The sequence below is a fragment of the Moschus berezovskii genome, chromosome 20 (assembly GCF_049115385.1).
Source record: "Moschus berezovskii isolate FMDL1 chromosome 20, NW_MosBer_1.0, whole genome shotgun sequence".
In the NCBI taxonomy this organism is placed as follows: Eukaryota; Metazoa; Chordata; class Mammalia; order Artiodactyla; family Moschidae; genus Moschus; species Moschus berezovskii.
In genome coordinates this window covers 31,369,859-31,488,019 of record NC_142479.1, presented here as the reverse complement: position 1 = coordinate 31,488,019, position 118,161 = coordinate 31,369,859, and the positions used below count along the sequence as shown (strand labels likewise).

Sequence of the window (118,161 nt, the reverse complement as noted above, 5' to 3'; positions counted from 1 at the left end):
ACAGCCCTCTCTCAGTGATTATCTCCCAACAGGGGACGCACATACATTAGGTTATGTGGGGGTTTTTTTGGAGGGGATCACTTTCTCATAGGGAAAAATTAGTTAAGAACTGAGTGCATGGCTGAAGACATTAAAAATACATCATTTGTTACTTGGCACCAATTGCTTAGAGTTTCACTGAGGCAACCTTCACAAAAGAAATAGCTCCAAGGATGCTTGTATATTCTCTTCACAGGGTCCAAACATGGAATACTACTTAGCAATCAAAAGGAACTAACTAGTGATACATAGACCAACTTGAATAAATCTCAATGACATTATGACGATAAGAGAAGCATAGTTTACACGTAACCAAGCTTACATAGATTATGATTCCACTTATATGACAGCCTCAGACAAAACTACGATAATTGATGACAGATCAGTGGTTACCAGAGGTTGGGGTGGTGGGAGCATGTAGCTATCAAGACATAGTGCAAGGAACATTTGGGGGTGAAAGGCTGGTCTGTGTCCTATTGTAGAAGTGGTCACATGAATCTATACACGTGTTGAAATTCATGGGCCTGTACTTTCCCCCAGAAGTCAGTTTCACTGCATGGTTTTCTTTAAATGGCCCAACCATCATTAATTGGATTTGCAGTCCTTTATGTCATAGCTTCCTCCGTGATCAAGGGAGGGTGATTTCCCAACTTATTCTCTGTCCTCGGGAACAAAATGAAGAAAGGCAAAACATTGCTGAAGACGGGATTCTTGAAAATACCGTCCTTTTAGGTTTTGCAAGGAAAACAAAAGAAGACAGAGGGCAAGATGGCAGAGGGGGAAAGGAGAGAGGGAAAGAGGGTATTCTGGAATCACTTTTATGAATTATTATATTTTTAATACTTATTACCTGCTAGGCAGTAAAGTTATAAGTGCCTTGCTTAAATTTTCTCTGAGAGGTACATACTATTATTAGCCTCACTTTGCAGATGAAAGAATTAAGGTCCAGAGAAGTAAAACAATTTTCCCAGGGTCACACAGCTGGTGGATGGTAGGGCTGGGATTGAATTCAAAGCCAGTGCTCTTAATTCACAAGTCTTTGATCCTACCTCCCAGGTCACATCATTTCAGCCCTGTATCTTTGAGTTCCCTGATCCCTGGGCTTAAGATTTATATTTTGTTTCCTCTTCTCTTGACCCTCAAGGATTTGGTCTTGGATGTTCTCTCCCTGTTCTCTTCCATCTCCCACTTTTGCCAAGATATCCCTCCTGGACCAGCCTCTCAGCAGACCCTGGTATGACTTGGAAGGGTTACAAAGGTTTCCATCAGCTCAGAGACCCTTATATTTTGGGGGGGTTATAATATATGACATTCAATTCTCATTATCCAGTTGCTAGTGTAACTAATGTATTCTGACATGGCCACTGCTGCAAAAATCTTGCTATATTGTGGGCCAGACCATGTGCCCTACAACTTAACAATGACCCTAAAAGACCCTTCTGATCTAGCTTCTGCCTGGCTCTGGCCTTCTCTCCCAAGCCTCCCTCCCCACTCCTACTCTGCTACAGCTGCATCCTGTTACCTGCCCCATTGGGCCCAGTGGTTTGGGCTCCAGTCCCAGCTTTGTTTCTGTTCCCCTGCCTGGTGTGCCCTCCCCTCAGTCCATCTGCCAGACTCCTTACCCTTCTTGCAAAGCTCCTCTACAAAGTCTTTCTTGACCTCTGTCCACAGGCAACTCCAATCTCTCCCTAAGAATTCTACCATCTCTAGAACGTTTCTCATAGTTACTCAATATCTACCCTTTCTGCATGTATTTCGTGGGTACTTGATACCAAGGTTGGTGCTTGGTGTATGTTATCTCGAATTCTGGCAGCCACCATGAGAGGAAGCATTCATATTTCCATTGACTGATGAGGACACAAGCTCAAGGGAGAGAAGGACTGGCCCAGGCTCTCACAGACATTAATGGTAGAACCAGGATTGGTGCTGGGTTTGTATGACTCCAACACTCAGTCAAGTTTTGCCGATTGAATGGGATTACTCAGCCAGGTGGTGGCTGCTACAGGGGGTGGTGGCTGTGTGTTCTCAACAGTCGCCTGATGGAAGGGGCTTGGCATAGCAGTCTGGTTGGAAGCGGAGCAGCTAAAAGATAGTCTGATGCTGCCCAAAGGCAGCAATCATGCTGCTTTTTATGGATTGTGTGTTTATGGAAGGGATATTTAGAATGGCTTAATAGAAATTATGGGGGGACTGAGACCCCTTCATAAGCACTGTGGATGGAGTCAAGGAAAAGTTGAGGGTAGAGGACTGGGTCAGAGAAACAAGGAAGAAATGCAGCTGGGGGGAGGCATGTGTTTGTATCAGGATGATCAACCGTCCTACTTCATTCACACTGAGTCAGACCCAAGAGGCATTTCACAGAAAGTGGATGGTGCCATCCATTCCCTAAACTCTTCATTCCAAAAGAGATGTGTAAAAGGAGAAATTCTGTGGGGGTTAATAATAAACAGCCATTTAGAAAGCTCTCATTGAACATTCCCATGCTCCTGAGAAGGCTGTAGCAATTATTACTTTCTTTTTTTTTTTTTCTCTAAGAACAGGAAAAAAAATTAGCTGGGAAAAGCAAGAAACAATTGCTGTTGTTAACAATAAAATCATGACACTTGAATATCAACTTTTCAACTTTTTCAAAGAGCTATCCTATATCATTATCTCATTTAGTTCTCACTTCCATTAAGTGAGATGACAGGAGAGCCTCTTACTCCTAATCCACAGGAAAAAACAAAAGCTGTCAGTGATGGGTCAGAACCTGGTGGGGCCCTCCACTGCTCATCATCGAAATTAGAACTTACTCGGTGAGCTGTTGTGGGCACAGAGAGACAGGAATTAGCCAGGTGCTTGCTGTTTGGAAGTGAATTGACCCTTAGGTCCTAGTAGACAGAAACCATCGCTGTGAAACAGCAGGTAAGGTGATGTGCCCTTTACTTTCCTTATTGGTCATTTTGGATTTGTTCGGGTTGACGAAGACATACATTTTCAATGATTTTCAAATTACATCACCAACAGTACTAGGCAACATCCTTGTGTGCAAGGCAAAGTTCAGCATCTTCTGGACTGACCAGTCAGAGACGAGTAACTTGCTCGTTGATCTTTGATCCCTGATACCTGCCAATCCAGGAGACACAGGAGACTCTTGTTTGATCCCTACGTCAGGAAGATTCCCTGGAGGAGGAAATAGTAACCCACTCCAGTATTCTTGCCAGGATAATCCCACAGGCAGAGGAGCCTGGCCGTCCACAGTCCCTGGGGTCACAAAGAGTCGACATGACTGAGCGACTGAGCACACACACGCGTGCACACCTGATGCCTTCCTCTCTTCCTTCAGCTTGAATTAATGCTCCTTTCAGGGTAGCAATAGTTATGGATGCACAAGAAGCACTGATTTCATTAATATCATCTGTTTCTTGCATTCTTTTATCATACGTTAAGTTTTTCTTAGGTCTAACACAAGTCCACACTGCTAACATAAGATTGTATCTCCCAGTTTTGTCTTCAGAAAAGTCAAAAGACACAGTTTATGGAAAGTCCCAGCATGGAAAATATACTGGTCTTGTCCCCGTGGAAAGCTTTTGGCATCTAGAATACCCAAGTAACCAGAGCAGCCAGATCCTACCTCCAGTCAGGGGCTCTGGCTGTCCTGGGACTCCTGGGAATTTTCTCTTTGTCTTCTGACTGATAAAACAATTTGAGGATCCCTCATTCAGCTCATAGGGATGAACCCAAGGTGAGAAGGAAAGAAAAAGGAAGAATTCATCTTCCTTGTGTTAGGAATGGAAATAATGTACAGATGTCAAATAGCACATTGAGATGCAATATTAAAAGGAAAAATGGCACAAGTTCTTAAAAGCTAAATGATTTTTTCTGACTTAAAAAGTGAATAGGGACTTCCCTGGCAGTCCAGTGGTTAAGACTTCATGCTTCCACTGCAGGAGGCACAGATTCCATCCCTGGTTGGGAAGTTATAAGATCCCTCACAGCGCAAAAAAAAAAAAAAGTAGCAAAAAATCTTCGCAAGGAACGCTGTCTGACTTAATCAGATAGAAGGTTAAAAAATTCTAGTCTTCCTTCCTAAAACAAATTCTGATAAAAATTCTAAAGTGAATGAACTCTGGCATTAGAGAGCCCTAGGCTCAGTTCCTGAGCTGGACTTGTGTTAGTTGTAGAGATTTTAGACAAGTTACTGCACTCTGCTGAGCCTGTTTGCTCATCTGTAGAGTTGGCTAGGCAGGGGGCAGTCACACTTTCTCTGTAAGGTTGCTATAGAAACGATCATATTACAGTACAAGTGGAGATGGGGGGAGAGGGGTTGAAGACCCCCACTCATCCCATTCTTTCCTGTTGCTCCTTTCGTTATTGGCCTGTAGGCCTGCAGGATGGGACTCTCCTTCATTGGCGCCTGGAGCACCTGGAGCTCCTCCCGGGGAAGTTGTCAGTCTCCCTTTCATCCTCCTTATCAAGCCCGAGTGATGACACCCGAGCTGCCCAAAACACATACCTTTGCTCTTCACTACCCTTTCCCCTGGAATTTAATCAGCACTCACAGACTAGCTCTTCCGGTGGTCGCAATTCCTCCGGAGGTCGCAATTCCTCCGGAGGCTTTGGTATTATTCACTTTGCTTTTCTCAATATTGTAAATAACTTTTAAATGCTGGTTTGTATGCAGGAAGGCATTAACTATCAGACTTTTTTAAAAAGAGTTCCCTGTGGAGAAGTGATTGCATCTTTTGGGGCCAGTTGCTACCTCAGAGACCAATGGCTCAGCTTTTCAGCAAGGAGCCTAATTAAACAAGCTTGGCAAAGTCCTCCAACTGACATGTCTCTGTGGGGCCGCATGCAAGCATGGTTTCAGGATGAAAAAGGGAGGCCTTTCCTGGAAATTATGCCAGTTGACCGGAATAAATATTTTCTTCCCACATGCCTTTCTGAAGGCCCAGAGAACACCTCTGTTGGTGATTCCCTGTGGGGACTCTGCCAGGAATTAGGGAAGGGGCAGAGGCTAGAAATCTCTAAAACCTTTTCCTCTAAAGAGCAGAGAGGAGTATTGACTGGAAGCCCTTTATGTAATAAATCAGTTTTCTAGTTCATTAGTTCCTTTAGCCAATGAGTACTTGCCACGTGAATTTTTTTAGTTTTAGAATTGGTAAGATGTTCGCATAGTTCAGAAGGTACACTGTAAAAGTCTCCCTTCAACTCACTCCCCAGGCTTCCCTGGTGGCTCAGAGGTAAAAGAATCCACCTGCAATGCAGGACAGGCAGGTTTGATCCCTGGGTGGGGAAGACCCCCTGGAGAAGGAAATGGCAACACACTCCGGTATTCTTGCCTGGGAAATCCCATGGACAGAGGAGCCTGGGGGGTTGAAAAAGAGTCGGACATGACTTAGCGACTAAACAACAACAATCCACCCCCCAGCCATCTAGTTTCCCTTTCCAGAGGCAGCAAAGTTACCAGTTTCTTGGGTTTCCTTTTCAACATGCTAAGTACAGAAAAGCTGCACATATTTTTCCCTTTGCCTGTTTTTTTTTTTTCCATTGCTGTTGTTGATTTGGGTTTTTCTAACCCACACAAATGGTAGTCATTTACAAACTGCTCTGACCTTGATTTTCTTTAACACTTAATAATGTATCTTGGGATTCTTTTTTGAAAAATGCACAAGAGGCTTCATTTATCCTTTTTTATGGTTCATTTTAGTCCACTGTGATGCATGGAGGCATCACAACTTTTTCAGTCATCTCCTATTGAGAGACACATTCTGCTGCTATTATAAACACTGCAGTGAATAATGCTGAGCAAATGTCATTTCATACATGGCAAGTATATCTGTAGAGTAAGTTCCTAGAATGGACTTGCTGGGTGAACAGGTACATATTGATATATTTGTGAGTTTGAATGAGGTGGTGAAGTTGCCATGCATAGAAGTTGAATCAATTTTCACCTCCACCAGTAACTGTTTTCAAGGGACTTGCCTGGTGGTCTAGTGGCTAAGACTGTTTTACCAATGCAGGTGGCCTGGATTCGATCCCTGATCAGGGAACTAGATCCCACATGCTGCAACTAAAGATCCTGATAACCACAGCAACTCAGACTTGGCGTAGTCAAATAAATAAAAATAAATATTGAAAAATTCTCCTCTCTTAAAAAACTAAAATACTCTGCTAGACATAAATTAAAAATAAATTTTATGAATAAATAGGTTTATATTTTTAAGATTAGAATTTATTAAATGTTGAAATGCACTTGATTTATTTTCTACTGTCTTATTTATGAGGTTACAAGAATCTTGGGATAATTTAAGAATGAATAGAAAAAAGAATTTGATAGTGAATTTAATCCTGAGACTACAGGCAAAAAATAAAAGCACGATCTTCTTTCTAAAAATTTTCTATCCTGGTGGGTGGAGTTGTGCTCTCAAGCTGCGAAAGCCCAGGTTTGCCTGTGGGGTGTGAGTGAGCTGGTACCGTAGAAGTGTGGCGACTTTGGACCTAAACTGCACCTGCTGACATGTCGCAAGGGATCCTTTCTCCACCAGCTGGCTTGCTGTCGGATGAGGAGGTTGTAGTCTCCCCCAGGTTTGAGTCCACAGCTGCAGATTTGGGATCTGTGATACGCAAGGACCTGCTGTCAGACTGCTGTGTCATCACCTCCCTGGAAGACAAGCAGGTTCCATCTGAAGATGGTACGGAGAAGGTGAAAGTATACTTGAGGGTCAGGCCCTTGTTACCTTCAGAATTAGAACAACAGGAGGATCGGGGTTGTGTCTGTATTGAGAATATGGAGACCCTTGCCCTTCAGGCACCCAAGGACTCTTTTGCCCAGAAGAGCAACGGGCGAGGAATTGGACAGGCCACCCACAGATTCACCTGTTCCCAGATCTTTGGACCAGAAGTGGGACAGGCATCTTTCTTCAACCTGACTGTGAAGGAGATGGTAAAGGATGTACTTAAAGGACAGAACTGGCTCATCTATACATATGGTGTCACCAACTCAGGGAAAACCTACACAATTCAAGGTACCATCAAGGATGGTGGGATCCTGTCCAGGTCCCTGGCTCTGATCTTCAGTAGCTTCCCAGGCCAGCTTCAGCCAACACCTAATCTGAAGCCCTTGTTCTCCAATGAGGTAATGTGGCTAGACAGCAAGCAGATCTGGCAGGAGGAATTAAAGAAACAGGCCCTACTAAATGGAGGCCTCCAAGAGGAGGAGCTGTCCACCTCCTTGAAGAAAAGTGTCTACACTGACAGCCGGATGGGTACCAGCACCAGCTTTGACAGTGGCATTGCAGGGCTCTCCTCCAGTAGCCAGTTTCCCAGCAGTAGCCAGCTGGATGAAATGAGTCACTGACGGTCACAACCAGACACTGCCCCTATAAGTGTCCCTGCAGATCTTCGCTTCTCCATGTGGATCTCCTTCTTTGAGATCTACAATGAACTGCTTTATGGCCTGTTAGAACCGCCTAGCCAGCAATGCAAGAGGCAGACTCCGCGGCTGTGTGAGGATCAGAATGGCAATCCCTACGTAAAAGATCTCAATTGGATTCATATTCAGGATGCAGAGGAGGCCTGGAAACTCCTGAAAATGGGTCGTAAAAACCAGAGCTTTGCCAGCACCCACCTGAACCAGAACTCCAGCCGCAGTCATAGCATCTTCTCAATCCGGATCCTGCACCTTCAGGGGGAAGGAGATATAATCTCCAAGATTAGCGAGTTATCACTCTGTGATCTCACTGGCTCGGAGCACTGCAAATATCAAAAGAGTGGTGAGCGGCTGAAGGAAGCAGGAAACATTAACACTTCTCTGCACACCCTGGGCCACTGTATTGCTGCCCTGGGCCAAAACCAGCAGAACCGGTCAAAGCAGAACCTGGTTCCCTTCTGTGACAGTAAGCTGACTCGAGTGTTCCAAGGCTTCTTCACAGGCCGAGGCCACTCCTGCATGTTTGTCAGTGTGAATCCCTGTGCATCTACCTATGATGAGACCCTTCATGTGGCAAAGTTCTCAACCCTTGCTAGCCAGCTTGTGCATGCTCCACCTGTGCAACTGGGATTTCCATTGATGCATTCATTCCTGAAGGAACACAGTCTGCGCGCTTCTCCCAGCTTAGAGACTGGAGCTAAGACTGACCCAGGCCTTGGTGATGACATTGAAAATGAAGTTGACATCTCCACATATGGGAAGGAGGAGCTCCTACAGGTGGCAGAAGCCATGAAAGCACTGCTTTTGAAAGAACGGCAGGAAAAGTTGCGGCTGGAGATGCAGCTCCGTGATGAAATTTGCAGTGAGATGGTGGAGCAGGTGCAACAATGAGAACAGTGGTGCAGTGAACATTTGGACACACAAAAGGAACCACTAGAGGAACTGTATGAGGAACAGTCCTCAAGGAGTCACCGACAAGGTTTTACCAAGAAGAACTTCAGGAGCGAGATGAGAAGATTGAAGAGCTAGAAGCTCTCCTGCAGGAACCCAGACAGCAGCAAATGGCCCATCAACCCTCAGGGTCTGAACTGTCCCTCTGGCGGTCACAAAGATTGGCTTCTGTTTCCACCCAGCAGCTCCAGGAGATTAAAGCTAAAATGGAACAATGCAAAGCAGAGCTAAACTCCACCACTGAAGAGCTGCAGAAGTATCAGAAAATGTTAGAACCCCTACCCTCAGCCAAGCCTTTCATCGTTGATGTGGACAAGAAGTTTGAGGAGTGCCAGAAGAATATAAGGCTGCTGCAGACAGAGCTGCAGAAAAGTGGTGAGCCTCTCCAGTTAGTGGAAAGAGCCTGTTGCCAAGGCACTGGAGCAGGAAAACTTCGCCAAGCCTCGGCCACTTGTTATGACATCTTAATCAAACAGGATCAGACCCTGGCTGACGCTAGTAAAACTGGCCCTTCGGAAGAAGGCAGCATGCTTCGCAGAGCAGTATCATAGTGCGCTGAAACTCCAAGGCCAGGCTTCTACCAAAAATCTCCTCGGTGCCAACCAGGGAAACCAGCAACCAAACCAACAGCCCCTAGGGAAGAAACCGTTTCTTTGTAACTTACTTCCCTGAACACCCACCTGCCAAAGTCCAATGCAGCCCTTATACCCGAATCCTGCACTCACGGCGTTCCCCTTTACTCAAATCTGGGCCTTTCGGCAAAAAATACTAAGGTTGTGAGGAGAGAGCACTCACTCCCCTCAGGTGGGTCTGCTGCTAGTTTAAGAAATAGGTTTCTTTAAAGCTTTACCATATATATACCTGAAACTCTATCTAAAATGCAATATTCAGACATTAGTAGTTTTTCTCCCTTTTGTAATATAATCACCTATGTAATCTTACACTTTTTTACTTATATGGTTTCTATGCACACCAAAGTTATATTAAAATAAAGATATTATTTACATTAAAAAATTTTTTTTTAATAAAAATGTCCTATCCTTTGTGTAATTGAGGTCAACTACCTAACTTCAGTTCAGTTTAGTTCAGTTCAGTCGCTCAGTCATGTCCGACTCTCCGCGACCCCATGAATCACAGCACGCCAGGCCTCCCTGTCCATCACCAACTCCCAGAGTTCACTCAAACTCAACGTCTACAGAGTCGGTGATGCCATCCAGCCATCTCATTCTCTGTCGTCCCCTTCTCCTTCCGCCAGAATACTATAATTCACTTTGTTCTTCTTCTCAGCAATACATAGAAATATTGGAACAAATAAAGTTTCCTGAAAATCTAACCGTGTAAAATTATGCCAAAGATTGTTTATTTAATACTTATAAAGCTCTTCTCTTAATATATAATATAAACATACACTTGTATATTATATATAATAATTTTTTCTGAAGAGATTTTCAAGGAAGGAGCTTATCTTTACCTTCTAATCTATTTCATATTATTGTCAACATTTTATTTAGTTGAAAATAATAATTTTGGTCATCCTGCTTTCACAAGTGCCAGTCAAAATAGGTGTAAAGTCAAAATAATTGTTTCTACTGAAAGAATCTGACATGTAAATTTGATTTCCTGAGAATCAGGCAGGGTTCATAAAGTCACGTTCAGTGTGATTACTTCCTCAGGAGGCATACTGTAAAGCATTCTGAAGGTACTTGCGAGCACTGTAAATAAAACACCGTGCCACCTGCCATGTCAAAATTGGGCCCAGCGATAGTAGATGTCACAGCGGTATGCTGGGGCCAGCTACACTGCCCACTGCTGATGGTTGAATATTCAGCAACTTTGTTAGAAAGTTCAACCATTGGTAGCTTGAAATCATTCATAGTGAGAGTATTTCACCATGAAAATCGGGACACCCCTAAGAGCTGGTTAACCAGCACTACCATACTTTGAAAATCTGTTCCCCTCCCACCCCCAGGGCTTTGCCTGGATACACACCCAGCTATGATGCTGTGGCCATGACACTGAGCCTACTGCAGGGCCATAGGGCAGAGGTCCAAACGTCCCTCTTCTTCTTAGAGCTGTGTTGTGCCAACTCCCCCAGTCCTAGAATGACACCCTGAGTTAACATGCATGCCTATTCACTTCGAGCCTGGTTATTTAACATGTATGTATACATGTTAACATATTTTTCCTCACCGTGAGTGCACAGCAGATACACAGAGTGCTTACCACTGGCATAGTTTTGAGTGGGGAAAAGAAACATGAACAGAGAACCTGCCTTATAAGAAAGTTTAGTAAGGCTCACAAAGGCAGAGAGTCCCAAATTTTCAACTGTAAAATGAGAAAAGTCTGTGTTCCATTGGTAATTATTGTTGGGAATAAGAGCACTCTTTTGCCTGAGATCCTTATTTGAATGGTGTCTTCAGTGAATAACCTTGTGATCTTGTCAAGTTACTCAGCTACTCAAGTTTCCTTCATGGCTATGTTGTGGACTGGGTCCATAATGAAACAGAGCTGTGGTTCTCAAACCAGAGAGCACATGCAATCACAGATTACCAGGCCCCATCCCCAGAGGTTCTGAGACAGTAGGTATGGGTGGGGCCTGAGAATTGGCATCCTAAAAGTTCCCAAGTGATGCTGCGGGTTACAATAGCACTCTGAGAACCGTTAAAACAGAGAAATAACAACAGTTACATAATTCTGTCTCCCCTGTTCCCTTGACTGTTAGGTTGAGGAAAAGAGGAATAGCATATATTGTGTATCTACAATGATCCAAGTTGTCTCATGTAATACAACATCCTCAAAGTAATTATTATTACCTCATTTTATGGATAAGAAAATCGAAGCTCAAAAAAGTTAAATGACTTGCCCAGAGCTTTATAATGAGCACCTGGTGGCTCTGGAATTCAAATATAAGTTTGTCCAACTCCAAAACCTATATTCAGTTTGTTGCATATTGCTGCCTACCCCGGGTGTTTGACAATGCAATTGCATTAGCTTCAGTTCAGTTCAGTTCAGTTGCTCAGTCGTGTCTGACTCTTTGTTACCCCATCAATCGCAGCACGCCAGAACTCCCTGTCCATCACCAACTCCCGTAGTTTACCCAAACTCATGTCCATCGAGTTGGTGATGCCATCGAGCCATCTCATTCTCTGTCATCCCCTTCTCCTCCTGCCCCTAATCCCTCCCAGCATCAGAGTCTTTTTCAATGAGTCAACTCTTCTCATGAGGTGGCCAAAGTATTGGAGTTTCAGCTTTAGCATCAGTCCTTCCGATGAACACCCAGGACTGATCTCCTTTAGGATTGACTGGTTGGACCTCCTTGCAGTCCAAGGGACTCTCAAGAGTCTTCTCCAACACCACAGTTCAAAAGCATCAATTCTTCGGTGCTTAGCTTTCTTCACAGTCTAACTCTCACACCCATACATGACCACGGGAAAAACCAGAGCCTTGACTAGACGGACCTTGGTTGACAAAGTAATGTCTCTACTTTTTAGTATGCTATCTAGGTTGGTCATAACTTTCCTTCCAAGGAGTGTCTTAATTTCATGGCTGCAATCAGCATCTGCAGTGATTTTGGAGCCTCAAAAAATAAAGTCTGATACTGTTTCCACTGTTTCCCCATCTATTTCCCATGAAGTGATGGGACCAGATGCCATGATTTAGTTTTCTGAATGTTGAGCTTCAAGCCAACCTTTTCACTCTCCTCTTTCACTTTCATCAAGAGGCTTTTTAGTTCCTCTTCACTTTCTGCCATAAGGGTGGTGTCATCTGCATATCTGAGGTTATTGATATTTCTCCCGGCAATCTTGATTCCAGCTTGTGCTTCCTCCAGTCCAGCGTTTCTCATGATGTAGTCTGCATATAAGTTAAATAAGCAGGGTGACAATATATAGCCTTGACAAACTCCTTTTCCTATTTGGAACCAGCTTAGGGGTTTAATTTTATTCTACTTCCTCCTACATGACAGTTCGTCTTCTACAATAATGTCTTACTGTGTTTTTTCTAGGTATTCTGGTATCAGCCAAAATTCAGTCCACTGGTCCAGAACAAGTTATTTGGCTCTTTCAGCCTCTTTCTCCCTCATCTGTAAAATGGGGAATCCTATTACCCACCTTAGAGCTTTGTTCAGTTCAGTCACTCAGTTGTGTCTGACTCTTTGCAACCCCAAGGACTGGAGCACGCCAGGCCTCACTGTCTATCACAGAGCATTGCGGTGGGATTAAAAGTCTGCAGAAACCACCTGGTAAGCATTAGGTGCACAAGACTTAAAGGAATTCATTCTGACCATATTTTTTAATAGTCTTCTCAGTATGTCTCTTCTTGATACCTATATATTGAAGTTCAGTTCAGTTCAGTCACTCAGTTGTGTCCAACTCTTTGTGACCCCATGGACTGCAGCACGCCAGGCTTCCCTGTCCATCACCAACTCCCGGAGCTTGCTCAAACTCATGTCCATCTAGTCAGTGATGCCATCCAACTATCTCATCTTCTGTTGTCCCCTTCTCCTCCTGCCTTCAATCTTTCCCAGCACCAGGGTCTTTTTCAAGGAGTCAGTTCTTTGCATCAGGTGGCCAAAGTATAGGAGTTTCAGTTTCAGCATTAGTCCTTCCAGTGAATATTCAGAACTTATTTCCTTTAGGATGGACTGGTTGGCTCCCCTTGCTGAGTCTTCTCCAACACCACAGTTCAAAAGCATAAATTCTTTTTTTTTTTTTACATAAATAGGTATTTTTATTGAGATCATCAAAACCCTCAGTGCCTAAATGATTCTGCTGATTAAGTGGAAAACACATGAAGGCATGTCAACCTGTCAAGCAAAAGAAAATGCTATCTCTCCCTAATGTAAATAGATTACATAAAGGCCTGATCTCCCACTGAAGCAAGTTCTGATGTTTCATGCCCGGAAGGTCAGGTAGGTTTTACTCTCAAAAGCATCAGTTCTTGAAGAGTATTGTGAATATTAAATGAGATAACATATAAGAGACATAGCAATCAGCCAATCAACAAGCAAGCCTTGTTAAGTATCTGCTCTGTGCCAGGCATGGTGTATGACTGTGAAGCAGAGTCCCTGCCCTAAAGGAACTTAATGATTATTCTAATCACTTCTTTTTGGAGGTGGAAGGGTTTAGATCTCAGATAGTTTTATAATGCTACTGCTGCTGCCTTTTCGATACTGCTTTGCTTTGCTTCTGAGTTGGTTAGTTGGTTGGTTTTTCAGTATGTTACAAGAGCCAGGGGATTGGCTGGGAACTTGGAATCCTACTTTTGAACTCCCAGCAGCTCCCTGTCTGCCTTCATGCAAATAGACTTGCTTGTATCAATAACGTGACTCTCTCTGGTCTTAGGGTCTGTGGTGTTGCAGGTCTAGGTGTGACTTGCTGCTATAACTCCCAAGACAGCAGCAGAATTTGGAGTTAAGAGCTCATTTTTCTTCCAGCATCTTCCACATCACAGAACCTGAATTTCCATGCTTGGTGCGGGGCCTGAGAACTTCAGTAATTAGTGGTGCACTTGTCAAAGTCCCCTGGGCTTCCCTTGTGGCTCAGCTGGTAAAGAATCTGCCTGCAATGCAGGAGACCTTAGTTCAGTCTCTGGGTTGGGAAGATCCCCTGGAGAAGAGAAAGGCTACCCACTCCAGTATTCCGGCCTGGAGAATTCCATGGACTATAAAGTCCATGTTGCAAAGAGTCAGACATGACTGAGCGACTTTCTCTCACACGTGAAGGTCCCCAGTGGCTGTCAGGTTGCTAGATCCATCGCTCAGCTCTCAGTCCCAGCGAACTCATCAGCAGCCTTTTCAGAGTTATCCCTCTCCTCCCTTCTCCCTCAGGCACATTCTTTACTTGGCTTTGAGGACACCACACATTCCTGGTTTGTAGTTTCCTTCTCACCTCTAGGGAGTTGTCGAAATCCGACTTCCTTCCATTCCGACCTGCCTGCCATCCTTTTGCCCTTTCAGTTGCTCAAGGAAAACCCTTGCAGTCGCCATTACTCTCCTTTTCTCACACTAGACTATCTGATCCATTAGCGAATCTTGTTAGCTCTACCTTAAAAGATACCTATAATCGGACCACTTCACCCCACCTCTCCTACCACCATCCTTGTCCAAGTGACCATCATTTCTTGCCTGGCTTATTTTAATAGCCTCTGAACTAGTCTCCCCACTTCGATCCCTGTCCCCCTTAGTGAATTGTTCTTGACCATGACGGCCAGGTTCATTCTTCTTCTGTCTCTTTTTTTATTTGGTTGTGAGGGATCTTCATTGCAATGCAAGGGGGTGGTGCACAGGCTGCTCCAGTTGTGGCAGATGGGATCAGTAGTTGTGGCCCAGGGACTTACTTAATTTCTCCCCTTGAAGAGGAAAAGTTAAAATTTTGCATAACCTCCTTCTGCTTCTGCCTCTGTAACTCAGCTTGCCCCTTGCAAAATCTAGATCATGTAGGTCACGTAGTCTCAGAAAGTGGGGACTTGCAATACTAGGAACTGGAGTTTATCTCACTCTCCCTGTCCTGCTCTTTGCAACTGCCCAGCCCCTGCAAACCTGCTTAATCACGCCTGTCCAGGCCAGACATCCTCCTCCCCATCTTGACCACTGTTCCCGCGCACACGCGAATCCCCTTAGTTTAAACCAGCCTATTGACAACTAGTGTTGCCCACTACAGTCTGTCTATAAAAACTCTGTAATCCCTTTGTTCTGGGCTCAGAGCTTGGAGTGTTAACTCCTCTGGGCCCACCGGCTGATAACCTGTGTTCTCTAACTCTCCGAGTGTGGTGCTTGGTTTCTTGAGTACTGGTTTCTACAACACCCTTACTTCCTTAAGGAATTGACTCGAAGCTGTCAGGTCGCACGGGGTGGGAGTGGGATCTTTTAATGTCTCAAGGAGAAGCATCTTGGCAAAACTTGCTTCTCCAGGGTGCTTATGGAAGAGACTGCTATGATATCTTGCTCTTCCTGATTTACTTGAACAGAAATTCACTTTATCTTGATTGATACACTTTTGTGTCCTTAATAAAAATTATAGGGATTTCCCTGGCGAGCCAGTGGTTTAGACTTCATCTTCCAATGCAGCAAGTGTGGGTTCCATCCCTGGTTGGATAGCTAAAATCCCACATGCCTCAGGACCAAAAAACCAATACAACAGAAGTAATATTACAACAAAATCAATAAAGACTCTAAAGAAAATGGTCCACATCAAATAAATCTTAAAAAAATTATATTGAGAGACAATGCTTTTGCCTTCAGTAGCCAAGGATGCTGTATAGTGTCTATGGGCTGAGTACATCAAAGCTTCTCCCAATTTGGGTACAGACAGCGGAAAACTTGAGTTAAGTCAAGGACATTCTTTGGATATTAGTACTTTTGTTATCTGTCAGACATACACTTCTTGTAACTTGGCCTTTTATGTTAAAAGCAGAGCATCTACATTTAGGAATGAGATGGATAGATTAAATTCCAGTTTACTGAGGGCTGTAATTAATGAATTGTGGTTGATTGATTTTGTAAATAATGGAACCCTAAGGCAAATTTGAGTCCTGCGTTTACTCCACCTGTAAACCAGAAACAGTCACATCTCACTGTGACCAACCTTGAGCTCAGTCCAAATGTAGCTGTTCTTGTAATATACTAGTTGACAATTGTTCTGACAAGTGGACCACTTCTGTTTCCTAAGGCTTAGGAATCTTTTGTTCTATTGAGAATGTTGCAGGGCGGCTCCTTGTTGTAGCAAGGTTTAGCTCAAAGATAAGAACATGGATGTGTGTAGTTGTGCAAAGCGTTTGGTGAGAGGAGAAAAAGCTGTTTTGCTTCACTGCACCTGTCTCCCTGGGCTGTAATGTAAAACACAATCCTTTCGAACAAAGGACTGTAGGAAGTGACAGTCCTTCAGCCTTACCAATGAATTCAAATTGGCTCCAAGAAAACAGATTCAAATCAGTAACCCAAACCCCACCCAGAGCCAATTCTTTGTGAACAATAGCTGTAACCAATGCCTCACTGAACACTAGGTGATCAACTATTTTAAGGAGCATGGGCACTTAACCCCAAAGTCAGGTTTAATTGTGTGTACGTGCTCAGTCGTGTCCCACTCATTGCGATGCTATGGACTATAGCCCACCAGGCTCCTTTGTCCATGGGATTTTTCAGGCAAGAATACTGGAGCAGGTTGCCATTTCCTCCTTCAGGGCATCTTCCCAACTCAGGTTTAATTAGTCAATTAATTTTAGTCTACCTCTTTATTAAAAAAAAAAAAGGACAGAAAGGGTTTTATAATTTTAAATACAGTGAAAATGGAAAATTTTAAAAGGGACTGGAAGCTGGTTATGGAAAAATAGGAAGTATTTTCAGAAATGTGGATAAAATAGTTTGAGTTTGAAATTTAACCCTGAGCTTCCTAACACCCAAGGCAAAAGTAGAAATGGTGGGCCATGTGAGTTTCATCATCATTATCTGAAGGAGATGAAGAAAGGTGGGGAGGAGATGGAGAAGCAAAGCAGCTGAGCTGCATCTAGTTTTGTTTGAAGAATGCCAGCATTCACCTGGCATTATATTATTGGAAAATTAAATTTTGTAGATCCTCATGCAAGGGACTTGAGATAACTTGTTCAAGAGATGTCTTCAGCTGTAGTTTTGCAGGAGCAGAAGTGGCCCCCATCTTACCATGAAATCATGAAAGCAGAAATCAATGATGGTTCTTCCAAGGAAAGCTGTCAACTCATAATTATGCTCTTAATATAAGCCTAATTCCATGTCACGTTTACTTTTAACTCTGGTTCAGGCATGTGAAGTGGTTGCTCATCATGAATTGACTTCCAGAAAGATGGATGCCAGAGACACAGCCGGTAGAGGTACTACAAACAAATCAGCTTGAGCAAACCACCAGAAAAGCCCCGTTTCTTCTTTTTCCACTGGTTGCTCAATACTGTATTTACCCCTGTGTGATGCTGTCAAGAGAGAAAATGAAACAACCAGGACAGCCTTTGGCCAAAGGAGACGTGAAGAACAGCACTGACTTCATGGGCTGAGCAGGAGCCGCAACTGTAGGAAATTCCCAGTGGGCACACTTTGGCTTTTCCACCTGGAGTATGGACTTCCTGGGATGGTAGAAGAAAGCCCGGCCTGCTATTTGTAGTAAGAGTGGTCCCTGCCCAAGGACAAATATCCTCGCCATTGGTTTTACCAAACTGGCCCAGTTCCAATGTTTGACTGTGTATGTACAACGACAACTTTTCTGATACACAGTTGCAGGAGATCAGTTAACTTGTTTCCTTGCTGTCTCCCATCTGGTTCTTTGGAGCCATCTGCAAATGTCCGTGTTGCAAGTGCATTTGGCACCAGGGAGACCCTTATCATTCCTGTGAGCCATTCTGGAGGGAAGCTCACAACTTCTCTGGATCAAGAGAAGTTGCCTCAGAAGGAAATAGGTACAGAATTGAATGCAGCTATTCCATCTCCTGGTTCAGTTCAATTTGGTTCAGTTCAGTCGCTCAGTCGTGTCCGACTCTTTGCGACCCCATGAATCACAGCACGCCAGGCCTCCACTTGGGGACAGCCTCGGGATGGATTCTTTTTGGCTGTGTGCCCTTTGGAAGACACAAGATGCCAAGTGAATGACAGGGGTGATGAGTAACAGTTTTTTTTCTGGAACAGAGCTGTTTTATGGACAACAGAGGGCATGAGTCGGCATTGAGAAGCAAGGGGTTATCCCCTTATGGGAGGGACATTAAGCCAAAGTCAAGTCAAAGGACAGGAACAGAGCTCCTTAACTTCCCCATTTTATTAAACTGGTGCATTCTGAGGCACCCAGTTTTGTTCTGAGCATGGCAACTGTGGGGTTTTCCCTGTCTGGGTGAGACAAGTGATTCAGCTCTTTGGCTAGTATCCCTTCTCGGCTCTTGGCTCTGTCTTGACTTTGCTGTAGGAAAAAAATACTTCTCAGAAACAGGCATCACTTAACTGAGCCACTTGCAAGGGAGACTGACATCCATGCAGAAATTCTGGCTTCCCAAGAGGAATAGAAAGTAACAGGAGTGAAAAATAATAATAGCCATTGGTTCTATTTATTGTTGTTTAGTTGCTATGTCGTGTCTGACTCTTTTGCAACCTCATGGACTGTAGCCTGCTAGGCTCCTCTGTCCATGGGATTTCCCAGGCAAGAATACTGGAGTGCGTTGCCATTTCCTCCTCCAGGGAATCTTCCCCAACCAGGAATCTAACTGGGGTCTCCTGCATTGCAGGCAGCTTCTTTACCACTGAACCACTGCACTTTATATATATAAATACGTATATAAATACATAAGTGCAGCTTCTATTTTAAGCACTTCCCTTACATTTATTCATTTGATGCTCTTAACAGCCTTGTGAGGTTGGTGGTGTTATTCTCATTTCCAGGTGATGAACTTTGGGGACAGAGAGGGTTAGTAAATTGTCCATGGTCACACAGAGGTGAGATAATGTCTGCGGAACACAGTATCCTAAGAAAGTGTCATCAGGTAATGGACTGGGTTGTCTGTAGGCCTGATGCTCTTGAATCTTCTTTGAATCCAGGAGCCATTTGAGAATAGGCTGAAAGCATATACTGTTTTCCCAGAAAAATGTACCTGTGCGTTATCATAGAAAAAAGCCCCAATATAGCTGCTTTACTTGAGGAACTGCACCTCACTGACTGTTTAACAAGGAATAATATCATTTTTCTGATATTGATCAATAGTATCATTTATCTGAGAGTGGTGCTCTCAGCCCTCTTCTCTGCAGGCAAGCTTCTGTTGATGAGCAACCAACAGGACTTCTCAACCTGTCCCCATAATGCTAGTCATTTGCATTTATTAAAGTCTTTTGTACACTTCACACATGTATACAATTTTGTCAGTGACAGCTCCATAAAGCTGGGGCAGTGGGAAGGGAGCAGTCTCGTTAAAGTTATTAAACCTTAATATTAACAACGTTACATATATTCTCTCCATTTAAAAACTTCAATCCTGTTTCAGTTTCAAACATCTCTCCTCTCCCAGGAGGCTCCTTTCCTTCTGAGGTGTGTGTGCGCGCGCATGTGTGTGTGTGGGATGTGTGTGTGTGTGTGCGCATGCTGGGTGAGGTATGTCTGCTGTCACGCAACCCCTCTGTCCTCCGTGGTTACTCCCTGCTTCAGGGCAGATGAGTTACCTGCTAAGAGCCCACCTGCAAGAGACTCAGTGTCAACATCAGTGTCAAGTGGCATATTGAGGGGCGTGTGTGTTGGGGGCACTGTCCATGCAGAATTTAAAAGCAGTCATAAAACTGACTGAAGTCAGTCTGTGTTTGTCCTCATCATGCCCAGAAAATACGAAACAATGTCAGTGATAAAATACTCCTTCCCCTGACGCAGACCATACCCCCTTGGTATACTATGATGTCAAGCAACTTTGCCAGGCCGTGGCAGTCCCTTAAGACTGGACATCTTCAGGCTGACTGCCAGCAGGAAGCCCCTGCCACTCCTTCCTCTGTGCCCAGTGGAGCTTGCTTCCTCATTTCCAGCAAACCAGCAGCCTCCCAGCTCATCTTGCGCTGCAGCACCCGAACTCTGGCACCCGCAGGTCCTGGTTGCTGGCAGGGTTGAGGGGAGAGCTCTTGCCCTCTCTTGACACTGCCACTCCAGTAGCGTCAGGGCGGCTCAGTGGACATCAAATAGGCAATGAAGTGTCCATCTCCCCATCGTGCAGATACTGCCAGGTTTTTATTGAGTCTCATCCCCGTTTGAACTAGTCGAAGGCCCACTCCTCTCTCTCCATCCCCAGGGGAGTAAGGATGAAGAACTTCTTTTCGAAAACACTGTCCTCCTGCAAGAAGCATCTCCCCAATCACCCTGCACCACCAGCTTTTACCCAGGTGGCGGAGAGAAGGGTGTCTGTCCCTGACTCCTACGAGTGTTAATCCCTTGGCAGGCCTGGTGGAAAGGTGGCTTACTTCAAGCTGGTAGCTCATGGACTTTGCTTTTTTGTTTTTAGATCATTTATTTGGCTGTTCCAGGTCTTAGCTGCTGCATGTGGGATCTTTAGTTGTGGCATGTGAACTCTGAGTTGCAGCATATGAGCTCCTAGTTTTGGCATGTGAGATCTAGTTCCCTGACCAGGGATCGAACCCAGGCCCCCAGCATTGGGATTCCGAAGTCTTAGCCATTGGACCACCAGGGAAGTCCCGGTGGCTCATGGACTTTGCTACATGGTAGATCAAGTTCCTTTGGTTCTCAGTTCCTATCATAATTTTGGGAAATCAGAAACAATTTTTCTTAGCATCTCAGGCCCCTAGACTGTAGTTGTATAACATTTCATGGGATTCTCAGACCAGTGCCAAGATGAAACGGATGCTAGACTTACCTGGCAAGGATTTTAAAGCAGTCATCATGAAAATGTTTCAACAAGCAATGACAAATATGTTTGAAACAAATAAAAAACTGAAAAATCTCAGCAAAGGAATAGCAAATATCAAAAAGAATGAAGCAGAAATTTTAGAACTGAAAAATGCAGTAACCAAACATTTAAAACTCAGTTGATGGGCTTAAGGGAAGAACAGAGAGAGGACAGAAGAAAGAATTAATGAACTTGATGATTAAAAAAATAGAAATTCTCAAATCTGAACAGTAAAAAGAAATAGGTGGGAAAAAAACAGAGCTGTAGGGACCTATGAGACTATAACAAAAGAATATTTGTGTCATTGGAGCCCTAGGAAAAGAGAGTGAAGCTTAAAATGTATTTTAAGCAAAGATGGATGAAAACTTCCCAAACTTGGCAACAGACACAGATTAAAGAAGCTGAAAAAATCCCATACAGGATAATCCTAAAAAAAAAAAAAAAAATTTCATGCCAAGACATGTAATCAAACTTCTAAAAATTAAAGAAAAAAATTCTTGTAAGTGGCAAGAGAAATGATCCATTATCTATCTGATTTATTCCATTTAACATAGTTTCTGTGAGATTCTTTTATCTCACTTTGTAAACTCAATTTTGTTCTTTTTTATGCTGAATAGTATTCCATTTTATGACTACCCCATAATTAATTAATTATTTTTTCTGTTGATGGGCATTCGACTTGTACCTAGTGTTTGACTATTATGGATAAAGTGCCTATTAACATTTTTGTGTGTGTGTTATTGTTTGCATATGAACTCTTTTCTTTGGGTTAATATATAGGAATAAAATTGCTGGGTCATAGTTTTAGCTTTTACATTCCCACCAGCGATGTATGGGAGTTTGTTGTTCCATGCTCTTGCTAACACTTGGTTCTTAGTCTTTTGTTTTAGCTATGCTGGTGGGTATGACCCTCCTTTTATGTATTCTCAACGATCACCACAGTCCATCTACTGAACTTTTCATTTTCCCAAACTGAAGTCCTGTGCCCATTAAACAATTAATTAACCCCCTCATCCCTACCTCTCTTGAGACTCAGCGACCATCATTCCACTGTCTGATGGTGAATTTGACTACTTCTAGGTGCCTCAGTACTCTTGCCTGGAAAATCGCATGGATGGACGAGCCTGGAAGGCTGCAGTCCATGGGGTCGCTGAGGGTCGGACACGACTGAGCGACTTCACTTTCACTGTTCCCTTTCATGCTTTGGAGAAGGAAATGGCAGCCCACTCCAGTATTCTTGCCTGGAGAATCCCAGGGACGGGGGAGCCTGGTGGGCTGCCATGTATGGGGTCGCACAGAGTCGGACACGACTGAAGTGACTTAGCAGCAGCAGCGGGTGCCTCATATGGGCTTCCCAGGTGGCGCTGTTGATAAAATCAAGAATCAACCTGCTATTGCAATAGATACAGTTTCTATCCCTGAGTCGGAAAGATCCCCTTGAGTAGGAAATGGCAAACACTCCGGTATTCTGGAAAATTCCATGGATGGAGGAGCCTGGTGGGCTATAGTCCACGGGGTCGCAAAGAGTTGGACACACAAAGAGTTGGAGCACACACACACAGACAGGTGCCTCATATAAGTGAATCATATGATATTTGTCCTTTTGGACAGGCTTATTTCACTTAGCGTCATGTCTTCAAGATTCATCCATGTCAGAATTCATTCGAAAGGTTGAATAATATTCCATTGAAAGGATATACTACATTTGTTTATCCACTCAGCTGTCAGTGGATACTTGTGAATAATGATGCTATGAACATGAGGTACAATATCTGTTTAACACCTTGCTTTTAAAAAGTATTTATTTATTTGGCTGTGCCAGGTCCCGGTTGCAGAATGAAGCTTCCTCTATCTTTGTTGCGGCATGTGGGATCTTTAGTTGCAGCGTGAGAACTCTTAGTTGCAGCATGTGGGATCTAGTTCCCTGACCAGGGATCGAATCCAGGCTGCCTGCATTGGGAGCACAGAGTCTTAGCCACTGGACCACCAGGGAAGTCCTGACACCCTGCTTTCAATTCTTTTAGGTGTATACTCAGAAGTAGAACTGCTATATCATATGATAATTCTGTTTAACTTTTTGAGGAACTGTCATACTTTTTCCCACAGTGACTGCACCACTTTACATTCCCACCAGCTGTATACACGGGTTCTGATTTTTTCATATCTTTACCCACCCTTGTTATTATCTGTTTATTTTATTCTATTTTACTTTCTCAATAATAGCCATCTTTCTAATGTGTGTGAAGTGGTATTTCATTGGGGCTTTGATTTGCATTTCTCTGATAAGTATTGATATTGAGCATCCTTTCATGGATTTATTGGTAGTATAAATCATTTTTGGAGAAATGTATATTCAAGTCCTTTGCCCATTTTTTAACTGGGCTGTGTGTTTTGCTCATTAAGTTATTGGAGATTTATTAATCAGTATCATTAGTCAGAAAAGATTAGAGATGCAGGTAGAAATATATACACACACAGAGTCAGGTGGTCTCCAAACTTTGTTGGATTGACTTAACAATTTTTTGACCTGCGACAGTGTGAAAACGGTAAACATTTAGTAGAAACTACACCTTGAATTTTGATCTTTCCCAGGCCAGCGATATGAGGGAAAATACTCTCTCCTGATGCTGGGCACCAGCAGCGAGCCACGGGTCCCAGTCAGCCCAGCAATCACAAAGGTAAACAACGGATATGCTTACAATCATTCTGCACCCAGCCAACCATGCTGATCACTCTCAATACAGCGTGCAACCAGTTATGAGACATTCAACAGATTATTATAAAATAGGCTTAGTATTAAATGATTTTGCGTGACTGTAAGCTAAAGTAAGTGGCTTGGGCCCCTTTAAGGAGGGCTAAGCTATGATGTTCAGCAGTTTGGGTGTATTAAATGCATTTTCAACTTGTGATGTTTTCAACTTCCAGTGGGTTTATCAGGATATAACCCCTTATAAGTCAAGGATATAGACTTCCCATAAGGATCAGAAATAGGATTTGCTACGATTATTTTCTCCCATTTGGTGGATTTCCTTTCACTCTGTTGATAGTATCCTTTGACACACACAAATTTTTTTTTAATTTTTATTGAAGTATAGTTGCTTTACAATGTTGTGTTAGCAAACACAGCTGTACAGCAAAGTGAATCAGCTATATGTATACATAGTGAAAGAGAAAGAGTTAGTCACTCAGTTGTATCTGACTCTTTGCGACTCCATGGACTGTAGCCTGCCAGGCTCCTCTGTCCAGAGCAGGTAGCCATTTCCTTCTTTAGGGGATCTTACCAACCCAGGGATCCAACCTGGGTCTCCTGCATTGCAGTCAGATTCTTTACTATCCGACCCGCCAGGGAAGCCCATATATATATACATACATATAGCCCCTCTTTTTTGGGTTTCCTTCCTGTTTAAATTTTAATGAATTCCAATGTATTTACTTTTTCTTTCATTGCTTGTTCTTTTGCTATCATATCCAAGAAATTATTGCTGATTGCAATGCCCTGATGTTTTCACCTAAGAATTTGGTAGATTTAGCTCTTACATTTAAGTCTTTGATCCATTTTGAGTTACTTTGAAAAATGAGGAATAAGAGGAGGACCCAACTTCATCCTTTGCATGGGAATATTCATCAAAGCAACACCATTTGATGAAGTCTGTACTTTAACCATTGAATGGTCTTGGCATCCTTGTAGAAAATCATTTGATCATATGCCTCCATGCGCTGTCTTGAAACTTTATATGCCCTGGTCCATTTGCCACATGATAGACCTTAAAATATCGTAGACAGCTATTGTGCCTCCGACTTATATGCATCAACCATCCTTTGATACAATTCTCCCATTTCACCTACAGTGCCTAAGAGGTACTTTTGAGGTTGAATAGGTGAATTCATTAATGAGTAAATATGACATGGTATAAACTTTCCTAATGTCCTTTGTCTCCCTACTTTGGGCATGCCCCAGTGTCCCAATGTCCTTAAAAATGTGGTTTCCTGAACAGGACAGAAGGTTTCATATGAGGATGAGCCATCTGTATGCCAAAGGTTGTCCCCTCCTATTTTCAGAACACTCTGCTTCTCTTCACGCAGCTGAGAGTTGTTAGTATTTTTGGCAGATGTGTCTGTTCACTGTTGACTCATGCTGGGCTTATGATCTGTAAAAACACCCAACGATATATTAAAAGAACATTTATTGCTATTTCCCCCACTTGGTTATAAAAGAGAGAGACTTTGGAAAAACATAGAAAGGTAAAAAAAGAAAAGAAATTGATCATTAACATTTCCCCCACTTGGTTATAAAAGAGAGGGACTTTGGAAAAACATAGAAAGGTAAAAAAAGAAAAGAAATTGATCATTAACATTTCCCCCACTTGGTTATAAAAGAGACGGACTTTGGAAAAACATAGAAAGGTAAAAAAAGAAAAGAAATTGATCATTAACATGTTTATCATTCATTCTACCTTCTTATCCATTTCTGTGTGTTTAAACATTTTTCAAAACAAAATTCAGATTATATATTTCATGTCATTATGTGTTCTTCACAGTCTTACTTCATAATGAGGCTATGTAACATCATTTTGTTGTTTAGTTGCTAAGTCGTGTCCAGCTCTTTTGTGACCCCATGGACTGTAGCTCACCGGGCTCCTCTGTCCATGGGATTTCCCAGGCAAGAATACTTGAGTGGGTTGCCCTTTCCTTCTCCAGGGGATCTTCCTGACCCAGGGATCGAACCCATGTCTCCGGCATCACAGACAGTTTCTTTACTTCTGAGCTGCCAGGGAATCCCAAGTAACATCATGATGACTAGATAATAATTCCTTCATTTAATCTGTGTTTTACCATAATACTCTTTTGTATGATTTACGAACCATTTTGCTATTGCTGGACTTTCCCGTTGTTTTCCCTATCTGCCATAAATAATGCTACAGTGAGCACTTTCTACACAGCTCTTTTTTAATCCTCTGAATGTAAGTTGGACTTCACAATTTATCCATCACTGAGCAGTATACATATAACCAATGCACACTTAATAAAAGATTTCAAGTTCTGCTTAAATAGAACATTCAAGATTCTGTGTGTTTTACACAAAACTATACAGTGTTTCCATCATTGGGAGCTGTTGTTTTCTGCTGGTTCACATGCCCCCAGCGTATTTATCTATGAAGTCCTTGAGAGAGGCTTTATCAAATGCCCTTTCTGAGAACCAGTCATACTATGGCTGTGACAGTGCTTCTCAAAACATTTTTTTCGCCCATGCCCTGTGCAATGCTTATTTATTCCACTTTTAAAATAGATCTATCAGCCAAGGGAATTCGGTAGAAATTCCCTCTGGAAATTCTGAGAACTGTCTAAGGTGCCTGCCTACACAGCTTGAGAGTCACTAGTCCCCTGATGGGATAATTTTTTTTGAAAAAATAAAAAGGACTATCTTCCAATGACTTGTTCTTAGTGAATTTGCAATGGTCCCTAGAGATCAAGGCACTAAAAGATCATCTATTCAATACTCAGTTTAGAATTTTTCCAGGGTTGGGCATTAAGTTTCCTGATGGTGAGAATTATCACCTACTCTACATCATAAGCACTGGTAAAACCTTATCTGGACTTTTACTTACTTTGGTAAATTCCCTTTTTTGTTTAAGCCAATTTAAGTTTTACTGTCTGCTGTTTGCAACCGAAAGCATTCTAACTGAAGAAAGGAAACTAACCCTGAGATATTACTCACTGAAATTTAAATAGTAAAAGAGCCAAATGAAGTAGATGTTATTTTGCCAACTTACAGATGAGGAAACTGAGGTTCTGAGATAGCAAATGACCTATCGTTCCAGGGAACTCAAGATTTGCCTTCAGGGGACTTCCTTGGTGGTCCAGTGGTAAGGAATCCACCTTCCATTGCAGGGATCATGGGTTCGAACCCTGGTTGGGGAACTAAGATCCCACACGCTGAGGGGCAACTAAATCTCTGTGCCACAACTCAAAAAGCCTGTGCGCTGCGATGAAGAGCCACGCACTGCAGTGAAGACTCAGCACGCTCCCCCCCAACAAAAGATCTTAGTTCAGATCCCAGTCTCACCTCCGTGCTCATGTACTTTACGTGGCTCATCATCCCTGTCTTAACCACCATGCCCAAATGTGTTCTGCACTTCATGATTGGAAGACATTCTCTTTGATGGAGACTGACATGAAAACAGATGTTAAATATTCTTCTTCTAGTCGTGCTTGTCCTTTTCAAGATTTTTAGTTATTTATGGCTGCTCTGGGTCTTTGTCGTGGCACTTGGGCTCTTCGTTGCTGCGAGGGCTTTCTGGAGTTGTGGCGAGCAGAGACTACTCTCTAGTTGCAGCGTGCGGGCTTCTCTTTGCAATGGGCTCTCCGATTGTGGAGCAGGGCTCTAGAGCGCGGGCTCAATAGTTGTGGCTCACAGACTTAATTGGATCTGACTAGGGGGTCTCCTGTGTCCCCTGCACTGGCAGGCAGATTCCTAACCACTGGACCACCAAGGAAGTGACGTGCTTGTCCTTTAATGTAGCAAAGCATGTCCAGAGCTATTTTTCATAGAACCCTAATGTTTCTCTGTGTGTTAATATGTATGCCACAGAAAACAAAATTGGGAAATTCACATGACTTGGGAAATGCTACTCCATCGTAGAGTCATGGGTGGATTAGCATTTTAAAGGCTCTGATGAATCTTACAGTAAATAACCTGGTTAATTTCACTTAACCAGTATTTCTCAAACTTATTGGGCATAAAACCTTGTGTTGGAGGAACATTCATTAAGATTTTGGTGATACATCAGTTGTTCATTGGAACAGAGTTTGGGAGATGCTGATGTAATGGATGAAACCCTATGCTTGGTATCAGAGACTCCTTTATCTAACCCTTAACGAAATTTATTTATCTGAACTTTGGTGTATCAGAGAAAAATAGACCAATAATCACATCCTGTCTGACACAGTACTATGAGAATTCAAAGAAGATAGAGGAGCCATAATAGCTAACATCTGCTATGTGTTTGTTCTGTACTTAAACACTAACACCTTAATTTATTTAATTCTCACTCTTCCTGCATGGTAGATTTTGTCATTGTACATGGGGGAAATGATGTTCTGGAGGGTCTCGCAGTCTCTAAGTGGAAAAGCCAGGATTTGACCGCAGATAACATGGGTCCAGACCTGTGACCACTGCCCTGTCCTGCCTCTCATCTCTTATGCTCTGACAATGACCAGGAGCCCCTTTGACAGCTCTTTGTGTGTTTTCTAACCCCTGTCCCTTCTGCACTTCTTGCTTCTGCCTTGGAGTTCATTCTCCAAACCCCTACACTGTGCTGCAAGAGCTGCTGGAAATTCCACATTGGTACACCATGGTGTTTCCACCCAGGGTGTGGGCACGACCTCAAGACAACACGTTCTTACCTCAGGCTGTGGAGGAGGTGGTGGAGGACCGAGTGCCGGGCACGGTGACAGACCTGGCACGCTGCCTGTGGGCACCACGGGCTGGACAGCAGGAACCCTCTGGAGCCTGTGCGTGCTTCTCATTCTGGAACAGCTCTGAGCTGGCTTTTCCAGAAGAAATGCCCACCAAAAACTCTGTTCCCTCCTCCCATCCCTCGCTCTCTTCCTTTCTTAATTTTTATTTTTTTAGTAGACAAAATTTATGCAGGGTAAAAAAGTCAAACAGCCTCAAAGAATGTAGGATAGAAATTAAGTCTTCCTCCCAACCCTGCCTGGTGGCTCAGCTGGTAAAGAATCCACCCTCAATGCGGGAGACCTGGGTTTGATTCCTGGGTTGGAAAGATCCCCTGGAGAAGGGAAAGGCTACCCACCCCAGTATTCTGGCCTGGAGAATTCCAGGGACGGTAAAGAGTCAGACACGACTGAACGAGTTTCACTTTCACTTTCACCCAACCCTGATTCTCTCCCACACCCAGTTTCCCTTCCCAGAGGCAGCCACAGTGCCCATTTCTTTCCAAGATACCTGAAGTGTGAAAGCATGTGTGGAGGTATTGGTCCCACAGTATTTTATCACAAGTCATATGATACTATCTTGTCTTGCTTTGTTTGCTCTTTGTAACAGCTGCTGAAGACGCCATCAGTTTACTTACTGTAATCGATGTCCTGCAGACTTGTCTGGCCACATCATCTGGCTTATTTGATCTTGCCCATGGTAGTCAGGTAGGGGTCCACACAGGTGTCTCTGTGCACGCTTCTCCTATTCACGTTCTGTTCTTTTAAAAAATCAAATCTAGTAAAAGTGTTTTGCTTTCCTGTGATTCTCCACAGGCCTGAATACTGAGTGTCTGTTTTACTTTTTAACTGTCTGTTCCTTCCCTAGGTCCATAAAATTCCAGAGCTGAACACAGGCAACATGAAACGCATATGGTGGAAAATACTATATTTTTTCTAATACACCTTGACCTAGTAGGGTTGGGAAAGCTATACAATTCCAGATCATGTTCTGTAGGTGCTGCTGCTGCTGCTAAGTCACTTCAGTCGTGTCCGACTCTGTGCGACCCCATAGATGGCAGCCCACCAGGCTCCCCTGTCCCTGGGATTCTCCAGGCAAGAACATTGCAGGTAGTGTTAAATTTGTTAGTAAGGCTACCACTTATAACTTATTTTCTTTCAACTTTCCTTAAATAAAAGGTAAACCTCTCCCTCTTGCAGTTTCTTCATGCTTTGCCTGAGAAGAAAATAACCCCATTAGTTGTTTTTTGTTCATTCAGAAACACAAACCACCAGTTCAAAGGGTATGGATTCTCTGTAAAACTTCAGTTTACCACTGAAAGAAAAATCAAAGAACACCACTCAAGTGCTTTCTTCAAAAATAAAAAAAATCCCTAAATAGAAAAAAACAAACACCTGCCTGAATATGGTGGAAGGGGCAGCTTGAACCTGGACTTTATGAAGTGAAATGACTGGCCCCGGTGCTGAAAGGAGGAGGATGCATATTTTCCTGGGTGGTTATCAAATCCAGACATGACCGAATCTCCAAGGACAGGCTCTTTTCTCACCCTGAGCTCACCTCAGAGGTGGGCACATCATAGTATAGTAATAAGAACTGGGATCTTTATAACACTTGGGTGGAGAGATTGAGAATAGTGTTCCCCTAGACACCAGCCTAATAAAGATCCCCAACCCCATTTCTGATCAGTGCTTACCTCCCTACGCCCCTCGGTCTCACCCACTTCCTCTTCCACCGCCTCTTCCTCTCGGGTTCTTTCTTCCCTTTCTAGAGCAATTTGTCTCCTCCCCTTTGTACCCGCTCACCTCCTGCCTCAGCCTGCACAGCAACGCCTCTCAAAGTGTGGTCTCCAGACCTTCTGGGTCAGATTCACATGCCAGACTATTGACAGTGCCACCCAGGACCTGAAAGAAGTAGAAACTGGGGGAGGGGGGCGTCACTAGCAAACTCTTAGCTCATTTACAGTTGTCCTAAAGTCTGAAGACTAGATGTGGAGAGTCGCCTTTGACACCATCAGTTGGATCTAGCTCTCTGGAGCCAGGTTGATGGGCTCAAGTGGTAGAAGCATGGTGGCCTGTGGCTATAAATGCAATGATCTTGGCACGCTCAGCAAGGGGCCAGGGTGTGGCCACTCTAATACTGAGTTCAGTCTCTGGGATAAAAGAAGAAATCCCTCCTAATACGCTTTGCATATGGTAGACCTGAGTGAAGTGAAAGTTGCTCACTTATGTCCGACTCTTTGCAACCCCATGGACAATATAGTCCATGGAATTCTCCAGGCCAGAATACTGGAGTGGGTAGCCTTTCACTTCTCCAGGGGATCTTCCCAACCCAGGGATCAAACCCAGGTCTCCCGCATTGTGGGAGGATTCTTTACCAGCTGAGCCACAAGGGAAGCCCAACAGTACTGGAGTGGGTGGCCATTCCCTTCTCCAGTGGATCTTCCAGACCCAGGAATCGAACTGAGGTCTCCTGAATTGCAGGTGAATTCTTTACCAACTGAGCTATCAAGGAAGCCCTGCCTGAAGACCAGCACTTTTTCCCTTTTAAAATTAAAGAGAAGTTATATGCAGTAACATACACAAAATTACACCAAGCAGCTTGATGGGTTTTTGCATAATGACACACCAGTGGAATCTCCACCCTGACCCCATCAAGGGACAGCACAGGCTCCCTCTTGCTTCCTTCCTTGCATCCACTCAGAAGTAATCACTGGCTTGACCTCCATCACCAGAGATTAATTTTGCCTGCTTCTGAACCTTATCTAAATAGAATCATATAGGGTGCACTTGTGTTTGGCTTCTTTCACTCAACATTTTTTCTGTGAGAATCACTCAGGCTTTTGAATGTAGTAGGGAGTTGGTCTTTGTGAAAAAGACCTGCTGTGTACCAGGGGTCAGCAAACTGTTTCTGTAAAGGGTAAGATAATAAGCATTTTCAGCTACACAGACTACAGGTACACAACTCCACCATTTGGGTCAGTATGTTGTGGTATCTCCTTGTGGATTTTGTATTTCCTTGGTGACTAATGATGTTGAGCACCTTTTAAAATGCTGTTTTGGGCCATGTGAATATTCTCTTTTGTGAAGTAAAAATTTTCTGCTGTTCCTAATAATCGAATCATTTGTCTTTTTCTTGTTGACTTTTAGAAGCTTGTTATATATTTGGGTGCGTGTGTGCTGTTACCTCAGTCATATCTGACTCTTTGCGATCTTATGAACTGTGACCTGCCAGACTCCTCTGTCCACGGGATGCTCCAGGCAAGAATACTGGAGTGGGTTGCCATGCCCTCCTCTAGGGGATCTTCCCAACCCAGGGATCAAACCTGCATCTCTTATGTCTCTTGCATTGGCAGGTAGATTCTTTATCACTAGTGTCACCTGGGAAGCCCATATTCAGGATACAAAAATATATAAATATGTTGTTACTTGTAAGTATGGCAAATATCTTTTAGTTTATGGCTAACTTTTTACCTTCTTAATCATATCTTTTTGATGAACAGGAGTTTTTAATTTCAATGAGGTCTAATTTATTAACTTTCCTTTTACAGTTAGAGCTTTTTGCATTCTGCTTAAGAAATCTTTGCTTACCCCTTGGTCAAGAAGATTTCATCCTATGTCTTCTTCTAGAAGCTTTATTGTTTTACCTTTTCATGTCTAGGCCTGCAATTCATTTTGAATTCAATTTTGTGTTTAATGTGATATAGGGCTCAAAACTGAATGGAAACCCAACTGTTCAGTTCAAGTTAGTGAAAAGTCTATATTTTCCACCCAGGGTAGGAGGGGTGCACTTAATCTTAGATCTTGTCTTTAAAAGGGATCTGGACCCACAGAGTGTTAAAATCTGAGAGGGTCTCTGAACTATGCCTCAGAAGAAAGAGATGAAGGGGCGGGGAGTCTAGATGCTCTGGGCTGGAATAGTAGGGAGCCATCAACTCTAAGATGGACAGGACATGTAAGGGAAAAAGTTTGGTTCTTTCCATTTCTAAAATTCTGTCTCCATAATGCTTAGAAGGATGTTGCACCAGGCCAGATTTTTTAGGTGTTGCTGGCAAAACAAGATTTCCAAGAAATTACCCTTGGAGAAAAGAACCCAGCTTTGCATTTTACAATGTTTTCATTACTCTTCACATTGCCCAGGCTAAATGTTTGCTTCTGGAGAAGAACAGGCTTTAAACACTGAAAGACTAAACCAGTACTGGCAGCAGCAGTAACCAAGGAAAGTCCTGAGTATTTTGAGACCCAAAACTGTTTATTTCTGTAAGTGAAAGAGAAAGAGTGTCTGGGCTCAGGTTCTGCACACATCAGACTGAGGACTAATGTTTTCCAGACAGATGACTACTGTCCAGAGTGTTCCTGGCTTGCTCCCCAGGGCCTTCCCCCTGGCTACGTGAGCCCCAGCAGCCACCCTGCCATCTGCAAGGGACAAGAAAACTTACTGTAGTTTGGAGAAAGGGCTTATACTTTTCACCTCTTTTTCACTTTTTACCTTGGTATAGACTATGTACTCTTTAAAATCTGTGCAGTGTTTATGAAACATTCTTATTGCTCTAAGTCAGAGCTATACAAAAGGCATATGACTGGCAGGCCGTCCTGGACTGGTTTCAGGAGAGATTGCAGGCTGGACCAGGAAGAACCAACATGAGATGGTCAGAGACTTACTGAGACACTGGGAAGAGTCAGAATCATTCTTGAGACTCACTTTCCCTGGAAGGAGATAGTTAACAAATTATTAACAAATAATTTATTCTCTGCCAGATGAATCAATGCATTCATCCAACAAATATTTATCAAGGCAGGCATGATGCTAGGCACTGGGTATATATATATGAACAGAAGAGACAAAAATTCTTGCTCTCACGGGGTCTTCATTCTAGTGGGGAGAAACAGACAGCAAACAAACAAATTAGTAAATTATATAGGATGTGAAGTTAAGCTCTGAGAAAGATGAGTAGAGCAGGGAAGAGGGGATCAGGAAGGTCAGGGGTAGGAAAGGGATATACTTTTAAACGGGTGGCAAAGTTGGCCTCAATGAAAAGGGACATATGAACAAAGAATTGAAGGTGGGGAGGAAGGGAGTCATGGGGTTATCTGGAGGAAAAGCTGTTCATGCAAGGCTTTGACTCACCCTCAGATGAGGTAAATTCTAAATCCAAAGCTCCCCACACCCTGCTCCCTTCCTTTCTCCTTCCCTATCTTTCACATACACTAATTGAGTGCTTGCTGTATTCTAGATTCTCTCACCCCCTACAGCTCTCCTCTCACTGAGAAACAAAGGACAGATGGGCTCAGTTGCTAAGAGCTCCCCAGGCCTCTTCAAACAGAACTTGGACATCTTCAGAAATGCCCTCAGTATGGCAGGATGGGGCTTCCCTGGTAGCTCAGATGGTACCTGAGTCTGAGTCGGCCTGCAATGCAGGGGATCTGGGTTCAATCCCTGGGTTGGGAAGATGCCCTGAAGAAGGGAATGGCAACCCACTCCAGTATTCTGGCCTGGAGAATTCCATAGACAGACCATGGGGTCACAAAGAGTCGGACACGACTGAGCGACGTTCACCCACCCACTCACTCACTCATGGCAGGACAGATGGGAATTTATTGATGGATTCTCTCTTTAATATCGGAACCTCATAGATGTCCCCGGAATGAAATTAAATTGGTAATATGTTCACTCCAGCAAGTTTTATTTCATTCCAACTAGCCCTTATCTTCTGAGGCCTTTGATGGGTATTTTAATTAAATCATGAAGAGCCCTTTGTCTTCTGAGAAGAAGAATGGAAGCATCCCCCACCCCACCACCTCCCTCCTGCCCTGACCGCTGAGGAATGTGCCTTGTTCCCAGCTGGGGGTTGGGATGGCAGGGCCCAGCGGTGGACCTGGTCTCCACCTGACCCCCAATCCCAGGTTCAGAGCAGAGATAGTAACTTGTGGATGGAGCAGTTGCCAGACCCTGGGTACTTGATAAACACTGGCGAAAACAACCTGCTTCCAAATCCTGTATGTCTGTGTGTCTCCCTGTTGTAAACAGCTGTGACCCTCTTCAACTAGACCCTGCAGCTTTATGGCTTCTCTGACCTGACTGATCAGAGTGTTTTGCTGCTCTGCTGTGAATGTCCTTGCCTGGAGTGGGTCATTTCTCCTTTCATTCATGCATTTCTCTTTTCTATTTTGCAGACATTCGTTCATTTCTACCTTCCTGTTCCACAGGCATTTCGATCTTGAGTTCCTGACCTTCCCCTACCCCTAGATCAGCTCCTCCTCCATCTTCCTGGCTCAGAACGTGGCATCTCTGCTCCTCAGTCACAGCAGCTTTCTAGGAGTCACCCCTGACCCCTGTGCCCTCTCACCCTCCATGTCCACCACCTGTTGTTTCCATATCCAAAGGTTCAGTCCTCTCTCTGCCACTCACCATCTGTGTGGCCTTGGGGAACCTGGTTTAACTTCTCTGTGCCTTTCCCCATTGTCACATGGAGATAATGTCACTACTTCAGGGGGCTGTTTGGAGAGGACAGGAGTTCATATATATAAAGAACAGCGTCTGGCACATAGGAAGAACTAGATACGTATTCACCACAGGGATGATGCTATTGTTTGTGTTCTTATCCTTTAACCAGATGGTAATTCATAATTTTGTCATGTTTTTCATGTTGGGCATTTTAATTTGAATGCATGAAATCTTACATTAAAATATAACAAAAGAAAAAGGTTAATCTTCTAAAATTTTATTTTATTTATTTCCTTATGAGTGCAGTGGGTCTTCGTTGCTGCCTGCGCTTTCTCTAGTTGCGATGGGTGGGGGCTACCCTTCTTTGAGGTGTGCCGGCTTCTCATTGCAGTGGCTTCTATTGTTACGAAGCCTGGGCTCCAGGGCATGCACCGTGGTGCATGGGCTCAGTAGTTGTGGCTTTGGGCTCTAATGCAGGGGTTAGTAGCTGTGGCCCACAGGCTTAGTTGCCCCATGGCATGTGGGGTCTTCCCAGATCAGAGTTCAAATCTATGTCCTGCACTGATAGGCAGATTCTTAACTGCTGAATCACCAGGGCTTCAGGGAAGCCCGAAAAAAAAATAATCTTAACTGAAGACATGAGGAAGTAAAAGAACAATGATATGGAAAAGTGTTCACAGATGTTATTGTTGAGCAAAGGCAAAAGACATGTTATAAAACAGTATGATGACACGGCCTCATTTTTGTAAAAAAAAAAATGTATGTGTACATGTGTGTATGGAAAGAAGAACCAGCCCAAATGTTCATGCGTGTAACTCCCCTCTGGGTGGTAGGATCACACAGGGCTTTAACTGTCTTGTTGTTGCTCTTTGTTTTCCTATGAGAAGCTCATTTTTAAAAATTAGTCAAAATAAAAACAAGCAATTGCCATATCCTTGGGTAGTTCCCTCACCTACAGGACAAGTTGTCCACACTCCTTGGTGTGGCATCCTGGAGACATGGATCTGATCCCTCTATGATCCAGTCACTCCCTCCACCCCTTGCCCCACATGTTACTCTCCAGCAGTACTGAGCTGCTTTGTACATAGTATGTCCTTTGCCTAGAATCCTTTGGATGTGTTCGTCAAAACCCTGCTTAATGATCCATAAAGAAGCAAAATCAATAACAGTTGCTTTGTAAGAGCACTTTAAAGAAATTGAAAAGACTGGAGACCGTATTTGTAAACTACGTATCTGGAAGATGATTTGTACCCAGAGAATAGAAAGAATTTACAAAACTCAACAGGAAGAAAACAAACACCAAATTTTTAAAAAGAGCAAAAGACTTGAACAGACACTTGACCGAAAAAGATGTGCAAATGACAAACAGGCGTGCAAAAAGATGCTTAGCACCACTGGTCACTAGGGAAACGCAAAACCACAGTGAGATGCCACTACACAGCTGTTAAACCAAACAAACAGAAGTCTGACAATCTTTAAGTACTGGCTAGCCTGTGGAGCAACTGGAACTCTCATTATTGTTTGTAGAAACGTGATACAGTATAACCATTTTGGGTTGGTTTGTTCAGAAAGAGATGACAAGCTGTTTACATGTATTTAGTTATTTATTTATGCCATATCGCAGCACGTGGTATCTTAATTCCCTGACCAGGTATTGAACCCATGCACCTTGCTGTGGAAGTGCAGACACTGGACCGTCAGAGCGTTCTTAATATGGTCATTCTGGAAAACAATTTGGCAGTTTCTCATACACTTACCACAAGTCTCAGTAATTCCACTTCTAGGCATGTAACCTAGAGAAACAAAACTTATGTTCATGCAAGAAGCTACACACAAATGATTGTAGCAGCTCTCCCCATAGCTGTCAAAAACTTAACCACCCAGTTTCTTTCAGTGGATGAATTGTTAGACTGTCGTTTGTCCATACAGTGGCTTCCTCTTCTGCAACAGAACAGAACAAACTATGATTGATGCTTAAAGGCATTATGCTGGGTGAAATAAATCAGTTTCAAATATTACACACTTTATAATTCCATTTATATATCTATAAAAGACAAAACGTTTCTCCATAGGGACGGAGAACATAACAGTTCCAGGGGGTTGGGGTTGGGAGTATGGTGTGACTACAGAGGGGCTTCAGAAAAGTGTTTGGCGGGGTGATGGGACTGTTCTGTATCCTGAATATTGTGGTGGTCACATGAATTTATACAAGTATTAACACTCATATACCTGTGCATCAAAAGAAAGAAAAATCAATGCTAATTAAAAAACAAAGCTCTGTTCAGGAATTACCTGCCCAGGAAATCCTCCCCCATTCTTCCTGGCCCTTGGATTCATCACTCTGAGCTACAATAGGAAAGACAGACAGACTGCAGATCTAGTGCGTGGGAAGTGGAGTGGAAGCCGAGAAGTGCACTAAAAGTCTGGTTGACCTGAAATCAATAGACTGCCAGATATTTCTCTAGCAAAGATGGGTTTGTTTTTTTAAATTTTTAAAGATGGGTTTATTTGGGATCAGCAGAGAATTGCAATTTGGGGTCCAAGAGCCATATGCAAGTCTCTGCAAGGCAAGGGAAGAAGACTGCTTTCATAGAGGGCAAAGGAAGCTGGGAAGCCTGTGCAGGCAAAGCATCTGTGGCTTTCCTTTGTTGAGTCCTTCCCAGGAAAGAAGAGGAGTCTTTCTTCTTCCTGCTGGGCTCTGCTACATGCACAGGTCAGAGGAGCTCTGCTGTGTGGTTTCCCAAGTCTGTTTAATTGAGGTTTCTGTTCATTTTTAACTGTTCAACAAGTCAGGTGGTAAATGCTGTATAATTTCGGGCAAGCATTTGACTTCTCCAGCTTCATGGTGAGAAAGTCCATGCCTCCATGTTACCCAGGGAGGACAGGTGGGTGCACCAGGCAACCATAAAATTGGCCTTCATTGAAGTCGCTTAGTAGGCTGTGAAAGGTTGATTGCTTTCCAACAGGAACTTCGGCAAAGCCATCTGCTCCAGAGCCCCAGAAGATGTAGAGTCAGGGTACTTTCCAGCATCGAGCCTTATCACCATCTAGCTCCTCTCCTTCCTCATCCCTGATAAACAGTTTGCTTCCATTTTCACTGTGAAATAGGAAACTTTCTCAATAAAGCAGTAGTACCCGTGTTAGACTCTGTTCAGTTCAGTTCAGTTCAGTTCAGTCACTCAGTCGTGTCCAACTCTCCGCGACCCCATGAATCACAGCACACCAGGCCTCCCTGTCCATCACCAACTCCCGGAGTTCACTCAAACTCATGTCCACAGAGTCGGTGATGCCATCCAGCCATCTCATTCTCTGTTGTCCCCTTCTCCTCCCGCCCCCAACATTTCCCAGCATCAGAGTCTTTTCCAGTGAGTCAACTCGTCGCATGAGGTGGCCAAAGTATTGCAGTTTCTGCTTTAGCATCAGTCCTTCCAATGAACACCCAGGATTGATCTCCTTTAGAATGGACTGGTTGGATCTCCTTGCAGGGAGCTGTAAAAATTCAAGCCTCTCATATAGGCTTCTTTGGGGAATAAAGAGATTATTGGAGGATATTCTGGGCAATAAGGGAGCTGGGTCACATGGCCAGAATCACAAAACCTGGGGGAGAGTTTGGGACCCAGAAGGTAGTCATGTCCAGCGCCTGGGGTTCCTCCACCCTGACCATCTGGGGTGTCCTGCAATCTGTCCTCTCTTTGCTCCCCACCTCAGACTTCTGTTTACTGGTGGCTTCCTCCGCCCTCTGCCTCCCACCCTCTCTCTTCTTTCTGGGGGTCTTGTGGAGGTCTACACTGCTGTCAACTGCTGCTCCTCTGTCTCCAGTTCAAATACTCAAAGGCAGAGGGTCTACCTCCAAGGCCACTGGCTGCCCCAGGGTGAGGCGCCCACCCTTGTCCAATGGACCGGGAAGGGTCACATGGTACACAACAGGGAAACAGGCCCAGGAAATTCCTCAGAAGTGGCTGAGCCGGAGCAGATGTCCCAGTGCTTCTAGGAGCCTCTCCAGCTGGGAATTAGGTATTAATGAGAAAACAATTAACACAGAATTACAGGCAAAATGGGCTTCCCTGGTGGCTCAGATGGTAAAGGATCCTCCTGCAATGTGGAAGACCCAGGTTCAATCCCAGGGTCGGGAAGATCCCCTAGAGAAGGGAATGTCTACCCACTCCAGTATTCTTCCCTGGAGAATCCCATGGACAGAGGAGCCTGGTGGGCTAGGTCCATGGGTTCACAAAGAGTCAAACATGACTGAGTGACTGTTTTTTGTTTTTTTTTCACAGACAAAACAGGGACCTGGATCTAAGCTGCAGTCACAAAGTTGCTCTCTCAGTGCGCTTTCTCCATCCCGCTCCACCCAGTACAGGCTGCAGTTTTCTCTTCTGGTCAAACTCAGAGCATCCATTTCCCCCACATGTACCTTTACTTTCTTGATCAGGGTCCATCCGATCACCTGGACTAGAAGCCCCATGAGGCTCGTGGCCCCATGTCACACGGAACCAGGGAACCGGCTCACCAGGCGCCATTCAGATGAGCCAAGAATTTCCCCCAACTGGGTCAGGCTCTAAAGGCACTCCATGGCCTTTCTGCGTTAGTGACACCCTCTGACCGGGGTTTCCTGTAAACCTCTGCCTAGGTTTCCCGTAAACCAGACACAACATTCTGACACGTGCTAGAGCCTCTGGAAGACAGCTGGAGCGGGAAGCCATGGCCGCCACCACCCTCAGTCAGCAAATTCTCTGAACCTCTCTTGATCTTTAAACTGCCCCAACCAACAAATTACTTAGGCGACATAGAAACTACCCAACAGAGAGGTCACCTTATATTGGTCTAGAGCAGTAAATATGGGTCATTGCTCTGACCACGCCCTACTTCTGAGCTGGGACAGGTACAGCAACTTTTTCCTGCTGAGCCTTAAAGTACGGAACCTTAAACTCATTCCTGCCAAGAGGCTCCATATAATTATTATTTATCTGTTAAGTTGGGCACAACAGATAAAACCCATATGCCATCCTAGATCTTGGCATCCGATTGCCCTTCCATGAGGTTGGCCTGTAGACCCACAGTTGAGCTTGAATCAGCACTGCTCAGGTGCTCCCCACCCCAACCCCCACCCCCCCAGTGCCCCCAACCAATGCCCTTCAAGGGCCTACATAGAAAACTCAGGGATCTGAAAATCCAGAGAGCTTGAGGACAGAAATGACTGGGAGGAAGTGCCCTTTGGAGGCCTGTGATAATCCTCCCAGGATTGTCTGCACTGCCCACCTACTCCACAACCGCCGTCTGCCCCCGCTGCTGTTTCTTGCTATCTGTAAACCTCCGGTCTTTCCCCCACCCTTTCCACTGCCCTCTTCTCAAACTCTTGTCCAGCAGTTAACCAGTGAAGTGACATTTATGCATGAATGGGGCAGACTTCTGAGAAAACAGTCTGGAAAAAGGCGCCGCCCACTCTGTGCCACTCTGTGCCCTTTGTAGACAATTTACACTCATCGCTTCATGCTGCAGTCATTCCACACACTGAGCTTTATTCTCATTTCCCAGAAGAGGAAACCAAGGCCCAGAAGGGTTACAGAGCTAGCCCCACCCAGAAACAGGTCCCATTCAGAGCCTGCCAATGGGTCTAGGGGAGTCCAGGCCACCTGCATGCTGTAAGCCACCCTGGACTGAGGCGGCTTTGGGGTGTCTGGAGCCACAGGTGGGGGCAGGCTGCAGATTGCTGTGTCTCCACTTAGTGCAGGCCCCCAGCGAGTGGGCGGAGCAGGCTGTCCCACCAAAATCAGATCTCGGAGCTCAGGGACTGACTGACACCTACTTTTACATGTCCATCCATCCATCCATTGGCCAGCCACACATTCATTCATCAGAAGTCCGTTGACTAATGTACACCCACTAGGAAGTGACTGTATGATGAAAAAGACAGGCAAGGGTTGAATAGAGAAATAGGAACCCTCATACATTGCTGGTGGGAACGTAAAATGGAAAATATTAGGGCAGTTCCTCGAAAAGTTAAACAATAAAAAAATTAAACGTGAAGTTCTCCTGTGACCCAGCAGTTACACTCCTGTGTATATACCCGAGAACTGAAAATATTTTTTCATACAAAACTGTGCTCACATGTTCATAGCAGCATTATTCATAATATCTAAACAATGAAGTCAAGTTAAATGCCCATCAACTGATGAATGGATAAGCAAAATGTGCTATGTCCATACAAGGGAATATTATTCGGTCATAAAAAGGAATGAAGTAAGGATACATGCTACAACATGAAAAAATCCTGAAAACATTATGCTAAGTGAAAGTAATACTCAAAATTCTCCAAGCTACCCTTCAACAATATGTGAACCGAGAATTTCCAGATGTTCAAGTACATTTAGAAAAGGCAGAGGAACCAGAGATCAAATTGCCAACATCCATTGGATCATAGAAAAAACCAGAGAATTCCAGAGAAACATATACTTCTGTTTCATTGACTATGCAAAAGCCTTTGGCGTGTGTGGATCACAACAAACTGTGGAAAATTCTTCAAGAGGTGGGAATACCAGACCACCTGACCTGCCTCCTGAGAAATCTGTTTGCAGGTCAAGAAGCAACACTTAGAACCAGACATGGAACAACGGACTGGTTCCAAATTGGGAAAGGAGTACGTCAAGGCTGTATATTGTCACCTTGCTTATTAACTTTTATGCAGAGTACATCATGAGAAATGCTGGACTGGATGAAGCACAAGCAGAAATCAAGATTGCTGGGAGAAATATCAATAACCTCGGATATGCAGATGACATCATCCATACAGCAGAAAGGAAAGAGGCACTAAAGAGCCTCTTGATGAAAGTGAAAGAGGAGAGTGAAAAAGTTGGCTTAAAATTCAACATTCAAAAAACTAAGATCATGGCATCTGGTCCCATCGCTTCATGGCAAATAGATGGGGAAACAATGGAAACAGTGACAGATTTTGTTTTCTTGGGTTCCAAAATCACTGCAGATGGTGACTGCAGCCATGAAATTAAAAGACACTTGCTCCTTTGAAGAAAAGCTAGGACAAACATAGCATATTAAAAAGCAGAGACATTACTTTACAAACAAAGGTCTGTATAGTCAAACCTATGGTTTTTCCAGTGGTCATGTATGGATGTGAGAGTTGGACCGTAAAGAAAGCTGAGTGCTAAAGAATTGATGCTTTTGAACTGTGGTGCTGGAGAAGACTCTTGAGAGTCCCTTGGACTGCAAGGAGATCTAACCAGTCAATGGAAATCAGTCCTGAATATTCATTGGAAGGACTGATGTTGAAACTGAAGCTCAAATACTTTGGCCACCTGATGTGAAGAACTGACTCATTGGAAAAGACCCTGATGTTGGGAAAGATTGAAGACGGGAGGAGAAGGGGACGACAGAGGATGAAATGGTTGGATGGCATCACCGACTCAATGGACATGAGCTTGAGCAAGCTCCAGGAGTTGGTGATGGACAGGGAAGCCTGGTGTGGTGCAGTCCATGGGGTTGCAAAGAGTCAGATGCGACGGAGTGACTGAACTGAACCGAAGTGAAAGAAGCCAGACACAAAGGTCACATATTCCATATATATAAAATATCCAGAATAGGCAAGTCCATAGAGACAAAGGGCAGACCAGCAGCTGCCTCGGGCTGGGAGGGAGGAGGAAAGGGGGAGTGACGCTAATGGGTATGGAGTTTCTTTTGGGGGTGATGGAAATGTTCCGGAATTAGGTTCTGCTGACAGTTACACAGCCTTGTGAATATAAAGCCCACTGAACTGTACACTTTTAACAGGTGGGTTTTATGATGTGTGAATTATGTCTCAATTAGAAATTTTCTTGACGTATCTACTATGTGTCAGGCACAGTGCTGGTGCTGTAGAGATGTGTGAGATGTTGCCTTGGCCTTCAGGAGCTTGCAGCTCATAGAAGAGACAAATGAGTGAGTCCACAACTAAAAGAGAGGGATTAGTGTTGAGGTGGAGGGGAACCCAGGGAAACCTGGGGATGAAAGGTCAGGGGTACTCTTTAGAGATGACAGCATCGTGAAGTGGAGCAGAGTCTGAGAAGGGTGGGGATGGGGAGCTGCCGGGAAGGATAGTCCAAGCAGAGAGAATAACTTATGCAAAGGTGTGGCTGGCTAGGGAGCTCCTAGGAGAAGGAGAGAACCTTGAAATAGGGACCAGGATGCGGCAGGACAAATGCAAGTGTCAGATGCCAAAGGCCAAGTTCTCTCCTGGGCAGGAGGAAATAAAGCATCAACTCTGGGATTTTCCCAGTCGTCTAGTGGCTAAGAATCCACACTCCCAAGGCAGGGGGCCCAGGTTTGACCCTTGGTCAGGGAACTAGATCCTATGTGCTGTAATTAGAGATCCTGAATGCCACAATGAAGACCCACCCAGTGAAGTCCAATAATAAATAAATAAATATTAAAAAAAAAGACCCATCAACCTACTCTGAGAGAACCTCTCCAGGTTCTGATTTACATACACAGTGAACAAACTGCCTGTGCCCCCTGCCCCACCCTCGTTCCTGTAGGGAAAATACAAAGAAGGGTAAACAAGAAAGCAGCTAGCACCCTTATTTCTACCACTTTGAATATTTTTTCTCATGTCTTTTTATGCCTTTATTTTACTTGGTGGGGTTGATTCTGCACTATAATCTGATGTTTTTACTGATACCATAAACAGTATTCCTTGTCATAAAATATTCTTAAAATGCTTCACTTCTTCGTGTAATGGTCCACCATAACCCTGGCCCCTAAAGCTGGACCAGGGTGCCTTTCTTGAATGATGCTCGTTTAGGTTGTTCCTGAGCCTTATGCGCAATGATGCCCTGAACATCTTTGTGCCCTGAGTCACTGGCATTGGTTATTGCTGTGCTCTGCTTTCTTGGAGGGAACTCCAGTTGACAAGGGAACTCTCCCAAGAGCACCAGAGATAAGATGTGCTTGAGTTGGGGAGACTCAGAAAAACCCAGATGTCAGAGCTGGAAAGGCTCCAGAGAACCTTAATTGAGAAAACAGAGACCCAGCAGGCTCATGGGGCCCAACAAAAGATGCACAGCTGTTTAGGGAAGGATCCAAGACAATGTGCTCACCCACGTTAGTGAGAAGGTATTTAGAACTTCTCTTTGGATCGGCATCCAACATCCTCAGAGGCTGAAGTGGGGGAGAAAATGACCAGACACTTGTCTTCCGTTTGACCCTAACCCTAGCCCATTCACAGCAGTGCAGCTGCTGCTCTGCCCGCATCCTTCATGGCAGTGCATCCTGGCCACTCCAGCTGCCAGCCTTGGCATCTCTGTGCCTGCGGGCTTTTCCAGAGCCACGGAAGGCTACCCTGCCCATAGCAAGCCTTGGGGATTTAATGCCCCCACCCTGCCTCTGGAAGTGATGCTCTAGAATTGTCAGGCAAACAGTCAGCAGTCTTGTACTTTGGGTGAGTTCTGGGTTTTACCTAGGTTTCTCTGTGGGGTTGAACTCCAGTTGCCTGTTGCAGTAACTAGCTTAGCATTGCACACTTGATAGCTACCCATCCTTCCTTGCCCCTCTACTGATGTCCTCCGCACAGAACCAAGGTATTAGTTGCACCTTAATCCTCGACCTTTGAAGTACCACACCTCAGGACTTGCCCTGATGCCACACCAAGTATTAATCCTCAACCCGAGAAGCAGCGCAGAAGGGCAGAAAAGGGACGATGTTCTGGGAAGCATCAACAAGAAACAGCCCTGAAAGAAAATTCCTGGCTGACCCGCCCCTGAGAGCTGGTCAGGTCATCACCCACGTCCCCAGCCTACCAATTAAGTGCCAGGCTTGTGCCAGCCAGCGTGAGTCATACTCCAGGGACTTAGCGATCAAAGCCATCAAATCCTTGTCCATCCTAGATCTGTCCACCTTTGGTAACAACCGGGACATTTCCAGCAAAAATCCCTCTGTTTCCATCAACTTCAAGTGATTCAAGGTGGTATACACTCAGGAGACCTTGTGTGACTCACGCCCTCCAGTGGTTAGTCAACAAATGACAAGGGAGGGGCTCAGGGCCAGGGGTCTTGCATGAGACCTAGGGTATCAGAACTGGAGGATCCTTAGAGAGCTTCTTCCCTTTGCCTTCCTTTGTCAGGTGAGGGGCATGAAGCCTAAATAGGACAAGCGACATCACAGGTCACACACAGGCACACGTGTAGAGAAAGAACCAAAGTCACACATCTTCTCGTGGATGTTCCTTGCACTTTTCTTGCATCCTGCCTTCATAATTTTTGTCACACCTGCATACCGCCTACATTATTATTTGCTCTTACATTTTCCCCTTAAACTGACTCCTCTTTTAACTTAAATGTAATTCTCAAATCCATTTTTATCATTTCCCACACATGAAACATCAGTAAATGGTCACAGACAGTAAACACATTGATAAATACTTCAACTATTAAAATTAGAAAAGGTTATTCCAGGTATGTGCTAAGTCGCTTCAGTCGTGTCTGACTCTTCGCGACCTCGTGGACTGTAGTCCACCAGACTCCTCTGTCCATGGGATTCTCCAGGCAAGAATACTGAAGCGGGTTGCCATGCCCTCCTCCAAGGGATCTTCCTAACCCAGGGTTCGAACCTGCATCTCTCAAGTCTCCTGAATTGGCAGGCGGGTTCTTTACCACTAGCACCACCTACCACCCCAAATCTCCTCTGGATTGGTCACGTTTTGGGAAACTTGTCATTTGACTGAAAAAGAGATACCAGGTCATGCAGATAGGGACCTTTAGCATCACCAGTAAGGACATCTACTGAGCATCTGAGAGTGCAGGGTGCGAGGTTATTTGTGGGGAGAGGGCATCCATGTCACCATCTTAAAGGGTAGGGGAGGTGGTACCAGAGAGCCTGGGGAAGGAGGAGAAGGGCCTGATGTAGCTACCAGGAAGGTCAGGGGCCTGCTGGCATAGAAGAGGAAGTGGTCCAGAATGAACTGCTGTGAGACCCGGGAATGAGCTCCTCTTGGCCTCAGCTTCCCATCCCCTAGGATGGGAACCCCTAGGATGTATTGAGTGTCTGGCACTTTGAAGACAGGGCCTCACACTTCTCTAGTGGTACAGTGGATAAGAATCTGCCTGCCAATGCAGGGTACATGGGTTCGGTCACTGGTCCAGGGAGATTCCACATGCCATGGAGCAACTAAGCCTGTGCGCCGCAGCTACTGAGCCTGCATGCTGCAATTCCTGAAGCTCAAGTGCCTGCAGCCCATGCCCTGGAACAAGAGAAGCCGCCACAAAGAGAAGCCTGGGCTCCGCAGCTACAGGCAGCCCCTGCTCGCCACATCTAGAGAGAGCCGCATGCAGCAATGAGGACACAGTGCAACCAAAAACAATAAATAAATTTAAAATAAAGAAAACCTCTTTAAAAAAAAAAGGATCTCATTTTATCCTCAGGAAAATCCTACAGAGAAGCGCTTCCTGGTCTCTCTTGGCAGCTAAAGAAAGCGAGGTCAGGGGTGGGATGAAGGGATCTGGCCAAGATCACCTGGCTGCGCTGGGCCTGGGACACCATTCACGACCCCAGGATGACCTCACAGTCCCACGTGTACCGGGGGTGAAGGTAAGCCCGACTGTCTCAAGCCTTGCCAAAATGATGTCACTTGACAAATCAGCCATTGCAGTGCCTGCCTGAGGCTGCCTGGTTGCCCAGCCTGGCTGAAGCTGGGAGGCTGCTCCTAAGTCCTCCAGACCACCCTGAGAGCAGTGAGTACCAGGAATGGGAGTTCCCTGGATCCAGAGAGAGAAGGCTCTCTGTGGAGACAGAGCACTTAGCATCAGGGGAGGTTTAGGCTTTCCCCTGGCCTGAGATGCCCTCCTCTGTCCTTCTGTCTAAGTCTTTCTGACCTTCAAGTCCTCCCCCCATGGCCTGAAGCCCTCGAGCCCCCATCCCTGAAGATCTGGTGCCCTCAGGATCTGGGCAACACAGCCCAGCACTTGGCAGAGCGCTGGAGTCCGCACGGAGACCCTCAGGGCAGAGCCCCCCTGGCCTCAGAGCTGGGAGCGTGAAGAACCGCAGCTGTGGCTGTCCAGTGGTGGTCCCTGGGTCCTTGAGCCAGTGTGAGCTTTGGTGCCCTGCTACAAAATGAGAACAATGACACTTTCATTGCAGGGTTGTCTAGAGGTTACTATGCATGTAGTAAGTGCCCAGATCCTCCATGTAATCACTGCTTGAGCACCTACTGTGTACCAAGGTAATATAATAATAAATGTGACAGAGCCCTCCTGTCCTCATGGAACTTGGGATATGCTGAAGGGTCACCCTCTTTCCCTTATTCTGGAGTGAGGACAAAGACCATGTCTTGAGGATCACCCTTCTGCTCACTAGCATGCTGGATCCTGCCTAACAGCCCCCTCAGCCCCCTTCATAAACACATGGAGAACCTGTCTCTGGGGTCTGACAGTTCTGGGTTCAAATCCCAGTTCTGCCGCTTCTTCCCTGGGTGACAAAGTGTCACCTTCCCTCTCAGAACTGCAGATTCCTCTTCAGCAAATTACTGATTAGAGCGCGTGTGTGCATGCTAAATCATTTTAGTCGTGTCCAACTCTTTGTGACCCTGTGGACTGTAGCCCGCCAAGTTCCTCTGTGCGTGGGATTCTCCAAGCAAGAATATGAAGTGGGTTGGCTTGCCCTCCTCCAGGGGACCTTCCCGACCCAGGGATTGAACCTTTGTCTCTTATGCCTCCTGCCATTTTTTACTACTAGATCCCCCTGGGAATCCCCAACTCTATCTGATGGCAAGTCAATCCCAGGATGATGAAGCCAAGAAATTCCAGCATCAGTTGCTGTCGGCGTGGTGCCCTGATGCACTGATTAGGTAGGGCAGAGGCTTTCTTCATAGCAGCCTTGGAACCTGCATCCCCACCCTCCTGGGGGCCCACGTGTCCTTGGCCTGCGCTTCAAACTGTGCTTTGATTTCTCCTCAGCAGCATTCACCTGCCACATCTATCAACAACAGACACCCAGGAATGCGGCCTGTTGAGTAAGCAGGGCCAAGGGTGAAGCGGGCCCAGAACACACAGAACAGCAGATAGAGAAATCCATGACAACCTCCAGGATGGGAACCAGCCCTGGACCCTGCAAACCAGAGCTCTGAGGTGAGCATCCCTGTTTGTCCCAGCCCAGAGACTGTCTGCTGTGTGACTGTGGGTAGTCTCTTAGCTTGTGTGTGACCATCCTTAGCGCTGTTTTTACTTCTCTCTTTGCCATTTGCTAATTAAGAGAGGTTGGGAGAGTGGTGATGGTTGCACACCGCCTCGTGTGACGCTTAAAAACAGTTAAAATGGTGAATCGTATATGAGTTTTATGCTAATAAGAAGACGAATACATAAATGTAATGTTATACAGAGAAAGAGAAGTGGGAATTTAAAAGCTAATGGTGGAACTTCCCTGGTGTCCAGTGGCTGAGACTCTGTGCTCCTGGTACAGAGTGACAGGGTTCGATCCCTGGTCAGGGAGCTAGATTCTGCATACCGCAACAAAGATCAAAGAGCCCGCGTGTCTCAGCTAAGACCCAGTGCAGCCAAACTAATTAATTAAAAAACACAAATTTTTGCGGAAGAGTGCTGACCCTTGTGAAGAAGGAAATTTTCAAAGGCAGGTCATGTCACCTGCGTGTGAGTGTGTGTGTGCTCAGTCGTGTCTGACTCTCTGAAGCCCCATGGACTGTAGCCCACCAGGCTCCTCCCTCCATGGAATTCTCCAGGCAAGAATACTGGATGGGGTTTCCATTTCCTACTCCAGGGGATCTTCACCTGCTTGCTCTTTATCAAAAAGTAAATTGTTCCTCTCTGACACACAGTGGGAACCAGAAATTCTTGTGTGATTACCTTTTTGCTCCATAGTTCAAAGCATTTTCTTGTATCTCATTTACTCACTTTATCTTGGCCACTCTTTCTAATGTGAAAAGTCATGCCCAGAGACTAGAGGGCCTGAGGTCAGTCCTAAGGCCTGATCTTTTCTGAGGCCACGTAGCAGCTCAGTATCAAAACTGTGACTAGAACCCAGAACCTCTCAGGCTAATTGCAGCTGTGTCAGGTGCTGAGCCTCGTGCTCAGGTCGGATAGTCACTGCTGACCCAAATGCTGCCAGGGGGCAAGAACATCACGGTTGGCAGATGCTGAGTTACAGCAAGACCCAAGGTGAGATGGCAGCCTTGGAGCTCAGGCTGGTAGCCTGAACAGCATGCAAAGGAACAGGAAAAGGAAACAAATAGTTACAGAGCCTTAACTCTGGCCAGGGCCGGAGGGGCACTTAACTCCAGGGCCCCTCGAGGGGCACCACTCACCATTCATTCATTCACCATTCATTCATTCACCTACTGCTTCCCCAGTGCCCACTCCAGGCTGGTCAGTAGGTGCTGGGAATGTTGGTTGATGGGGACAGCATGGTCCCTTACTCCCCAGGGCTCACGATTTAGTGGGAAGACAGTCACCAGATCTGGGTTCCCACCTGACTCTGCCACAGATTCACCTGAGACTCCAGGTGCTTCTGTTTCCACACCTATCCACAGGGAGGGGAATCAAAGAAGGCCGTGGACACACAGGCAGCTGGCCGATTATAGGCATCGCGTATTTCGGGGGGTCATGTAAAGGGAGGCCCCTTGTGGAGGAATACTGACAAGATAATGAGGACAGACACTCTCTGGGGACTGCATTTGGGAGTGGTCTTCTCATCAGGGTGGGAGCATCTAAGAGAGTGAGCCGGGGGCCAGCCTCAAGTGAAAGGAAACATATACACATCCTGGGATTTCACTTCCCATGCAACCAAAGCCCAGCTATCATATGTCTGATTGATTAAGTAACTGAGTAACTGCATATTCTGAAGCAAAAACAGCCAGGTGTTCTTGAGGTCAAGTAGATAAGATTCTAGAGGAGTCCATGAATGGCAAGGAGTAGTACCATTTCAGGGTTGTTGGAGGAGTTAAAGGATTCTGTTCTGTTCTGTTCTGTTCAGTCGCTCAGTCGTGTCCGACTCTTTGCGACCCCGTGGACTGTAGCCTACCAGGCTTCTCCGTCCATGGGATTCTCCAGGCAAGAATACTGGAGTGGGTTACCATTTCCTTCTCCAGGGGATCTTCCCGACCCAGGGATCGAACCCGGGTCTCCCGCATTGGAGGCGGACGCTTTAACCTCTGAGCCACCAGGGAAGCCCGGTTAAAGGATTAATACATGTATTTGCTGCAGATATAGCCAGAATATGTGGAAGCAATTATAGGGGACATGGTTAGAGTAAGACAAACTCCTAATTATCCCTCAAAACCCTGTCCTGGTGCCCTCTCCCCTGTCAACCTTCCCTGAGCAATGCAGTTTCAGGTTCTTCAGCTGTTTCACCCTTGCATCACTGCACGGATCAGTCCATATAGTTATCCATAATTATCTATTCTTTAAGCTTTGTACTCCCTGAGCCCAGGGACTCTGTATCTCTCCTCAAGCAGCATAGTTTCCCTGAACTGAACTGGCTAAAGCCCGAAACAAGAATGGCCTTGATACATTGAAACTCACTGAAGGCTACTCCTATTTTTCATTTGTTCACTCATTCAACCACTCACTCTACAAAGATCTTCGGCGCGCCTATTCATGCCTTCATTCAGTAGTCACTCAGTCACGTCTGACTCTGCAGTCCCATGGACTGTATCTTGCCTGGCTCCTCTGCCCATGGAATTCTCCAGGCAAGAATATAGGAGTGGGTAGCCATTCCCCTTTCCAGTTTTTTCCTATCTTCGGCATATCCAATTGATTAGAATCCTGCATTTAATTTGGAAAATGCAGGAAGGAAATGAATGGATTGTGACAGCAATGCATTAGGATGGTGAAAACAAGGGTGGGTTTTTTTTTCCCCTCCATTTTTTACTTTTTCCTAACATAGTTATTATTTTTCTTTTATAATGGAACAATTCACACCATGTAAGAACACTGTGTTTGAGGCACTATAATAAAATGGAATTTTAAGAACATATAATGAAGTTTATCAAGATAAACTTTCTGCTTTAAGAAAGGATTTTTTCCCTGCAGAAAACCACTCTACCTGCCACTCTGCCTTCCCTCACTCAGAGCTGAAGTGAGAGACATTAGAAACACCAGCATCTGACAGGTCTCTCTGTGCCAAGGGCTTTCCTTCCCTTCCAGAAACCTCAAGCTGAATGATTCAGAGATCTGTTGGGAACACTGGCAGGACCTAGCATCACTGGCCTTCTGTAACCTGGGCATTTTCCAGTGTGTTCCATATTGTCAATATCCCTTGGCTTCCTGGACTTCTGCCATGAACTGGAAAACCAAGAGGCTGGACAGAAATGAACTGGAGTGCTCCCTGCTGAGGTGTAAAAAAAAAAATCCCCCAGAGTATGAAAGTGAGGCAACATGGTTTAGCTAAATAAAACTTGGCTCCATGATGACTCCTTTATTGAACCCAGCACCCTGCTGATGAACCACCGCCTTGGACCTGGGACCAGGAAGAGGTGGGTTTACTGAGGATATCCCACACAGAGTGATGTAACAGCAACATCAAGTCACTCAAAGGCCAGTCATAAATTAGCTAACTGTATACCCAGCCAGGGGCACTCCCTAGGGAAAGAAAAAAAACTCTTATGCAAAAACAGCTCCCTGGATGCCACAGGTTGGGTATAAATTCCTCTTAGCTGCCGATGTAATCACAACTTTGCAGTGAGTTGAAGACTGAGGTTCTCTAGCCCTAGAGAACTCAGTGTCACTGGTCTGAAACCTCTCAGCCACCCTTACTGAGGGAATTGAGCAGCTATAGACGGTTCCAAAGCTCTCAGCGTGAAGATCTTCCGAGTTCTCTCGTCCAGACCCTGCATAGGCAGTGTGGCCGGCCACAAGGTGAGTTGTCTTCATTTCTGGAGAAGCTACTGTTTTGAGAGGATTCTGTTTCTTCCTGTTTGGGAAGGCTCAGAAAACTGTGGGACTTTTCTGCCTATAGAGATAAACTGGTGGGAAAAAAAAAATCTAAGAAATGTCAGCATGAGGTTTGGCATCTTGTTCATATTTTGTTTTCTGCCAAATTTGCTATAGTTGCTACATTTCAAGGGAAAACTTTTTGGAGAATGGGGAGTAATTACTGAGAATTCTTTTTTATATTGGTGATACTGTCCGGTCCTTGTAACATGCAGCTTTAGAGGAAAGGTAAGCTAAATATTATTAAGCCTATTTTATGGAAGAAAAAAAAAATGAGTCTTTTAAATAACTTGAGCCAGGTCACATAATTAGTAAGTCTAGGATTTGAACCCAGATTTGGGAGGCCCTAAGAGTCTTTTTTTTTTTTTAACTTATTTATTTGTCTGCAGTGGGTCTTAGTTGCAGGATACAGGATCTATGGACTCTCTATTCATGGTACATGGGCTTAGTTGCTCCATGGCATGTGGGATCTTAGTTCCCTGACCAGGGATTGAACCCACATCCCCTGCATTGTAAAGTGCATTATTAACCACTGGACTACCAGGGAAGTCCCAGGCTCTAAGATTCTAAGTCCCAGGTCCCACGGGCCACATCTCACCACACTGGCTCCCAATGCTTTTTCCATGGAGGAGATATGCAGGGGTGGGTGTGGGGGATAGGGAGGTGTAGGGGTGGGGCAAGCCCAGACCAGACCTGGGCCTCCACTTAGGTCTTCTTCTTTGATCCTTTTTTAAAAGAAGATGATCTCAAATGTTGAGAATTGAGTACATTTTTCCCCCACAAATAATTATCCCCCCCTATAATAATAAAGGAGCGGGGATGTCCCTGGTGGTCCAGTGACTGGGACTCCATGCTCCCAACTCAGGGGATCCAAGTTCGATCCCTGGTTAGGGAGCTAGATACCACATGCCAGAACTAAGAGTTCACATGCCACAAAATAAAATAGCCCATGTTCCAAAACTAAGACTCGGTGCAGCCAAATAAATAAAATTTTAAAAGGGAGCAGACAGCAGCATTGATAACAACTACAAAATCAGAAAAGATTTAGCACAGCTATGACTTGAAAGCTTTCCCCAGGGATAGGTGCTCTGCCTGCAGGGCCAGGCAGATGGCATTCCAATGACCAGCAGGTTCCTCGCCACCTTGCCTCAGGTCAACCATGAAGCTCGCCAAGTCCCATTCAAGAGGCTCACAGGGTTTGTGCTTTGTCTTTATTGAGTTATGTGTTCTTCCTTTAGATAGTTATGTTGCTTTGTAGAATTAAATCCATAGGATCCCCACATGCAACTCCAGAAGAGGAACAGAGGTCGCAAAACCCTGTTGGAGTGGCAGTTCATGACTTACGTACGTTATCCTCTGCACTGATGCCTCAGTGTGGGAAACTAACCACGCTGAGAAGGCCCAGGTCTGTCAACTCTTGCCCAGCCTCCCGTCATGCTCTCCGTCTCCTTCCTCAGCCTGAAGAGAAGAACCTGCAAGCTTAAATCCAGACAAACGACGTGCTTTGCAAAACCGCAGAGATGGCCTGTCCCTGGCAGTTTCTGTTCAAAATCAAATCCCAGAAGATGGACTTGAATACGGAACTGGATATCAACAACAACGTGGAAAAAGGCTACCAGCCTCCGTCCAGGTAAGCGTTCTCCTGCTGCCTGCCACCTCCTGTTGGTCTCCTCTGGGTTTCCACTCCCCACTCTGCCCACTTGGAATTTCTCTCTGCTCCTGGCTTCTCACTGGAAGTCTGCTCTCGCCAGAGGCTCCTTTGATGCCCCTGTTGGGGTTTGATGTAGCCACTGTTGCACCTGACACCATGTGAAGAAGAAAGGGCCATCGCACGGTCCTGGAGGGAGCGTCTGATATGCAATACCTGACTTGAGAGTGGGGGCGGGGGCAGTAGAGGCCAGTGGTTAGAACCAGGCAGCATCGTGGCCGACATCCCTTCTGAATTGCCAGTGCGTATGCCTCACTGGTGATTAGATATTTTGACCATCAACCTGGGGCAGGTTACCAGGTGGCTCTCGGGGTAAGGAACCATCCTGCCAATGTTGGAGACATAAGAGATGTGGGTTTGGTCCCTGGGTTAAGACAATCCCCTGGAGGCAACCCGCTCTAGTATTCTTGCCTGGAGAATCCCACGGACAGAGGGGCGTGGCGGGCTACAGTCCACGGGGTCACAGACAGCTGAACATGGACATGGTAGATAAACTATATCCAAGCCCTGTGCTGGGCCGCACTCACTGGCTCTGAGATGTGAGACTTAGGGTAGGTGAAACTCTCTGAGCCTCAGATGTTCTCATCTGCGGTCCAGAGAACCAACGTGACCCATTTTGTAGCATTTTGAGGATGAAATGGGAGTGGGAAAGTGAAAGTATAAGTCGCTCAGTTGTGTCTGACTCTTTGCGACCCCATGGACTGTATAGCCCATCAGGGAAGCCCCATGAGAGTGGGTGTATAGGTCTATCAGCGGTGTGCCCATAAAGAGCAGGCGCTCAATAAACTCAAGCGTTCATTATAACTTACCGAGTACTCACTTTAGGCCAGGGCCATCTAGGGCCCGTCACAGGGGCTCCCATTCAACTGCCCTCCTTGGGGGCTCTGTGAAGTACAACTTATTGTCTCATTTTACAGTTAAGGCAACAGAAACTTTCCATACACGTGGTGTGACTTCCCTCAAAGTCCCTTGCACCTGGTAGGAGAAGCAAGCCAGAGAGAACCAGAGAGAATTAGTGTGCCAGCCTGCCAATCAGTGGACAGGGTTCCAAAGCTAGGAGGACTCATGGCCTCGCACTCCAGGTTGAGGCTTACTCCCTCAGATAGACAAGTCCATCTGTGATGACATCACAGCCAGAATCAAACCAAAGCCCCAGGCTTCACAGGGCTCCCGGGGAGCCTTCCCCCTGGACTACAGTGGGCAGGGCACCCCCTGCAGGCAGGCAGCAGGGCAACCCAGAAAAGCAGCACCAGTTAGCGGCTGGGCTTGCAGATAAGCAGCTGTGTGTGTTAGTTGCTCAGTTGTGTCCGACTCTTTGCAACTCCATGGACTGGAGCCTGCCAGGCTCCTCTGTCCATGGAATTCTCCAGGCAAGAATCCTGGACTGGGTTGCCATTTCCTTCTCCAGATAAGCAGGGGGCTTGACTACTTAGTGGCACCCTTAAGCCTGTGGCCTTTGGCAAGTCCCCTGGCCTTAAGCCTTAACTGCCTCATCTGTAAGAAGGGGTAGGAATGCCTGTGTCCTGGGGTTGTGGTAGGAGATTACGTGAGTTTTCACATGTAAACAACTGAGCTGCATGCCTGGCAGAGTCCATGCTTCATAAACAGCATCTCTCTCAGCTGACAGCATTGTAATTGCTGTAGTCAGTAGGACAAAGTTGAGCAACATCAAACAAAGTCCCCTCTAGTCACTGCACTGGAGTGAGAGGCTCAGTGTAGACGTGGAAGGGTGGGTAGAATGGGAGGAGGTGAAGAGACACAGTAAAGACATTCCAGGAAGCGGGCAGGGTGGCCAAAGTCTCAGAGACACAAGCCAGCATGACTGTGTTGGGGCCTGGGGTGGGGGTGGGGGTGGGCTGGGACAGGAGAGGCCGGGCCGGAGCTCAGGAGCTTGAATGTAGAGCATGGGGGTTGGATTTTTCTCTGCTTGGAAATGGGAGCCATTGTGGATTCTTGAGCAAGATCGTCCAGGTAGAGTGTGGGTTTAACTGGAGGAGAGAATGCTGGAGACCAGGCAGTCTGGGCTGTGGTGGCCAACGTGGCCAGGAGACCCAGGATGAGAATGCAGGGTGGGGTTGCCTCTAGATGGCCTCCTGGCCCTCCAGACTCAGATGCTGCAGTCTGACAGCAGTTCCATCTTCCTTCTGGGGTCTCTGGACCCCAGGGGTCTGCCTTGACTCTTCTTGGTCATTTCTGCCTTTCTTCACATTATGAATGCAGCCCTGGCCTCCTGACCTCCCCTAACTGCAGCCCCCACATTGGCTCTGACCTCTCTCACTCCAACTTGCCTTCTAGCAAGCCATGCTCTGGCTGTAGAGTCTTCAGTGGTTCCCCATTGCCTATCGCCACGTGGAGGCTTGACTGCTGGGTTCTGTCTGATCACCCTTCCCAGACCAAGGGTCCATTCCACCTGCTCAGCCAGGCCTTCCTCACTTTCCTGTACATGGCACATTCCTCCCTTGATTCATCCAGACCCAATCCATCCCCTAATCTTTGAGATCATCTTGAATCCCCCTCCTCCCCTAATCCTTTCAGTGTGGCCTACAGGCTGTGGCCTTGAATTTCAGACCCTCTAATAGCACTGATTTGTGTTTTGGGACCATTCAGGAGACCTGAGCTGTAGGTTGACCTGAGGCAAACCAGCTGACTTATCGCATCTTTTTAAGCTGGGCTGGGCTGGAAAGAAGTCCTCAAATCAGATATTAGAGATGACTGGGAGAAAATACCACACATTAATTCATTTAACTCTCCCAACAATCAATGAGGAAGGAATTTTTGTTGTCCTCACATTGCAGCAATGAGGACACTGAAAGCTAGAAAGTTTAAGTACTTGTTGAGATCTCATAGTTAGCAAATGACAAAAGCAGGAGTTGAACCCAGGCAGGTTGGCTGATGACCACTACACTGGCTGCCCTGCTTTTGGTTCTGGGCATGTTCCATCCATTAATGATGATTTGCTGAGGGCTACTCCTCTCACACCTTGCTGGGGAGTCACAGGGCTGTCAGTGAAGCTCTTCTGTTTATCAATTAAATAAATAATATATTGATATATATTAAGTAAATAATATATTGCATAGCATGTCCGTGTTCAACTCTTTGTGACCCCATGGACTGTAGCCCACCAGATTCCTCTGTCCATGGAATTTTCCTGGCAAGAATACTGGAGTGGATTGTCATCTTCTTCTCCAGGGGATCTTCCTGACCCAGGGATCCAACCCACATCTGTGTGTCTCCTGCATTGGCAGGCGGATTCTTTACCACTGGCGCCACCTGAGAAGCCCATTAATTGCATACACAGCCGCTAAACAGAACAGATACTGTTTAGAAAGTCCTTATTACTGTGTTGTCTTCTCTGATGGCTCAGACAGTAAATAATCTGTCCAGAATGAGGGAGACCTGGGTTTAATCCCTGGGTCAGGAAGATCCCCTGGAGAAGGGAATGGCAACCCACTCCAGTATTCTTGCCTGGAGAATCACACGGACAGAGGAACCTGGTGGGCTCCAGTCCATGGGGTCACAAAGAGTCGGACACGACTGAGTGATTAACACTATTACTGTGACAGTAATGAGGCAGGAATTGCTAATAACAACCTTATATTACAAGGTTGAGTAACTTACTTGAAGTCAACATCTGGAAAGTGGAAGAGCTGAGGTTTGAACCAAGTCCAAACTCATAACTTCGACACTATACGGGCTCTCCCCGATGGCCTGGTAGGTGCTGGGCTGAGAAAGGTACAAAGAGACCCAGTTCCCACTGTTGGGGAGAGGGTAGAGGAAAGGATGCCTTTCTCACTGGTTTTGGGAAGAATACACAAAAATTGGTACGTTAAAGAGCGTTATAAATTAAGGTGGGGTGGACAGAGAGGTAGACAGGGGGTTACGGGAGAATTGGGGGATGCCTGGATCTATTCTGAGAATATTTTAGAGGACCTGGCCTGGCTGTAGTGTGTGTGGGGGTGGGGGATGGGAATGGGGAGAGAGCTTCAGAGAGGAGACAGGCCCAGCTGGACTTCACCTACCAGTGGGGTGGGGGTGGGGAGAATGTTACTGGAAGAGGAAGCTGCAGTACAAAGGGGATTTTATCCTGAAAGCAGTGAGAGCCAATTAGTATGTTTTGATTTGGGAAAGTAATTTTAAAATCCATTCAGGTGTAATAAGACCCAGGCCTTTGTATGTGAGTAATGGTTCTATATTTTATGAAAACAAATGATTAGGAAGTGAACATGGGGCGTTTGTGGGCCTGTGTTTTAGAGACAAAGGCAAATGTTGAGAACATCTAGGTGAAGGTGAATGGGATTTGGGAAAAATCAAGGTGGGTTGTAGTTGGCTCAGAATAAATATGTATCCTCTTTCCACGTTAATTTGGGTTTTGGATTAAACACGCTGGAGGATGCGTAGGAAGGCTCCCCATACTCTGGGGTCAAGGGCTGCTGCGCTGTCTCTGTCTGGACCCTAGGAATTATCCGGCTCCTGGGATAAGGAGCAACATACAGAGGGAGCAAGGTCAGTGGCCCCGTTGTGCCTTCCAGGTAATAAGGACCAGGAGCTTGGAAGGGACCTGAGGAAGCCCCTGGCCAGCCATGCTGACTCCCACTAAAGCTCACCCCCCAGGTCTGCCCTTCTTTAGTGCTTCTTTCCTGGAATCGAAATGAACATGCAGGAAAGAAATAGTACTTCCTGGACCAGCCCTGGAAGGTGGGAGAACTTCAGCTGTGGCCCTGGGGCTCCTGTGAGGCCTTGGGCAAGATCCTTCACTTTTCTGGGCCCTGAGCTTCCTATCGAGTGAGGATAACAATATAGAATTGCCTTCTTGAGTGGAGTTACTAAGGGGAAGATGAAATAACGGACAGGAAAGTTTGCTTTGTAAACTATGACGCACCGTACAATGGGAGTTATTATTATGGCCATTAATGTTCCTTCATGGGGAATAACCAACCCAAGGCCGGAGTCTCATCTCAGAGACGGTCCAGGGGCATCCATAAGGCACACCTTCCCGCGGACGCCCGCTGGAGCGGAGGCGCAGGGCGAGGGGCGCCCGGCCCGGACCAGGCGGCCGCTCTGGCCCGGATCCAGGCTCGGGATGAAACCGAGTCGAGGCTGCTTCTCCGGCTTGCTCCGCCCCGGGGCGGGGGCTGCGGGATCCGGCGGCGATAAAGGGGCCCGCGCGGCGGGGCGCGGGGCGCCCTCCGAGCTGCGCCCACCGCCGGGCCATGCGCGAGGGGCTGGGCGCCGCGTGCGAGGCCGTCCGGCCCCGGCTCTGCCGGCTCCTCCGCAGGATCCTCCGGCCGCAGCCCGCCTGCCGCCTCCGCCGAGCCAGGTACTGCGCGGGCCGGGGCCCACCCTGGGAGGGAGGCTAACCCCGGTGCGCACCGAGCCTCTCTGAGCCTCGGCTTTCCGGGGAAGATAGGAGGGTTGGGATATTCGCTCTGTAGGATTCCGATGGGGATTTATTTAAAAGTTTTTCCTGGTGTAGAACGCATAAGGGGTTACAACTCAGTAGCCACAAAGACCCAGAAAAACCCCATATGCACCCCTGAGAGTGAGGGCTGTGTGGGTGTTTCAGCACTTGGGCGCTTTCTAGATTTTTCAACACCCGTTAGGATAGATCGGGTTAGAGAGCAAGGAGGTTCTTGTTTTACAAGTAAGATCCATTTCCCAGAACGCCTCCTGGCCCTCCACCGCCCGTGTATAGAGATGGGTACCTGTGGCGAATTTGGGACCACAAGGGAATCAGCTCCGGAAGGAGCCACCGATTGCAGCTCTGCCCTCCGCGTCCTGTCACTCAAGCGCTTGTGGACAGTGCTGGGTCTGAACAAGAGCCGCACTTCAGCTTTCCTTTTGATGCCAGATCCTTAGGGTCCTCTGTTCCCGTGAAGGATCAAGCAGGACCCAGCACAGCTGTGGGTTTAGCCAAATTGCAGTGTCTGGATGGGCACCTCAGTAATTTGGCAATAAGTATTCAGAACCAAAGAGTCAGACACGGCCTAGCGACTGAGAACACCTGCATTCCAGAACCTTGAATATGTTCACCCTCTGGGTGAACCCTTATCTTCCAGCAACTATCCCAAAGAAATCCACTTACTCGGGGAGAAAGGAGACTGTGCATAGCTTCGTATATTCATGTTTCAAGTTAAAAAGAAATTTCCCAATTATGGAAGGAATTCATAGTCACTGAAGAAAGTTGGAAGAAACAGATGAGGGTAAAGAAAAATTCAAATCATCTGTGATCTTATCAGTGCTAATCACTGTTAATATTTACTAGCACTCCCCCCCGCCCCCGCCAGGTGTTTCTCTATGCCTTTGTACACACACACACTCACACGCACACAGAGCCAGCATCAGGTCACGTATAGCGTTTGAGGCATTATTTATATTAGTGAAGAAGATGGATGCTTCCTAAAATCCAGCCGTAGACGCTGGGGTCAGACTCACTATAGTCCATCGGTAGTGTGGATTTTTAGGTAACTTTTTAATGTGTGTGTGTGAGTGTGTGTTAGTTGCTCAGTCATGTCCGACTCTTTGCAACCTCACGGACTGTAGCCCGCCAGGCTCCTCTGTCCATGGAATTCTTTAGGCAAGAAGACTAGAGTGGATAGCTGTGCCCTTCTCCAGAGGATCTTCCCGAACCAGGAATTGAACCTGGGTGTCCTGCATTGCTGGTGGATTCTTTACCATCTGAGTCACTGGGAAGCCCCAACATTTTAAATTGGGGGGGCAATGGTTTTGCTAAGTGAACAAGGACATTGTTTCTCAATCTAAAAGTTACTGTAGACCAGTAAGCATCGCAGATTCTCGAGTTCTATCAGTTCAGTTCAGCCACTTAGTTGTGTCTGACTCTTTACAACCCCATGGACTGCAGCACGCCAGGCTTCCCTGTCCATCAACAACTCCCAGAGCGTGCTCAAACTCATGTTCATTGAGTCAGTGATGCCATCCAACCATGCAGAAGTAAAGGAGAGGAAACAAGAATAAAATGGTGGAACGGGATGGGGAGTGATGGTAAAAGCATGAGAAGAGCAGTACGGCATTGCCTCCCTGAGGACCCCAGCCTCAAAACATCTTCCTGTGTAAGCAGCCTCCTGATGACAACTCCGTCATGGCTTACCTATTCTGAGCATACAGATTACCCTGTATGGGCTTTTTGTCTGGTGGGGCACACCAGACCAGACCAGTGGGGTGACGATAGCCAGTCACAGGGAGGGTGTGGTATATAGGCCCACTGAATCACTTGAATCAGAATGAGATGCTTTCTGATACATATTCATTTCCTCTTAAAGGGGCACTATCTCTTTATAGTTATAAATCATACAATACAACCATATAATATATGTAGTTAATTACATAATGCTAATGTAAATGGTTGTCCCTGGTGGCTCAGATGGTAAAGAATCTGCCTGCAATGTGGGAGACCTGGGTTTGATCCCTGGGTTGGGAAGATCCCCTGGAGGAGGGCATGGCAGTCCACTCTAGTATTCTTGCCTGGAGAATCCCCATGGACAGAGGAGCCTGGTGGGCTACAGTACATGGGGTTGCAAAGAGTCCAACAGAACTGATCAACTGAGCACAACACAGCAGGATGTAAACGGTCATTACTTTTTCTAATAACAAAGCAGTGCACACTCATTTGTCATTTTCTGACATCATCAATGTGTATAAGGTGGAAAATGAGTGACCTTTTTCTTCTGCAAACGATAGGCTAAGTTCTTCTTCTTTTTTTAAATATTTATTTGGATGTGCTGGGTCTTAGTTGCTGCATGTGGGATCTAGTTCCCTGACCAGGGGATCAAACCTGGGCCCCTTGCGTTGGAAGCTCTGAGTCCCAATCACTGGACCACCAGGGAAGTCCCAAGTTAAATTCTTTTAAATCTGTTGTTTTCAAACAAATATAACCAATGTATTTTTAAAGTGTCCTTATCTTCCAGAAATACTGAGATATTTATGGATGGCATGATGTCTCAGACTTGCTTTAAAATGAGAGCGGGGGCTGGGAGAGTAATGTTGAAACAGAATTGGTCGTGGGTTGATAATTGTTTAATTGGGCTGAATCTGGGTGACAGGCTTACAGGGTTTATTATACTCTTCTCCCTAATTGTGTCTGTTTAACATTTTCCATAATAAAACTTTAGAATAAATAAATAAACCAGGATGAACCGAGTGCTTTAAAGAAAAAAGCTTAAGTCCCAAAGAGGGAGTGGGTGGGGTGGTGGGCAATACTGCTGGCCTGGGAGGGCAGGATTGAAGGAGCTGTTTTCTGCCAGCTCCACTCTGTACCGTGTTTGTACTTGGCTTCTGAGGGAGTCGTCTTCACAGAGCTTCTGTGGGTCACCCTTTGGCCTGTTAGCTTTGGCTCAGCTCCCCTCTTGACTCTTTGACTTTGTTGGGGGGGCAGGTGAGGGGAGAAGAAGAGGAAGCAGAGGGGTGATGGTGCAGAGGCTGCCTCCTCCACCACGTTGGCTGGAAACCATGACGTTCACTCCCACCCTCTAGACCTCACTCCCCACTTCGTCAAATGAGGGCCAGCCGAGGCAACCCTGAGTTCCCTCTCTGCCCTCGGACACTCCATCTCATGAGAGCTGTTTCCTCTTGCAGTCCAGTGACACAGGATGACCCCAAACGTCACAGCCCGGGCAAGCACGGGAATGAGTCTCCCCAGCCCCTCACGGGGACGGTAAAGGTCAGTGAGTCACTCGGGTGCGGGAAGCCCCTTCCTCCCTTGCCCAAACAGATGCAGGCTGGGCGGGCTGGGCAGCCTGGTGGACGCTGGGGTCTGGGCAGTGAGTAGAGACCTGGGGACACAGGTGGGGGCGAGGAAGAGCTTTGGGAGAGAAGGGGTGAACCATGGTGATCAGGAGTGGTGGGCCCCCAGCGGGGTGGGCATCGGGGTGACTTGCCTGTGTGGGCGGGCAGACCTGGGAGGGAGCAGACCACTCGTGGAGTCAGAGTGAGACCCCCAGAAGTGATCCCAGACTTGGCAGCTGAGCCTCTAACCCCAGCCCCAGCCTCTGGCCCACCGGTTCCATCTTCCCTATGTGCTTTGGTCCTTAGTGTTCCACAGGGGTGGGCAGAGGACTGGTTTGGATATTCTTCAGTGCCTCCCTGAAGGCCGTGATCCCTTCTTCCTTGTCCCATTTTCTATTCTCAGGATTAGCGGCTGTGATGGTAATCTGTGCCATGTAGACCCCTTAATCCCTCCTGTTGCAGTTCCCCTGAGAGAGCATTTGGCAGGCTCTTGGATGAGGACAGGAGCCTGGCCAGTGGCCCAGGCACCTGGAGCTCCCAGCAGACTCTGGCCCAGGTGGCCTGGCTTCCGGAAAGGGAGGAGGGCCGTGGGCTGACACCTCGACCTGTGTACCTGCCCACAGCCCCCCACCCACCCGAAGCCCAAGCAGGGCCTCGGGGCTGGGAGAGACCCCTGCAGTCCCAGGGACGGAGGCACTTGGAAAACCTTATTTTTTTTCCCTCCCTCTTAGACATCTCCAGAGTCCCTGGGCAAGCTGGACACACCCCCGTCAGCCTGTCCACGGCATGTGAGGGTCAAAAACTGGGGCAGCGGAGTGACTTTCCAAGACACGCTTCACCAGAAGGCCAAAGGGGTGAGCAGTCTGAGGAACTACTTTTCTGTTTTTTTGGCTTCCTTGGGTCTTAGTTGAGGTATGTGAGACCTTTGTTATGTCATGCGGTCTCCAGTGTGGGCTCGGTAGTTGTGGCACACAGGCTTAGTTGCCCTGTGGCATGTGGGATCTTAGTTCCCCGAACAGGGATTGAACCCGCGTCCCCTGCATTGCAAGGCAGATTCTTAACCACTGGACCACCAGGGAAGTCTCTCGAGAACCCCTATTGTCCCAAACTGGCAAAGCCATCAAGGCTGTTAACAGCCTTGAATCAAACAGATGTCCCCCTCAGCAAACCAGATAGCCATCTGCTTGGGCAAAGGGTACTGGGAACAGAGACTCTTGTTTCTCATGAATCATAGTAGGACTAAATGATGCTAACTCTCTGTTAGCTCCACTCCACCCTCCCACCCACTTTCCCTCCCCCTACCCCAGGGACGATGGATAATCCAGAAGGTGAGATAAAGAATTATAGGAACAAATGAATTCTTTCTCATAGAGATAGATTTCATCATTATATCAGGGAGAATTTTCTAACAGAATTGCCCAAAGCTGGACTGAACTACATCATAAGATAGTGAGCTTCCTGTCACAAAAAGGATTCAAGTGCTATTTGATAGGGAGATTGGAGAGGAGTTCCAAGCATCCAGTGAGTAGTTGGACTAAGTGCCCTTTAAGGCTTCTTAACTTCTAGGTTTCTTATTCTAAGTTTATGTGCATTCTGTGATTGTAAAGTAGGAAAGGATTGAAAATTTCAAGGCCATGAAAGCAGAATCATTTCCCACACCTTTCAGAAATGACCACTGTTCACCTATGGGTGTACTTTCATTCAGTATTTTTTCTGTGCCATCCCCTACTTCAGGATTTGCACCTTCTCAATTCATTTTGGCTGAATAGCAATAGTTTGTCCCCAGGAGTCGTATCAGCTTCTTTAAATGAGAAGATAGTCAAGATGTTCCCAGCATTCGAACTGTTGACTTTGCTCTGAGTCTGGGGTTGGCTGGGGACTTCCCTGGTGGCTCAGTTGTAAAGAATCCGCCTGCCAATGCAGGAGACTCAGGAGACTTGGGTTCGACCCCTGGCTCAGAAGACCCTCCTGGAGAAGGAGATGGCAACCCACTCCAGTATTCTTGCCTGGAAAATCCCATGGACAGAGGATCCTGGAGGGTTCCAGTCTTTGGGGTTGCAAAAGAGTCAGACACAACTGAGCGACTAAAGAACAACTAGGGCTGGCTGGGAGGCGGCCCAGCCCACAGACCGTGGTGTTCAGCCAGTCAGAGGAGAGGAGATATGGATGGGGGAAAAGTCTGGTCGACCCCAAGGAGGAGGTGCCTCAGAGGCAGAGAGGGGTGGTGGGGAGCTGGAACAGCCAGAGTGGAAGGAGGTGGCCGGGAGAGTTGGCCCTGGAAGAGGATGGCCATCAATGCCTGTGCTGAGGAACCAAGCGATCAGCCTCACCACCTCTTCTTTCTTTGCAGGATCTCTCTTGCAAGTCCAAGTCTTGCCTGGCATCCATCATGAACCCCAAAAGTTTGACCATAGGACCCCGGGACAAGCCAACCCCCCCAGACGAGCTTCTACCTCAAGCTATCGAATTTGTCAACCAGTATTACGGCTCCTTCAAAGAGTAAGGCTCGCTTCCTTCAGCATCACTCCCTCTCCCTTCCCTGAGCGCTCTAGTCTCCTGCCATCTCCCTCTGACCCCAGACCTCTTTCCTTCCCGGATTCGCAGTGGATCCAAGGCTAAGACACAGCTTTTCAGGAGAAAGACCTTGGATAGATTCTCAAAACCATAAGAGAAAGGAGCATGGCGGTAGTGGTTGAAAATGCGGGTCGGGTGTCTAAACATTTGAGTTTGGATTCTGCTAAACCAGTAGCTGGTTCTGTATTTTTGGGAAATCTGTTTCCCAAATAGATCCTCTCTGCATCTCCACTTCCTCATAAGTCCAAAGCGGGGTCATGATAAAACTGTTCCTAAGATTGTTTCAAGGATTAAATATGTTTGAAACAGCATCCTGGCGCAAAGCAATGAGTCGATATGCAAAACCTTTTATTATGAAATGTTTGAGATCAAAAGGACCTTGGAGACCACCGAGCCAAGCCCTCCACCTCCAGGTGTGAGCCAGGAACCCCAGTAGCAGCTAGAGTTCAGTCCCAACTGGAATTCAGGCTGCTTGACTTGGAGAGAGCTCTTTGCACTGTTCTCTGTGGGGATCTGTATCTCTGAGTTGCATAAAATATATGGCTCTTAATTTGAGCCCGTTTATATCTTTAAAATAAAAACGCACAAAGGGATTGTAAGGTAGAAAGGCCGAGGGAATGGATTTTCTGTTTTATGGGCTGGGTGGAGAGTGTGGCTTTTACGATGCAGCTCCACAAGGCACTTTACTGCAGGAAGCGAGCCACAGAAGTACCCTGGGACCCACTGCGGCAGAAAGATTGGCTTCTGGTGATGCCGCACCCCCTTGGCTCTGACCTGCTGTGTGTGCGCTGGAAGGGACCTTGAGTCTATGAAAGAGGTCTTTTATCTTCTAGGGTCAGTGATCCTCCAGCCTGGTTGCACAGTAGTTGCTGTTAAGGACCTTGTAAAACACTGATGCCAGGGTCCCCTGGGCAAGGGCATCAGCTTCTCAGGAAGTGGGGAGGAGGCAGACATCCTTGTTCTCTAAAAGCTCCAGAGGCAATTCTAAGTAGACTGAGAACTCCATCAGGGGTTTGCTACTGCCTGTGTTGTGTAAATAGAACCTCTGCAGAAATGCTGTCACTGGAAGGTCCAAGGTCCTTAGGTTTTCCGCTTGGTTGTTGACTAAGAAGACTTCCAGGATCCAGGAACTTTCTTTTCTTCAAGATTTATTTATTTTTGGCTGTGCTGGATCTGCGTTGCTGCACATGGCTTTTTCTAGCTGAGGTGAATGGGGGCTACTCTTCACTCGGGTGCGTGGGCTTCTCGCTGTTGTGGCACACAGGCTCTAGGCGCTCGGACTTCAGTAGTTGTGGTGTGTGGGCTCAGCAGTTGTGGCACATGAGCTTAGCTGCCCTGCAGCATGTGGGGTCTTTCCAGACCAGGGCGCGAACCCATGTCCCCCACATTGGCAGGTGGATTCTTAACCACTAGACCACCAGGGAAGCCCCCAGGAATTTTCTCAATGGACTTCACTGGGCCACTGTTTTGATGTGCTAGGTATATTCTGGACTCTGCCTTGTACGTAAGGTTCACCACAGCTCTATGGGACTGGTGCTATTATTATCCTACCTGCTCTACAGACAAGGAAGCCAGAGACAACGGAGGAAATGTAACTTGTTCAAAGTCACCCATTCTGAAGTCCCAGAGCTGGGATTTGAACTCAGGCATTTTAAGCCAGAGCCCTTGCTTTAAAACTCAATGATCTAGCATCCAGCTCTTTGATTTTGAAGGCTCTGACTTCATGCTGGACCTAAGGGATTCCTGCCAGTGTTTGGAAGGCAGTTGGGGGGTGGTTAGCTGGGGAAGCTACAGGGCTGCTGGTGATAGCTATTCAAATCCATTTGCTTTTCACAGAGGGAAGAAGTTTTCACAGTCACAAGTCCATGTCTTGGTTTCCCCCAAGAGGTCTTGGGGGTGTGAGTGACAGATGGCAGCCCATTCCCACACCTGGGCCAGTTCAGTCTTTCATAGGTGAAGGACTGTATAGTCAGAAATGATAACTTTCTGAATGTTCTGTCCAAAGCCAATTTACTGATGCCTAAAGCCACTCCCTTTTTTTCAGAACTAATAGGCATCATAGCATTTTAGTGCCTCAGAAACGTGACTATTTGAAAACAAAGGTACAATGTAAAACTCTAAAGGAATTGAGTGAAAACTAAAAAGTCACATATTAACACGACCAAGTATGTTGGCAGCATCAACGTTCTGGTAGTTGCTACTACTTTCATGCTTGGATGCAGAATGAAAAATATGGCTAGAAGCTTTGTCTGTGGGCTGTTGGGGGAGGGCCGCCATTGGTGGGGCAGCCTCCACCTCACCAAGCAGGTCCTTATGCGAGGAGTGTCCTTGAAGATAAATAGCGCCAAGTGTTTTGTCTTTGAGCTTTTTTCTTTAATCAAGGAAGAGTTGTCGAGACACTCTTCATCCACTGAAAGGCCATTTTGTCCTGAGCTGTCCACTCTCCTTAATCAAGAATTCATTCCTTAAATAGTTTTGTTTGTTGCACTTTCAGACGTCTTTGGTGCTGATTGGAAATCTCAAGGTTGCTCTTTGTGCGTGTGTTTCAAAACCTTCCTGGCTGTGGGATGTTTTTACAAGCCTGGGAGGGGAGGGCAGAAGCCAGTTTGGAAATCTTACATGGGAGAGCTGGCCAAGTGGCACCAGGTTTGAGAAAGCTTGCTGTGGGGACCCTGCGATGTTGGACGACACTGTGGAGGACACCTCCTTGAACCGCCCTGGGGCCTTGACGGCTGAGTCCTGAGAGCTGATCCCTGTCCGGACCTGACCAGGAAAACGTGGGCAGGCCCTCCACATCTCTAGGCTTGCGATCCACCCCCTAGGGTGGAAGGTAGAAGGTTAAGAGCCTGGGCTTGGCATCGGGGCAACCCGAGTCTGAATCTTGGGCTTGCTTTTTATCACACTTCTGTTTCCAGGCCAGTACTTAACCTTCCAGATACATCAACTATAACAAGGACACAAAAATGCCTCTGTCACAGGCTCAATGGGACCCGGACTATGGGTGGCATTGCCCAGTACTTGGCTCATCGCTGACTGTTCAGTGCAGAGGAGCTGCTGGGGAGGAACTGACTCATCTCTTAACCAAGAGAAGGTGGATCGATGCTCCCCTGGCCAAGAGGCAGGATGTGGCTGCAGCCTGATGGATGCTGGTCTGGGTCTTGCAAGACCATTGAAAAGCTTGCACTCCTTGCTGAGAATGACTAGAGAAAAGGTGCCTGGAAACAACAAGGGTGCTGGTAGGGTCAGGACCAGCTATGTAACTTGCAAGACCCAGTGTGAAAATAAAAAGGTGGCTTCCTGTTCATGAATGATTAAGAATTCAAGACAGTCAGAGCAGGGCATTAAGCCCAGCGGGGCCCTGCTGAGCTCGGCGCCCTGGATGCATGCCCATGAAGCTGCCCTGGAGGGGACGGTCTCCCTGAGCGACATCTTGCCCTCCTGGTGTCCTCGTTCAGTTCCTGCTTCTGTAGATTGAATCAGTCTCCATTTAAAGCCATCTCATTGTTGATCTTCCTGATGTCTTCCTGTCCCGCAGGGCAAAAATAGAGGAACATCTGGCCAGGGTGGAAGCAGTAACAAAGGAGATAGAAACAACAGGAACGTACCAGCTGACGGGAGATGAGCTCATCTTTGCCGCCAAGCAGGCCTGGCGCAACGCCCCCCGCTGCATCGGGAGGATCCAGTGGTCGAACCTGCAGGTCGATGCCCTTAGATGGAGGAGGGAGGAGCGGGAGAGGAAGCTGTGGGGCAGGCAGGCGGGCCCTGAGCTGTGTGCAGGGCCCTCCCCTTCTCTCTCTGCATCCCTGCACTTGAGATGGGGGCTCACAGACACCCACCCCCCTACCCCACCCCAGAGTCTAGACTCCGATCTCTGCACCAGGATTTCTAGCCCATCTTTCTCCCTTGTGTTGAATCTGAGAGACTAAATGCCAGCATGAAACCACATGACCTTGCTCTTATTATTGCTGTGGACCCGGTTGTTTACCTTGATTGAATTCTTGTCTTTTAGAAAACATTTTCTTTACCCTAGCCTCCTAGGTCATCTTTCTATTTATTGCTGGGTAACTGTGGGCTTCCCAGATGGCTCAGTGGTAAAGAATCCGCCTGCCAATGCAGGAGACGCAGGTTCGATCCCTGGGTCAGGAAGATCCCTTGGAGGAGGAAATGGCAACCCACTCCAGTATTCTTGCCTCGGAAATCCCATGGACAGAGGATCCCGGTGGGCTACAATCCACGGGGTCACAAAAGAGTCAGACACAACTTAGCGACTAAACAACAACAGCAGTAGGGAAAATACTTGGACAGAAAAATAGATGAGAAATGCTGACAGAACAGGCTCTGGCTGTAATGAAATGTGCTGGAGGCCACGTGTGAAATGTTGAAAGCAACTAGGCTGTGGAAATCCTGGTCCATGGTGCTTAAGAGTCTGGTGTTCTTGAGGGTTAGGTTTAGATACGGTCTTCCAAGTTGGGGGGTGCCTGGGCTCCCCTAGGAAAGCAGAAGAAGGAAGAAGGGGCAGGAGGCGGGTACACGCCTCTGCAGGATGTTCAGGTGGTGGGGTTTTGGGCCACTCCTTCAGTCCCTCCTGATTCAGCTTCTGATCAGCCCCGCTGAGGCCTGTGTCCTGCTGGTTCTTGATGGGCGTGGTCTGTGTGGGCTGTGCGCAGGTCTTTGATGCCCGGAGCTGTTCCACGGCCCAGGAAATGTTCGAACATGTCTGCAGACACGTGCGTTATGCCACCAACAACGGCAACATCAGGTGCGTGTGCCTTTCCTGAGGCTCAGCTAGAGCACACAGCCCCCCGAGGCTTAGCTGAGAGATGCAGGCAGGTTTAAGCTCCTGGAGTGGCCAGAGAGGAAGACAGTAGAAAGACCTTGGCTTCTTCAGGAAGTCTTCACAGTGAGCCCGCCTCCGTGAGCTTAGTACCTCATCAGTGGCCCATTTCCTTGGTTTCTTTCTGACTTGAAGCCATTTGGAGGAGACAGGGGGGATCTTTAAGAGGTAACTTCACTCTTCAAGGTTAGGGTCCCCACTTTGTAGAGGGGATGAGAAGTTGGTTTTGCAGCTGATGGGTCCAGTGTGGTGTTTCCCTTGGAGGTGGGGAGCTCGCTGCTCATCCGTACCCACCCCAAATTGTCTCCCTTACCTTCTCCCTCCCCCAACCAAGGAGGTCAAGGCCAACTCATTCGGTCATTCATTTATTTTTCTGTTCAGCAAACACTCAGTGTCTGCCTGATGGGGACCCGACACAGGGCTAGGCTTGGGGGTAGGAAGTGAGAAGGACCTTTGAACGAGGCTTCAGTCCTCTGTGAATCTATACCTTTCACTAGACAAGCACCCAGCTAACTCGATGCCAAAAAGAGAGATATGGTCCATCTGTAGAAAGGACTGGGACAGCCTGAAGGGTGGGAAGGGCTCCCTGGAGGGGTGATCCCTGTGCTGGTCTGGAAGGAAGGGTAGGAGCCGAGGGGAGAAGCAAGGAGAAGATATGTCAGGAGGTGGACAGGCTACTCAGAGGCTGGAGGGAGCTTGGCGTGTCTCAGGGCTGCAGGGGTTTGGTTCAGTTAGCTTGGGTGCAGAGCGCTGGGGAGTGGGAAGATGGGAGGGGGAGGGGGACCTGTTAGGGGGGTGGTGGCTGGAAGCCCCCACCGAAGCCAGGTGGCAAACAGTACCATCCTCGTCTTGGGAAAGGTCGGCCATCACCGTGTTCCCCCAGCGGAGCGATGGGAAACACGACTTCCGGGTCTGGAACGCCCAGCTCATCCGCTATGCCGGCTACCAGATGCCGGATGGCAGCATCAGAGGGGACCCCGCCAGCGTGGAGTTCACACAGGTACCAGACCCAGCTCTGGCGGGTGATAGCGGAGCCCAGGGCGCCCCGGGGACCTGATCTCCAGGCTCACTGGGCATGTCTTGCTCCCAGCTGTGCATCGACCTGGGATGGAAGCCCAAGTACAGCCGCTTCGACGTGTTGCCTCTAGTCCTGCAGGCTGACGGCCGCGACCCAGAGCTCTTCGAAATCCCCCCTGACCTTGTGCTCGAGGTGCCCATGGAACATCCCAGGTAAGCAGGCTATGGGTGCTGGGAGTGTGAGTTCACACGCATGCCCCCTCCTCTCCGAAGAGAGATTGCAGTCCTCAGGACCTTCCCTGCTCCTCCCCCAAAGCCCAGCCAGCAGCAGCTTGATGCCCAGAAGGGCTGGCTTTCCAAGTCCACCACATCACCCTTGTACAGCAGCTTTGTCAGGCCTCAGACTTATGAGAAGATGCTGATGGGGACAGGAAAGCAATGGCTTAGGTAGACTGGGCCCTGGGAGCTTGGGAAGTGGTGACCCCGGGAGGGGAAGCCTTGAAAGACCCCGAGATTCTCACACTGGACAGCCCAGGCCTCTTTGACCTTCCTGCCAACTCTCTTAGCTATTCATCTTCTGACTGGTGACAGGATAGGGGACAGTATTTCAAGAGCTCATTGGGTTCAGCCCCTGCTCCAGGACTGAATTACAAAAATACCTCATAATTACAAAATTTCAAAAATACCTCCATACATTGACACTCACTATGTAGCAGGCATTAAGCTAGGCTCTTATTTTTATCCTCTGAATATACTGAACTTAGTCCTACCTCAGGGCCTTTGCATTTGCTGTTCTCTCTGCCTGACAGGCCCTTTCTTCAGAATTTTGCAGAGTTCATTTCTTGTTAACGAGGAATTTCCTTTACCTGTTCTGAGAAGCCGCTTCTGAACACCCAATCTAGGGTAGGAACACTTACCCTTCATCTAACATATCACTTTGTGCTTTTTTTCTTTTTAAATATTGATTTATTTGCATGTGTCGGGTCTTAGTTGTGGTGTACAGACTCTGTGCATGCTAAGTCTCTTCAGTCGTGTCTGACTCTTTGTGACCCCATGGATGGGAGCCTGCCAGTCTGTGGGATTCTCCAGGCGGGAATACTGGAGTGGGTTGCCATGTCCTCATTCAGGGGTCTTCCCAACCCAAGGACCGAACCTGCATCTCTTATGTCTCGTGTGTTGGCAGACAGGTTCTTTATCATTAGTGTCACTCGGGGAGCACAACGGACTCTCCCTGGTTGTGGCCCTTGGGCTTAGCAGCTCCTCAGCACATGAGATCATAGTTATCTTAGTTCCCCGACCAGGGATCCAACCTGAGTCCCCTGCATTGCAAGACAGATTCTTAACCAGTGGACCACAAGGGCAGTCCCATCACCTTGTCTTTATTTTCTCATTTATTTATTTGTTTACCTATTTATAGTCTGTAAGGTCTTTGAGAATTAGGGATCTTGTCTTTCTTGTTTAGCAATATATCCCCAACACCTAACAAGATGCCTAGCTCATAGTAGGTGTTCAATTACAAATATTTCTGGAGTGAATGAATATACAAGTAAAGGGTACTATTATCGTCACAGTAATCCCATGATTTATCTCTGCTTTGCTGGTGGGGATGCTGAGGCTCAGAGAGACTGAATATCTGACGGTCACACAGCCAGTAATCAGTCAGGCAGGACTTGAACCTAGGCTTTCTGACACTGGGATCCTTAATTGCTATGTTCCGTTGAGTCCTCAGCATTTAGCCCAGAGCCTGCCACTTACTTGATGCTTAATATGTTTGCTCGAATAATCTCATGAGTGAATGCATAATTAGCTACATGTTATGTCCAATTCACCTCTCCAGATGGGATGAACTTAGAGATCAGCACTTGAAAAGGTGTTTTCTTGGTTGACTCTTTTTCTGAAGCTTTTATTAGGGCGTGAGTGTGGGCCGCAGTGAAGGCTCCATTGCCACCAGCCCTGCCTCCCTGCCAGGTACGAATGGTTCCGGGAGCTGGAGCTCAAGTGGTATGCCCTGCCAGCTGTGGCCAATATGCTGCTCGAAGTGGGCGGCCTCGAGTTCCCAGGATGCCCCTTCAATGGGTGGTACATGGGCACGGAGATTGGAGTCCGGGACTTCTGCGATGTCCAGCGATATAACATCCTGGAGGTAATGAGGACCGTCCAACTGGGCCGGCTGGAGGTGCGGGCCTTCGGGTGGGGCCCCAGGGACCGACCCATCCCCATTTCTCTGCCTCTACAGGAAGTGGGCAGAAGGATGGGCCTGGAAACACACAAGCTGGCCTCACTCTGGAAGGACCGGGCTGTCGTTGAGATCAACATTGCTGTGCTCCACAGTTTCCAGGCATGTCTGCTATCTGTGGGTCTGAAGGTGCTCTGGTTAGAAGGTTATCTGGTCCAGCCGCTCATGTCATTCTTGATTTTCCCCTTACAGCTTTGCTCATTTATTCGTGCATCTAACAGTGTTGAATACCCAGCTTATGTCAGGTGCTGGGGGATACAGAGACAAGCCCTCTCAGGTCTTCTAGTGTAAACTTGAATGCTTCTAGCAACAGGCAACTCCTTACCTCTCAAGACTGGTCAATCCTGGAGTTTGAGCACTGAATCCTGTCCTCTCCCAATTTTCAAGGACTTTTATTCCTGAAAATCCTCCCCCTCTCATAGCAGCTGTCTCCTTATCCACTGGCTCATTTCCACTGATGACCAATAAGCTGTAATGATTCCCATCTCAAAGAGATAGATGACTAACTAGCCAAATACTCCCCCTAACCAGCTACTACCTTGTTTTTCTACTTCCATTTACAGCAAAACCGTTGATGTGCTAAGTTGCTTCAGTCGTGTCCGACTCTTTGTGACCCATGGATTGTAGCCCACCAGGCTCCTCTGTCCATGGGATTTCCCATGCAAGAATACTGGAGTGGGTTGCCATGCCCTCCTCCAGGGGATCTTCCCAACCCAGGGATAGAAGCCAGGTCTCCCGCATTGCAGGGGGATTCTTTACCATCTGAGCCACCAGGGAAGCCCCCAAACCATTGAAAGACCTCATATTACATTATCACCTCCCAGCTCCTCCAGTCAGGCTTTTATTCTCCACAGCTCTGCCAGTCACACTGGAATTATGGCTTTTATTCAAACTCTCTAAGATGGTCCGCACCCTAGGGCCTCTGCACTTGCTTTTCCCTCTGCCTGAAACTCTTGCCACAAATCATCCTATGATCAGCTGCTTCCCGTCAGCCAGGTCTCAATTATCACCTCCGTCAGAGCAGCCCTTTCTGACACCATGAAAATGGCACGCCCACCCCACCTTTATCCTGTCTCTTTCTCTTACTCCTTTAACCCTTTCTTTTCCTTCATAATCCTTATTAGATCCTGACATAGTCCATCTTTTTCTTTCTGTTCTTCTTTATGTATTTATTTTTGGCTGCACTGGGTCTTCATTGCTGTCCACAGGCTTTCCCTAGTTGCTGCGAGTGGAGGCTGCTCTCTAGTTGTGTGTGAGTTTCTCATCGCAGTGGCTTCTCTTGTGGAGCATGGACTCTACAGCACGTGGGCTTCAGTACTTGCAGCACATGGGCTCAGTAGTTGTGGTGCGTGGGCTTAGTTGCCCCGTGGCATGAGGGATCGTCCCGGATCAAGGATCGAACCCAAGTCTCCTGCATTGGCAGGTGGATTCTTAAACAGTGGACCACCAGAGAAGTCCATCTTCTTCTTTCTTTGTTTGCCCCAATAGAATATAAGCTCCATGTGGCAGGGACCTTGTCTCTCTCGTTCACTGCTCTACCCCCGGAGCCTGGAAGAGTGTCTGGCACATGGAGATGCTAAAAATGTATTCACTGGATGAAAGACCAGAGCCCACGTCCACATGAGCAGTGGTTACTCTTGCTTCCCTGTCTGGGCGGCAGCATCCACCACACACAGCAGGCTGGTTTCCGTGTGGGGTTGAGCCCTCTGGCCCATCTGCTGCTCTCTCTCATATAAACACTATCCTTGTGGGAAGGAGCCATGGGACATGTGAAGCTGTTATTGCCTTAGAAGCTGGGATCATCTCCACAAAGCTGGCAGATGTCCTGGAAGCCCGGCCACTGGGCTGAGAGTCATTCATTCATTCAGCGAAGTTTTGTTGTACATTTTTCATGTGTCAGGCACTAGGCCAGGCCAAGAATATGAGCAGTGAACAAAACAGACAGAAACGCTGACCTTGTGGAATGTAGTGGGGGCTGACTTTAAACACCCAGCAAATATATGTGATCACGCACTGTTCCCTAGGGCTGGTCACCCTATAGGCAGGCCAAGCTCACGCTGGACTGTGGGGAGTAGGGGGCATGGGGAAACTCTGAGACAAGAAAGGAAGAGCCCCCTGCGGCTGGCCCAGCTTGGGAAGGCCCCAAGGCTGTGGACCACACATCCTGACCCCGAGATCAGCTCTGACATTGGCAGGATGTGGATACGTCCCAGAAAATCTGCTGACCCTCAGCAGTCTCCTGACCACTGCTGACCGCGTCCCTCCACTGCTTGAGAGTCTCCAGGCAGGACTTCCCATGACCCTCCTTCTGGGTCAACTTCGAAAGACTTGGGTTCATTTCCTTATCTGTAAAACAGAGGTAATGGTACCTCCCTCACTAGGTTACAGTAAGAATGAAATGAAAACCAATGCAAAATGTTTGGCTGCACTCCCTGACCCCAGTGAATACTCAAAAAGCATTGGTTTTTTCTTTTCTGTTTTGTTTATGTGTTTGACTACATCCGGTCTTGGTTGCCGCACACGGGATCTTCAGTCTTCGTTGCAGCATGCAGGATCCTTTTCATTGCAGCTTGAGGAATCTTTTAGTTGCAGCATGTAGAATCTGTTAAATATTAATAGCTCCTCAACTAGGGATCAAACCTAGTCCCCTCTGCCTCCCACATTGAGAGCTCAGAGTCTTAGCTACTGGACCACCAGGGAAGTCCAGAATCAGTTTTGTTGTTATTATTATTTATTACTGTTGCAACCATTCTCACCACTATCACCATCAGCTCTCGAGCCTAAAACTGGTCTGGCATCCAGGAGCTGCTGTGTGAAAAGTGAAGTGTTAGTTGCTCAGTCGTGTCCGACTCTTTACCACCCTGTGGACTGTATGTAGTCCACCAGGCTCCTCCGTCCATGGGATTCTCCAGGCAAGAATACTGGAGTGGGTTGCCATGCCCTTCTCCAGGGTATCTTCCCAACCCAGGAATCGAACCTGGGTTTCTTGCACTGCAGGCAGATCCTTTACCGTCTGAGCCACCAGGGAAGCCCCCAGTTGCTGTGTATTTAAAAGTTTACAAGGCGTGGCTGGTCCTACTAGTCCCTCTACCAGTGGGATCCTCTCCTGCCTCCTGACCTGGTCTCAAGTAATGCCCGTCTGCTGCCTAACTTGTACCAGTCTTTCAAAACTCACCTCCTCCTGGGGCAGATTCATGTCAATGTATGGCAAAACCAATACAATAATGTAAAGTAATTAGCCTCCAATTAAATAAATTTTAAAAAAACTCACCTCCTCTTAGAAACTTGTCTCTAAAGAACTCACCTCCTCTTAGAAGCTATCTCTAAAGTCCATCTCTCCTCCAGGACCCTGTCTGAGCGTAGCCCTCCCTCAGCCCTCTGTCAGCACCTGCTCTGACCTCTGTCGTAGCTTCTGTCCGACCGTGTGAAACAGCTGAGGTCCTTCTGCCTCCCCCAGTTAGAACATGATCTAAGGCAGAAATGGGGCTGTGTCTTCCACCTCCATATGCAGTGCCTGGTAGATAGAAATAATAATAGCAGGTAACATTTACTGAGCATGATTTATGCTTTACTTGTTAACTATTTTAAGATTTTTAAAAATTATTTTTGGCTGCGGTGGGTCTTCGTTGTTGTGCACAGGCTTTCATCTGGTTGCAGCGAGTAGAGGCTACTCTGCTTGCAGTGCGTGGGCTTCTCATTACGGTAGCATGTCTTGTTTCAGAGCACGGGCTCTAGGGCACATGGGCTCAGTAGTTGCAGTGCATGGACTTAGCTGCCCCATGGAGGTGGGATCTTACTTCCCAGACTAGGGACTGAACCCGTGTTCACTCTGGCAGGCAGATTCTTAGTGACTGGGCCCCCAGGCATGTCCCTTATTTATTGCATCCTTTCAACAACATGATGATGTACCAACTGTTACCATCCCCATTTTACAGATGAGGAAACTGAGGTTAAGCAACTCAAGGTCACAGAGCTAATGAGAGCCCAAGGTTTGAACTACTCCACGAAACAAATGTCTCTTGACTGCATGAGTTGCTCCAGACGATGTGGCTGCTCTTATTGGATCATTCCAGGAAGGCTCAGGGCCCTTGGATTCTAATTTTAAGATGTGGGACATGGTGGTAATTTGCCTTCCATACGCTGTAGTTCCCCTGGGGCTTCAGCCCTCTTCAGAGATGTCTAGTTTCTTTTTGGCTGAGACAGCCACTTCTTTGGGAGGTGATTCCTGGAACTCTGCCAACAAGTGACAAAAAAGGCACTGTGGTTTGATTCAACAGCATCCAGAGAGCCATTTGCTGGGAGTCTGGGGAGAGTGTGAGCATGGCCTGAGAAGCTGGACACCGCCACCAGAGGGCCAAGGGCGGCAGCCTGTGGTCTGAGGGCTGACCACGGCTATTGTGCCTGCTTGGGCTCCTCAGAGGCTCTGGCTGTACTTGCATTTGGGTATTTATTTTCATCAGTGAGAGTGGGTCCAGGGGATTGCACTCCCTTTTTGCAGATTGCCAGGCCCTCCCATGGTCGATCCAGGAGCCCTGCAGCTCACTGGCCAGTCTCCTTACTCCTCTCATCAACTCGCCTTCTTGCCGCCTTCTGATTTAGAAGCAGAATGTGACCATCATGGACCACCACTCCGCTGCAGAGTCCTTCATGAAGTACATGCAGAATGAGTACCGCTCCCGAGGGGGCTGCCCGGCTGACTGGATTTGGCTGGTCCCCCCGATTTCTGGAAGCATCACCCCCGTGTTCCACCAGGAGATGTTAAATTACGTCCTGTCCCCTTTCTACTACTACCAGGTAAAAGAGGGGGCTTCCTCTTCTCTCTCGGGAACTCAGGGGTGGAGCCAGACTGTGTGTATCTGCACATGCACGTGTGTGTGTGTGTGTGTGTGTGTTTGCGTGTGCCTGTGTATGCTCACTAGTGCAGGACATACAGGGAAGAATCAGGGACACAGAGGCATATATGTGATGCTTTCTGGGCTTCACTCAAGGCTGCTTTTGTCCATTTCCACAGAGGTGAGAATGAAGGAAACACCTTTTGTTGCACCTTTAGTAGTGCAAGGCTCTGCGCGCCCATGTGCCTGCCTGCCTGCCTGGGAGGGGTGTAGACAGTCACAGAGCACTGTGGGGAGGAGCCTGGCTCCGTCACATACATCTGGGGTGATTCTCCCACTTCCTAGCTGTGTGATCTCAGGTAGGGCACTGCACCCATCTAAGCCCTGATTTTCTCATCTCTGAAAAGATGGGTATCAGCCCCATGATGGCAGAGGTGGTCAAGAATCCCATGAGCCAGTGCACGGACAGCTCAGCCCAGTGCCCTACCCAGAGTGCACTCAGGAACTGCCATCCAGTGAAACGGGCTCTTTTTTTTTTTGTCATAAAGGACCTTGGTTAGATTTAGGGAGGAGCTTCCTTGCTCTAAAGGTGAGAAGGAGGGTGACTGACTGCCCAGGACACTGTGGGCCTGTTGTCATATCACCTCCTTCTACTCTCAACAGCATCCCAGGTCAGACTATGCATTATATACAGTCTGTATAGGCTTCCTAGTGATGAGACATCAAAACGAAAGAGACATTTGGCCCCTCCTTCCAGGGGGACAGTTGAGTGAATCAGCTGATCTATGCCAGACAGGAGCTTCAAGTCTGAGGGAGACAGACAGATGCAGCCCTTCCCTTTGTGGCTTTCAGTGAAGGGGTGGGGACAGGGCCTACTTACCTCCCCACCCCCCCCAACTTACGAGGGGCTCTCCAAGCTGGAGCCGAGCCAGGGCCTGTCTTGCCCACATAACTGCCCTCTTTTCTGAAGGTGGAAGCCTGGAAAACCCATGTCTGGCAGGACAAGAGGCGGAGGCCCCAGAAAAGAGAGATTCGATTCAAAGTCTTGGTCAAGTAAGTGGGAGCGGTCAATGTTGACATCTGAATGGCAGCCCTTCCTTCTAGGCCTTGAAGGACAGGGAACAAAGAGGAAGGATTTGGAGGGCCTTCTCCAGTGGTTAGGACTCAGCGCTTCCACTGCGGGGTGCGTGGGTTTGATCCCTGCTGGGTGCGCTAAGATCCCACATGCCTCATGGCCAAAACACTAAAACATAAAACAGAAACAGCATTGGCACGAATCCAATAAAGACTTTAAAAATCTTTTTTAAAAAGCAAATTAAAACTATTTTAAAAAAGAGAGATAAAGTGTTTGGTTCCCAGATGTGCGTGCATGCTAAGTCACTTCAGTCATGTCCGACTCTTTGCGACCCTATGGACTGTAGCCTGCCAGGCTCCTCTGTCCGTGGAATTCTCCAGGCAGGAATACTGGAGTGGATTCCTCCATGCCTTCCTCCAGGGGATCTTCCTGATCCAGGGATCGAGCTTGTGTCTCATTATGTCTCCTGCATTGGCAGATGGGTTCTTTACCACAGGCACCACCAGACCCCAATTCCATGGGTCACCTACCTCCTCTGCCCCAGAGTTCTCTCTCCTCTATTTTCCCAAAGGACCTGAGTGGTGGGTTGAGCAGGGGAGGGGAGTGAGACAAGGTCCATAGCTGGTAAGAAACCTGGATTCTTTTCCCTCAACCTTCCCCGCTTTAAGTGCAGGGGCCCCGTCTTCCTTTTTGGAAGGCTGACTTGGCACCTACTCTGTCTGTCCCCACAGAGCTGTGTTCTTCGCCTCGGTGCTGATGCATAAGGCCATGGCATCCCGGGTCAGAGCCACGATCCTCTTTGCAACAGAGACGGGGAGATCGGAAACGCTGGCCCAGGACCTCGGGGCTTTGTTCAGCTGTGCCTTCAACCCCAAGGTAGCTGCCTCAGCCTGTGTGTGGGGAAGTTTGGGACGATTTACAATGATTGCTCTGCTCCTGGATAACCCTGAGCCTCAGGATGTACTTTGCAACTCTGTGATAGAAGGAGAGATATGTGTCCTGGGATTCCCAACTAACCCAGTAGATAAGCTTTTCATAGTGTTCCAGGAAACACAGTTTGAGAAACATGTTCCTAATGATGCCAAGTCTCCATATACATGAGCTGTTCCAGAGGAATTTTATTCACATTTGCAGAGCACCTCCTGTACGGGGTGCGGGGCTAAAGGCGAAGGACGCAGAGAATGGATAAGATGCAGAGAAAAAAAACGAAACCGCTAAGGGTGACTCATTCCTTCTAGCAGTGTTGGATTTGAGCCTCCATCGCTGAAGTCACGGAAGGAATCCTGGGTTAGGCTGGCCTGGGTAGAAACCCGAGGCCCTGACGTATTTCACCTGAGATTTGCTTCAGGCAAAGCGTTTGTGTTCCCAAGATGCCAACGGAGTTGAGCAATTTTGTGACCTGCTCATCCTGTTTTTGTGAAAAATATGTCCACATTCTCAGAATCATAAATAGCGGTGGAAGTGGTAAGACGTGATGTGGGACACGGAGTGGTTTGGAGGCAGACCCCCCAGGGCTGGCTGATGGGCTAGCCATGGGAGAATCAAAACCGAGGACGCTGTGTGCAAATAGGTTCGGTTGTCAGGGACTTGTTAAGTCCTTATCGCCTCTGTGCCAGGCACCAGGAGACAGAGCCAATGACGGGGACCCAAGCGCTGGATGCCTGGGGAGGGTGTGGAGGGAGTCAGCCTGGGAAGCGAGGGCTGACGTCCACCCTGGGTGCTGTGCAGGTTCTCTGCATGGATCAGTACCGGCTGAGTCAACTGGAAGAGGAACAGCTGCTGCTGGTGGTGAGCAGCACTTTTGGCAACGGAGACTCCCCCGGCAACGGAGAGGTGGGTGGCCCAGGGCCCAGGGCCAAGGGGTCTAGGGGCTGGTAAGGGCCCGAAAGGACCAAGGAAAGGACCTGGGGACTCAACATGTCCTAAGGAGGGCATTTGGGAGTGAGAGCTCCGATCACTCTGGGTTGCCCTAAAGTTAGCCATCAGCCTTCCTCCTTCATAATTACCGGTGTATACTTGAGCCGCCAAGCCTATGACATGCCTAATATATTTCAGTAAATTGACCTGCCTTTTTAAATTCAAAAATTCATTTTTAGAGGAAACTATATCAGTCTCACAAATAGAAAGCCAGCAAAGATAAGTACTTGTAAATCCAAGTAAATCCAATGAAAGTCAAACAGTTATTGAATTTTAGCCAGATACTGTTGCCTAATCATGGCTTACTTTGTTCTTCAAAAAGAGTAATAAGCAAGTATTAGAGAAGTGTTCAGTCTCCATTGGCAGTGATCTGAGATTTTTTCCTAGTGTTCAGGACAAGAAAATAAAATAATTGAAACAGGAGTAACTATTTAAAAATTATAGAAAAAAGAATATTTTCCTACCATGTGATCTGACACTATTTTCCATCTGAAGTTATCTTGGAAAAAAAAAACAAAAGAAAGTGAAAATGTTAGTTGCTCAGTCATGTCTGAGTGTTTGCGACCCCGATGGACTATAGCCTGCCAGACTCCTTGTCCATGGAATTCTCCAGGCAAGAATACTGGAGTGGGTAACCATTCCCTTCCTGGCCCAGGGGTCAAACCCAGGTCTCCCACATTGCAGGCAGGTTCTTTACCACTGTGCCCCCTGGGAAGTTATCTTGAGTTTCTGGGAAATCAGGGTTATTTCAGAGAATATGGGACCAGTTGTCAATCTGACAAGAAGAAAGGCTCAGGTCCCATCAGGAGACCCTCTGGAGATACCCTGCTATTAGACAGCACCCCTCCTGCCAAGGCTGGGCTCTCCTGGGTCCCCCATCAAAGGTCAGGCCCCCATGAGTTGCTGAGGCTGAAATTGTCCCCGAGTCCCAGCCAGATAGATGGTCCACATAAACCAACTTCCATGTGAGGATCTTGGACTTTGTCCTGCCAGATCTGGTCAGTTTTCAAATGAGCCACTGGATGACTAGGAAAAGCAGTGCTCTCATTAATCGTGTCCTGACACATCTATGATTCTCTTTCTAGAAACTGAAGAAGTCCCTCTTTATGCTGAAAGAACTCACCAACAAGTTCCGGTAATGCCCTTCCCCGCTCCCAGACTCTGGGTTCCATCTGACAATGGAGCTGGGGATGTACAGGAGGGGGATTTCTCTGGGACGTCCAGGCCCAAAGAGAGCCTGTCCTCGGGGTGTCGTGGGTCAAATCAGGAAAACCAAGTACCTTTCTCGGGTCTGCAGGCCACGGGTGGGGTTTGTCTTGGGAGTTGACAAGGTTCGGCAGTCAGGGAAGACAGGAAGGGGATGCATGCCCTAGTGATCCTTGCCCAGCTGGCATGAACATGTCCGGGGGCTGGCCTATGGCTTGTTGGCCCTGGGGCAGGTGGTGGGTCGGCTCACCCAGGCTCCATGCGTGTCCTCCTCCGGCAGGTACGCCGTGTTTGGCCTTGGCTCCAGCATGTACCCTCAGTTCTGCGCCTTTGCTCATGACATCGACCAGAAGTTGTCCCAGCTGGGGGCTTCTCAGCTTGCCCCAACCGGGGAAGGGGATGAACTCAGTGGGCAGGAGGAGGCCTTCCGCAGCTGGGCCGTGCAAACCTTCAAGGTTAGTTCACAGCTGGGAGCTGCCCCCCAACATGGGCAGGGAGGCTGTGGTGTGCTTGTGCCCCAGACATCCTGGGGGTCACCACCCCGATTGAGCCCTGGAGGCATGGTCCCAGTGTGGGCAGGGTCACAGATTGGAGGACTTAGGTCACTGCTGCACCCCAACAGCCCCCAGAAGAGCCCCACTGAGACATGTGTCCCCCAGGTGGGAGAAGGTGATTAAGTTGCTTCCCTGCCCTCGGGGAGCTATGGTTTAAGATCTTTCCCCGCTCTGATTATCCAGGTCACCTCCTGACATCCTTGTCTCATTTCAGTGTTCCATCCACAGAGAACTTGGAGACAGGGCTATCTCAGTAGGTCTTTAGGGCCTGTGGCTTGACCCCACTGACTAAGAAAACTCACTGAAGCAAAGTCTTTCACCCCGCAGTGGGGCTTAGGCGCACCAGCTTGAGAGGGGCCAGCATGATTCCCAAGCCCCGGTCTTCTCCACACAATTCCACATCAGGAAAATGGGAGCAACCAAACCTGTCTCATGGTGTGGGCATGCAGATAAAAGGAGATGCTGTCGTTACTATTAGTATTCGTAATAGCAGCAACAACTACTCTGTGCTAGGACCAGCCACTTTATGCAGTCTTCATAATAGCCCTACCAGATAAGTGTCCTTAGTAATTAAAGCACTCAGCTCAGTTGTAAGGAACATGGTAGCCCCGGGGTTGGTGATGCTGCTGATGATGACAGGAATGGTTATTAACACTGGTCTGTTCCATCTTTGTCCAGGCCGCCTGTGAGACGTTTGATGTCAGTGGCAAGCACCACATTGAGATCCCCAAGCTCTATACTTCCAATGTGACCTGGGACCCACACCACTACAGGCTCGTGCAGGACTCAGAGCCTCTGGACCTCAACAAAGGTACTGCTTCCCTGTACCACGCGGAGCTTGTTTACTCTTCCTGCAGGGGTGGGCGTGTCTGAGTCCTGAGCCTATGGTCAAGGAGAACACTGTGTGTGTGTGTGTGTGTGTGTGTGTGTGTGTGTTTGTGTATCTGCATGTGTGTGTTAGTTGCTCAGTCATGTCTAACTCTTTGCAACCCCCTGGACTATAGCCTGTCCAGCCCTTCTGTCCATGGGATTCTCCAGGCAAGAATACTGGAATGGGTTACCATGCCATCCTCTGGGGGATCTTCCCAACCCAGGGATCGAACCCAGATCTCTTGTGTCTCCTTCATTGGTGGATGGATTCTTTACCACTGTGCCACCTGGGAAGCCCAAGGAAACCACTAGGACCCTCTGAATGGAGGCAGTTAGTCTAGGGCTACCAGGCGTCTCTCTCTCATTGGGTCCAAGTGTCTGTAGGGATGAGACTAAGGGCTTGTCTGGACTCTGAGGAAGGGTATCCAGAAGGGAACCCTGGAAGGGTGGTGGAAAGAGAAGGATGCTCTCGTGTGCTGGACACTGTGCTGGGCTCTTTGTCCAGCTGCTCTAAGTGATCTCTGACACTCAGCCCAAGGGAAAGCACAGGCAGAGAAGCTGAAGTTCAGGGAGTTGCGACAAGTTGCCAGCACGAGGCCAAGCTGGGATTTGGGCCCCAGCCTTCCAGCTCCTTTGGACATTTTGCAGAGGCAATTCCAGGCTGTGGTCCAGGAACTCTGGATGGCCCCTATTGATGCTGTGCTCCCATGATTCCCCTTGTACCACAACTGCAGTGGTCCTGCAGGTTTCTGCATGTTTAGGATATCCTCAGCTCCAACTATGCTCTCCTGTGGATCCCAAGCCATGGGATGCTCTAGAAATCCTCATACTGAGGGCATCTAAATTACATTTCCCAGCACCTAGCAGCAGCACAGGCACCTTCTGTCAGACCAAGGGTCTTTATTTGTGATTGAGAAACAGTGGGGGAAAAAAAGGCAGGGAAGGAAAACCCCAGCACATCACCGTGAGACACCCAGGGGAATGTTGGGTGTAATTGACTCAGCATGTGGAGGCTGCCCCACCAACTCTTACGAGCCACGTCGCCACTTCACCGTCTCTCTATTCCACAGCCCTGAGCGGTATGCACGCCAAGCATGTGTTCACCATGAGGCTCAAATCGCAGCAGAATCTGCAGAGTCCAAAATCCAGGTAGAGCAGAAGACAGGACTTCCAGGGTGAAATTCCACAGATTTTACTTACTTATTTATTTTTGGCTGTGTTAGCTTTCTCTAGTTGTGGTCTGCGGGGGCTGCTCTCTAGTTTTGGAGCACAAGTGGAGCACAGGCTCTAGGGTGCACGGGCTTTGATAGTTACTGCGCACGGGCTTAGACACTCTGAGGCATATAGGATCTTCCTGGACCAGGGATTGGATCCATGCCTTCTGCGTTGGCAGGTGTATTCTTTACCACTGGACCACCAGGGAGGTCCCCACATTATTTTAATCAAGGGAAGAACAGAGTAAGTCAGTCTTTGAAAGAAGAAAACAGAAGTGTCCGCTGGCCTGAGCTACAGTGCTGTTGGTAGGACCAGTTAAACTGCTCACCCCTGTGGCCACCAGCGCCTTCACATCAGGTCTCCATTAACCACAGGCCAGTTTTCCAGCTTGGGAATCAGGCACCTGCTTCACTTCCTGTCCTTTGTGATTTAATTATTTCACCAAAAAAAGGAGGGCAAGAGAAACTCAGACCTTTGGCTCTTTCTTAAGAAATTTCAGAAGTTTTGACAGGGCAGGACTTCTCCCCCCGGGCAGCCAGTGTTGTGGATTCTCCGTAGGTTTATCTGTGCTGTCCTTCCATTCATTAGCAAAACTGGGCTGTGTTCTAATAAGAACCAGGTTTGTGCTGACGCTAGGAAAGGTTTGTCCCGATACCCATGTGTCTCCCAGTGACATGCTTTCTTTAGGCAGTCTGTGGCCAAGCTCTCATGGAGGGTGGCATGGGAGGGGTACTGCCCACCCTCTTCCCACGGAGAAGCCACGGTCCCCATCAGCCCCCAGCCCTCTTGAGCACCCCAGCCCTGGGATGTCAGCAACCTGTGTTCATGGAACCAGGCAGGAACATGAAAGGAGGGCATGTTTCCTGGGGAAGCTGGCCCACCCATCAGGGAGCATGGGAGGAAATCCTGGTGGCATCATCAGAGGCTTCTTTTTCCTTCTCCAGCCGCACCACCCTCCTGGTAGAACTCTCCTGTGAGGGCAGCCAAGCTCCAAGTTACCTGCCGGGAGAGCACCTCGGAGTTTTCCCATGCAACCAGCCGGCCCTGGTCCAAGGCATCCTTGAGCGAATAGTGGATGGCCCTGCCCCGCACCAGCCCATGTGCCTGGAGACCCTCTGTGAGAATGGTGAGCCTTCTGCAGGGGACCCTGGCTGAGGCGACCTCAGCATCCTCCCTCCAGCCCCCCGGCTCCACTGATGGGTTGGGCTGCAAACACTCATCTAGTGTTGTCCTTCTGGCTGAGTAGGGGGCTCCTGAAGCCTGCCCCAAAGCAAATAGTTCTGGACTATTTATTCTGGGCTATATATTCTGGACTGTAATAGTTCCAGTGAGAAGGGATTCTTCCTTGAACTATCTTCCCAACACCAGAGGCTGGGCTGTCTTTCTCCTTCATCCGTTTCCTTAACTGGCCACTTCTGTTGATTGATTCATTTTTCCATCGAAATTTTAACCATTCACATCTATATACCAGGGGCTTCCCAGGTGGCTCAGCAGTAAAGAATCTGCCTGCAATGCAGGAGACGCAGGTTCAATCCCTGGGTCAGGAAGATCCCCTGGAGAAGGAAGTGGCAATCCACTCCAGTATTCTTGCCTGAGAAATCCCATGGAACAGAGGAACCTGGTGGGGTACAGTCCATCAGGTTGCAAGAGTCGGACACAACTTAGCAACTAAACTATCACCACCACCATCTGTATAGAAAGAAAGAAGGAAAGTGAAGTTGCTCAGTCATGTCTGACTCTTTGTGACCCGTGGACTACAGCCTACCAGGCTCCTCTGTCCATTGGATTCTCCAGGCAAGAATACTGGAGTGGGTTGCCATTCCCTTCTCCAGGGGATCTTCCTGATCCAGGGATCGAACCAAGGTCTCCCGCATTGCAGGCAGATGCCTTACCCTCTGAGCTCCCAGGGAAGCCCAATACCATCTGTATACCAGGCTACAAAACATCTATATCCTGGGCTATGTGTGTATGTGTGCTAAGTGACTTCAGTTGTGTCTGACTCTTTGTGACCCTATGGACTTTAGCCCATCAGGCTCCTTTGTCCATGGGATTTTCCAGGCAAGAATACTGGAGTGGGTTGCCATATCCTCCTCCAGAGGATTTTCCTGACCCAGGGATTGATCCCGTGTCTCCTGCATTGCAGGCGGATTCTTTATCATTTGAGCCACCAGGGAAGCCCCCACCTGGGCTATATACCTGTGCTAAAATGAATGAGACTTCATGTCTGCCCTCAGAAAACCTATTACTTAGTGCAGGAAGCAGATATAATAATTACTATTATAATAATAAAAGTTGCAGCCACCACAGGATAGGAAAAGGCTTTTCTCTAAATGAACAACTCACCTACCTAGGGTGTACATCAGCCTTTGGTGAAGTTAGTCACTCTGAGTCTGCAGTTCACCTGTGTATGTACTGCTGAAGTTCAAGTCCATGCCAGAGAGGGACTGGACTCTGGTGCGTGGTTAGTTTTGCAGGATTGTATCTTCTTGGGTGCACTTTGGGGGGCTATTGATCAGCCTTTCCTAGCAGTCCTATCTCTGAGCACCGTCCACCTGCACTTGAGTTGGGCATGTGAGCCCTTTTACTGTTCCTTGAACCAGGATTTCAGTGTCTTCTCTCCCCCTGCAGCTGGAGGGTGGAGGATGTCTGTCCCAGAGGCCTTATCACTCTTTGGGAAACCTAAATGGGGCCGCTTTCCTATCCTGTCTCCTTTCTTCCCTCTTCAGGCAGCTACTGGGTCAAGGACAAGCGACTGCCACCTTGCTCACTCAGCCAGGCTCTCACCTATTTCCTGGACATCACCACCCCACCAACCCAGCTGCTGCTCCGAAAGCTGGCCCAGCTGGCCACAGAAGAGGCTGAGAGGCAGAGGCTGGAGACCCTATGCCAGGTGAAGTTCGGGGCTGGTGGGCGAGGCTGGGGCAGGGTCCCAGAGTGAAGGGGAGCCTGAGCCTAGAGCTGGTTTTTAAGCTTCAAGAGAATCCACCCCAACTTCCCAAAGTGTGACTTGTCAAAGGCTGGTGGGAAGTCACGCATCCTCTTCCATCCCATTTCTAGGACATAGTTGCACTGAGTGAACTGAGTTTTTTGAATGTCTGCAGGATGCAACCTAAGTGCCCTTCCTCAGAAATTAGCTAGAAAAGGAGAACCATTCTCTCTTGTATTCCCCACACCTGGAAGAAGCCTGGAACTCAGGAAGTGTTGGAGGAGGGATGGTGTGGATGAATGGACATGGTAACAAATGTGTGGTAGTTGAATTAATAAATGAATGAAAGGATGCATTAACTCACAGGAAACTTTCTAGGCCCAAGTCTTTGCAAAGGCACTTCCAACCCAGGGATCGAACCCAGGTCTCCCACATTGCAGGTGGATTCTTTACCAGCTAAGCCACAAGGGAAGCCCAAAGAATACTGGAGTGGGTAGCCTCTTCCTTCTCCAGCAGATCTTCCTGGCCCAGGAATCAAACTGGGGTCTCCTGCATTGCAGATGGATTCTTTACCATTTGAGTTGCCAGGGAAACCCTTTGCAAAGGCACTGGATATCATTATTACCGTCACCATTGTCTCTAATTATCTTGATTCCAGTCACCTCCACTGCCATTATCCTGTGGCTGCACTACACTAACTTGGCACACATTTTCTCACTTAATTCTCACAACATCTCCACGAGGTAGGTGATGCTGCCCTCACTCCACAAAGGTTAAGTAGTGGGGACAAGAGCCCACAAATAGTAAGAGCCTTCAGGCAAGGTTTGAACCCAGGTCTGTATGATTCCAAGTGTGTTAGTCGCTCAGTTGTGTCTTACTCTTTGTGACCCAGAGGACTGTAGCCCGCCAGGCTCCTCTGACCATGGAGTTCTCCAGGCAAGAATACTGGAGTGGGTTGCCATTTCCTTCTCCAGGATATGATTCCAAAGCTCTCCCCTAAATTAGGTTATGATAAAAATTTGACTGCTGCCCACCAGTTGTTGACAGTAAGGTTCTAAGCACACAAGTTAGAGAAATGCTACTCCTCGCCAGGGCTTCCCTGGTGGCTCAGAGGTTAAAGCGTCTGCCTCCAATGCGGGAGACCCGGGTTTGATCCCTGGGTCGGGAAGATCCCCTGGAGAAGGAAATGGTAACCCACTCCAGTATTCTTGCCTGGAGAATCCCATGGACGGAGAATCCCATGGACGGAGAAGCCTGGTAGGCTACAGTCCACGGGGTCGCAAAGAGTCGGACACGACTGAGCAGCTGAACTGATGAACGGAACTCCTCGCCAGCTTAGTGTTTCCAGCACCATGGACAGCGCCTAGTTCTTTGAAATATTTGCTGTGGGAATGAATGAGTGAGTGAATGAATCGTGGATTGTGACAGCCCCTTCCCTCCGTGTGGAGCAAGCTCCTGGAGACACTCACATTGCCCTTGGCTTTCAGCCCTCAGATTACAACAAGTGGAAGTTCACCAACAGCCCCACATTCCTGGAGGTGCTGGAGGAGTTCCCGTCCCTGCGGGTGTCTGCCAGCTTCCTGCTCTCCCAGCTCCCTATTCTGAAGCCCCGGTACTACTCCATCAGCTCCTCCAGGGACCTCACACCCACGGAGATCCACCTCACTGTGGCTGTGCTCACGTACCGCACCCGAGGTGAGACTGGGGTTGGGGCTGTGGAGCAGCTCAAGTCTGCTACTTACTGGGCAGCCGTTCAACACCTCTGAGCTTTGATCTCCTCATCATTAAACTCTCATCTTCCAGACCTGTTAACAGTGGAGGGAGGAGTATGGGAGAGATCACTATGAACCAGGCACCGAGCTAACTTCTTTGTAGATGTGATCTGAGAAGCACATTCACATGGTTTCTGAAAACCAGGCAGAGACCCTCTTTGCTCTGCTAAAGAACATTTGCAGGAGACCTGGATTCCATCCCTGGGTTGGGAGGATACTCTGGAGAAGGGAACAGCTACCCACTCCAGTATTCTTGCCTGGAGAATTCCATGGACAAAGGAGCCTGGCAGGTTACAATTACAATCCATGGCGTCGCAAAGAGTCAAACAAACCTGAGCGACTTTCACTCAAAGAACATCTGCAGAGGCCAGGCCTCAGTCCTCGGACCAGGGGAGGGGAGGCAGGTGCACATCCTGTGACAGCAGGATTCCACCCTGAGGGAAACCAACAGGACTTCTTGGTAGGAGCACTGGAGTAGGAGTTAGGGAAGCTGAGTTGTGACCTGATTCTACTGTTGCCTGAGGGACCTTGTACAAGTCACCTTCCCTCTCTGAGGCTCAGCTTCTGCAGTGAGAGAGCCTCACCTGCTCTTTGAGTCCCTTTCAGCTTTTGCCGACTCTGGGCACATAGAGAGTAGAGCTTGCCTGAGCGGGCCGTTCAGGGAGGCCACTGAAAGCGTCATGCACAGGTGGCGGGGGCCACGTTGGTCAGTGTGTGCTGTCCTTGCAGATGGCCAAGGTCCCCTGCACCATGGCGTCTGCAGCACGTGGCTCAGCAGCTTGAAGCCCCAAGACCCGGTGCCCTGCTTTGTGCGAAGGTAGGCAGTCCCTCCACTGTGTCTACTGTGGGACCACTGTCCCCGGGGAATATTGGGTTGAAAGGAAGGCTTCTGGGGTTTAGATGCCACTCTGGGTCTATTGGCCTCTAAAGAAGGCACTGGGGTCATCACACTGGGCCTCTCCATTCTAACCCCTAGTGATAGAGCACAGCCAGGTCTCTAGCAGGGACAGAGGTTGACAGCGGTGGTGGGCTCAGAACAACAAGGCTCAGCCTTTTTCCCATAGGACCCCAGGGTGAGGTGATGGTGAATGTAGTTCACCGGGATGGGGGACGTGAAAGAGCCTGCCGGACTTGGGAAATCAAATTTGAGCTTGTTGTCTCCACTGCAACCCCCTGCCCCTCAACACTACTGCCTCCACCACACCCCGTTCCTGTGCCCCTGTCCTGTGTGTGTGCACTGGACCCAGAGTGTCTGAGGACAGGACCTCCTTCCTTCTGTCCCCTCAGTGCCAGCGGCTTCCAGCTTCCGGAGGACCGCTCCCGTCCTTGCATCCTCATCGGACCCGGCACGGGCATCGCCCCCTTCCGCAGTTTCTGGCAGCAGCGGCTCCATGAGGCTGAGCACAAAGGTATAACTGGAGTGCTCCCGGGGATGGGGAGGAGTGGTGCCCAGCGCCTTCCTGGGAGTAAAACTGTAACTGTAACCATCCCACAGACATTTCCTGGCCCCTCTCCCAAGTTTACCTCAGCCTGTGTGGAAAAATTATATGAATGCCCTGGGCCTCAGTTTCCTAATCTGTAAAATAGGCACAGTACTGTTTTAGATAGGATGTAGCGATGAAATGGGATTCCAGTTGGGCGCCCAGCTCAGCCAGCCTTGCAGCATGGTCCGCCTGCCCTCTGCTGGCCACCCTGGTAACTGCAACCTGCTCTGGGTCTTGCAGGGCTCCAGGGCGGCCGCATGACCCTGGTGTTTGGGTGCCGCCGCCCGGAAGAGGACCACCTCTACTGGGAGGAGATGCTGGAGATGGCCCGCAAGGGGGTGCTGCACGAGGTGCACACAGCCTATTCCCGCTTGCCTGACCAACCCAAGGTAAATGCCACAACTGCTCGTGTTGAAAGGGTGAAGCATTAAAAGAACAGTCTATAGTGGGTGTCTGGCTCCCCACGAGCCCCTTACTTCTGTGAGCCTTCACCTCCTCAGCTCCAAAATAGAGGCAGGGGACTTGCCTGGTGGTCTAGGGGATGAGACTCCGTGCTCCCAATGCAGGGGACCGAGTTCGATCCCTCGTCAGGAAGATCATGCATCATGCAACTAAAGATCCTGCATGCCGAAACAAAGACCCAGTGCAGCCAAATAAATAAATATTTAAAAATAAAATGGAAGCAATTATGCAGTCACCAAAGCGGTGCTGTGAAGCGACTGATAGAATGTTCACTCTTCCAGGAGAAGAGACAGGTCCCGAGACAGTCAGGGCTAAGTCAGGGTCATGGATGGGTTCATCCCCAGTGCCCAGCCTGCTGAAGGCTCCCCGCTCTTGATGTACAACTGTTGGGTGGGTGGTGGTCCAGGTCAGCTTCATGCTCAGGCACCACAAGGCTGGATGGTGGCTGCTGTTCCCTGAATGGCCTGCTGACCCGCTCTGCTGCCCCAGTGGGCACTTTGCCCCAAGAGTCTGAGCAGTCAGAACAGTCTCTTGGCTCAGCCTTTGTGAACTTGTCCCATTGGACCCCTCCCAACCTGGTACGGGCCTCCGTGCCTGGTGACGTCTCTGTGCCTGGTGGCATCACTTGTATGAAGCAAGAGCAGAGAGTCCCCAATTGACTCCAGGACTTCTGAATATCTGGGGAACCCTGCTGTGAATTATAAGGAGGGTCCTCTGGACAGTCTGCGCTGAGAAGCTCCCTTTTCTGGGGTGTAAGCAGATGGGCCTCAGAGCCCTGGGCAGGGCAAGTGGCTTGATTGATGCCTCTTTGAAGTGTGCTAAATTCAGAGCAGGTGTGCTAAATCTGGGAGCGCCACTGGAGGTCAGCTCCTCAAGGGCAGGGCTGTGGCCGGTGTTCACCTCTCCAGCCCCAGCCCAGGCCTGGGCCAGGCAGGGCGCCAGTGCACCTCCTCATCTCGACCTCGATTGTCCCCGTGCAAGGCCTTGGCCGGGAGGGTGCTCACCCCACGGCCCCTTGTGCCCCCTCCCCGTGGCCAGGAGGCCTGACCGCAGCCTTTGCCCTCAACAGCGGGGGCCTGGACCCACCATCTCCTCTGGTTTCAGGTCTATGTTCAAGACATCCTGCGGCAGCGGCTGGCGGGTGAGGTGCTTCGCGTGCTCCATGAGGAGCAAGGCCACCTCTATGTCTGCGGGGACGTGCGCATGGCCCGGGACGTGGCCCACACCCTGAAGCAGCTGGTGGCTACCGCACTGAGCCTGAATGAGGAGCAGGTGGAGGACTATTTCTTCCAGCTCAAGGTAGGGCCGCTGGTGGTGTGTGAGCTCGGGATGCAGGTCACAGGCACGGGCCTGGAAGCAGGGACCAGGGAACTCAGGCTCAGACTGAACCCAAAGGAATCCTAGAGAGGGTGGGAGGTCAGAGCTGGTGATCTGTTAGAAGGCCTGACTGTCCATCCTGATCTGGTTGCTCAGTTGGACAAAGGCAAACGTGTTGATTTTCTTCAAGACACTCAGAGCCCCTAACATGCTGCTGTGCATCAAAGAGCTTGAAAACTGGGAGAAAGTGCACAGCATTTCCCAACCATATTTATCTCAGAGCCCACAGTTTCTGGAGCCCTGTGGGACAAGCACAGTGCAGGCTTTGTTATTGTTCAGTCGCTCAGTCGTGTCCGACTCTTTGCGACCCGGTGGACTACAGCACGCCAGGCTTTTCTGTCCACCATCTCCCGGAGCTTGCTCAAACTCATGTTCATTGAGTCAGTGATGCCATGCAATCATCTCATCCTCTGTCATCCCCTTCTCCTCCTGCCTTCTATCTTTCCCGGCATCAGGGTCTTTTCCAATGAACAGGCTTTAATGGCCGTCACAAAGCTTGGGGAGATGTTTTGTGGTCCACACCAGAGTGGGTGCTCATGGGAGTTACCGAGTCTTAAGTGAGATTCAGATCTAATCTAAGCATGGCAATTGGGAAGGCAAATAGTTCATGAGTGTGATGGGGAAACCAGGGAACCCTGGGGGCTTGTCCCAGCCTGGACCTGCTGAGTGAGAGGGGGCTGCACCAACAGAGCTGATAGTAATCCGTGGCCTCTGTTTTCCCTTAAAGAGCCAGAAGCGCTATCATGAAGACATCTTTGGTGCTGTATTTCCCTACGAGATGAAAAAGGATGGGGCAGCAGGGCTGCCCAGCGATCCCAATGCTCCAGGCGCCCACAGGAGAAGTTAAAGCTGCTGCCATGGAGCTTAATGATGACACCCACTCTCGATTATCTGAGGTCACAGGACTGGGGAGATTGGAGGGAGATTATATCCCCAAGCTTCACATCTTATTTCCCCATCTCCTTCCCTCTCAAACCCTTTACTTGACCTGCTACCAAGTAGCAGCCTTGGAGACAGAGTGGAACCTTTTGTCTCTCTTGAGTCCCTGCTCCAGGGTGATGGAGAGACAGGCCTCCCTGGTTCCTTGGAGACTAAATCCGCAGTGCCATGTCTGGCCAGTGGGTGAGAAAGATGAAACTTCCTTTATTGCACCACTTGGAGTGACCACTAGGAGGCGCTGTCACACCACTCTGTATTTAGCTGCCCATGTACAGTTATTTATACCTCTGTATTTAAAACAAGCAAACCCCAGTCTGCCTCTTGGGCCTTCTTTGTATGATTCCATGATGGAGATATTTATACGAAATACATTTTATTTTAACCACACTGTATATGTATGTGTGTTTTTTAAGGAAAGCAGCCTTAAGCTGTACAGAGTTAGGGTTGGCGGGGTGGTGGTGGGGTTGCCACAGCTTGGACAAAAATCCCCCACAAAGGGACATACCAGCTTGGCTACGTTTCTTCTCTGAAATGCCCACTGGGCCTGTGGGCAGCACATCTGAAAACCTGTGATGGAGGCAAGGAAGCACAGGCTGGCCTGAGGGCGCCAGCTGAGCCCTACACAGGAAGCATCACACACGGGGTGTCGCGGAAACGCCAGCTGCCAGTCCTTTAGTGAAGGCCTGCCCCTCAGCCCTGTCTCGGGAGTCACCGCTTTCTGCTCTGGGGCTGCCTGTTTCATGACAGTTTGGCCAATAATGATTTGGCCCCTGGTCGACAACGCAGGTGAGGCTGGGCTATGTGTCAAGGACTTGATGGTGAGTGAAGGACACACGTCTTCCACGGGGGAGGCTTCTTCAGGGACTGAGCCCGGGGGGAACAAGGAAGGAACTCAGCCAGGGGCTAAGTGGAGGGTTGGCTAAATCTGGCTCCCAGCCTAGGTTTGGACTCGTTTCCTTGGCTCCTTGGCTCCCTTCTCCCCTCCCCAACTCCTGCTCAGGTGGGGTGGCTGGAGGGTGGGGAGGAGGAGAAGGGGCACGCCACCACAGTCCTAGCGATGCATCTGTCCAGCGTGGTCAAGGACAGTCCCCTGGGCCAGCGCCTCTGCCACTCCAGTGAGCAGGGGACCACCTGGGCTCTTGTTCCATCACAGACTGAGGAGGTCTGCAGCAGAGCCTGGATTCTGTGTTTCTAAGGAGCCCCCAGGTACTGCTGGTCCAAGCCCACCCTGCTTCCCTAGGACTGGATTGTTGGAGTTAGCAGGATGTGCTGGCGTCATGGGGACACAGAGCCGGGTCCCCCTGGCACTGGCTCTGTGACCGGTGGAACCCCCACACTGAGTCTTTTCCCACTCCCCACATACACTGACCCCCAATGCCGGGGGACCCACAGTCGAACCACACACACAGGCCTCTCTTCTGAGCCAGCTTCTCTGGAGCTCACTGGCCCCCTCCTCCCACCGGGACCCAGGGTTCTGCTGAACTGGCCCTGCCGTGTGGCCACCTGGCCCAGCCCTTGGCTCATTTCAGAAGCATGGAGCCATTGGTTTTCTGGGGTTCACCTCTGTCACCAAGCTTCCAGCAAAGGTTCCCGTCCAGAGGGGGCCTGAGCTTTCTCCCACACCCTTGTGGGGTTGGTGCGGACCCGCTAGAAGCAGGCTCCAATGTCAGGAAGCCCCCTGATCAAAGTAAGCCAGTGATCTCTCCTCCCCGTTCCCTCAGCCAGGATCCTCCCAATTCCGCAGACAACAAAACAGTCTCAAGATTCATTTAATAAACCACAACTATCCCATGCGCGTGTACCAACAAGTCTTTTTCTTTATTTGAAGGACACTGGGAAAAGGGACAATCCCCTGCCGAGAAGGGGGGGCCAGAGGGGTGTCAGCAGGGTAGATTTAACAGAGCGGGGAGAGGGTCAAAGTTGGAGAAAGGGGAGGGTTGAGGATACGGCTTCCCACGCGGAGTGACAGCTGGCACTCTGACTAGGTGAACTTGAATGGGGGACAAGAATGCGGTTTCGAGGCAGGTGGGGCTGCAGGCCTGGAGCCTGGGAAGGCCAGGACCCTCCCCTTCTGCTTCAGGAACTGAACAGGGCCTTCCGCCTGTGGACCACCCGTCTTCTGTACGATCTGGGTGCTGCCCAGTCCTGGCCAGCTGCCCTCTCCGCTCCGTGCTGGCTGCAGTCAGGAGCAGAGTCAGCCAAGGCTGTGGTCTCTCCAGCAAGGCCCCCAGATCCTGGGCGGCCTGGGAAGGGCTGGGGCTGGGGCCGAGGCAGGGAAGATGGCGGTGAGCAGATCCAGACGGCAACACAGGGCAGGGCTGGTCTATGTCTGCACGTGGGTCAGCTGGATGTCGCCCCCCACCTCCAGGTTGCTGATGGCAGACAGGTTCTTCAGGCGGTGGCAGTATTCAAACAGGTGCTGACCATCCACGGCCACCTTGAAGCAGTGGCCTTCACACACGATCCACACCTGGACAGACAGGCCCCCGGCATTTGTACCCCACCTGGGCCGTCCTCAAGCGGAAGGCAGGCTCGTCTCCCTCCCTCCTTCCCAACTTCCCCAAACTTCAGTCAAGCAAGACCCACACCTGCGTTTGAGCCACACGGAAGGACTCACTCGTGCCCCAACATGCCTCGCGCTCTCCTTCCCAGCACCTTTTACATATTCCGTTTCCCGCCTCGCACTCCCAACCCAGAATGTCACTGCTCCTTGCTCTGCACACTTGGTCCACAGGGATCAGTGCTAACCGCTCTTCAGGATTCGCCCTCCTCCCTCCAACCAGCCTTGCCACTCCTCCTGTGCATTCACAGTCGCTCAGTCGTGTCCGATTTTTTACGACCCTTTGGACTTTAGCCCTCCAGGCTACTCAGTCCATGGGATTCTCCAGACAAGACTACTGGAGTGGGTTGCCATTTCCTTCTCCAGGGGAATCTTCCCAACCCAGGGATTGAACCCATGTCTCCTGCACTGGCAGGCAGATGCTTTACTTGCTGAGCTATCGGGGAAACTCCCCACCTCCTGACCCCCTCCATCGAGCCAAGTCAGATGCCCCCTTAGGCCTGGCCTATGTCGTCCATACCCCTAGGACCCAGCACACAGGTGTGATCAGTGCTGCTGCTGTGGCAGCCCCTTAACTTGCCTCTTCCTTCCCAACATCCTCCAGAGGCAGCAGCAGCACTTCTGTTAAACTGTCATCGCGCCCACCACACACTAACACCAGCAGAGTGGTCCCTGCACACCATGCACTGTCCTAAGCACGTCACGAACACGATCTCATTTCCTTCTTGCTGCTCCACGAGATCGGTGTTACTTGTAGTCCCATATTTTAGATAAGGAAATTGAAGCACAGAGCAGTTAAGTCACTTCCTTAAGGTCACACAGCCATCAAAGTGTACTGCTCTCTGGCTTGAAACACACCAACACCTGGTACTAAAATCCAAACTCCTTTGCTGTGGCCCCAAAGGCCCTCTTGGTCATTTTCAACTCTGGGAGAGGAGTATTAGGGCATATTTCAAAGCACAGATGGGACTTCCCTGGTGGTCCAGAGGTTAAGAATCTGCCTGCCAAAGCAGAGGACCCAGTCTGGTCCCTGGTCTGGGAAGATTCCATACGTTATGGAGCAACTAAGCCCAGATGCCAGAACTCCTGAGCCCACAAGCTGCAACAAGAGAAGCCATTGCAACGAGAAGCCCATGCATTGCAACTAGAGAGCAGACCCGACTTGCCACAACCAGAGAAAGCCCACGCACAGCAATGAGGACCCAGTGCACCCAAAAGTAAATTTAAAAATTAAAAAAAATACAGGTGCCCAGGCTCACCTCCTCATGGGCCTGGGGTGGGGCCAGGCATTGATTTTTCCTTTTCAAGCTCGCAGGTGGTCTGAGTGTGTAGTCAGGGTTGAGAATCTAGCTCTGTGTCACCCCAGCCTCCAGAATTCCCACACACCCCCCACCACCTCCCTGTCCTCCCTGCTTCCGAGACAGGCCGTGCCTGTGACCCGTCCCTCTGCTGCTCCTAAATCTTTGCAAGCTGGGCTCGTCCCACCACTGAGGTCCCACAGGCACTGTGGCCTCCTCTGAGATCTGCCCCCACCTAAGGCCGCGTGACCCTGGGGCTCACTTGTTCCTGATCCTACTCTGCTTTCCGCGTGGTACCCATTGCTATTCCACGGTGATCTGTCCATCATTTCCTTCTTCCTCCTCCCACCTCGACTGTAAACTCCGTGGGGTCAGGACCTAAACTGCTGGCATCATATATGTCCCCCCAGCATCTGGGGTACTTCCTGCTCAAAGTGGGCCTGGACGAAACAGCTGATAGATGACTGCTGAATGAGTGAGCCAGTGGGAGAGTGAATGACACCTCGTTCTCAAGTCCCATCCCGCCCTGACTGGCTGTGTGACCTGAGCAAGTAGCCTACACTTAGGAATTAGTTTCCTTATCTGTAACAGCCAATCGTTCCTGCCCCCTGCCTTATGCAGGACAGTAACAGTAAAATGATAATGGCAGTCATTTGGAGAACACTTTCTCTTCTTCTGAGGCCAGGCCTCACGCTAGAGGCATCAACTCTTGTCTCGATCAACGTGCCCCCAGATGCCCTCCACCCGCTCCTCCATTTGCCCCTTGAGAGCCCATTCGAGCTCCAGGTGGCCGACATCTTACCGAGAAGCTCTGGCCTCGGAAGAAGGGCATCCCCCGTGGCAGGCTTCGCTCCTCAGACCCCCAGGAGCCATTGATCTGCGTGTTGCGGACCACAGCATTCTCGTCGAAGCGGGGGTTCAGGTGGAAGGCGATGTCACTCCCTGAGCGCAGGTTGATGTAGAACCTGGGGGGAGGGCCACTCCCATGGACTCTCTGCACCGAGGCAGGGGGGTAGCCAGAATGACCTTGGGGTGTCTCTTCTCCCCGGGAGCCCTGGCTTACCTCTGAGCGCTGGGCAGGATGGTGCCCGACACCAGGATGCTCCTGGAGGGGCACAGCCCACCCGGGATGGAGGTGAAGAAAGGCAGCGGCTGTGGGAGGGGGTGGGCAGGTCAGCCGGCAGCGGCCAGAGCAGCCGCCACCCTCGGGGGACCTTTGTGCCAATTTCTATGTATCTGGACTGTCAGCCCACAGTTTGCTGTGTCTGTGAGTATCTTCAAGAAAGAACTCCGTGGTATCTTTACTTGGCTCAGTAAACGGCAAAGAAAACCTTTCCAGCCTTCCTCAAATTAATGGACATTTACCTTCAGAAAAGGGCTTTGGTTGGACGCAAAAGTTGCTTAGGCTGAGAAGAGGAGGCTGTATGACATGTTCAGGGTGAAGGGGCGATTTTAAGGGTGAAAGCTCCTTTTGAGAGTCTTCTAAGTTACTCGGAAGTTTCCAGAACTTCCGTTTGCTAAGGCACTGCTTTTAATTTTGAAAGCTGACCTCTCCCCCTCCCCCTAACCCTGCACACCAGACCTCCCCTCCTCCCCGAGGAACCACTTACGTAAACCGGGTTGGGATACACCGTGGGTGGGATCACGGGATTCTGTCGCAATGAGATGGAGACCATCAGGGTGGCAGTGCGCACGCTCGCGTATGCGCACACTCCCCTGAGACCGCACGTTCCAGAGCGGATGCTCCAATAGGAGCCTGAAGCAGTAAAGGTTTCAGCCTTTGGGTTCTCCCAGCCACCTTCCTCCCCATGTCAGCCTTGGTGGGACTTCCTGTCGTGTTACTGGATCCCATCATGGTCACCTGCCCCTCAGGCCCTCCAAGGACAGCCCCGCTGACTCCAGGTCCCTGTGTGCGTGTCCCGGCAGGAGGCTGAGAAGCAGCCTGCGTCCCTGATCAGCAGTGACACACATCCCAGGGACTCGTCTTCTGGATGCAGGGTCTCATATCCAGCTACTGGGAGCACTGTGCGCCACTCCCACCCCCCACCCCCACCCCAGTGACAGAAGGACCAGTTTTCCTGCCAGCTCCTAGAGGATCTATTTCTTGCGCCCTGGGTAAATCCAGCCTGATCCAGAACCTCTACTGTCTCTAAGGGTGGTGTGCGTGTTCCCTGAGCGAAGGGCCTCAGCCCCAAATGTCCCCACCCTCCTTGCTAAATTGCTTTCTTCCTGACCCCGGACCTAGAGAATTCAGCCTTTGGTAAAGGGGCAAGTAGTGGGGCTGTGAGCTGACCAAAGTGTTCAGACTTACAGGGAACATTTGTCCAGGGGTGCTGTGTATGGTGTGGACGACGGTCTGAGTCTGTAAGGAAGAAACCATGTTTTTAACCAGCTCTCACCTGTGCGAAGACCACCACCTGCCCCCAGAGGTGGCACTTAACACTTAACTCTCTCCTCTGAGGAGAGTTTCATCTTGAGCTTGCAACCAGCCAGAAGTTACCTCCAAATTGGTGGGTAGAGATATTTCTTCTCTTAAGGGGGTGAGATAGGGGCAAAGGTTTCTTCTGAGAAGAAATATGGCTGCATTTGTGGCGTGTGGCCTGTCTTTCTTAGGGGAATCCCTCCAGCATAGCCTCACTTTGCAGAAGGAAGAAGTGGAAGCGGGGTCTTGGCGTCCTGTGGCTGCCCACAGACTCTCAGGGGCCTGAGCCAACCAGTGGCCCTCGGGGCTGTTTCCCAATTCATCAGGGCCAGCCGGCCACCCCCCACCCCAAACCCTCCCACTGTTACCACACAGCCAGGCAGATGGTCCAGGGGTCTGGCCTGGGTGGCCCCACCTTCCAATGGGAGAAACCCCGTGTCTGGCTCTGCTTCCTCCTTTTAACCTAGCACCCAGGGACTGAACCTGGGTCTCCTGCATTGCAGGCAGATTCTTTACCTTCTGAGCCACCGGGGAAGCTCTCTTTTAACCCACAGGAAGAAACAAAGTGAAAAGCTTCTAAAGAGAGAGCAAGAGACTTACAATGGGAGCCGAGTTGGCTGGCCAGATCCCTGGAGGCTGAAGTGGGTGAGAAACGAAAATGGCGGTTAACATTGGTGCCATGTGAGGGTAAGATGGCAGCAAGAGCTGTGGTAAGAAATGCCTCCTTCCTGCTGCCAAGCAAGCCTTCTTGAGCCTTCTGGGCACTCAGATTCTCACCCATCCCCCTCAGGATACACTGTGGTTATGCAACAGTATCGGGAAGGGGGTGGAAGTGGAGGAGGGGGAACTTTCCCACTGGCTCCTTCAGAAGGGGAAAGTGAAAATGTTAGTCACTCAGTCGTGTCTGATTCTTTGTGGCCTCATGGACAGTAGCCCTCCAGGTTCTTCTTTCCATGGGATTCTCCAGGCAAGAATACTGGAGCAGGTTGCAATTCCCTTCTCCAGGGGATCCTCCTAACCCAGGGATTGAACCTGAGTCTCCTGCATTGCAGGCAGATTCTTTATCATCTGAGCCACAAGCAAAGCCCTCGAAAGGAGAGGAGGACATATCTGATACAGACCATTTCACTTCCCTTAGTTCCCTGAGACAAAACCATTATTCCCAGTGCCCTAGTTCACCCATAAGGTGAACACTAACATTGGCTGGAGATCTGTTGTGTAGCAGGCTCTGGCTTCAAGGCTTTACAAATGAGAGAGGCATCCTTACCTCCTGTTTTGCTGGTGAGGCAACCAGTTCTCAGAAAAATTAGGCAACTTGTCCAAACTCACCCAGATAACAAGAGGTAAAATCCAAAATGGTACCCAGTTCTTCTGATAGTATCCATCACGCCCCGTCCTCCCCAGGCCAGGGCCAGAGTCCGGCTGCCCTGCAAAGGCTCTCTGGAGCTCTACCAGTCCTGGGTCCACACAGCAGGGAGCAGGTGCCCTGACTGCACCGTGATGGGCATGGGAAGGGCTAGGTAGAGAGACCCCCCCTCCCCTCAGTCCTCACTGCTTAAGTGGCTGAGAAAAGGGCAGGTCCTGCTCCCCTTCCTGTCCGGGACCCTGCCTTCACCCATCAGACTGTTCCTCTTGCAAACCTATTCCACATTCATTAACTGAGTCCCTGATGCATGCCAGGCGCTGTGCAAAATGCTGGGGATACATGAATGAACCAGCTACAACCCGAGCCCACAGAGGGCCTGGTGGATGTAGGGAAGCAGGGGAGGGGAGTGATGGAGAGACATACATAAGCAGAATTGTAGCAGGACGTGATGACTGACGTAGCACAGAGATATCGAGTCTGTAGGGATGCAGGGGCATCCAGTGATCCACCAATCAGGGGCGGTGCTCCACAGGAGCCACACTTAAGGAGAGCTTTGAAGGGCCATTCAGGGTTGACTGGGGGTGAGTGACAGAGCATGCTTTCAGCACAGGGGTAGCACGTACGGAAAGCGTGGTGGCCCGAGACTGCCCCTCGTGAGTCGTGGAGGCCGCGTGAGCTTCATGGGTGAGGCTGGAGGGAGGCTGGGGCAAGCCTGGGGAGGATTCTGCATATTCTGCTGGGGAATCTGGGCTTTCTCTAGAAGGACTTGGGGCCTTTAGGACTTCAAAGCAGGAGGAAGATGCAATCGGATTTGTGCGTGGGAACAAACAGTGGTGGTGGGTGGTTGGGTGGGGTGGAGAAGCAGGCCACGGGCGGGGTGGTGAGGGGGCTGATGGCCTGGACCAAGCCAGTGGCTTTGGGAGGAGAGGCGCTGGTGCCCTGGAGAGATAATGATGGAAGGAAGAGCTGAGGACAGCTCCCAGGTCCCCAGCTCTGGGCTGGAGTGTGTGGATGAACCTTTGGGTATAACGGGGCCTGGAGACCCTGGCTGGTCTGCTGACTAGACCAGCCTCTCAGACACTCTGTCCTTCGTGCTGATGGCTCAGCCTCCCCAGGCCTCTGTTAAACTCACTTTTGGTTTGCGCCCCCTGGGCTTGGGTGGGAAACAGGCAGCCGGGGAGAACTGCACCTTGAAGCAGGCAGGCTGCTTGGGAGCTGCGTGGATGTTCTGTTAAAACAAAAGGCGCCGTGGGGTGAAGAGAAGCGTTAATGGAGCCAAGGAAGAGTGGAAAAGCAGGGGCCAGGCAGGGAGGAGAGAACCAGACAGGTGGGAGAGCCAGGGATGCGCAGGAGAGGCAGAGGGAAGGCTGGGCTGCAGTGAGCGACAGCAGGCTGGCCAGGGCTCTCTCCACCTCCATCTGTCTCTGCCTTTCTCTCCTCCAGCCCATGGGAGAGAGTTAAGGAGGGAAGGAATATGAGAGATGAGGACCAAAGGAGAGGACCCTGTATCTGTTAAGGGCTGCTGTGTGCCTTTCCCATCTCAAGGTGCCGATACCAACGTGGCTCCCGATCAGCAGCCTGAGGCCCTCAGAGTGTGGGCCCACCATACCTGTCTTCCCAGTTTTCACACAAAAAAACAGAAACCCAGCTTTCCATGTGCTGTTACCCGACCTTTCTTCTGCTACGCTGTGGCAGAAGGCACATCCCACAGAACAGACCATCTTAACTGCTTTAAAGCGTGCGGGTCAGTGGTGTTAGGTTGACTTCCACAGCTGTGCCACCATCCCCACCATCCAACTCCAGAACTCTTTCATCTAGTAAAACTGCCCCTGACCTTTTAGATGTTGGTTACATGTTAAAAATCTTAAAAGGCAGAGCTCAAATAGGCCTGGGAGTGGCCCAGCAGGCTAATCTGTGCCCTCAATGGGAGTGACCTCATTGAGCTGACACAGCGACCCGTGGGGCAGCAGACCCTGCTCATTCCACAGCTGAGGAAACAGGCTGGGAGAGATGAAGTCACTTGTCTAAGATCCCCCAACTGATGAGAACAGCAGAGCTGGGGATTTGAGCTGGATTCAGTTTGATTCCCAAGCCCGGGTTCTTTCCACCACCACACAGCCTCCTGAGCAGAGTGGGGATAGAGAGAAGCAGAGCCCAGGTAGCATTTGCATCCAGAAGACTGAGCGGGTGTCCCAGACAGAGGCAGCGACTCGAGGAGGAGGAGGAGGGAGCCGGGGGCGCGTCCCCAGAGTCCCTGGACAGGAGGCTGGCTGGCACTTGGGTCCACACAGCAGGGCCCAGGCCCAGAGAACTGGGCCCCGCACCCTCCCCTGGGGACGAGCGCCGGGTGGACAGTCTGACCTGGAAGCTGACAGCGGACAGCCGCACGATGCCCGTGATGCAGATGGCATTGGCGCGGTGGAAGGGCACGCGGTGGGTGTACTGCATGAAGAGGTTGCCGTTCACTATCACCTGCCGAGACATGCGCACGTGCCAGGGAGGGGGACCCCAGCCAGGTGGGAGCACACCCGAGCCCCTGGGACCCCTGCTTCTCGAAGTTTAGACCTGCTTCTGGTTTCCACATGTATTCCCTATAGATCCGGGCATCAGCCTTCAGAGATGTGCCAGTCACAGGAACATGTTTGGGACCCAAAGGGCATCCACACACTATCTCTGTCTGGCTCTAGTCATTGCTTTTTCATTCTTTTGGTTGGTTGTTTATTGCAGTAGGTTTGTCTTTCTAATCATAGCTCACCTGGGGTATTATGAAATATGCACACTGAAATATACGTACAAATACTGGTGGGGAGCAGAGGAGAGGTGACATCAGGCTTCATGACAAGGGCGCGGCGACCTTCGTGTCCACACAGAGAAGCACAGACACAGAGGGACTCACCCCGCCCCCTCCTTCTCCCCAAGCCCAGAGACACTGCTCGGCTTGCAAAAGCAATGTGCAATGTCCTGCAAAACCAAGTCATTAATAACACCTGGATAAAGGCAGCAACAAGGTAACCGGAAAAGAAGTGTTCCTGGGCACCTGGAGTGGAAGAAGGGCTACACAGAGGAATGGAAATAACTTGGACTATAAAGACACCAGGAGGCCAAAAAGCACCATGGTGACGTCTCTAGTGCTTATATCTGGAGTAAAAGAGGCAACAGATGCACTTGTAAATGCAGGTGAAGGTGTGTAAGGGGACTGCAGCCTTACAAGGAAACGATCCTCTTCTCTGTACAAAGGCGTTGTTCACGTGACTATGTTAAGACCATACATGGCGCCTGATCAAGACGGGGACAGGCAGCTGAAGGGACGGGAGGAGAGTTCCTGCTCACCTTGAACTCCGAGCTCTGTACCTGGAAGCAGAGCTCAAACGAACTCCCCCTCTGGAAGGGCATCTGCATCTTCCTCTCCTCCGGCCCCCAGCTTCCTCTCTGCTTAGTGTTGCAGACCACATAGCCACCCTCTTCAAACCGAGGATTGAAGTGGAAGGCAATGTCATTGTCATTGTAGCCGGTCTGAAGGTTCACGGCAAACCTAGATGGAGGGAAATCAGGCAGTGCTTGGTGTCCTGGTTTACCCCCAAGGGTGGGAACAGGAAGTTCTCAAACTTTCGACTGACATCCATCTGGGAATCTGCATACGGCCTGCATGGCTGGTTGGTACCCATCCCTAGTCTGTTGCTGTCTGTTTTGTTCACCTCAGTTCAGTTCAGGCGCTCAGTCGTGTCCGACTCTCCGTGACCCCATGAATCACAGCACACCAGGCCTCCCTGTCCATCACCAACTCCCGGAGTTCACTCAAACTCATGTCCATCGAGTCGGTGATGCCATCCAGCCATCTCATTCTCCGCCGTCCCCGTCTCCTCCTGCCCCCAACCCCTCCCAGCATCAGAGTCTTTTCCAGTTTGCACTGATGTGTTTTTGTTCAGTTACCACATTTTGCCCTTACAGTGTGAATTTCTATGAGTAAAGAAATTTGTATCCAAGTTGGAACTCGAAAAATGTGCCTGGAAGTGAGAGCATTTTGGAGCAAGTGGTTGCCAAGGCCTGCCCACGTCCATTAAGCTGGGACTGAAGCGGACAAGCGGACACTGGTGGGACACCTGCAGAGAGGGTGTCTAAAGGGGAGACAGAGAATAAACCCTAGCTCTTCGGGCGTGGGGACCTCTGTGTGTGTCTGTCCCTCAGTGGAGGCTGTTGTGTGTCCACCTGCCCCCAGTGAGGTCAGCAGGCCTGGACCCTGACCCTAGCTCTGCCCTGTTTGTCGTTTGCAATGACCAAGACCACACTACTCTGGGGGGTAGTGTGGCAGGGGGTGACCGCCTTCCTTCGGGGGTGATGACCAAGGCAGTCTGAAGATGCCAAGTAAGTGATTCCTTGTTCCCATCTCTCCTCACCTTCCCAACTTTCTGTGGGTACAGCGACAGCCATGACTCTAAGGTGAGGGCTAAAAAAAGAAAAAGGAGCTTCTAAGGGGCCTGACTCGTGAAGGGGGTGCAATCAATGTTTTTTCTGACTTTTCCCGGATGGAACTCCTGCATGTCCCCAAACCAAGTTCTGATCTGAGGTCATCCAGCAGGAATTCTGTCCCACCACCTTGCCTGAACTCAGAACCAGTGCAGTTCACAGCCTGCTTCTCAGAGTCACTCTGGTCTCCCCAGCTAAGACACAGCAGTCAGAGAGCAGGCCTTGCTCCTGTGTCATCCCCAAGGAGCCAGGCGTTGCAACACACCCGTGGGTGGCCCTCAGTGGACATTCTATCTGCAGGGCCCATTTTTGGTTTTTTGTTTGTTTGGACTGTGCAGCATGGCCTGCAGGATCTTAGTTCCTCAACTAAAGATGGAACCCTTGCCGCTGCAGTGGGAGTGTGGAGTGGTGCCCACCTGCCCTCCAGGGAAACCCTGAGAACCCATTGCTTTATCAGTTACAAGGGTGAGTTTGGGATGTTGTCCTCAACACTAAGGTGCTTGGTGAGCTCTCAGCCAGCAAGACCAACAGAACTGGCTGGGACCTGAGCCCTAGATGCTCCCTCCGGGAACACCAAAAGCAAAGGATGTTCCAAGTGGTTCTAGAGTGAGAAAATCAAAGTCCCTGTTCCCCTTAAAGTGAAGAATAGTGTTTCTGAAATATCGGGGTGTAATTTTCCCTTTGCCATCCTCCAGCTTCATGGCTGTGTTCCTTTGAAAATTCTGCCCCAGGGAAGGAGAGAACAGCAGCTCCCATCGGAAGGGGGACCCTCAGAGGTAGAGACAGGTCTATGTGGGAGTAGAAAGTGCTCCTGTGCTGGGAGGAAGGGCTGGCACAGGGAAGGGGAGAGAGAGGAATGGGAGTTCGGAGAGAAGGTCCCCGATTCCCCTGCTGGGACGGTTTCTGGGAAACCGGGCGCCTCACGTCCCTCCGAGTCCCCTGGGGGCACTGCGGGCTCCCAGAGTCACATGGTCAGTGTGACTGTGTCACCTGGCAGGGGAGGCAGTGACAGAGGAAGTCATCTAGAGGCTTCTGAGAGAAGTCATGTGTCCAGAGGGGCCTCAGTGTACACTGTGGATCTCAGGCTGCAGCCCACCCGGACCCCACCCACACAGGAACATGTTGTAGGCCTCTGGGTCATCTGGCCCTCGGCAGGGGTCAGTCAGGGCTGCCTGAGCCACTGATGACCCTCCCGCCTCTGAGAATATGTGCAAGCTCTTCTGTGTTCCCAGACAGCCCACCTCAGGAAGGAAGGGGATGGGAAACAGAGCTGAGATATTTATATTTTGAATTGACTTTAGCAGCAAAGACCTTGAAACTGAAACAGACCAAACTGCAACCTTGAAGGCAAGTTTAAATCATTCCACGTCAGCCCACATGAGGGTCTGAAGTAGATGCAGGTGACTGTAGGAAATGGAGGGAGTTGACGGATCTGCAGCTCCGGGTCGTCGTGTACGAGGTTCAGTCCCAGAACTCCGCCTCTGGACTGGCCTGCTTCCCTCCCTAGACTGTGAGCCTCTATCCCCCCATCTCTGGGGAGTCTGCTTAATGGTGCCCTGGATGCTACGTGCAGGTGGCCGGGGTCTTGTACATTGATGGGCCCTTCCCACCCCCTGAGCCAGGTGTGGACACTTGGAAGAGGCTGGGTGGACCCTCCTGAGCTGACAGCACCGTGGTTCACTCAGGGGTGAAGCTGAGAGAGACACTTCCCGGTACCTGTTCCCGCCTGAGGGAAGAACGGTCCCAATGATGGTGATCTTGTGTCCATCCTGGAGACCCCCTTCGATCATCCCAGTGAAGGGGACAACCTGCGGGGAGGAGATGGCGGTCAGTGTCTCCTGCTTCCTTCTCTCCACACTAGAGAAAGCCTGCACACAGCCCAGTGCAGACATAAAAAGATTTTAATAAAACAAACAAAGGATCCATGGTTCTGGTGAAGAGGCTTCGTTTTAGAGCCAGGCATCCTCCAGGGTCGAATCCTGGTTCTACTTCTCGTTACCTGAGTGGCCTTGGGAAACTTACTTAACTTCTCTTTGCCTCAGTTCCCTCATTTGTGACATAGGGATAAACCCCACCTTTGGGGTGAGATTCATGATTTAATGAGAAAGTCTGTGGAAGATTCCATTGTGTAGCAGGTTGTCTCTCTACCCGCCCCCCCACCGCTTCCACCTTGGTCTCTGAGCAAAATTCCTAAATTAATTACATCTCAACTTTCGAAGCTTCCTTCCAAATGCCTAATGGGGTTCTACAAACTGCCTTACACCCTGTACTATCTCCTAGTCAATTTTCACTTTTTTCAAGCTGTTGAAGTCTTGTCTACCTTCTCTTTTAAGTCAATTCCCTACAAAAATCAAATGCTTATTTAAAATGGATAATCAACAAAGACCTACTGTATAGCACAGGTAACTCTGCTCAGTGATATGGAGCAGCCTAAACGGGAAATGAATTTGAAAAAGAATAGATACATATGTATGTATAACGAATCACTTTGCTGTACGCCTGAAACAAACATAGCAGTTAATCAACTATACTCCAAGAAAATAAAAATATAGAAGCTATTTTTAAAAAAGAAAGAAGGAAAAAACTCACACACACACACAGACACACATGCAATGCTGACAGAAATGAGGCAGGTGATTTACATATTTGAGCTGGCCAGGTAGGGTGCAGTTGGGAGTGGTGGGGACTGCAGCAAAGTAGGCATCATCTTCCTTATCTAAAGAGCAGTGTCCACGCAGCTGTAATCCAGTGTGGACAAAGCTTCCAACTTATTAGGAGAGGACAGAAACCTGGATTTTTTTTCTCTGTAAAGCTTTCTACTTTCTGGGGCAAAAATCCTTTAAAAAAGGATTGTAGAAGAGTTTCTTTGTGATAGGAACACATAATGAATGTTTGCAATGAGATGATATATCTAGATTTGCTTCAAAATAATCCAGGGGTGGAAAGGGAAGGAGGGTTGGATAGAGGTGAAGCAGGTAGGTCAAGAGTTGAAACTGAGGGATGGGTGTGTGTTGTTTATGATACTGTTCTCTCCGCATTATACATTTTCTTTGGCAGCAAATTAAAGTAAACACTGTGCAGGCCAAACAAAGAAACACCCCCAAGCCCAATTCAGGCCTACCCTGTGTCCTTGAGTCGTACAACCACTCAGAATCCAGGGAAGCCCCTCCGAGCCCGGTGTGCACAGCTGGCCCTGGGAGATAACCAGTGATGCCAGGAGCCCATTCAGACAGGCTGTGCTCTCCATGGACCTTGGGCAGAGGTGTCTTTTGTGGCCCCCAGGTCAGGTCTGAACTCTGCCATTCAATACTTTGGTGACCTTAAGCAAATGACAATGTCTCAGCAGCTCTGGGTTCTTTCTGTTGTCGGCCCATGTCAGTGATTTTGGAGTAGAATCAGCCTGACACGGTGAGGGTGACCAGCATGGCGGACTTTCCTGAAGAAGAATCCCCTTATATGTTTGTTGAAGCCTCTTAAGAGCCTTTCATACCATCATGAAAGACAAGGCTTAAAATACATCCTTCTGGCAGCATGGGCGCCTCCCTCAAGCATATCCTCATGAAGGTGTACAGAACTGAAAGCAGTGTGATGGGGTGAGGCCCTCGGGGCACAGAAGGAAGACAGGATGGAGGAAGCCCCGTGTGGGTCATGGGGGTGGGCAGTACAGTTAATCTTAGGAAATGTGTATGTGTGTGTGTGTGTGAGTTGCTCAGTCATGTCCAACTTTTTCGACCCCATGGACTATAGTGCCAGGCTCCTCTGTCCATAGGATTCTCCACGCAAGAATACTGGAGTGGGTTGCCATTCCCTTCTCCAGGGGATCTTTCCGACCCAGGGATTGAACCTAAGTCTCCTGCATGGCAGGCAGATTCTTTAACGTCTGAGCCACCAAGGAAGCCCTGGCTCAGACAGTAAAGAATCTTAGGAAATGATTCCCCCAAAAAGCTTTGTGAGATTTTAATGTCTTAAATGGCATCCTCAAATTCTGAAATACAAAATTATTTCAAATTGAGTATAGTCCTAAAGACAAGATTATTCATAGCTGCATTATAATTGTTAAGAATCAGAAGCAAGTCTAAAAGTCCACCAGGAAGAAAATAGTGAAATTAATTAGGTATTTCCATACAATGGACTTTATGGAGACTTAGTAAGAAAAGAAGAGGAAGAAGGGAACTCTTTGAGAATTGATATGGAATGATGCCACATGGATTATTTTAAAAATGGGTGGGGGAGGCTATATACATAGATTTACTAATTATAAATAAAGAATTATGTAAAAACATTTCCGGAATGATTCAAACAAACCATTAATATTGGTTGACTCCAAGGAGGTAGGGTGGACTGAATAATTACCACCTTCCCCTCTACCCTACCAAAAATGTCTACATGCTAATTCCTGGAAATTGTGAATATACTACTTTATACAGCAAAGGGGGTTTTGCAGATGTGATTAGGTTAAGGGTCTTGAGAGAGGTTATTGGAGATTATCTGCATGGGCCCAATGTAGTCACAGGGTCCTCAAAGAGGGAGGCAGAAGAGGAGGGTCAGAAGTAGATGTGACAACAGAAGCAAGAAGCTCCTGGCTTTAAAGAAGGAGGAAGGGACCACAAGCCAAGGCAAGCGGGCAGCCTCTGGAAACTGGGAAAGGCAAGGAAACATTCTCCCCTGAAGCCTCCAGAAGAGAACAGCCTTCCTGACACTTTGATTTTAGATTTTGACCTCAGAACTGTAACAGAATAAACTTGTATTGCTTTAAGCCTGGCTGGCCAAGGACCACTCCATGCATGTGTGTGTTGTGTGTCTGTGACCTTAGCAAGAAACAGCAGCACCTCCTAGAGGACTCAGAGGAAAGATTTTTAAGTTGGATGTATGGCCCCACAGCATGAACTTGCCTCCCAGCTCCCCAAGTTGGCAGCTCTGATGTTGACTAAGTCACATGACCTGTCTGCACCCCAGTTCCCTCCTCAGAATAGTGAGACGCTAGAAAGCCTAAGTGGAAAGCCCTTGGCTGGAAAGACTTGACAAGGGTAGCTGTCTGCAGGAGGATAACTTACTCCTTCTGCTGGGATCGAACAGATCCATCTCAGCTCTTGGCCATGCCTGGAGACCGAGGATTTTTCCTTCCTTTTCATATTCTTCCTGAAAGAGGAACCAGGCCCTACAGGCCAGGGGTGGGAAGTCCCCTTCTGGAGACCCAGTGTCACAGAGGCCACCCAGCCATACCTGGCTAGGGGCTCACCCGCAGTGGGCAGCACTGCTACCCTTCTGGTGGCTTTCCTTCTGTGTCTTTGTTATCTCGTTATCCCATTTCCTCAAAACCACGCAGGTCATATTGGTGCCGTGTTTACAGATGAGGAAACAGAAACAAGAAGTTTGCCTAACTTTACCGAAGTCACACAGATGGGCAGTGATAGAGACACGTTTGAATCCCAGCACCACGCTTTTAGCCCCGACCCGGGATGCTTCTCACAGTGAAGCCCTGATCCTCCTGGACCGAACAGCGAGTCCTGTCCTGACTGTGATGGCTGCTGCCCTCCCGGCCCTCTGGGGGCTGGGCCAGATGAGACCAGAGGCGGGCATGGGCGAGCAATAGGGGTGCTCCTGAGGCATTTCCTAGAGGCATTGACTCAGCCATTTGGCCGGGAGGGTGACCTTCATGTTGCACTTGGGAGAAAGTGAGGTCCCAGATACTAGAGGTCACTGGTTCACTTGGGGGCAGGCGGCCACGTGAGGTGGACAGTGCTGCTGGTCCCTGGGTGGCTGTACCAGCCTCTTTCTAGTCCAGACTCCGAGGCCCTGCTGTCAATAGAAGGAATTTCCTTCTAATTTCAAATCTTTGGCATTTGAATCCAAGGATTAGAAAGGAAAAATGTGTCTTCAGAATAATAAAACGTCAGGGTCTGGATGGGGCTCCGAGTCCCCCATCTGAGGGAGAAGGAAACCTAGGTGTCACGTCCTGACCCCGAGGTCACCATGGAAGCACCCACTGTTGGGGGGGCAGCTTCCTCCAACCCCAACAGGAGCCCCCCTCAAAGTGGGCTGAGGGGCACTGGACACTGCCTGGAGCAAGCAGGCTCAGTAGGGCCCCTGGAGAGGTGGGCTTGAGTGTGGAGTCCAGCAGTCCCCAGTACCTGCTGTCCCCCCACCCATCCCCAAGAAGGACTCCATCAGCCCACCTGCCCAGCCTTTCAGGAAGCTGAGGTCAGGAGAGGCTCCTATTGAAGGACCAGGCCCAGGACACAGGGAGCATGGAAACCTCCTGAGACCCGGGCTGCTGCCTGCCTGCTTCCTCCTCACCCAGGGCTCTCTCTGTGGGCACTTGCTTCCTTGGTCACTTATCATCTGGGGACATTTGACAAGTGACCTCCACCTGTCTGAACCTGTTTTCCATTTATGACCTGGGGATGATAAGTTTCACAGGGTTTAAATAAGGCCACCGGCAAGAGGGGCTCCACACAAGAGGCAAAGGGCACAAGACGCAGCCCTTGCACCCCACAGTGCCCCCTCTCCCCCATAACTCCCCAGAGGGTCCTTCTCAGATATCCTTGACCTGCCCTGCCTTACTCTCTCACCCCTCAGGGAGCAGACACCTCCTCAGGAGGCCTTCCCTGCCACCCCCAGACTCCTGTTAATTCTAAACACTTCCACAGCGAGCCAGACACCTTTCAAGCTCTCTCAGTGGACTACCTCACTTAATTCTTCCCCCAGCCCTGGGTGGTGACTTGAGGATTATCCCCATTGTACAGATGCAAAAATTGAGGCCTAGAGAGGTAAAGAAACTTGCTGGAGGTTGCATGCGCATGCCTGCTCAGTGGTTTAGTTGTGTCCAGTTGTTTGCAGTCCCCTTGGAATGTAGCCCGCCAGGCTCCTCTGTCCATGGGACTTTCCAGGCAAGAATGCTGGAGTGCATTGCCATTTCCTCCTCCAAGAGATTGTCCTCACCCAGGGATGGAACCCGCATCTCCTGCACTGGCAGGCGGACTCTTTACCTCTGAGCCACCTGGGATGCTTGTGGTCACCCAGCTAGTACATTGCTGAACCCAGGGAGGCCATCTTCAAGGTAAGCCTCCCCAGAAGTCCTCCTTCTCCCTTCATGCAAAACAAATTATTAATAATCTCTTTTCTAGTTATGATGTAGGCCCTTCTTCCCCCACTGAGCATCTGGAGCAGGAGTGGCACCCAGAGAAAGTTCAGTAAAGCTTTGCTCACTGAATCCTGGTGAGGCTCACCTGCTCCAGCCCTGAGTGGTGCTAGGGGCATGAGATGAGCTCGGAGCAGAAATTCCATCAGGATCTCGCCAGCTGGAGTGTCTGCCTTTCTTGTGTTCTCATTTGGATGTCCCCTCCCCCAATCCCCTGCAAAAGCTCCTGTCACCTGCAGGAGCTGTGACACCTGTCCCTCCCCTCCCCCAGCTGGGACCACCCTTAGCCCCGGGAACTCACTGGGTTTATGTAGGAAGCCTGGGCACCACCAAAGGCCATGTCTCCACCACCTCTGTAGCCACTGCCACTTCGCCTGCTGGCTTAATGAAGAAATAGAAACCAAAGCAATCTGGCAGTTATTCAGTGGGGAGGAGCCCAGGGCAAGAGGAAATGGGTGGAGACGAAGAGCAGAGGACAGAAGCGGATGCTCCTCACCCAGTGTTCTCTCTCCTCTCTCTCTCCTATGCTCCGCCCTAAGTCAGAGAAGGCAATGGCAAGCCACTCCAGTACTCTTGCCTAGAAAATCCCATGGATGGAGGAGCCTGGTAGGCTGCAGTCCGTGGGGTCGCTAAGGGTCGGACACGACTGAGCGACTTCACTTTCACTTTTCACTTTCACACATTGGAGAAGGAAATGGCAACCCACTCCAGTGTTCTTGCCTGGAGAATCCCAGGGACAGGGGAGCCTGGTGAGCTTCTGTCTATGGGATCACACAGAGTCGGACACGACTGAAGTGACTTAGCAGCAGTAGCAGCAAGTCAGAATAGGTCCCGGAAGTTCATGTAGGCTCAGAGATCCTCACCGCATGCTCACCACAGCGAGCTTCTAGAAGACACTGTCCCTGATGTTGTGGTCGTGTCATGAATGTCCAGACAACAGCGGGACTGCTCGGCACGGCCCATGCCGATGGGGACTGCCTGTGCATGGGGTGGCAGTGGTCCTGGGAAGGTCTGACTATAACCACTTTTCCAGGCAGAGTAACAGAGGCTCAGAGAGTCTAAGGGTCATCCCCAAGGTCACACAGCGCATTAGTGGCAGTCTGAGCCATCTGAGGCTACTTGATGGTGGTGATGTTCAGCCACTCAGTATGTCAGACTCTGTGACCCTGTGGACTGCAGCACGCCAGGCTTCCCTGTCCTTTACCAGCTCCCGGAACTTGCTCAAGCTCATGTTCGTTGAGTCCGTGATGCCATCCAACCATCTCATCCTCTGTCGCCCCCTTCTCCTCCTGCCCTCAATCTTTCCCAGCATCAGGGTCTTTTCCAATGAGTTGTCTCTGTATCAGGTGGCCAAAGTATTGGAGCTTCATCTTCAGCATTAGTCCTTCCAATGTATATTCAGGGTTCATTTTCTTTGGGATTGACTAGTTTGATTTCCTTCCAGTCCAAGGTACTTTCAAGAGTCTTCTTTAGCACCACAGTTCAAAAGCATCAATATGGTCTGGAAAAGGTATCCTCCCGTTTAAAATTCTATTCCTAATGTAAAAACATTATCATGTTGGGACTTCCCTGGTGGTCCAATGGTTAAGACTCTGCACTTCCACTGCAGGGAGCATGGGTTCAATCCCTGGTAAGGGAACTAAGAGTCTATATGCTGCCTGGCATGGAAAAACAAAAAAGAAAAACATAATCACGTAGAAAGAAATGTCTTGCAAATATAAAACCTCACATTGAAGTTTACCTGGAAGCGAAGTGAAGTGAAAGTTGCTCAGTCGTGTCCAACTCTTTGCAGCTCCATGGACTGTAGCCTGCCAGGCTCCTCTGTCTATGGAATTCTTCAGGCCAGAATACTGGAGTGGGTAACCCTTCCCTTCTCCAGGGGATCTTCCCAACCCAGGGATCAAAGCCAGGTCTTCCACAATGCAGTCAGATTTGTTACCGTCTGAGCCACCGAGGAAGCCCAAGAATACTGGAGTGGGTAGCCTATCCTTTCTCCAGCGAGTCTTCCCAACTCAGGACTTGAACCAGGGTTTTCTGCATTGCAGGTGGATTCTTTACCAGCTGAGCTACCAGGAAAGCCCAAGGTTACCTTGCTGCTGCTGCTGCTAAGTCGCTTCAGTCGTGTCCGACTCTGTGCAACCCCACAGACGGAAGCCCACCAGGCTCCCCCATCCCTGGGATTCTCCAGGCAAGAACATTGGAGTGGGTTGCCATTTCCTTCTCCAATGCATGAAAGAGAAAAGTGAAAGTGAAGGTGCTCAGTCGTGTCCTACTCTTCACGACCCCATGGACTGCAGCCTACCAGGCTCCTCCGTCCATGGGATTTTCCAGGCAAGAGTACTGGAGTGGGGTGCCATTAGCATTGTGTATAATGATGCCCAAGGAGCTTCTGACTCTTTTCTCTACCAATTTCTCTCTCTCTTCTCTCTCCCTTGATTTTGGGCTTTAAAATGGGGAGCGGATAAGTCTCAGACATTCCAACTGACATTGGTACGGGGGCAGTATATTGAATAAGCTGTCTTTAATTGGCTCCACCACCTAGTTAAAGGAAATGATTGAAACAGAGACTCAGGATCAACTGGATTGCAGATGGAGATGCAGAGAAATGACATAGCAATAATAGTCTTACTTGAGGTCAAGAGGGTCCCCCACACCATGTGGCAGAGACAGAGCCCAAGGGTCCAGGCTGGACAAACAGTTGAGGGTCCTACAGGAGCCGAGTGGGGAGCAGGTGCTCCAGGGCTGCTCCCTTCTTGTGCTTCAGAATTTGCAAAGACTGACTTCTTTGAGATGTTCCCATAGACTGAGGCCATATGCCTTCTCGCTCCCCTCTCCATCCTCACTAAATTCCTGGATCAACTGAAACTTGACCGAATTTAAGGGGCAGGGACAGGTGGCACAGCTGGAACAGAAAGGAGAAAAAGAAGGGAAAATTCTTTACAATTCTCTTCAACACCAGGGACAAGGGGACTGTCTTCTCATTGACTGGGATATGGATCCACTGGAACTCTCATTCACTGCAGGCTGGAGTAAAATACAACAGCATTGGAAACTTGTTGGTGGGTCATAATAAAGTCAAACTTCTACCGCTCCCATGTCCTGGCTCTTCTGCTCCTAGATATTTACCTGAGAGAGATGAGAACATACACATGTGTGCATAACGGCTTCACTTATCATAGCCCCTTAATGGAAACAACACAACTGTTCACCAGCAGGAGAAAGGAAAATTGAATGGTGATATGCCTACAATGGACTGAAAGCAGAAGTGTTGGCCACTCCACTGTGGCCTACTCTTTGCGACCCCATGGTCTGTAGCCCAGCAGGCCCCTCTGTTCGTGGAATTCTCCAGGCAAGAATACCAAAGTGGGATGCCATTCCCTTCTCCAGGGGATCTTCCCAACCCAGGGATAGAACCCAGGTCTCCTGCATTGCAGATAGATTCTTAATGGTCTGAGGCACAGGGAAGCCCTACAGTGGGCTGCCCTCAGCAATGAAAAGGGACTGAAGATACAAGCAAGTTCATCAATGAAACTCACTGTTGAGCACAGGAGCCAGAAACAAATGAGCACAGGCTGGGAGCATTCTGATTACATAAAACCCAACATCTGGTTGGAATAGTGATGACCTGTGGAGGGCCCCAACTGAGAAGGATCCTAAAGAGTCAACTGGGTGCTGGAAATGTCCTAGAGCTTGACCTCGATGGTGGCCACACAGCTGTTTACAACATAAAAACTCATCCAGCAGACTAGGGTCTGTGGATTTACCTGAATCCTATCTCGATAAAGTTCTGTTTTTATTTTTATATATATTTTAAAAAAAAACTCCCAGGGCCCAGGCAGACACAGGGATAGCTAGAGTTCCGGGAAGTACTCACTTTGGCACTGCTAGGTAGCTTGGAGGTGAGTCCCAGGGAGTCCAGCCCCAAAAGAGAGCCCAGGGTCCTCTGCTCCTGCCCTGCAGGGAGGGGCAACAGCCAACACGAAGGCAAATGGGTTTTCAGGTGATAGAGACAATAGGGAGGTGTCTCCAAGACCCAGTGCCTGGCACAGTTGACCTCAGCAGCCTGGCATCACCGTGCAGTCACTAAGACTTGTTGCCAGGGCCTGGCTTTGGTCTTAAGGAGGTGAGAGGCAGCCCCCAGAGCTCCGTTATTCAAAGTTCAGACACTTGTCTGAGGCTCTCTGTTCTCTGCATCGTAGATGGTAGGATCTGTTCTAAATGTGTCGGCCACCTCACACTCTTGAAAAACCAGAAACTGACAAGTATTGATGAGGATGTGGAGGAAGGAGGCCTTTTGTGCTGTGGGTGGGAATATTTAATGGGGAGGTGGTGATGGGAAATGTGGTGTATGTGCTTGATCCTAAGGGCTGGCATTAAGCCTCTGATTGACAAAGCATCCATTTCGAAGACACCCATCTAGTGTAAACACATCACCAGCTGTATGACAACTTCTAAGGAAGCACCCAGTCTGGCCTCACCAGACATTCACCATGACATTCTCCTTCCTGGGAAGCTTTGGGGTACCTAGATAACCATGTGTGGGACCCCACATGTCTCTTCCTGCTCCTTGGTCCCTGCTTAACCACCCCACCCTTGGACCCTAGATAGAGCCGCCACTCCCACCTCCCATTTGGAGGATCTCCTTATGGAGCCCTCAGGACTTGAGAGTAATAATCCTTATTTTTTTCAAAGTTCCCAGACGGTTGTTGCTGAGCTGCATCCTGTAATAGTAGTAAGAACCACAAGGGCCAATCCAGCCACAGCACTAGCTCCAGCTGGGCTAACGACCTGGAGGCTCCCACAGGTTCTAAAGACCCACATGAGTGCCCCCAGATGTTCCTAAACTGACAGCATCACCATGCATAGGCTGAGACGGATGTCACAAAACAGTGTGGAGGTGCCTCTAAAAACTCAACATAGAATTACCATGAAAGTGAAGTCACTCAGTCGTATCTGACTATTTGAAACACCATGGACTGTAGCCCACCAAGCTCCTTCCTCCATGGGATTCTCCAAGCAAGAGTACTAGAGTGGGTTGGCATTTCCTTCTCCAGGGGATCTTCCTGACCCAGGGATCAAACCCGGGTCTCCTGCATTCCAGGCAGATGCTTTAACCTCTGAGCCACCAGGGAAGCCCAAGAATTACCATATGTTCCATCAATTCCACTTCTGGGTATAAACCCTAAAGAACTGAAGGGAGGGACTTGAGGAAATGTTGGTACACCCATGTTCATGGTATTATTTACAACAGCCAAGAGACAGAACCAGCCCAAGTGTCTATTATGGATGACTAGATGAGCAAGGTCCGGTGCTGTCAAGAGCAGTATTGCATAGGAACCTGGAATGTTAGGTCCATGAATCAAGGCAATTGGAAGTGGTCAAACAGGAGATGGCAAGAGTGAACGTAGACATTCTAGGAATCAGTGAATTAAAATGGACTGGAATGGGTGAATTTAACTCAGATGACCATTATATCTACTACTGTGGGCAGGAATCCCTTAGAAGAAATGGAGTAGCCATCATGGTCAACAAAAGAGTCCAAAATGCAGTACTTGGATGCAATCTTAAAAACGAC

The 118,161-nt window shown here is 48.7% G+C and overlaps 2 protein-coding genes and 1 pseudogene across 5 annotated transcripts; 2 read left to right on the top strand and 1 right to left on the bottom strand.

Moving 5' to 3' along the window:
• Positions 1-6,301: 6,301 nt before the first annotated feature.
• LOC129549573 (kinesin-like protein KIF20A pseudogene) lies at positions 6,302-9,173 on the top strand (annotated as a pseudogene).
• A 49,016-nt stretch (positions 9,174-58,189) lies between these two features.
• On the top strand, positions 58,190-93,716 carry NOS2 (nitric oxide synthase 2). Its single transcript, XM_055401664.2, is given in 27 exon segments — positions 58,190-58,466; positions 58,468-58,623; positions 61,896-61,980; positions 62,777-62,899; positions 64,396-64,544; positions 68,155-68,317; positions 69,287-69,378; positions 70,312-70,453; positions 70,544-70,683; positions 72,439-72,613; positions 72,707-72,808; positions 77,306-77,500; positions 78,509-78,591; positions 79,345-79,489; positions 80,342-80,446; positions 81,616-81,665; positions 82,017-82,191; positions 82,969-83,101; positions 84,231-84,309; positions 85,320-85,501; positions 87,102-87,265; positions 88,789-88,996; positions 89,803-89,890; positions 90,361-90,482; positions 90,798-90,946; positions 92,124-92,318; positions 93,124-93,716. Coding segments are annotated over 27 exon segments (3,795 nt in total). The 5' UTR covers positions 58,190-58,191; the 3' UTR covers positions 93,244-93,716.
• Positions 93,717-95,126: 1,410 nt separating this feature from the next.
• Positions 95,127-113,021, bottom strand: LGALS9 (galectin 9). 4 transcript variants are annotated; one of them, XM_055401636.2, is made up of 11 exons: positions 112,888-113,021; positions 107,162-107,253; positions 104,312-104,513; positions 103,343-103,453; positions 102,114-102,209; positions 100,216-100,251; positions 99,505-99,555; positions 98,804-98,845; positions 98,257-98,345; positions 97,996-98,158; positions 95,127-95,805 (listed from the first exon to the last, which is right to left on the bottom strand). In XM_055401636.2, exons 1-11 carry the CDS (start codon positions 112,924-112,926, stop codon positions 95,659-95,661), a joined length of 1,068 nt encoding a protein of 355 aa, XP_055257611.2. In that variant the 5' UTR covers positions 112,927-113,021; the 3' UTR covers positions 95,127-95,658. The 4 variants fall into 4 exon arrangements, with proteins under 4 accessions (XP_055257611.2, XP_088684829.1, XP_055257619.2 ...); XM_088828703.1 differs by having other exon boundaries at positions 97,996-98,070; XM_055401644.2 differs by lacking the exon at positions 102,114-102,209.
• Between the last annotated feature and the right edge of the window lie 5,140 nt (positions 113,022-118,161).

Bases quoted from the DNA above. Each gene is read 5' to 3' on its own strand.
- LGALS9 (XM_055401636.2), bottom strand. From the start codon at position 112,926: ATGGCCTTTGGTGGTGCCCAGGCTTCCTACATAAACCCA. The intron at 104,514-107,161 runs GTACCGGGAAGT...CCCTCCATCTAG, and splicing joins CTTCCCTCAGGCGGGAACAG to GTTTGCCGTGAACCTTCAGA. The intron at 95,806-97,995 runs GTAAGATGTCGG...CTGTCTGTCCAG, and splicing joins TCCGAGGCCAGAGCTTCTCG to GTGTGGATCGTGTGTGAAGG.